This window comes from Helianthus annuus, chromosome 12 (assembly GCF_002127325.2).
Source record: "Helianthus annuus cultivar XRQ/B chromosome 12, HanXRQr2.0-SUNRISE, whole genome shotgun sequence".
NCBI lineage: Eukaryota > Viridiplantae > Streptophyta > Magnoliopsida > Asterales > Asteraceae > Helianthus > Helianthus annuus.
The window spans coordinates 17,046,462-17,190,640 of NC_035444.2; the positions used below are offsets into that span (position 1 = coordinate 17,046,462).

The 144,179-nt window shown below is 35.2% G+C and overlaps 7 protein-coding genes and 4 long non-coding RNA genes across 21 annotated transcripts in view; 6 read left to right on the forward strand and 5 right to left on the reverse strand.

Annotated features, from left to right (window-relative positions):
- The first annotated feature begins 24,626 nt into the window (after window positions 1-24,626).
- Window positions 24,627-26,049, forward strand: LOC110896429. Its single transcript, XR_002567906.2, has 3 exons — window positions 24,627-24,763; window positions 25,210-25,263; window positions 25,784-26,049. It is a non-coding gene; the product is annotated as an uncharacterized LOC110896429 (long non-coding RNA).
- A 9,257-nt stretch (window positions 26,050-35,306) lies between these two features.
- LOC110894254 (osteocalcin 2-like) lies at window positions 35,307-36,023 on the forward strand. Its single transcript, XM_022141450.2, has one exon. It carries the CDS (start codon window positions 35,326-35,328, stop codon window positions 35,920-35,922), a length of 597 nt encoding a protein of 198 aa, XP_021997142.1. The 5' UTR covers window positions 35,307-35,325; the 3' UTR covers window positions 35,923-36,023.
- A 173-nt stretch (window positions 36,024-36,196) lies between these two features.
- Window positions 36,197-39,345, reverse strand: LOC110894253 (protein RICE SALT SENSITIVE 3). 2 transcript variants are annotated; one of them, XM_022141448.2, is made up of 7 exons: window positions 38,946-39,329; window positions 38,806-38,856; window positions 37,895-38,029; window positions 37,621-37,726; window positions 37,303-37,344; window positions 36,841-36,897; window positions 36,197-36,758 (listed from the first exon to the last, which is right to left on the reverse strand). In XM_022141448.2, exons 1-7 carry the CDS (start codon window positions 39,080-39,082, stop codon window positions 36,300-36,302), a joined length of 987 nt encoding a protein of 328 aa, XP_021997140.1. In that variant the 5' UTR covers window positions 39,083-39,329; the 3' UTR covers window positions 36,197-36,299. The 2 variants fall into 2 exon arrangements, with proteins under 2 accessions (XP_021997140.1, XP_021997141.1); XM_022141449.2 differs by having other exon boundaries at window positions 36,616-36,758; window positions 36,837-36,897; window positions 38,946-39,345.
- Window positions 39,346-46,133: 6,788 nt separating this feature from the next.
- Window positions 46,134-49,854, forward strand: LOC110894255. Of its 2 annotated transcripts, none has more exons than XR_004874529.1 (4): window positions 46,134-46,498; window positions 47,618-48,318; window positions 49,154-49,463; window positions 49,676-49,854. It is a non-coding gene; the product is annotated as an uncharacterized LOC110894255 (long non-coding RNA). The 2 variants fall into 2 exon arrangements; XR_002566230.2 differs by lacking the exon at window positions 49,676-49,854 and having other exon boundaries at window positions 47,618-47,706; window positions 48,227-48,318; window positions 49,154-49,359.
- Window positions 49,855-57,781: 7,927 nt separating this feature from the next.
- LOC110896430 lies at window positions 57,782-59,539 on the reverse strand. The gene is made up of 3 exons (XR_002567907.2): window positions 59,379-59,539; window positions 58,796-58,863; window positions 57,782-58,001 (listed from the first exon to the last, which is right to left on the reverse strand). It is a non-coding gene; the product is annotated as an uncharacterized LOC110896430 (long non-coding RNA).
- A 598-nt stretch (window positions 59,540-60,137) lies between these two features.
- On the forward strand, window positions 60,138-64,186 carry LOC110894256. 2 transcript variants are annotated; one of them, XR_002566231.2, is made up of 4 exons: window positions 60,139-61,324; window positions 62,445-62,533; window positions 63,054-63,145; window positions 63,981-64,186. It is a non-coding gene; the product is annotated as an uncharacterized LOC110894256 (long non-coding RNA). The 2 variants fall into 2 exon arrangements; XR_004874530.1 differs by having other exon boundaries at window positions 60,138-61,324; window positions 62,445-63,145.
- A 22,469-nt stretch (window positions 64,187-86,655) lies between these two features.
- On the reverse strand, window positions 86,656-92,024 carry LOC110894257 (PRA1 family protein H). 3 transcript variants are annotated; one of them, XR_002566232.2, is made up of 5 exons: window positions 91,505-92,024; window positions 90,574-90,710; window positions 90,337-90,408; window positions 90,116-90,270; window positions 86,656-87,055 (listed from the first exon to the last, which is right to left on the reverse strand). XR_002566232.2 is itself a non-coding variant. In XM_022141451.2 (4 exons), the coding sequence occupies exons 1-4, from the start codon at window positions 91,957-91,959 to the stop codon at window positions 90,200-90,202; spliced, it is 735 nt and encodes a 244-aa protein (XP_021997143.1). In that variant the 5' UTR covers window positions 91,960-92,024; the 3' UTR covers window positions 89,877-90,199. The 3 variants fall into 3 exon arrangements, 1 of the variants encoding a protein (XP_021997143.1); XR_002566233.2 differs by having other exon boundaries at window positions 86,656-87,059; XM_022141451.2 differs by lacking the exon at window positions 86,656-87,055 and having other exon boundaries at window positions 89,877-90,270.
- Window positions 92,025-93,501: 1,477 nt separating this feature from the next.
- Window positions 93,502-95,554, reverse strand: LOC110894259 (pentatricopeptide repeat-containing protein ELI1, chloroplastic). Its single transcript, XM_022141452.2, has one exon. It carries the CDS (start codon window positions 95,510-95,512, stop codon window positions 93,650-93,652), a length of 1,863 nt encoding a protein of 620 aa, XP_021997144.1. The 5' UTR covers window positions 95,513-95,554; the 3' UTR covers window positions 93,502-93,649.
- A 4,118-nt stretch (window positions 95,555-99,672) lies between these two features.
- Window positions 99,673-100,206, forward strand: LOC110892510. Its single transcript, XM_022139669.1, has one exon. The coding sequence runs from the start codon at window positions 99,673-99,675 to the stop codon at window positions 100,204-100,206; it is 534 nt and encodes a 177-aa protein (XP_021995361.1).
- Window positions 100,207-133,829: 33,623 nt separating this feature from the next.
- LOC110894260 lies at window positions 133,830-138,853 on the reverse strand. 2 transcript variants are annotated; one of them, XM_022141454.2, is made up of 6 exons: window positions 138,615-138,853; window positions 138,363-138,494; window positions 135,189-137,746; window positions 135,012-135,105; window positions 134,236-134,922; window positions 133,830-134,117 (listed from the first exon to the last, which is right to left on the reverse strand). In XM_022141454.2, exons 3-5 carry the CDS (start codon window positions 137,735-137,737, stop codon window positions 134,680-134,682), a joined length of 2,886 nt encoding a protein of 961 aa, XP_021997146.1. In that variant the 5' UTR covers window positions 137,738-137,746; window positions 138,363-138,494; window positions 138,615-138,853; the 3' UTR covers window positions 133,830-134,117; window positions 134,236-134,679. The 2 variants fall into 2 exon arrangements, with proteins under 2 accessions (XP_021997146.1, XP_021997147.1); XM_022141455.2 differs by having other exon boundaries at window positions 138,363-138,518.
- A 1,861-nt stretch (window positions 138,854-140,714) lies between these two features.
- The window catches only part of LOC110894261, a 4,394-nt gene continuing 929 nt past the window's right edge, over window positions 140,715-144,179 (forward strand). The window contains exons 1-5 of one of the 5 annotated variants that reach the window (XM_035980820.1): window positions 140,715-140,958; window positions 141,725-141,858; window positions 143,330-143,631; window positions 143,722-143,943; window positions 144,045-144,137. In XM_035980820.1, the coding sequence (XP_035836713.1) occupies window positions 140,789-140,958; window positions 141,725-141,858; window positions 143,330-143,631; window positions 143,722-143,943; window positions 144,045-144,137 (921 nt within the window). In that variant the 5' untranslated portion in view covers window positions 140,715-140,788. Of the gene's footprint in view, window positions 140,959-141,713; window positions 141,886-143,329; window positions 143,632-143,721; window positions 143,944-144,044; window positions 144,138-144,179 lie in introns of all 5 variants that reach the window. The other 4 variants (XM_022141458.2, XM_022141456.2, XM_022141457.2 and 1 more) reach the window with 4 other exon arrangements.

Consider the following 144,179-nt stretch of genomic DNA (forward strand, 5'->3'; position numbering starts at 1 on the left):
CTTTTTGGAATGCATAAAGCTTCACGCTCGTTGTTGGGGTCAAACTGTAGGAAGGGATGATTCATCTGTAATGGGGAACATTGTTAGAAAGATAGAAACAGGAGAAAATGGAATTGAAAACAACCGAGCAGCAAATTATGAAGCTTCTGTCCAACTGATCTGGGCATCCGGCACGGGCGTGCGGCTATATGCACGGTCGTGCATCACCGACGAAGTGCACCATCTGCCCAGCAAACTCGAAATCGCACGGCGTGCGAACATCGGAACGACCGTGCAACTCCGAACCAAAATCAGAAGCAGTGAACACCCGGAAAGGCACGACCGTTCCATACACGAACGACTGTGCAACGCCGATTCTGCAGTATTTCGAACCCCTAATCTAATAACAGCCTGATTTTTCGCAAATTTCAACAAGTATTGGGCTAACAGGGGTCGGAATCACAATCGGGTGTCCACGATACTTCGATTCAACAAGGGTTAGGGTTTCGATTTGTTTATGAAGAGAACCCTAATAAATCCCTTGTTGAATCGGAGGAAATCTACCTAGAAAGCAAGAAAACAAGAAATCTAACACTAAAGACGTACCGTGCGAAGTTGGGTGCGAGATCGTGCGAAAGATCGTGCGATTTGGTGTAAAAACCGCTCTGGAACGGCTGCAGTTGCTAGGGTTCGCGAATGAGAGATTTTGCAGCAGATGAAGGTATATATAATGTGCAGAATGACAAAAATGCCCTCAGCCTGCCGCACGGTCGTTCGCCGATTGGCACGGTCGTGCGAATCCGACGACACTCATTTTCCTCGGTGATGCACCGAGGGTGCGACCCACCGTGCCGGAACCTCAAAAACGCACGGTCGTGCGGATCCTGGCATGGGCGTGCATCAGCTGCAGATCAGAATTTTCTGCAGAAGCTATTTCCAGCAACTGTTTTGGCCGTTTTTCGCCATTTTTTTCGACACACCAACTGTTCTAACAATATTTCAACATAGAACCTTCGCCCGGCACGAATAGAAACTGTACAAACTAACGGAAACTACCTAACTAACTAACCTAAATTACGCTAAAACTATAAAAACATAAAAATGGACAATTTTGCCCCTATAGCGCCAAAGACGCTCCTGCTGCATTTTTGATCCACGAGTCAGCAGCGTAGACTCTCTCCTCCCCACACTTATGATGTGTGCGGGGTTTGGAGCTCAATGACCTCCATCACCGACTCTGTCGGCCCGGCAACGTATAACTTCAAGCGATGCCCGTTTACTTTGAAAATAACGCCGTCCGCGTTCTCTATTGCAACAGTCCCATACGGAAATACCTCTTTAACCGTGTATGGGCCTGTCCAACGTGAATGGAGCTTTCCGGGAAACAAGCGCAACCGCGAGTTGTAAAGAAGGACAAGATCGCCCGCTTGGAATTCTTTGTGGTCCTTCAAGCGTTTATCATGCAATCTCTTCGTGCGCTCCTTGTACAACACGGAGTTCTCATAAGCGCGTTGTCGCAACTCTTCCAACTCGTGAATCTGGAGGAACCGGGCTTCACCTCCGGCTTTTAGGTCCAGATTTGCGGTCTTTAGCGCCCACATCGCTTTATGTTCCAGCTCAACCGGTAAATGGCATGCCTTTCCGTAAACAAGCCTAAAGGGAGTAGTCCCAATAGGCGTCTTGTAAGCCGTACGGAAGGCCCACAACGCTTCATCAAGCTTATCTGACCAATCCTTGCGGTTTGCACCTACTGACCGCTCAAGGATTCTTTTCAGCCCCCGGTTCGTGACTTCCACCTGCCCGCTCGTCTGTGGATGATAGGGCGTGGATAGACGGTGATGCACACCGTAACGGGACAAAGCTCTCTCGAGCTGAGTATTGCAAAAATGCGTCCCTCTGTCACTTATAAGCGCTTTCGGAGCGCCGAACCGGGCAAATAAGCTTTTCAAAAATCTCACGACCACCCTGGCATCATTGGTGGGTAAGGCCTGTGCCTCCGCCCACTTCGATACATAGTCAACCGCGACCAGGATGTACTTATTACCTCGTGAGGGGGGAAATGGTCCCATGAAGTCTATCCCCCAGATATCAAAGACTTCACAAACCTGAATCCAGGTCTGAGGCATTTCATCACGTGCCGATATATTTGTCGCTCTCTGGCAAGCATCGCACGCTCTAACCCAACTCTGCGCATCATGAAATATAGTCGGCCAATAAAACCCGGAGTCCAACACTTTCTTGGCGGTAAAGTTGGCTCCATGGTGGCCTCCAGTAGGTCCCTCGTGACAGTGGCGCAGAATATCGGTCGCCTCTTTCCCTGAAACACATCTCCTAATCACCTGATCAGCACCAACCCGAAACAAGTAAGGGTCATCCCAAATGTAGTGCTTGACATCCGAAAAGAATTTCCTCTTTTGCTGGTGAGTCAACCCTTTAATCAGAATCCCGCAAGCAAGGTAGTTCGCAAGGTCAGCGAACCATGGCGACTCATCGCATATCTCAACACTCATCAAAGACTCGTGTGGGAAGTTGTCATTTATGGAATCCCAACGCGCGTCCACGATGTCTCCATGCTCTAACCGAGATAGATGGTCAGCCGCTACATTCAACGCACCCTTTTTATCCTGAATCTCAATATCAAACTCCTGCAGCAACAAGATCCACCTGATCAGACGTGGCTTAGCGTCCTGCTTGCTGAAGAGATATCGGATGGCTGCGTGATCAGTATACACAACGGTTTTCGAAAGCACCAAGTACGATCTAAATTTGTCAAATGCGAAAACGACCGCCAAGAGCTCTTTTTCAGTCGTGGTATAATGCTCTTGAGCGTCGTGAAGAGTTTTGCTCGCATAATAGATCGGGTGAAAGTGCTTTTATCTCTTTTGACCAAGAACGGCCCCTATGGCGTAATCACTCGCGTTGCACATAATCTCAAACGGCAAACTCCAGTCCGGTGCAACTAAAATAGGGGCCTCAATCAACTTTTGCTTGAGAAGGTCAAAGGCTCTCAAGCAATCATCTCCGAATATGAACGGAGCGTCTTTCTCCAACAGACGGGTCATGGGTCTGGCGATTTTTGAAAAATCTTTAATGAATCGCCGATAGAACCCGGCATGACCGAGAAAGCTCCGTATCGCTCTAACAGAGGTGGGAGGCGGAAGTCGTGAAATGATATCCACTTTGGCTGGATCGACCTCCATACCAGCATGCGAAATCTTGTGTCCCAGAACTATGCCCTTCTTCACCATGAAGTGGCATTTCTCCCAGTTCAGGACCAGATTCGTCTCCTCACACCTCTTCAACATCTTTCTCAAATTTTCCAAGCAGTGATCGAAGGAATCCCCAAATACCGAAAAATCATCCATGAAAACCTCCATGGAATCTTCGATCATGTCATGGAAAATTGCAACCATGCATCTCTGGAAGGTCGTTGGTGCATTACACAACCCAAAAGGCATCCGCCGGTAGGCGAATGTGCCGAAGGGGCATGTAAATGTAGTCTTCTCCTGATCCTCAGGAGCGATAGGAATCTGAAAGTACCCAGAGAATCCGTCAACGAAACAGTAATACAACTTCCCCGACAGACGTTCCAACATCTGGTCGATGAATGGAAGCGGGAAGTGATCCTTGCGAGTAGCATCATTGAGCTTGCGGTAGTCAATGCAAACTCGCCACCCAGTGACGGTACGGGTAGGAATTAGTTCATTCCTATCATTTGAAACTACAGTCATACCACCTTTCTTAGGTACAACCTGCACCGGACTCACCCACACAGAGTCAGAAATAGGATAAATCATGCCGGCATCCAACAATTTAATCATCTCCTTCTTCACCACGTCCTGCATATTTGGATTTAAACGTCTCTGATGCTGTGCACATGGTTTGTACTCATCTTCCATCAGAATCTTGTGAGTACAAAAAGAAGGATTGATGCCCTTGATATCCATGATTTTCCATGCAATGGCTCTCTTATGAAGTCTCAGAACCTCGAGAAGCCGATTTTTCTCATCCTTTTCCAATGATGCCGAAATTATGACCGGTAAGCGACGCTCCTCGTCTAGAAATGCGTACTCGAGATGTGGCGGGAGTTCTTTCAACTCCAAAGGCGTCGGATCTTCAACCGAAGGCTCTGCTTCCCCCTTTTTTACATGGTCGATTTCAAGAAATTTCTCCGGACTCTGGGAACCATCGTCACCAATCTGATAGACTGGCTGCTCGAAATCGTGGCCCTCCTGCGTAATGCCAATCAGGTCCCCACACGACAGACGTGTGTCCGAATCAATCTCGTCAATAGTACCTTGAAAATGAGAGCACACACATGCATCGACAATGTCGACGTAATAAAGCTTGTCATCGTGACATTGCGGATGCTGCATCGATCTTTTGATATCGAATGTCACGTGCTCATCATTCACTCGGAGTGTGATTTGGCCAGCTGCCACATCAACAATCGTCCTCGCTGTATTGAGGAAAGGACGTCCAAGTATCAAAGGTACCCTTGAATCTTCATCCATGTCAAGGATAACAAAGTCCACTGGGAAAACAAATTTATCGATTTTTACAAGCATGTTTTCCACAAATCCGCGCGGATACTTTATTGAGCGATCTGCCAACCGAATGCTCATCCTAGTGGGTGACGGTTCACCCAGATCCAGTTTAGTAAAAACCTTATACGGCATAAGGTTAATACTCGCTCCCAAGTCAGCCAATGCATGGCTAACAGACATGTTTCCAATCAAACACGGGAGCGTGAAACTACCAGGATCTCCCATTTTCGTGGGCAGACGGTTTTGCAGAACGGCGGAACAAGTCTCATTCATCACCACACATGATATGTCCTCGAGCTTCTGTTTATTCGAGAGGATATCCTTAAGGAATTTCGCATACTTTGGCATATGGGCCAAGGCTTCAACAAACGGTATATTGATGTGTAGTTGCTTAAACAACTCTAGGAACTTACCGTATTGTTCTTCATTCTTCTGCTTCTTCAGCCTGCCTGGATAAGGTACCGGAGGAGTGTAATCTTTGACCGGCTCCTGGACTTGTGCTGTACTTGCTGGGCGTAGCCTGGCTTGCACCTCGTCCGGTGTGTCAGTCGGGACCGCTTCAGTGATCGGTACTGAGTCCGATATGGCGGGTCCGGTAGTTTTTCCACTCCTGGTCATGACAGCATTCACATCCCTGTGTCCACCCGGGTTTGGTTCCGTATTACCCGGAAGACCGCCTGGGGGTCTTTTGGACATCATCTGTGCCAGCTGACCAACCTGATTCTCGATATTCTGAATCGAGGCCTTCTGACTCCTCATTTCTCCCTCGTTAGCCAGAAAATGATCTTCGCTTTGTTGGTATCGTTTTTCAGAGCTAGAGAGAAGCTGAGCCATCATATCCTCCAGCTTGGAACTAGACTGAGGGGCCTGCTGCTGGGAGCTACTCCCAGTGCCCTGATTCTGGTACGAATATGGACGCTGCTGGTAGGGTTGGTTGTACTGCTGGTACTGCTGACCCTGCTGAGGCGCTGGAGCACGCTGAGTGAACCCCAATGGGTTCTGATTTCCTGCGTTCGCTCGCCACCCAAAATTTGGGTGATTTCTCCAACCGGGATTATAGGTGTTGCTGTACGGGTTGTTCTGCGGCCTCACTTGATTACTCACAAAATCTACTTCTTCGTGGCCCTCATATACGACTCCCTGAAAACATGCCCCAGGCTCGTGTGACACTCCGCACTGGTCACATCCCGAGCCAGCATGCGCAATCATCTGGGACTTGTCGAATCTCGATGTAAGAGCCGAGAGTTGTGCAGTAATGGCCGTGTAGTCGTCTACAGCATGAACTCCTGAGCGAGATGATGACGATCGACCTCTATCTCCATCCCGACGCGAGCTGGATTTCAACGCAGCTTTTTCTATAATATCATACGCTTCAGTCGGCGTCTTAGTTCCAAGATCGCCTCCCGCGTTCACGTCTAATCGCTCTTGCGTATTATAGCTGAGCCCCTGATAGAACGTCAAAACCAGCTGCCGCTTAGAGAAGCCATGATGTGGCACATCAATCAACAAATCTTTGAATCTCTCCCAAGCTGCATGCAACGACTCGCCCTCGTCCTGGCGAAAGGAAACAATCCGGTTCCGTAGTTTGTTCGTTTTCTCAGGTGGAAAATATTTCTGCATAAACTGCTCCGCCAACTGATTCCAGGTCCTGATGGACCCGGCAGGAAGTGACATAAGCCAAGCTCTAGCTTTGTCACGTAACGAAAACGGAAACAACCTCAACCGAATCGCATCCTACGAAACACCTGTAATCCTAAATGTCGAACAGACAGCGAGAAAAGCAGCGATATGTCTCCCAGGATCCTCATGCTCACGTCCGTCAAACTGTACAGAATTTTGTACCATATTAATAATACTAGGTCTAATTTCAAAAGTAGGAGTATCTATAGTAGGCTGAAGGATACTCGGCTCCAGGCCTGCCCTTCCGGGCTGGTTTGTTTCATTCAGCGGTCGGTCGTCGTCCGCCATGACGACTCTCTCCTCGTCCCCTGAGCTTTCTTCTTCAGAGATAATCACCGGCTCGTCGATTGCATTTGCTATGCGTTGTGCAACGACAAGCGACCTTTCGCGCAACCTCTTACTTCTTCTAAGATTATGCGCTGGTTCGTCAGTCGGCTCAGCAATAGCGGGCGCGGGAGTTGAGGACATCAACCTGCAAACGAAAAACTGACACAATGAATATTTTATTAATAAAATAATGCTATTTTTTTTTGAATAGAAGCAGAATATGTATAAATATGGGCTGTAAAATTTATAAAAATCCGAAAATGGGTCGAAATTTTTATAAAAATTAAAGCAACGGAAATAATCGAATCGGCTAGTACAAAAATGATTTTTAAGAGCCGAAAACTCAAAGAATAAATGAATAAATAAATCCGGATTTGAACAAATAAATGGAATAAAAATTTACAAGTGTACAAAAGAATCACGAAAATAAATTAATTGAATTAAAAGCAAGAAATATTAACAAATAAATCAACAAATAAATAATCATGAAAATATACACAAATATTAACAAGTATATACACCGATAACACAATGACTCGGGTCGTTCCTAGAACTCGCCAATTCCCTGGCAACGGCGCCAAAAACTTGGTACGTGCGCGACTAAACATATTTTTACAATGAAATTACACACGAATTGGTTTTAAATTTATAAAAGTGATTATTACTTTTACATCAAAACACACACGAAAGGGCAAGTGTACCCCGTCATATATGTAGTAAAGTATCGGTAAGAACCAAGTATCGATCCACGGAAATGGGCGGAGAAATAGTACTAGACCTTTGCCACTAAATTACCGGTAAAAACATAAATTGTCTTGGTTTTAATTAAACTAAAGTAAGCATAAATAAAAACTTATAAAACATAGTAAATTATATATTAATAGCCTTGCTTAATACACAACCACAGCATGTCAACTAAGTCAGTTTTGGCATTAGAAGCATTCGGCCAATTTTCCATTTCGAGACAATTAGTATCCCTTTCGGGAATCCTAACATGACAATCATTCGGAAAGTTAAAACGATAAACACACTTTAACCACCTAAAATTGTTCTTTAACGTGCAATTGATAAATGTCTATGAAAATCTCCTAAAAATAAGTTAGTCATCCGTTAGGAGTTTTCTAACCTCACTTAATCAAGGAAAGCAACACCGATAAACACAATGCAACCACCGAGACAAGCATAAACTAGATTAAATCACAACCGAGTTCATTTTACAAATCTTACGCATAAATTCACCAAGATAGCAATTTTGGCCGAAACTACTAACTAAGCTAACAAATCATGGCAAGAATTCATAACAACACCATCTAACCCGTTAGAGTCCTTCCGTGAAGGCCAGCTTTCTTGATTAACAATAATTACATTTTATTAAACCACTAACCCGTTAGAGTATCATGATGCCCACATTTTAACCAAGTTAAGCTAGTTAACCAAATTAAAAGTTTACTAATACATGATTAAATAAGCTTCATTTTTCAACTATCTTACCTAACCAAGCACCAATCATCCAACACAATTACTTATAATCAAGAAATCAATATCAATAACAAGGTTGCAAACTAATCATCAAAGATAATCATAGAAAATACTTCAAAGTTTCATTACAAACATAGATTAACATACTAATGGTTATAATCAAGCAAGGGATTGTTGTGTTTTTGCCCAAAGGCTACAATAATACATAAATATTAATCTAAATGCTTGAAACATTAACAAAATTCTGGAAAGATTAGAAATCCAAACCATAAACAAGCACAAGATTAAGAATCCGGATAGTAAATGAGCAAAACCGGGCAATGTGGCTTGAATCCGAGTGAAAGCAGCAGCCTTCGGAGCCTCAAAATCGCCTGCAGAGCTCCCAAAATGTCCAGAGTTACTACTAAAATGGTTATGTTCTGTTTAAATGCTTTTTTCGAAGTTGCACGGCCGTTCTCCCGATCGCACGACCGTGCACTTTAAGCATTATTGGTGGTGGGCCACCATACTGCATGACGTCACAGATCGTTGACTGGTCTTCGGTCACGCACGGGCGTTCCATATTTGGCCTTTATCTCGGAGTTGCACCCTCGTTCACCGCTGGTCTTCATGGGTCATCGGATATGCACGGTCGTGCATATGGCCGCATGACCGTGCCAAACGCCCAGGTCAGTTTTCTTCACAGAATCTTCGCAGCCTTGTCGTTTTGTCCGGAAAGTCCTCGTTTTCGCTATCATCTTGTCTGGTATGCTGTTTTAGGCCTGTAAACAAAAATGTAGATAATTAAGTATCTGAATGACGGTTTTACGGCCGAAAACGCATAAAATGGGGGTAAAACGGGGGACTAAAATATGTGTAAATTAGCGAATATCAGAAGGGCTGGAAAAAGTTTGTCTGTATTATAACTAATATAGTAAAAACTGATTCTGTAAAATGGGCAATAAAACCTTGTAAGATATGGTGTGTACGGAGGCATATACAATATACAATAACAAAATGAAAGTCGAGAAATCGACAATTTTGGTTATGTTTGTATGTTGTAGTAATTTATATGTTCATCTGTGCTAAATTTGTTATTAAGTTAGACACTAATAATTCCTACTAATTAGCAGATGGAAAACGCTAACAATGAACCAATTAATGAAGTAAATCAATCTGAGCAAGAACAGGAAGATCAATATATAACCCGACAAGATATTGAGCACTTTATCGCCCAAGGGATAGCTAATGCTATTCCAGAAATTGTAGCTGCTGTTCAGAAACCTGCCGAACCACAATTAATTCCTAGTAAACGTATTTCGGAAGATAACGGCAGTAACATCATAAATGGAGGCGGCAATCATGATGATCATGATCCGCAACAGGCCCCACTCCCTAAGAGAATAAAAGCTGCAACGCCTGGTTGCACTTACAAGGAATTTCTTGCTTGCAAACCCGCAGAATTTGCAGGTAATGAAGGGGCAACTACAACACTGCGTTGGTTAGAGAAAACCGAGGCAGTAATTGCAATAAGCAAATGTGCTGAAGAGGATCAAGTGATGTATGCATCAAATCTGTTCAAAGAAGGAGCACTCGAATGGTGGAACACGGTCCTCCAGGCAAAAGGAAGAAGGGTAGCCTATGCAATGAATTGGGAAGGATTTAAGAGTCTGGTAGAAAGAAAATTCTGTCCCGAATACGAGAAGGAACAAATGGCAAACAAGTTCCTGAGTCATCGTATGTTAGGTGTAGATTGCCGGGGCTATACTTCGACATTCTTTGAATACGCAAGGGTAGTGCCATCACTGGCTTCGCCAGAACCGGTACTTATCTCTCGTTACATCTGGGGGTTAATTAGTGAAATCCGAAACATCGTTAAAGCTGCGAGACCTCGTACTATTGACGATGCGGTAGAATTAGCTAATACCCTAACGGATGAGTTAGTTCGCACAAGAGAGGAAGATTGTAAGAAGGAAATAGCTCAGAAGATTACCCAAGGGTTTCGTATGGGTAATATCAAGAAAAGAGGAACAGGGCAATCCTCATCACCTCCTTTCTGCAAAACTTGCAAAAAGAAGCATTATGGACAATGCAACATAGTTTGCAATTTTTGCAAGACCAAAGGACATCGGGAAGAAGACTGCAGGAAGAAAACAAGAATTTGCTATAATTGCAGAGAAAGAGGTCATTTCCAATTTGAATGTCCTAAATTAGCTAAACCTGTAGCCAACCAAACCAAACCAGCTGAAGGAGCAACCAAGAGAAATGCGCGGGCATTCCAGCTGACCACCCAAGAGGCCGAACTCATTCCGGATGTGATAGCTGGTACGTTCCTAGTACATGACGTATTTGCAAAAGTATTATTTGACTCTGGTGCGAACCAAAGTTTTATTAATACTTCATTTTGTCAAGCTCTTAAGTTACCATTAACCACTCTTAGGCAAATTTTCACAGTTGAAACCGCAGAAGGAAATTCTGTGAACATAGATAAAATCTGGCAAGAAGGAAAAATAGAATTATTAGGCCATAAGTTTTCTGCAAATCTGTTACCAATGAATTTAGCCGGATTCGATGTAGTATTAGGAATGGATTGGTTAATAGCCAACCATGCACGAATCCTATGTGACAAAAATGCAGTAGAAATTCAAACCCCTACAGGAGAAGTAATTTTGGTTACTGGAAATAAACCTCGAAAGCCATTGAAATTCATATCAGTAATGAAATTGGCTAGCTATTCAAGAAAACAGGAAATGGTGTATATGATTTCCGTAATCATTAACACTAAAGATAAGGAACTCCAGGACATCCCCGTAGTCTCAGAATACCCAGACGTTTTTCCAGAAGAATTACCTGGATTACCACCTGATAGAGAAGTAGAATTTAGAATTCATTTAATTCTAGGTACTGCACCAATAGCTAAAGCACCATATAGATTAGCACCTACCGAAATGCTAGAATTGAAAAAGCAATTAGATGAATTATTAAGCAAAGGATTCATACAACCAAGTTCATCCCTTTGGGGTGCACCAGTACTGTTTGTGAAAAAGAAAGATGGATCGATGAGAATGTGTATCGATTATAGGGAATTGAATAAAGTTACGATTAAGAATCGATACCCATTACCTAGGATTGATGATCTTTTTGATCAATTACAAGGAGCTAGGTACTTCTCAAAGATAGATTTAAGATCCGGATACCATCAGTTGAAAGTACAAGAAGAAGACATACCTAAAACTGCTTTCAGAACTAGGTATGGTCATTATGAGTTTACAGTCATGCCCTTTGGATTAACGAATGCCCCAGCAGCATTCATGGACATGATGAATCGAATCTGTAAACCATACTTGGATAAATTTGTGATCGTTTTCATCGACGATATACTTATTTATTCCAAAAGCCAAAAAGAACATTGTGAACACTTGCATGCACTCTTAACTTTGTTAAGAAAAAAAGGCTTTATGCCAAATTCTCGAAGTGTGAATTTTGGCTGCAAGAAGTACAATTCTTAGGTCATGTGGTAAATCATGAAGGTATCAATGTAGATCCTGCTAAGATAGAAGCAATTACAAAATGGAAAGTCCCACAAACAGCTATGGAGATAAGAAGTTTTCTAGGCTTAGCTGGATACTATAGACGATTTATCAAAGATTTTTCTAAGATAGCCATACCATTAACTAAGTTAACCTGTAAAGCTGCTAAGTTTGAATGGGGACCTAGACAAGAAGAAGCCTTTAAGATTTTAAAGCATAGATTGACGAATGCACCAATCTTAGCTTTACCCGAAGGAACAGAAGACTTTGAAGTATATTGTGATGCTTCAAAATTAGGCTATGGATGTGTGTTAATGCAACGCAAGAAGGTAATTGCGTATGCTTCCAGACAGTTGAAAAAGCACGAAGAAAATTATACGACTCATGATCTAGAATTAGGAGCCATAATTTTTGCCCTTAAGATATGGAGACATTATCTGTATGGAAGTAAGTTTACTGTTTATACAGATCATAAAAGTTTAAGATATATATTTGGGCAAAAAGAGTTAAACATGAGGCAAAGAAGATGGATGGAGATGCTGAGCGACTACGACTGTGATATTCAATATCACGAAGGAAAGGCAAATGTAGTTGCAGATGCCTTAAGTCGTAAGTACCATGAGAAACAGAAACGAGTTCGTGCTCTAAGGTTAAATCTACAAGTAGATTTAATAGCACAAATAAAAGAAGTTCAGAAAACAGCAATCAAAGATGATGCTGAAGGAATGAAAGGTTACCTAAAAGAACTAGAACAAGGAAATGATGGAATTTGGAAATTCCATAAGAAACGAATTTGGGTACCTAAGCAAGGAGAATTAAGAAATAAGATTTTAGAAGAAACTCATAAATCTAGGTATACCATGCACCCAGGAAACAATAAAATGTACCAAGATTTAAGGAATAATTTCTGGTGGATAGGAATGAAAAAGGATATAGCCGAATACGTATCCAAGTGCTTAACTTGTTCACAAGTTAAAGCTGAACATCAGAAACCTTCAGGACTACTACAACAGTTAGAAATGCCTGTATGGAAATGGGAACTCATAACAATGGATTTTGTTACCAAGTTACCCAGAACCAGAAAAGGTAATGATGCTATTTGGGTAATTGTCGATCGATTAACCAAATCAGCTCATTTTCTACCAATGAAAGAAACCTTTAGCATGGAAAGGTTAGCACAACTGTACGTGGACGAAGTAGTATCCCTACATGGAGTCCCGCTCTCCATTGTATCGGATAGAGATAGTCGTTTTACATCTCATTTCTGGACAAGTTTTCAGAAAGCAATGGGAACTCGACTAAATCTAAGTACTGCTTATCATCCACAAACAGACGGACAAAGTGAAAGGACAATACAAACTCTAGAAGACATGCTCCGAGCATGTGTAATTGACTTTGGTGGTAATTGGGATAGCCATTTGCCATTAATTGAATTCTCCTATAACAATAGTTATCATTCAAGCATCGAAGCTGCACCATTTGAAGCACTGTATGGACGCAAGTGCAGAACCCCAGTATGTTGGGCAGAAATAGGAGAAAGTCAATTATCAGGTCCTGAAATTGTACAAGAAACTACTGACAAGATAACTCAGATCAAGGAAAGACTGAAAACAGCTCGAGATCGTCAGAAGAGCTATGCAGACAATCGTCGCAAGCCTTTAGAATTTCAAGTCGGAGATAAAGTACTTTTAAAAGTTTCTCCTTAGAAAGGAGTAGTACGATTCGGTAAGAAAGGAAAGCTAAGTCCCAGATACGTAGGACCATTTCCAATAAGCCAACGAATAGGACCAGTTGCGTATCGTTTACAACTACCAGAAGAATTATCTGGAGTACATGATGTATTTCATGTATCCAATCTCAAGAAATGTCTATCAGATGAGTCCCTGGTAGTACCTCTTCAAGATGTATAGGTGAACGAAAAGTTGAAGTTTATAGAGAAACCACTACAGATCGAAGATAGAAAAGTCAAATTTCTCAAACATAAACGACTGGTGTTGGTCAAAGTCAAATGGAATTCAAGGAGAGGACCAGAATACACTTGGGAGCTAGAATCAGAAATGAAGCGCAAATATCCTCATTTATTCCAATAAATCTCGAGGACGAGATTTTTCTTAAGGTGGGGAGGATGTAACAACTGTCACGAAAATCGATAATTAGGATGGTAATTAGCTATTAAGGAAACCCTAATTGAGAAACCCAAGTAATTCCGCATAAACCCTAAAATTTTCATAACAATCGGAATCAGGATCAGGACCCCTAAAACTCAGAGGGGTTAAACCCTAGTGGACGTTTATCCTCTAAATTCGCTGTAGAAACGAAAATTGTTCGTTTAACTTACTCAGCAAGGCTATCTAGGACACCCAAACAACCTAGGCTAAGAAATAGACCCGTCGCGCCACGCGACGGGTACACATGTCTTCTTCGCGTGGCGCGAGGGAGCACATTTTTCAGATATAAATAGGGGACGTTGGCACTTGAATTTTGGTGTTACTTCGACGTCCAAACTCACCTTATGCACTGAGTTATAGTCGAAACAGATTCACAACACACACGATTATCGAAACGCTGCCGCAATCAGGGTAATAACTCGATCGCTATTACGATTCAACGTCCGATTGATTATAACTATCCAACGATAGTCCAGGTGCTGCTCAATTGAGCTTGTACTTTGATTATTCGTCGTGATTTCGACTTGAATATTAGAGTGCTGTTCGAATTCGGACTATGCTCTGTTATTCGTTGTGAATCCGATTGAATTACCAAGTATTGCACTGATTAATCGTTGTGAAGGTTTAATCTCGTGAATTGACGTAATTGCTGTATTAGTTACTAACCTGCCTGTGTGTGCATTGTGTTAAATTAGGTTTAATCAAGGCTAATCAGTAGGCTTATATCTATTGCTCGTTAATCTACAATGTGAGTCATTCTTCTTTTTTTTAAATTGTTTTCTCACAGTTTGTGAGTAAGTATTACAATACCTCCAATTATTTTCAAGGTTATAATTACAGGGATTAAGTCTTTGTAATCACCAAACTACAGCTGGTATGTGGGGTATTGTGCACATTACTATTTTTATCACTCTAGGTGAGTGAGCCTAATATCACTCTATGTGAGTGAGCCGTCACTATTTGGGGCGACGGGACCCAATAGTGGTATGACCACAGTCACAGATCCGGTCGAGTGACAAATACCCATTCTTGATAATTGGTTGATAGAAACATTGTAATCGCTCTTAATACTATAAATTAATAACTAACGGGTCGTTTTAGAAAACAGAATGATTCACTCAGTATTTCCCCGCTGACAAAACCTTTTTCAAACATGTTTCAGGTGATCTGTGTGATCCAGGAAAAGTGCAGTAAAGCACTACAAGCTCAGAGAAGTGGCTCAGTGTGAATAAATAAATAAAACATGTTTTGGCAAATAATGATTTCTGTGTGAAATCAACTGATTGTAAATTATGGGAATTTATCCCTAAAACTTTGTATAATATATTAAACGAGCAATTTTTACGGTGAAAAGATCCTGTAATAAAAGACTTCCGCTGCCGCATAAATTAAATACCACGGGTATCATCGGGAACTGCCTCGCGGCCCCCGACTCCGTCCAGGGTGGGTCGGGGAGCCGTGACACTTGTATCTTGTGGAACTTCAAGGAGCTTTTTTCACTTGCTTTTCACCATCATCTTCTCCACCTTTTCACTAGAGATTCTTCCCTAGCTATAAGCTAGTAGTAAGTCTTTGTTACACCTTGTTTTATCTTGTTTCTATGATCAAAAGATGCAGTATGTTAAGTATGTTCAAAACACTAAAGAAACAAGAACAAGAATAATGAACATGAAGCTTTACACATAAAAGTTACATGAAGATGAAATGTGACTAGTAGTATGTTGTTAATTCTATGATGATGCTTGGTTTTGTGATGTTAATCACCATATGATCTTGTTAAATAATGTTTAGGAACATGATTTAACAAGAATAGAAAGTGGTTATGTGTTACATAAAATAACCACCTTCTAGTTTGATCATGAACTTGAATAAAAATGATTTTCTTAAAATATAAGTGAACAAGTTGATGGATGATCATGTTTATCCAAACTTTACAAAGGATTTTTGTAAACAAACCAAGTTCATGTAACACCCCAAAAATGTTTATTAGACATAAGTTAAATTATAAATAATAAAGGGGTGAAGTTTGAAACTAAATAAGTAAAGGAACTTGAGGGACTAAAGTTGTAACATATCAAAATTTAAGTCAATTAAATTAAAAAGAGTTAAAAACCCACACACACTCTGTGCGTGGGTTCTGGTCGATCGAACAGAAGAGCAGGACAAGGGTTGAAACCCTAGCATCAAGAAATCAAGCAATTTAACTTGAATCAAAGGAAAAAATTCAATGCATGATCCCCTAAACTCGAGTAGCTAACCTCAATTTCCGAAGTGGTAAGTTTAATTTTCTGGAATCATGATTTGTAGGATGAGGGGTTCAACCCCAATCTCGAATTCTTGTGTTTGAATGTGAGAAATCTGAGTTAGGATTACTTTCTAGAACAAGAATCATGTTGATTTTAGGTTAATTGAAAGATTTTTAGTAAAACCCACTTTATGAACTTGTGATATGAATAGGATGATTTAAGTGATTTTAGTTATGTGAAACCTTGAAATATGATTATGTTGTAATGCCTGAATCTTAGAAAAATTATGTGGAATAAAAGAAAGGTATGAACTTGGACTGATTTTGATGAGTTATAAGATGAACTAGTAGAAATTCATGATTTGTATGCTTGTAATTGATATGTGTAAATTGATGACCGCCAAGTGTTTGATGAAATGTTTAGAAGAAAAATGTGTATAAATTGGAAGAATAATGAATGAATGTGTTGTAATAGGCGTGATAGAAGAAGGTTCCAATACTAGGAAATCGGAAAGTTCACAAGATCGAGGTACGTTAGTGTACACCCTATTTCTATTATGATATTATATGCATAATAATCTCAATCGAATTGTGTTGTTATGTTAAAATTGTGAGATTTGAATTCTATGATTTTTCGAAAGTAAAAGTAAGATCCGTCATAACGGATTGTGAGGAATGAAGAAGTTATGAAAGATAATGCATCATATCCGGTTCTGTTAGTTGAACCGGGTATGGGAAGTTAAGTATGTAACGTATGAAAGTCAACTCGATCCGCCTTTCTCGGATTGGAGTATGATGTATGAATGTAAAGAATATGTTGTTCTTCATGAACGAATCGAATGGAAGTTATGTAATGTTACTAGTATCTGTTCATAGCGGGTATGTTAAGAAAAGCATGCTTAGTCTCTACTTTGAGGCAAGCATGTAATGAACCGTTTAACGGTTAATAAAGTATTTGAATGATGTAATACCGCGAAAGTGACGAATCGGTTTATCGTTTAGATGTGTTAGTGATGAAATACTAAATTATTTGTTTATGTTGAATGTAGGTAAATCCTCACTTTAGGCGACTTGGCAATTTGGAGCGAGCTCATGCACACATTATGACCATCAAGCGCTTCCGTTATTTCGTAGTAATGTTTTGGGTCAAAATACTCGTTTTGAATAACCTTGTTAGTCGTTGCACTTTCTAACACTTGATGTTATGGTTTTTAGTCGTGTCCAGTCGAACGGGTTGTAGACTTATTGGTTTTGATGATGGTTAAAACCGGGATATACTCGTCTTATGGACGGGTCATGCCCAAATTTTGTTAAAATTGTGCATAAATGATATTAGTAATGTTGCCTTAAATTGCGAAAAGTTGGATGCTTTTAAAAGTTTATGTTTCTAGTGGTTTTGGTCGTCTTTTTTATTAGACGCAAAGACGGGCCTTACAAGTTGGTATCAGAGCCCAGGTTTGAGGGATTCGAGCACAAGTAGTAGTGCTTGAACTCAAACTGACGGCTCGCTCGAAAGTGTGCTCGCTCCAAGATCGCCAATGAGGTAAAAATTTAAGTTTTGGTAAATGTAAGAATGTATAGTGTGCTTACGATGTAAATGTTTAAGTTAAGTGTGTGGAGGAGTAATAATGGGAGGTGAAACGGGAAGTTCCATGAACCGTAGGGCTGGAACCGACCCGAAAAATGATTAAAAAGGCCTAAAACAAGTTTGCAGCGAATTCAGCAAATGGGAGGCCATCGCCAACGGACTTCTGGCCGTCGCCGACGCCGACGCCCCCTATTTGGAGCCGACGCCCTATTTGACTGCTTACGAGAAGTGTGGCCAACGCCACTTTACAGGGCCCGTCGCTGACGGGTTGTGTAAAGGCAATCTGCTGAAATTTTTTGTTTTTCACATTTAGAGTTACCGGGTTGTCCGAGAGCCTATTTAATGATTATGTAGGGTCCATATAAGGCCTAATAGATGTATGTAACCACAATTAATGGTTACGATGGAATGTATTCGTAAGAGTCGAAAGTGATGAATCGAATGACAAGATAAGAGTTATGAAATCTAAAAGATCAAAAGTTGAAATGTAAGAATGTGAATTAAGTAAATGCAGACTAATGAACTATGATATAATGAAAGGCATGTAATGGTGTTAAAAAGACGACACGAAATAAATGATGAAACGTAGAGAATTATAAACTTGAAATGCATGATTACAAATGTTGTAATCAAAGGTTGAAGTATGTGATATATTGAAAGCTTGTGAATTATAATTTAAGTTCCCGTACTTCTCAGAAATGCCCGTTTTATGTTCTTGTCAAGTTATCAGAAGATATAATAAGTTATGTAAAGTTACGTAGATCATTGGCGATAAAGTAAAATTTATAAAAGTCGAATGTAACGTATGGAATGGCATGAAATGAATGACGAATGTATAAAGTGGAGTTGGAAACATATGATAAGGAATAATGAAGGAAGTAAATGTAGACTAAAGTACTTGAATATGTGAAGGAACCTGAACTGTTAATAAATGAATATAAAAAAATGAATGAAATGATGAGATTAGTGGTGAAAATAATTTGAAGAATGTGAGTTAGATGGAATTCGTATGAGAATTCGGATAAATGTATGCTTTGATCAGAATTATGCATTAGAGGCTAGTACCCTGTGTTTGGAATGGTGTGATACTTATGTGTATATAATGATTTGCTTTAGTATGATTAAGAGGTGAATATGTGCTAAATGTGAATCATACGAGCTTATTAGTAAAGGATATATTGTAATTATGTTATATAGTTGCTTCGAATGAAATTGCTAATTGTAGAATCATGGAGCATTAGCATGTGAAAGTACGTGGATGTGAATGTATATGTGTATTGTTTAGAGGATCACGTAAATTGTACATGTCATACAATACGAGTATGAAATACGTAGGATATTATTACTATGACCTACCATATTTAGATGAATACATGTTTAAAAGTTTAAAGTGTGTAAACGAGACAGTTGACTTTCTGAAAGTCAACAATATAGGGATATCATCGGATGGCCATTAGACACAATTGTTAAAGTAAAGAGTTAATGTGTTATGTACTAGATGAATTACGTGTTATGCTTAATGATAGTTTAGTTGTATGGGATTGAAATGAGATAACTATTAATGAATATCTCATTTATATGAAATTCTACTAATGAAAGTCGATTAGCGTATGAATAGAAAGAAGGTGAATTCGCAATCACTTCGAATTTATTTACATGAAAAGACATACGTGTTTGAATATTTGAAAGTAAGTGGAACGTATAAATAAACGAGAACTTGGTAATGTTAATGAAAGGTATGGAAAGGATATTAGTTCAGATATTAGCTAAAGACATTTTATAAGTATGTTCGAATTGAAGGTATGTGCAACACATACTACAATATTTATATACAAAAAGTACTGGGTGGTGGTTGACCTTAAAAGGTTATATTGTAGAAGTCAGTAAATAATAATTACTTACAAAGGCTGGAAGTATTACGTAAGAAAGACAACGTGTAATGTAGGATACTCATTAGTAAGAGACATGTTAGAGAACGTAGGTGAATTAACACCAAAAAACGGTGAACGAACAAATGGAAATGGTATATTAAGGGATGGTCATGTATTGACCGAAGATCGAGAAAAACATGAGAATCATCTCACTTATGTTCGGTCAAGCTAGCAAAAAGGGGTCTAACGATTCTTAAAGGAACGGATCAATATAAGAAAGAAAGATAAGAATGAAAAGTATAAGCCTACGATTGAATGTAAAACAAACTTAAGAAAGAAGGCCGGGAACACCACTAGAAATAGGATGTAGAGTGTCGCTTCGATACGCGCTACATGAATTAGGACATGGAATTAAGTGTTAGGACCCAACACTTGAAGTTGAATGTAGAAGATTAATACGAAAACGTTCCATAAGAAATGACATGGTAAATGATACGGCAGAAGAAAGAAAGGTACGAAGGAAAATGTTTGAATCTGAAAAATGGATTCAACCATGTAAGGAATTAAAGGAGGGATCTATAAGCAAACACGGATCAAACCAGTAAGAGTGAAAGGTAATAAATTAAAAGTTCGAATATGTAAGTGAAGACGGATTAAACAAGTAAGAATAAAAACTAAGTACCAAACTCAAATAAGTCATATGGGTCAAATGGCGATCGCCATTAGAACCCAATATTTAATGTTCGAGTTGTCAAGTTTATTACTTATAGGTGAGCATAATGTATGGGCATGCATTGTCACAGTTTGGACAGTATTAACCGTCGCAAAGTATGAATAACGAGTCAAGGGATTTGACTCGCGCTAGGTACGTATAAAAAGATTATATTTTTAATAAGAGCTTAGGGCTCGACTAGAGAATGATGTGTCAGAATAGGATGAATAGGATAACTGATACCCATATGTAAGAATGTATTTACAATTAGATTTCTGAAAAGTCAAACGAAGTAATGAAGTCCTTGCAATTATGCAAGTATAAGGTACAAACGTGTACCTCGATGCGAACACAATAAGTAAGGAGGTGTTAGTCTGACCTTGAAAGGTCAAACTGCGAAAGTTGGCGAACAAACACCCTGTAGGACGCAAAAAAATGAAAGGCTATGTGCTAAATATTATTATAGATAAATATAATGGAATTCTTAGAGAGATGATAGTAATGAAGCTAGTGGAAGGATGCTCACGAGTGGGAGCATATTTCATGAATGAATGAGACCAATTCTGTCATGGAAGGTACATATAAAGAAGCGGATCGATCCGGCACACGGATAAGTGACTTATGCATTGAAGGCGAGGTTAGTAAAATGTTTAATTCTTGATTAATGATAAAGAATCCGTAGATTTATTTGTAAGTGTGAACAAAATTAATGGTAGAATAATTATGGTATGGTATACAATGGTCGACCTGTAACGGTCAGCGTGAGAAGGTATGAATGTCATTAAGAGGGAGATCTAAAGGCCTTAAATGAAAGTTTGAGCTGAATTGGTTAAACGCTCGTATGGTGCTCGTTCACAACATACCTAGTTGTTATCATAAGTAGTTCATGCAAGGAGCTAATAATAAAGTGTGCGAAGGATTAAATTTGAGGCAAAACTCAAATTTGTAATTAGTTCAAGTGACGGTAGTAACCGTAGAATGATGCCTTATACTCGTATTAAGTATGAAAAAGTAATTAGGAAGTGGGTAGCTTTGTATTAGTACCACTAAGTCATTAAATGTCACACCCCAACCAACGGCGGAAACATCGGGATGAGACGAAGTGTGAAGATTGCAAGAGACTTCATAACGCTATTTGCGACAATATTTAATAAACCGATTTCATTTCATAATTCATTTGTCAACATTACAAAGAAATCAAATAACGTCAAGTTCAAAGGAAATACAATACAACATAATCAAAATTGATACAACGATTAAACCTAAACGTCTATATGTGTATCTAGGCATCAACGCTACTTCATTTCATAGCATCATCATCCTCAACCTGTAACATGTTTAAAATAAAGTTCAATGCAAAAGCAAAGGCGAGTATACAAGTTTAAGCATAAGTATAAGTATAAAAGTTTAAAACAAATCCACATGACAACTTAGTCTGTACGAGATCAACCTAGCGTGGCATGCAATATTTCTAGCCAACCTCTGTTTACGCAAGAAAGTTTAATTAATTCAACATGACCAAAGTTTAAGGGGGACGGTGCGTTACTCCTATAGCTCTATACATGTCGAAGGGAGGCTCGTGAGAGCTAATGACTAAAACATATCACATAAGTATGGTCCACGTAAGCATCAAGTATCATAGCATAGTATTCATGTATAAGGATTGTTTTGTGCATTGCATAAAGAATAAGTTTAAGTGTAATTTAATAGTAAAACATGTTACACCCCAAAAAGTGGTAAACATAAAAAGGGGGTTGCGAGTATACTCACAAAATTTGCATATGCTTTCCGATTATCCAATGTGACGAAGTTGATGAGGTTAGAAAGTTGAATATGTTCACGTAGGGATTTAGGAAGTTAAAACACAAGAATATAGGTATTCGAAAGTAATCATCCTTTAACACCAAGTACTTGTTCTTGACACTATGAAACCTCAAGGGTTAATGTTTTCATGAGTAATATACTTATTAGAATCGTAACAAGTCTTATGTCTTAGTTGATGTTATTCTAATATCTTGACGAATGAACACAAGTCCATCATCAAGGGTTCGAATAGTATATATATGTATAAGTATTATAGGTAATATTTAGTCCATTAGTCATGCATGAGGTAGAAGAGAAAATCTTCATTTAGGTACCTCTAAATATCATGGAAATCATGTAGGAGGTAGGAAGAACAAGCTTCCATTTAGGTACCTCTAAGTGTTCACCACTACACTTGATGTAAAAACAACCAAGGAGGGTCATGAACATACAATAAAGAATGAATAAATACAACTAATCTAAGGAAAACATAAAGTAATGTGTGGATTTACAAGTAGGATAGCCCAAGCTAGTCCTATAATCACACAAACATCAAGCATTAGGCTTGTTCATTACTTGTGGGTTAAAACCCAAACAAAACAGAAAGTATGTGAGGTTTACACCTGTGATTTCACATGTCTCAACCTTGTTTTTAAGCCTAACCAACCATAAGATAGGTTGTAAGCATTAGGACATAGGTTTGAGTGAGTTAAACTCAAGTTTAAGTAAGTATTGATAATGATTAATGAAAACAAATTTGAACAGTGGACTTTGAAGCCTATTTGCCGGAGTTCCAGGGGTTTATTCATTGAGAAACACCCTTGGAATCTAAGATAAGGTCAAGTCAAGCGTTCTGGAAAAAGAATGAGCTAAAACGGATGAGAAATGAAGAAGTTATGCCCATTTTCGTAAAGCTCGATGAACCTGTCTTGTTCTGGTAATCAGCTACGTTTTTAGAGTATTTAGGAGTGATTAGAGGGTGTTTTTGGAGTGAATAAGAGGTTTGTAAAGTGGAAAAAGAGTGGGGAAAGTGTTGTTTATATAGGGAATGATTAGGGTTAGTATTAAAAGGGTATTAATTGCAAGTTAGTTGGGAAGATGGAGCCCAAAACCAGCCAATGGCTGAACAGCCATGTCTTCGGCTGTGGTGAAGTAAGGCCGCATGCTTGGCTGGCCAAAGCCAGCTAAATATTTTCTCATTCAAGTCCATTTGTTTCCTTTAGTGGAGGACTAATTTATTTAATAAAAAAAATGGTATGTAACCTAAACTAATATCAAGCAAAGTGTAAAAAAAAACAAAAAAGAACCGCCAATAGTCTTGCTAGGGTTGGCCGCAAGGTTTTGGTCAGTTTATTCTATATTTTTTTTTGTGATATTTAATATATAGTTCATAAAATAATGCCTAACATATAATAGTGTAATGTAATAAGAATCAACCCAATAAGTTGATCTTTTGGGCTGAATTACGTTCGGCCATAAGGCCACTCAAAACCTTTCATGTTTTTTTTTATAACTTAAAGATTGATATAATATGGCATATTATAAGATGTATTATTAATCCATGATTAAGCAATATTAATATATGTAATTTTTTTAGCCATAAATATATATTATCGTTTAATTTACATGAAATTAAGTAATAAGTTTGTATAATAAAAGTATAGGTTGTGTGTTGTGAACGTAGAATCAAGTGTTGGTATAATTTAACGTCTAGAGTCATGTATTTCTTTACGAGACGCATGAATATGCATCGAATCAGTGTATGTATCAAATGTATAAACGGATTTAAATGCACAAGCCTGAATAAATAAACAATGTATAATCTGTATGAAATACTAAATTTTATTACGATCGAATTTACGAATTACGAAAACGAAAGTGAAATACGAATACGATACGGATCTAAGTTTCCAAAAGTAGGCACATGAATAATCTTTCCAGTTAAAGTAAGTTTCAAAAAGCGAGGCGTTACATTAAATGTTTATAGTATACGTATAATGTGATGCTAAGCCCTCATATGAACAAGAAAGTAATTAGAAGAACGTTAGTAATGGGATAATGGGGTTTGCTCATGATTACAATAATGAATTATGTCGTGCATGATTCGTGTGCAGAATGAAACAAATCGATTTATTTATATTAATAAATGTATGAATATGTTACGCTTATTTAGAAAGATAGAAACAAGCCGTAAGCATAAGCTTGTACGACCAATAGTATACATTTTGAATAAATTTCAATGAACGAACCACTAGTGATGATGTATGCTAGGAACTAGCATTATAAAGTGAAAACGACATTAATAAGAGCTCTGGATCAGATTCTGACTTATATGTGATTATGAAAGTAATTTACTTGATTTAAGAACGGAGGGACAATGCATACAAATACGTTTATGCTTGAATGAAACTCTTGCCAAGATCCCGAATGCATCTATGTTGTATTAAGCATCGTGAATGAATAGATGAAAAAGTAAGAGTAGAAGTGGTCTAGTTGGAATGAGAAAGGTTTCGGGGACGAAACCTCCTTTAAGGGGGGTAGACTTGTAACACCCCAAAAATGTTTATTAGACATAAGTTAAATTATAAATAGTAAAGGGGTGAAGTTTAAAACTAAATAAGTAAAGGAACTTGAGGGACTAAAGTTGTAACATATCAAAATTTAAGTTAATTAAATTAAAAAGAGTTAAAAACCCACACACACACTCTGTGCGTGGGTTCTGGTCGATCGAACAGAAGAGCAGGACAAGGGTTGAAACCCTAGCATCAAGAAATCAAGCAATTTAACTTGAATCAAAGGAAAAATTCAATGCATGATCCCCTAAACTCGAGTAGCTAACCTCAATTTCCGAAGTGGTAAGTTTAATTTTCTGGAATCATGATTTGTAGGATGAGGGGTTCAACCCCAATCTCGAATTCTTGTGTCTGAATGTGAGAAATCTGAGTTAGGATTACTTTCTAGAACAAGAATCATGTTGATTTTAGGTTAATTGAAAGATTTTTAGTAAAACCCACTTTATGAACTTGTGATATGAATAGGATGATTTAAGTGATTTTAGTTATGTGAAACCTTGAAATATGATTATGTTGTAATGCCTGAATCTTAGAAAAATTATGTGGAATAAAAGAAAGGTATGAACTTGGACTGATTTTGATGAGTTATAGGATGAACTAGTAGAAATTCATGATTTATATGCTTGTAATTGATATGTGTAAATTGATGACCGCCAAGTGTTTGATGAAATGCTTAGAAGAAAAACGTGTATAAATTGGAAGAATAATGAATGAATGTGTTGTTATAGGCGTGAAGGAAGAAAGTTCCAATACTAGGAAATCGGAAAGTTCACAAGATCGAGGTACGTTAGTGTATACCCTATTTCTATTATGATATTATATGCATAATAATCTCAATCGAATTGTGTTGTTATGTTAAAATTGTGAGATTTGAATTCTATGATTTTTCGAAAGTAAAAGTAAGATCCGTCATAACGGATTGTGAGGAATGAAGAAGTTATGAAAGATAATGCATCATATCCGGTTCTTTTAGTTGAACCAGGTATGGGAAGTTAAGTATGTAACGTATGAAAGTCAACTCGATCCGCCTTTCTCGGATCGGAGTATGATGTATGAATGTAAAGAATATGTTGTTCTTCATGAACGAATCGAATGGAAGTTATGTAATGTTACTAGTATCCGTTCATAGCGGGTATGTTAAGAAAAGCATGCTTAGTCTCTACTTTGAGGCAAGCATGTAATGAACCGTTTAACGGTTAATAAAGTATTTGAATGATGTAATACCGCGAAAGTGACGAATCGGTTTATCGTTTAGATGTGTTAGTGATGAAATACTAAATTATTTGTTTATGTTGAATGTAGGTAAATCCTCACTTTAGGCGACTTGGCAATTTGGAGCGAGCTTATGCACACATTATGACCATCAAGCGCTTTCGTTATTTCGTATTAATGTTTTGGGTCAAAAAACTCGTTTTGAATAACCTTGTTAGTCGTTGCACTTTTTAACACTTGATGTTATGGTTTTTAGTCGTGTCCAGTCGAACGGGTTGTAGACTTATTTGTTTTGATGGTGGTTAAAACAGGGATATACTCGTCTTATGGATGGGTCATGCCCAAATTTTGTTAAAATTGTGCATAAATGATATTAGTAATGTTGCCTTAAATTGCGAAAAGTTGGACGCTTTTAAAAATTTATGTTTCTAGTGGTTTTGGTCGTCATTTTTATTAGACGCAAAGACGGGCCTTACAGTTCAAGAAACGATCTCTAAAAGATTATGATCTTTACATACACTTACATATTTTTGGAAATAAAATAAGTGTGAAAATCTTTTATTTACAAGAAGAGTTTAAGAGTTTTATTTTTGTAAAAATTGTTTACAAGTTATAAACACTAAATTATTTGATTTTCTTTTTAAAAGAAATAAATACATTTCGGAAGGTAACTAAGTCTCCTAAAAGCTTTACAAAGTTACTACGCGTTTTCGAAATATATCAAGTTCATGATGAGTGTGTAACCCATATATTTTCGCTCTTGGTAATGCAAAGATTGATCATTGATGATTGTTGATTGATTTTAAAAAGAAAATGATATATATATATCATATAATTATCAATACTATTAATAATAAGTACGGATATTTTATATAGATGACATTTTTTAATATGGAGAAATATATGTATTAACCTTTTTAATTAAAGTTCAAGGATAGAATGACACGTAGCATTTACTTGAATCCTTTATTAAAAGTTAGATTTTTAATAAAAAAAATATTATATCAATTTTATGACACAATTTATAAATCAAATTATCAGAATTGACACCAACATTTTATCACTTAAATGATTTCTGATTTACTTGTTGAATATCACATCTTCTATTCTAGAACCATCTCCGCAATCATCATATCCATCGTGTATCGATTATATCCGTTAGTTTCTTTTAAATATAATTTTTTTATTATTTAGTATATAAAATTAGATTTATTCAACCTAATAGCCAATCTTGTCTTTTATAACAAAATTAAACATTTTGAGTTAGACTTGTTCTGTTTAAGAGAACAAATCACAAAAGGTGTTATCAATACTATTACTAGTGGGTCAAAGGATCAGTTGGCTGACCTTATGACTAAAGATTTGATTGTTGGTGAGCATGATGAAATATGTAAGTTGCTTAGGGTATGTTTGGCATAGAGTTTTTAGGAGCTTGTAGCTTTAAGTTTTTAAGAAAAAGCTCTTACTCAATAAAAAGTCTTGTTTGGTTGAAGGAGCTTGAAGCTTCTAGGTTTGGAGCTTGAAGCTTTTGGTTGAACGCTCCTACTAGTAGTGTTTAGAAGGAGCTACAAGCTTTTAGGGAAAAAGTGACTATTTTATCATCTAAAGATAATGAACTTTTTAATGCACAAACTTTTTAAATTTTTAGTTATGTCTATTTTGGTCAATTTATACATTTTACTAAAAGCTCAAGCTACTCTGCCAAACACCAAATATATCTAAAAAGCTACATCTACTAGCTAGGAGCTACAACTACTAGCTAGCAGCTACAACTATAAGCTAACAACTTCCAACCACCAGCTACTTTTGCCAAACATACCCTTAATGTGTTTGATCCATTTAGGCATGAAAATTGTGTCTCTTTGAGGGTTGGGGGGGGGGGGGGGTGTTTAATCTTTTGTTGTTAAACATGGGGCTGGGTTTTATAATTTTTTTAATGCATTTTATCTTTTGTTGTTTAACATGGGCTGGTGTGAGAGATGGTTTAGTGGGCTACTTGATGGAAGAAGTGGATGGGCTCAAGTGTTGCTAGTGGGCTTATCACAGAAGGTGGAAGGCCAAGCTATGGGTTATGTTGGTGGATTCAAGTCGGGTTATACCCGGGGCTATAAAACGTGTGCATCTGATGGTTCAGCTCATTCAGTATAGACGTATTTTTTAAGGTTTCATCTGTTTCTCTCTCTTGGCGATTAGGGTTAATCAGATCTTATAGTTTTAATCCGTGTGTCAACTGTCAAGAAGAGATTTTCATATTGATAATCTCTGAGTGTTTTTGAGTTAGGGTTTGAATTGCTTGTATCTTATATCAACTGAATCTTGTTTTGTAAAGTTTAGGTATAAAATAAAATCTTTGGTTTGGGAATATGTTGGTCTAAAATCATTGTTGATTTCATGTTTTTGACAATAACGCTTTTCCATGTTTAAAAAAACATAGAAAACAACTTTGAATGATTATGACTAATAATAATAATAAGATTGAGTTACATGTTTGTGAAAAGGATTGTATGATATGAAGTTAAATAGTCCTGATTAGATCTTGAGGCTGGACATCACTTTCATCCTTATGTTACCAAAAAAAAAAAAAAAAGAAATTTCAAACACATAAAGTAAACACAACAAATCTCTGTTGTATCATTTTTAGTAAAAAAAAAAAAGAAAAAAAGAAAAAAGATCTAACTCGAGTAGGCATTTGTACATCTACCAACAACGGTTAAAAATTATAATATGCTCAAACTATATAATATCAAGACGTTTATATAATCAAATAAAAATATAAAATCTTTATAAAGAACAAACTAAACTTTTTACATGAAAGTGAAATTCAAATCCACTTCCAAACGAATAAGACCGCATAACATGTATTCATAACAAAATATATAATCAAACAAAGGATCACACAATTCTAAAATCATATAAAATTCATATATGATAAAACAATAGAAAAAAAATACAAGATTTCATAACCATTTCAGAAACAAATCTAATAAAATCAAAAGGCCGTAAGACTATACAAAAATCTTTGAAATAACAATAGACGAACGAAGCATACAAACAGAAAAAAAAACTTTCAAATAACAATAGACGAACGAAGCATAAAAACAAATGTCCCCTAAAATTTCACTCGTAGCAGGGTTAGTTACCTAGCTGTAGAGTCTAGGGATGGTGGGATAATGAGAAGCATATTCTCTATGCCAGGAAATATAGAGGCATGTTCCTATTAAGACCTCAGCTCCGGTACAAAATAATATAGTATGGTAATCCATATACCATGTAACGTGGCTAAAGAAATCAAAGAAACAACCATGCCAAGATGTACTAGTAATGATGGTGGTAAACAGCAGCGGACCCAAGATTTTTTTTTCTAACGGGGTCCAGTTTTCTCGGTGTTCAGATTTTTTCACAATGAAACGTTAGAATTTTCGAGTCGGTTGTTGTTCGGTCGGGGTAGGGCGACCAACTAGTTCTTAAACCTATATACGATCAGATGTGCCTAATTATTAAAAAACGTTCGATTTTCAAAATATTATTTAAAATTTATTTTTCACGTTGATCGTGTTTATTTTTGTTAATAAATTTAGAAAAAATGGAGGAAGAATATCAACACTGTTGTATTGGATCAAAAAGTTCAATGACAAAAATAACATAAGCAATAATCACCTGAATTTGCAGCCTAGGCAAATAATATACTCCGGGCTATTCTAAATTAAAACAAATTTGTGTTATGGCGTTACTACACAAATAAACATAGAAATCGTGTTCGTGTTGGATAGCATACAAATCTTTTTTGTAAAGCTTACTGATATAAACGTGTACACCATGCTTAATTGTTTGTACAATTTCTAGTAGGATATACATGAATCATTTACAATGACTAACTGCATAAAGCTAGAAAAAAATAGTAAAAATATGAGTGGGAAATTTTAAACTAAATAGAGGTCAAGAAATATCAGTTAGGCATATGTATTTATTAAAAAAGTTACAATTTTAACACAGATTAAGTTTAAATATTCAAGTGTTTTTATTAAAAATAAAAGTAGTAATATGAATATGACTAAAAGTGTGATATTGTAATCGTAATTTAGTATTAACTAAAAAAAACTAATATTCTAAAATGGTGTGTCTTTCCATCAATCTATAAATTCTCACACCGAGAAACAAAAACTAAAGTGTTGCAAATTAATGGTGGGAAGTGGGAAAATTATCAAAAACAGATGGTAAAGGGTCTTGAACCTGTGACTTTGGGTTTAGAAATTCAAAGGTTTACCACTGCAACAAGTTTTAATTTAATATTATGGGTTCCTTAAAAATACTTTTATGGGGTCCTTCAAAAAATTTCTATATCGTTTCTACTATTTTTTAAAAAAGATTGGGGTCCGTAAACCCCGTCCCACGAAGTGTGGGTCCGCCCCTGTTGGTAAACTACTTTTAATGTGAAGTGATGTGTTTATTTTTCATGTAGAGTGAATTGTCAAATTCATTAGGAGGTTTGGAGATGCTTGTTAGTTAAATTTAGAACATTTTTTTGTATAATATTGTCCTTTATTTTTGTGGGTTTTTGTCATTTTCATCATGTCTAATTTGGGTTATTTGGCAGATTTATGGATGAAAATGGCAAAAAAATCCCAAATCTCAGGGACGATATTGGCAAAAAAGTTAGAAGTTCGGATGAAAATGACAAATTAGCCCAAAAGTGAAGAACACCATGGTACAAAAAGTTGTTTTAGATGAAATTGACAAACGTGCCCAAACCTCAGAGACGATTTTACAATTTACTCTTTCATCTATAATTCTATAATGATTAAATGACTTAGGCTATAAGTTTAACTAAAAATAACTAAAAAGAAAACGAGTTGAAAGTCATCCAAAATTCATAAAACCTCCTAAAAGACGTTAAAGAAAATAAGATACCTTTTGTTAAACATAGACGTGGTAATAGTAAAGAAAATATACTTATTTAATAGATGTGTAATCGTAGATAAAAAATGCTTAATTATAAATTAAAAAAAAAAGTTTAAAAAGTGAGAAAACACGTTATAATTTTTACACATCGGAAAAGCTAACGTTATACCCCGTAGTGGGGCATGACCAAGACCGTTTTTTAGGGAGTGCGGGGTGGGCAACGGTACAGGGTCCAAATTCTTCGGGGGTCAAATGTTTTTAATTTTGTATAGAATTTACGTTGTATACGCTAAAATATATCTATATTGAATCGAAAGATGACACAAACAAGCTCTTGTCGGGGTGGTTATTGCCTTACTTAAACAACAAGGAGACGCAGGTTCTAATCCTTACGTCTTCAAATTCTCTGTTTTAGCTACATATGACATTTAATGCTTAATTTTGTCAACTAAATATTTCCCTTTAATTAATAAATTACTAACTAAACTTAGCTAAAAATAACTATTTAAATTACTTACACATAAATTTTAGTGATTACATAATTGATGAGTTCGTAATACATGGAAAATTCGCGAATAGGGCCCAAAACTTTTATCTCGCACAGGGCCATTTTTTTTTTTTTTTTGTAATTTTCGGAGACGGCCCTGGGCATGACCTCCCGGCAAATCCAAGCATGGCCCCCATAGCGCCGGCAGATCGAATTTGGGTCCCCACGAAGGAGATAGTGGCGTGAGGGGGGATTGTTTTCAAAAATCCGACCGTTACCACTCACACACACATATATAAATACATATATAAAGCCCCATACATATATAACCCTACTACACCCTCTAGTGATATAAAGCTCCATAAAGCCTCACTCTTACGCGTTGCGCCACTTGTTGCATAACGCCCCCTAAGAGGCTTTATGACTACACATAATCTAAGAACAACATGATCGAAAGTTACCTATTTATAAAACAAAAGAAAATAATATTTTGTTAAAAATATACATCATCTATAACTGCAAAATACATGAAGGGGAATAGTGTTAGACACATGCCTGACGCTTCCCCATTGGTCCACCTAAATTACGATTTTGTCTTGTTTAAATTTACAGTTTTGTTATTGGTTTTGTTTTTTTTTCTCTCAGCCAAATTACGATTTTTTCCCTCAGTTCAAATTTATAGTTTTGCCATCATTTTTGTTTTTTTTTCTTGTCAAATTACAATTTTGCTCCCAATGTCAAATTATATTCATGCGATCGTTTTAGTGTTTTTTTTACAAAACTATGGTATTGTTTTGGTGTAATTTTTTTTCGTGTCAGACGGCTGCCTGACACTTCCCCATTGATCCAGCCAAATTACGATTTTGCTTCGTTTAAATTTATAGTTTTGTCATTGGTTTTGTTTTTTTTTTTTTTTTTCTCCTAGGCGCCAAATCACGATTTTTCCCTTTGTTCATATTTACAGTTTTGCCATCGTTTTTTTTCTATCAAATTACGATTTTGCCCCCAGTGTAAAATTACAGTCATGCGATCGTTTTAGTTTTTTTTTTTTTTTTTTTTTTTTTTTTTGACAAAACTATGGTAAAAATTACAACTTTGCCCCCAGTTTAATGTTATAGTATTTCAATCGTTTTAGTTTTTTTTAGCAAAAGTATGGTAGTGTTTTGTTTTAATTGGTTGACTCGATGTAATTTTTTTTAGATCGTGTTATGAGTAGCATGTACAAATAACCGAAACATAGACACACATGTTATGAGAGAGAAATATTCGGCATAGTGTCTCGCAACGCAGACGAGGCAAAACCTAGTATATATCAAATATTAAAACCCATATATCACATAGTCACATGTATCTTTGATGATATAATATGAAACTTTAAAAATGGTCCTTTGACTATTACAGAAGTGACACTTTTGTTGCTTCGATAGCAATTTACAAAAACAAACCTTATCATCCTTTCCATTCCTCGTCTTTGTCTTTAACATTACTAGACAACAATTGGAATTTTATTAAAGTTACTTTTGTCGAACTTTTTATTTCTTTGGGCCACCATCTATAATTCCAGCAATGTACCAATCCATTTCGGACAATGGGTCCCAAATGTCTTCCACAAGAAACCCCTAAATACAAAAGTTCTTCATTAATTGCCCAATCAAAAGCAAGCTTTGCAAGTACTAATTTTATATTATTTTTTATTTTCGAATCTTCCCTGTAAATTTGTGTAACACCTTTCCTAGAAGCCGTTCGTGTAACACCTTTCCTAGAAGCCATTCGTGCAACACCTTTCCTAGAAGCCATTCTACTAGAAAAATTACAAGAATCTTAACCGTTTGTTTGTTGATAATTTATATAACATAAGCTCCGACTTGTTGCCTTATCTTCTTCTATTAGATATGCTTATCAAACATGCATTAAATACATTCGTATAATATAATATAGTGTATATGATACCATTATGCATTATAAGTCTACGGTGAAGATGAAATAAAACAAGTATGATTGTCAATAATGTTGGGTTGACGGGTTGCATGTTGACTGGTTGTGAACTTGAACATGTATTCATATTTTTATTTGTATAAAAAGCGTTAACCATAACTCGCACACACTTAAAATTGAGTAACCTGATATCTAAACATATCAAACGGGTTAAGGAATAGTAATCACATTGTAAACGTGTTAGCTGGGTTGACGGGTTGTAAAAATGAGTAAAATTGATCATAAACGAGTTAGCGGATCTACTTGTTTAATTAAACAGGTTGATGGGTCGACTTGTTTATTTAGGAAAATTGGATTTAAATAATCTGAACTGATTTTTTTTGCCAGTAATAATTCCAACTGTGTTTATTCCCGACAGTGGTCCCAACTTTTTCATTTTGTTTGTATAATGGTCCGTCATTAAAAAAACATAACAGAGTTAAGTTTTTTTTCCCAAATTACAAACCAATGTTTTTTGGGCTTTTGATCAGAACGAGAATATGGGTCGATTGATGTAAAACTTACCTCGAAACAATGCTCCAAACGACGAAAACAGTGCTTCAATTCGGATGTTTAAACTTCCAATTAGCAAAAATCAAGTAGTTTGGAGCACCGTTTCGAGGTAATTTTTACATCAATCGACTCGTATCTTCGTTCTGATCAAAAGACCTAAAACATCAATAATTCGGAAAAAAAAACTTGACTCTGTTAAGTTATTTTTAACGGCGGACCATCATACAAACAAACTGCAAAAGTTGGGACCACTGTCAGGAATAAACTCAATTAGGATTATTACTGGTCAAAGACAGTCAATTCAAATTATTTAAATCCAATTTGTCGTTTATTTAAATGGTTGAGACATGCCAAGCTAAACATGGCCTATTTAATAACAGAAATCATCCCAAACATGATCTGCCTATAACACAAGTTAAATATGACAAGCTAAAATACTAAATTCTGTTTTTTCAAAGTTAATGTTAAGTTTATGTTATCGTGACAAAAATTCCCTACGAAGTAACAAAAGTAGTTACATAGATGTTTTGAACACAAATATCTTTATTTTATTTGTGTTTTTTCTTATATATCTTTTGTAATATATAAATCTATACATTTTCTAGCAGATTGATAGACGTGACCCCTGGTTATTTTTATTATTTTTTTTATTTATTTATTTTTTTTTGAAATGATTATGTATTATCAAGGTGGCAAATTCAAAAAGTTAAGTTGAATCCATCATTACTTGGTCTTGTGGGAGCCCAAAAGAGCCCATTAAAATGTGGTCATCCATCCAAGTTGTATTATCCTTCTGTACTAAGCTTTTGTCCCCCTTTTGCTTTATGTGAATTTAATTAGAAGCCTATGTCTTTTACTTTAACTTTCATAGGTACTTCGTGACGTTGATGATTTAATAGCATGACATTATATGCTAATCAATCAATAACCCAACTGACTTAGAAGCTTATTTTCTCCTTTTTCATAATTGAACCAAGTTTTTGATGTTAAAGTTCATTCTTGAACTCATTCATCGACATTGTGATTGTGATCCGCATTCAATTCTATTTAACTTGCGAAAGAAAACAATAAGGGGTTGTTTGTTTAGCTCTTAATGAGACTCTTACTAGTTCAACACTTGATGGTTCAGATTGTTTGTTTCGCGAGTAGATGTTTGAATGATTCAGACATTTGCCTCTGAATGGTTTAGCATTATACTGAGTCTGAATGGTTAAGATCTCTTATCTGACTTGGTCATACATTTGCCTCAGAACAGTTAAGCATTATGCTGGCTCTTAATGGTTCAAACCTTTTACTGGTTCAACACTTAATGGTTCAGCACTTACCCATTCAGAAGTTGCCAAACAACCCTAACTCCTTATAAATTATATAATTATGTTAAGTCACCTATGAACTAGAAATTTGAGCCCTTCATTCTACGTTTCATATTGATTAGTATTAAATTTCACCATTGTTTCAAATTGATTTATAGATCATTAGTCATTACTTATTTGTTCAAAAGTATAACTAGGTATGTATGCATCAATATCCAATAAAAAACATGTCATTTTTTCTAGAATTGATGGATTTGATCTTTTATTTGATCACAAAATCTAAAGAGTTGGCCACGTTGAAGCTTATGAATGTGGCAAAACATATGGCCCCAATGGTCTTTGCTTTAAGGAAAATCACAAGCTCAATTGGCCCCATTCCCTCTAATACACAAACTTTATGATGATATATATTATGTGAATCTCCTCATTCCAATTCACAACTCACCATGGAGACTCATCGCCGGCACAAAAGTAGTTCCTCCGGCGACAACTTCACATTCCCCGCTATGTCACCCGACATGGATATAGACTCTGAACTAGCCGACCATTTGTTCTCAAATGGCAAACTCCTCCTCCACACTTTCCCTATTAAACCAAAAGGTTTAACAAGTTGTACCTTTTCAAGGACATGCAGTGTAAATAGTAAAGATTCACTAGTGTCCTCGCGGAGCACTAGTACAAACAGTCGCAGCAGCAGCAGTAGCAGTAGTAGTTGCAGCAGTGCGAGAACAAGCACTAGTGAGACTTCTAGCCCCGGATCTACCACGAGAACCGCGATATTATCTAGAAATGGAAGCCGGAGCCCGGTTCACTACACCAACAATTATTATCGTCCGGCTCAAAGGTGGCAGTTCATGGCGCCCGTTCCTGTACTAAACCGCCCGACTTCCCAACGAAGGAAAGCGGATTACGAGAAGCAAAAAGGGTCGCCGGAGAAGACGAAATACACTAGGAGAAAAGGGTATTGCCAGAGATTTTTCCGGTGGATTGTGTCAACATGCAAAGAATGCCATGCTATGGAGCCGTCCAAGAAAATGTTTTGACTGCTCAATTTTTTTTATTTTTATTTTTTTTGAAGTTTTTTGAACCTTTTTCTTCTACTTTTTTGCTAATGTAAAGTGGGATTGTGTTATTTTGTCATAAAGTTCATTAATTTAACAATTTTTATCCCTAAGGGGACAACCTAGTGGTAAAGTGGTGTACTTCCCAACTAAGTGGTTGTGGGTTCAAATCCTGCAAAGGGCAGATGTGGTGTGATTTTAGCCGTTCAAACAAAAAAAAAAAAAAAAAAAAAAAAAAAAAAAAAACAGTTTCAAGAAAGACCAAAAACAACTACAAAATACTACAACAAAACAAAGAGTACCAAGAGTTATCTTCCAAGATTTATAACAAGTTAACAACCCGATCCATAATCGTTGGATCACTCCAAGAAATTTTCCATCACATCGGTGTACATACCCGGTTCGTGTTTTCCATGATTCAAGTCCTGACCGTCGTCAGGCTTGCTACCGAGCCCTTCGGTTAATGCATTGAAGAAGGTCAATCCGTTAGGCCATTTGATGTCATTTTCAGCATGGTCATGACCCATCATGTTTCCCATGTGTGTTTCGGATGAATGAGGATGGAGGAACATGTGTGTCTCATCTTTAGGCCCAAACCCAAGTCCCGTAGCTTTCTGGAAATTTGGCGATTGCATGCGGTTGGCCCAGTTGTAGGCGGGAGGTGGGTAGATCGGGACCGTCGGTTGCTTTAATGGGATCCCAGTGGAAGAAGGTGATGATGTTGATGCAAATAGTTGGGATAGATAGAAGCCACATTGGTAGCTTAGTGATTCAAATGTATGTCTCATTCTAAGCACAAAATGAAGGTCTTCAGGTACCTAATTACAACCATAAACACATGAAATTGAGTTCTTTTTGGTAAAAAAAAAATGGTTGAATATTGAAACATAACCTACTCACAATCTTGCATGAACCGAGTTGCAACAAGCCATGACCAGCTTGAATCACAGCTATAGTCTAGTGAAATGAAAATTAAGAGCAAAAATGAGTAAATTACTTTTTGAGTCCCTGTGTTTTAGTGGTTTTAACCATTTGAGTCCAAAATCAAAAAGTTTAACGCCCTGAGTCCCTAGCCATTTATTTTATAACGTTTTGAGTCCAATTTTGTTTATTTTATAACGATTTGAGTCCAAAAAATTGGAGCCCAAAGGTTAAAATTTGGACTTAAAAGGACTCAAATGGTTAATGAAAATGCTTATAAGGACTCAGGTCGTTAAACTTTTTGCTTTTTGACTCAACTAGTTAAAACCACTAAAACACAGGGACTCAAAAAATAATTTACCCAAGCAAAAATCAAAAGGGTATTATAATCAAATGATAAAAATGAAAAAAATTGCAAAATTTTGATTAAAAAAAATTCACCTGAATTCCTGAATCAAACTGTTCATTCCATTCTGTTGGAAGCTGCAAAGTCATAAGAAATTATTAATGAGGCCAAATTATTTAAAACAGATTAAGTGGACAGTACAACAAAAAGTTCAAAATAAATTAATGACTTTATTTTAATTAATTTCTTTTGACCTGTTTTATGATTCGAACAGAACCAAATTGACCCGTTGTATAATCTGAGTCGACCCAAATGAACCCATATGCAAACATATTTTTTACACAAATCAAGTCCTAAGAGAATGAGTTAAGTGCGTGTGTGTGAAGGTGTAAGTGTGTGTGGGAGAAGCATACAGCATCAAAAGAACTTTGCCAATAGTTAGATATGCTCTGATCACATTCTGAAGGTTCTTTGAAGACCCATTTGTGACACTTATCAGAAGCAACTTTTCCCATTAATCTGCACTCAATAAAACCAACTATCATCAGAAAAAAAAAATAACAAAAGAAAATCAATAATTTTAATAGATATATTTTTTTATTTTTATGTTTTGAAAACTCTACTGTTGTTGATCATTGATAGATTACAAATCTCAAAATTGATAACAAACACCTACCAACTACCCACCCTTCTCCATAATTATACAACTGAATTGACATTTTGCTGAAGGCTTTTCTAACAGGATCTTCCCCTGTTGCATCCATTTCTTCTAAAGAATCCGCCATTCGTCCTTTGCAAAACCCGTCTTCCCACATCAACATCCTGCAATAAACCACGGCTAATCAAACATAAATTAATCGCATAGCATGTAACATCCGACCTCTCGTCCCACCAATATTCTCTGTTTTGCCTCGGCTAATCAAACATAAAACACACAAACTAACCACATAACATGTCAATATGTACCATGTATGTCCCACCAATATTGTCTGTTTTACCACTGAGGATCTCACATATTTGTTTTTTTTGTCGGGCAAATGGAAACTTTCAGTAGGTCACCTATCCTAGTACACTACACCAGAGGCGCAGCATAGTGGGGGTGGCGGATCTAGAAAATCCGTATAGGGGTAACGTATAAAAAAACGGTAACAAAATCAAAAAAATATCAAAAGTTTCCAAAATTTACACTACCGTCGGAATGTCACCGGAGCGTCAAGGGGCAACAGAGGTTACCCCTTGTAACACTATAGGTCCGCCCCCTTGGTTTGGGGGCCCATAAGAAAAAACATTTCGCTCAGTAGTTGAGAGTATGTAGTTTTCGTATAGAAATTTTTGGGTATGTACGTTTTCGACCCCCTATTTTATAGAAAATTTTTGGGTATATACGTTTTCGACCCCGAGTCGGAAATCTCTACCTTCGCTACCAGTAGTATTACTCCGAGTCCTCTCATATTCACTCAAAACACGTTGGTGATATAATTTGAGGCAGAACATTTATTTTAATAAATGTGGAGTTCTCTTTTAAAGAGAGCAAAACAAAAGAGTGCAAAACAGAACGATATGGGATTTGTCTAAAGTGTTACAATACATGTACTTACAGGCTGCCGATGTCGTCGCCAACTTTGCAGCCATTACCGCCTCTAACTCGTCTGAAAAAACGAGAAAAACAACACCCATTTGAGTAAAGATCAACATACAACAACATAATGGTTTGATATGAATTAAGAAAGTAATATACGGGCGAGGTCGAATGGTCCAGAAAACAGAGTAAGTCCAGTCAGAACTGAGACAAACACTTCTTAGAGCTTCATGAAGAGCCAACATTCCAGCTGCTTCTTTACTTCCATCTGTTGTTGTTGTTCCTGAGCCCACCATGCTTCTTTGTTTTCTGTTGCTTTTAGCAGCAAAGTTTACTAAAGGGAAGAAAGAACACTCGATATCTAGTAGGTTGATAAATAAAAATAGCTAAAAAGAGGGAGAAATAGAGGAAATGTGAGTGTTTTTGACTTTTTTTAAAGCTTATTATGACATGATTGTATGGTTGGATTTACCAAGGGGTAGAAGAAAGGCAGTGAGAGTTTTACATTTTTTTTTGATGTAAAATGTAAAATGGGTTGGGTTGGGTTCACCTTTACCTTTAACAAGTAACAACTCCTCTATGATCCATTTATTTATTTTGTGGGTTAAATTAATTGCAAATTCTTGAACTATCATTATATATGACACCTTTAAATTTAAGCAAATTATGTTAATACATAAAATTATACATTTTTAATGGTATTCAGATATTTCCAGCGGTGTTTACGATCTGGTTTGACCTATTTCGACTAAACTTTTGGTCGAATCGCTAAGTAAAATTTTGAAAAAGACAAATTGAATCATACAATTTTGCGGTGCGAAGTTTTAAAAAAATGTTGGTTTTGTTCAAAAGCATAATTTTGTATTTGATCTTTAAACAATAATAAGGATTGTTCATGAATTATATAACGTTAAATGACCAGTTTGGTTTACACGACTGGTTCCAAGTTTCAAACCATAAATCATCCGCCTGATAAAACCGAATTGTAAATATATATTTAAAACCACCCAAGCGAGCTGACATTCTTCGGTTTGAGCAGAGCGACGGTTTATAGACACCCCTAGCGGTATCAAAATAACTCGACTAAAAAATACAACAATTCTTTCAAGAAAATGAATAATATAATGGTTTCATTCATTTAAAATAGTTATTTTCCCTATATTAGTCTCATTTCTTATATCCGGCTCATTACGCACATCACACATCGCAATTTGTTTTTTCTTATACCATTCTCTTTTTACCAGGTACCCAATCTATTTTCCCTTTTATGCAATACGAAAGTTCCACCTTTTGCAACAATAAAAAGGGTGGTAAGTGAGATCTCAAAATGGTAGTGATTTTGAGGTTGTTTGTATAGGGCAGAAATGACCCTAGCAAGGTCACAATCCATGACCAAATTCACACCTTAATGGTATGGTGGAAGGGTTGTTAAAGGCATTGTAAGTTCGGCAATAATAGTTTTAAAAACTAGATTTGGATGGTTATTTTATTAGGGCATAGTTCTAAGAATAGTTTATGAATTTGTTAATGTGTTTCTATTATAATAATAGTCATCTAAGCACGGAAAAATATACCTTAACATCCAAACATTTGTTTGATGCTTATGTATATGTATTAACTATTGACTCTTGATATGTATGTTTCATTTTTTATACATATATTTAACTTATCTAAACTCACATATTTCCGTTTTCACACCATAAATTTTAGTGTACAAGTTTTTCTAATGTATATATTACATGTTCACTTTAAAAACGATACACATAAAACACGCGTTAAATCCTGACACATATCCTTTATGTATGTTTCACGATATATCTACCTCTTATGTTCATGTGTCTTTAGGGAATCTCGTAAGATAAGTTACCTAAAAGACATATCAAGTCAAGTCTCAATATATATGTTTCGAGTTTCTATGCCTCATCACTATAAACTTAAAAATGTTTAAAACTATAACATTCTAATATCAAACTTGAAAAGTTTACGGCTCGGTTCATTTTTCCATCCAATAAGAGCCCTCATATTCACCAATTGAGGAGGTTCTTATACATTAATAAATAAGGGAAAAATCACATAACATTTTTGTATCAGAATATATGATGTTCATGTTAATCCATATTTATCTCTAGAACCATATTATACACACCTAACCCATCTTCTATTTCATGAAGAAAAAAAATACCCAAACCCTAAACTGATGTATAATCCAAATTGTTTTTGTTTTCAAATTACAACAAATACACACACCTAACCCATCTTCCATTTCATGAAAAAATGACCCAAATCCTAAACTGATGTATAATCCGATTTGTTTTTGTTTTCAAATTACAACACGAACTCGGTATGTTTTTCTTTTAAACGACCAACAAAAACTCAATGGCAAAAAGCCATCCACTTTTGCGAACGCAAACGACGCTGGTGACCTGACCCTCCACCATTCCAAAGGAAACTCACGGATCGAAGGCACACTGTGATACAGCCGATCTCAACCCAGAGCAATTTTGCTCTGGACGAGACTCGAACCTAGTATATGATTTAAATTGAATAAAACACTGTGACTGCCAATGAACCAGAACTTTATTGACAACCTAGTATGATTTAATTTGAATAAAACACCAAAAAACAATTATAGTGTGTTTTAAATTATATTATACAAAAACAATGTTTAACTTGTGAGCATGAAACAGAGATTAGAGTGGTCACGTGCACACGTGCCACGGCCGTGCGTCGGTGCCTGAAAAAAAGTCTGTTGCAGTCGCACAAATTGCGGGGACACATTACATCACCGATCATCGAGAAACGGCCAGTGTAACACTCACGCGCCACTGTTGAACCGCTGAATGGTTATACAAACGCTGCCGCGAGCGTGGGTCAAAATCTCATCGGCTCCGGTTTGACCGCCTATTGCCCCGGCTGTGGACCCCACAACGTATCTTTGTGGGTCCCGCTCACAAATAATATTTTTCGTCGCTGCCCGTTTTCCGATTATAACGGTCCGTGTTTTAACGTTAATTCATTTGATTAAAATCTAAGAAAAATGATATGTTTTTAGATTTCTGTCTTGTCTTCTGATTATAATTCATTTGATTAAAACCTAAGAAAATTGATGTGTTTTTTAATTTCTGTCTTGTCTTCTGATTATAACGTTTCAACTCTTTTGTGTCTTCTTTTCTTAAATTTGACTCAAATACATAATATAAATATAAATAATATAATATATAGAGGAAGGTTAACGTACAATATTCCATAACATGTGATGCGCACGATATTAAATCACACATGTGATAAAAATCAAATCCTAATCACGCATGAACAAAAACACATAATCATGCATGAATAAAATCAGAAATCACGCATATGGTAAAAGCCTAATCACGTATGTTATAAAAATTATTACGCATGTTGTAATTTTCTATCGCATGCATCGTACGTTAAGGAATAGTATTTTACACTTTCACTATATATTTATTTGTGATTACTTTTGTTAACCAGTAAGTCGGTAAGAGTATATTCACCGATAAAAATTACTATGAATACATAAGCATATTAAATTACTTGAAGATAATAGAGAATGCTATGGAGAGATAACTAGACTAGGGTTTTAGAGGCGAGAAATTGACCATAAAAACATAGCAACTATGACAATTTAGAAGAAAAAAAAAAAACAAGTTAGACTTGCTTAAATTTGTCAAAACAATCTTTTCAAGCACGAAAAATAGAGAAAGTAGAGTTAGCCCAAGAAGAAACACGATCAAAAAGATTGATCGCAGAGAATTAAGATAACTCTGTTAGATGACAACAAGAAAATGAAGAATGTTGATCATGTATAACAAAGAAGATAAAAGAGTCTAGGTTGCACGGGATGAGTATGATATTAAGAGGTTTCGATCAAGATGCAAATAGAAGAACAAAGAAAAGAAGGAAAGTTGTAGGGGATGAACAATCAATTATGCATTTACAACATTAAAATACATGAACTTTTAATCATATATTTATCATACAATCCAACTATAATAAAGCGGTGTTCTCAAATATACAATAGTTCTTTATGTATGTAGATATGTATTACCATATGAACGCTATATTGATAAACTACAATTCGAATTTAACTATTGTCACGTTAAATGGTTAAAGACTTAAAGTTGTGAAATTTGCTTGGGAAAGGGATCGGGCCTAAACCCAAGAGTAAAAAAATTATATAAAAAAAAGCGAAATGAAAAGATTAGCCCGTTGAAAGATTTTAACTTTTAACAGGCCCAGGCCAACCTTGAAGCCCAGAATCTTAATTACAATTATAGAGAAGTATAGACATAGCCCATAGGTATTGTTCTGCTGGCCCAGCTACTTTTAGATCCTTGAGTAAACTTGTTAAATTGAGGATTGTTTACTTTTATTACTTCAATCAAAAAATGAAATCTTTTGTAAATGGACCGCTGAGGTTTCATTTTCATTTCTATTATCATTTCCACTCAAATTATTAATTCAGTTAAAATGTATCATTAACTCATGGATGATTTTGACAATTCCCAAACCTTAGGGACGAATTTGGCAATTTGCCGATTTATTCTTTTTTATCTTAAAAAAATAATTATAAATTTAATATATATACATATACACACACATCTGTATATATACACTTGTTTTTTTTATTTTCTGTTTACCTTTAAAATAAAAAATTCTTGATGATCACTTGGCTCATTTAGATGATCTTCGTTGGGGTCGATAACATAAGAATTCTGGACGATCACTTTAATCGAAGAGAATAGGCACAAAGATAATATTGGGTTAATAGAACTTGCCAACCATGCAGTCATAATTTATCCTTTGTCATAAGTTTTCCACCAATTTGATACAATGTTAATCCTAACAAATTACATTATATTGATATGATCAATTTGAAATTATATTATTCGATGAAATTTATCTGCCGTTGACCTCACATCCTATTAAGTGTGATTGGACAGTCAAATTTTCCCTGCTTACGCTTGTAGATTGGCAACTTAATCGACAAGATTCCGGGTTGCATTTCAAAATCTTAGGGAAAATACATTATCATTAGCATCCAAATCCTCTCAGACCTCCGGATTAAAATAGGCGTGTATGCACTCTTATAAAATTAATATGGGTTTGAAATATAGGCATGTCAAGTCTGTTGGATGATTATTATGCGATTGTTAACCATAATAGGCTCGTATGCACTTCTATTATTGTTCAAATCATTGACATTTTTTTTTGGACTTCTGAAGCTTAACATTTACAAAACCCATTGAAGGCTTCCAATCTAGATCAACCATTCCAAATACTGACTAACGGTGCAAAAATCTTCAAACATGTCACACCGCTCCAAAATGAGGGAGATGTAACTGTTTCATAAGCGACTTTCTCTTTAATTGTCTTAACTAGAAGACATGTGGCTAAGTTAAGATTTTTTTCCAAAACTTTGTAAAGAAACGCGGAAGCAAAACTTGTAACTCCTCGTCTCACAATATTCATTTTCTTTGTATATCTATTCTGGGGCAAATGTTATTTGGTGCCCGGGGGTGCACCCGCCCACCCCAATGTTTCGGTTAAAAGTGTATAGGTTTCGATTTTTCGTCCGGAAATTTTAAAAATTATATAAGATCGCCTCCCCCCAATTCCTTTTCCTAAATATTTATACAATCTATACTATATAATAAAATAAACCACTTTTGAAACACTTGTCATCATATTAGGGCATCTCTTATAGATAATTATTATTTTAATTTAATCTTTTTTAATTAATTATAGATAACCCTCCTATTAAATATTATTTAATTTAATATCTTATGGATAATTATTATTTAGTTTAATCTTCTTCTTATTTATAATATTATTTAGAGAAAATTACGATTTTGACCCCTGTAGTTATATCACTTTTACCCTTTTAGACCAAAAATCTTTTTTTTCAACATCTAAACCCCCAACGTCTTCTTTACTAACCCTTTTTGGCCCCTAACACTAACCTCATCCATTAAATGTTAGGGGCCAAAAGGGTTAAAAAAGACGTTATGGGCCAAAAAAGTTAGAAAAAAAGACGTTGGGGCTTAGATGTTAAAAAGTTCTTTAGAAAAAACTACGATTTTGGCCCCTGTAGTTATATCACGTTTACCCTTTTAGCCCAAAAAAGAATTTTTTAAACATCTGAGCCCCCAACGTCTTCTTTTCTAACCCTTTTGGCCCCTAACACTAACCCATCCATTAAATGTTAGGGGCCAAAAGGGTTAAAAAAAGACGTTAGGGGCCAAAAAGTTTAGAAAAAAATTCGTATAATACACGGGGTTTTTTAAGGATATATATTTTTTATTATTTAGTACAGAAAATTACATTTATTCAAACCGTGTAATACGCATATTTTTAAAGATGTAATTTTTTTATTATTTGGTATATGAAATTACATTTATTCAACCCGTGTAATAAATGGGGTTTTTTAAAGATGTATTATTTTATTATTTGGTAAACAATATTACATTTATTCAACTCGTGTAATACACGTGGTTTTAAAGATATAACTTTTTTATTTTGTATATAAAATTACATTTATTCAACATGTACAATATTGTTTTTATAGATATAACTTTTTATTATTTAATATATAAAATTATATTTATTCAACTTGTGTAATAAAGAAGGTTTTTAAAGATATATTGTTTGATTATTTAGTATATAAAATTTATTTATTCAACCAGTGTAATACATGGGGTTATAACCTAGTATATAAATTAAATTAAAGTAAAGTTTGTTATCACTTTGTATATAAGTGATGGGTATTTTTGTAAATATATTTTAACTCTTATTTGTTTAACCTTAGATTACCCACCACACAATAAACTTAATCGCAAGTTTTTATGTGTAAGAACGAGTCCTTTGAATGAATGAATTTTTTTTGTTGTATTTGGAACTATTATTATTTGACCTGACCTGAATAAATAGCCGACCCGACCCGACCCGAAACATAACGATAGGAAAAAAAATTTGGGTGCCGTCACTTTACACCCACTCGAAACTTTTGGTCAAGCTCCGGCAATGTATCTATTCATCATAGCCAATGTTATATGGTGAGAATAAAAAAACACCATTAGTTTTTTTTTTTTTTTTTTTTTTTTTGCTTTTACGAGAGTTTTCTTATATCTTGGTAATCTGCCTATAGCTTAAAAATGTAACACCCCGAAAACGGGTTTGGTAATTAAACCCCGTTAATACTAAAGACGGGGAAATTACCGTTAGTGTTAAAAGTAAACTGGCAAATATTAGGAATTTATTTAATAATCCTAATATTTATTTGAAGTGAATAAAAAGCTTTTAAGAAATAAAGTGATAGAAGGCCCGAGTTAACGGGACCCGAAATAAACTTAATCATAAATATTCTCGAACCCGCAAAGTTAACTAGGAATATTAAATCTAGTTAATAAGTGGGGAATATTGTTAGAAATAAGTAGGTTGTGCCCTACTTAATTAACTAACCAAATTAGAGGGGCCAATATTGTTAAAATTGAAACTTAACTTTAATTAATTAAATAAAACACACCAAACACCCCACAAGGAGGTGTCTGGTCGTACAAGAAGAACAGGGGGGCGATCCCCACACATCAAAACCCTAAATCTTCACCAAACTTGCAAATTGAAGGCTCAATCCAAGTCAAAATCGAAAATCAAGCATAGATTATTGATCCCCATGGCAAGAGGGTTGTAAGGTATGTAAAATTTGATGTTAATTCTCTGTTTGAAATTCTCATGAAATTGGGAAATCTAAAATTTGATGATGCATGTATGATATGTGGATGAAATAGGAACATTTATATGCTTAGGAGTAAACCCTAGACAAGTAGAGATTGAAATCATGCTTAGCTCAAGTAAATTCAGATTTTCTTGATGCTAAATTGATGTATGAGATGTTTTTAGGGTTTTGATCGCTAAAAAAAAATGTTATGATGTCAAGAACATGCTTAATTTGAAAGCTGAATTTAAACGGTTCTTGATCAGAATTTACAGCCAACTTGTATTGGCTGTAACCTGGACAAAACGTGACAAAAACATGTGTTTCTTGAGCCTAAAATGTAATTCCAGGAAATATCTTTAAAACCCCACTGGAATCGCATTTTTTCGACGAAAATTGAGCGTTTTATGAATTTTTCCGTGTCAAAGGTTCAAGCTGCGTTTTCTGGCAGAATCTGCAGCCCATTACGAATATCATAACTCAATTTAGGAATTGAGTTATGATCTCAAATTCTTACTGTAGAAAGTATTAAGTGATTAGAAGAATCACCAATTGGAATTTCGTCAATCGGATAAACGAGGAATTTTTAATGAATTTTTCCGTAAGCTGCAGTCAGAACTGACGAATCTGATTGCAGCTTAGTAGATGAATTTTTACGAATTTTTGGTAAAGAGTTAGATCTTGAAATTTTAACACAAGGGCTAACCTCCGATAGGTACGCCACATAAAAAATCATAATTTTTGAAGACTTGTAAACAGGTTAAACAGGTCACCAAAAACAACCTATTTTCAGTGATACGAAACTTGATTGTTGATGTTATAAATTATGCCCACAATGTTCATATGTTGAAATTATGAATCAAACGCGTAATTTCCTAGTTCGACTAATTACGTGTGATGTGGGGTAATACAAATTTTAATTATGAAGTCGATTTAGCATATATGCACATATCATATAATTAAGGGTAGTTAACTTTTGAAAAGTTAAACTAACCATGGACGGAGTCGAATAGTAGTTTTGACATAGAAAATACGTAAGGTGGAATAGTCGTGGTTATAATGACTAATCTAACCACCTTGTGAATTATGATGATAGTTTGACTCTTGACAAGCTAGATGGAGGCTTGGGAATGAAGCGGGTCAAACGGAGCAAGTACGAAAAGGAAAGCGTAATTTGGATGCGAGGTAAGTAAAACTTACACCTAATTGTAGTATACGTGTTTATTTTATAGGCGATAAATACAACAAAGGATTTGGTTCGAATTATGGGTTCCAACACAAAACGAATTGGGTTGGAACGAATAGAAACGTTTTAAACCATGATTAATGGTGAAAAAGGCAAAACGGTAAACTAGTCATGAATTGGTTAATAGTTTAAGAGTTTTCTTAAAGTTACCTTATAGCGTAACTAGTAATGGAAAATGAGTAAGAATGGAAATTTAGTCAAGTATTGACTAAAGTAAAATAAGTTTCAAAGGACACCCATAGCATAAGCCGAATGGGTTAAAAATATAGGAAATTGACTTTAGAAAGAAAGGGATCTAGTGAGAAAATCCGAAATGGTTCGGATGTGTGATTGGTAATTAAAAACCATGTTTTTGTTACATATGAAAACGTTGGGTTATATAGACCGAACGGGTCAAATGGTGGGAATAACGTCATTTGACAAAATCAACTAATGTGGTGGTCAAGTCATGTGTTACAGGAGCGAATAGTAATTTGGATAATTGCGTCGCCATAGAATATCGGTCATAAAAGCAAGGTGTTGAAAAGGGTCACTAGGGTGACTCGAGCCAGGTACGTATAAATACGATTGTGGTTAAACATACATTCTTTTTTTTGGGTCAAATAAGTAGCAAATGCCCTTCGTCGTAAATGAGGGGCTAAAGTTGACTAAAATGCCCTTGTTGGGTAAACCGGGCAAACAACCTTTAAAAGTTGTTGGAAATAAGTGTTTTGGTAGATTAAATCCTTAAGATAAGTATAAAAGGGATGTTATGGGACCTTAGTGCATAAATACCCTTAACGGGTCAAAATAAGCATACAAACGAAAACGGGTTTTATTTGTGTAATAAACCGGGGATTATAATCTAGTATGATAGACAACATTAAGTTGAAGAAGTACATGAGATATAAAGGTCAAATACACAAGTTTGTGATGAAATCACGAACGGGTCAAAAGTTGACAAAAAGGGTAATAAGCCAAAGATTTAAAAGTCTGAAATTTTGTTAAATCGGATGTTAGATTTTAACTCCATATGATGGAGAATCAAATTACAAACACGTAGGAAGAAACGGTAGGTTAAACAGACGAGCGGTTTGAAAGATACGAAAGTTTTCGTGTCAAAAACGGCAAAAAGGAAAGGAATGATGCAGGGGCCACCGTAACTTACGGTGCCACCGTAAGTTACGGTGGACATGATTTGGTTACGGTAAATGCCTACTGTTGTACGGTTGAATAATTGAAACACAGAGACCACCGTAACTTACGGTGCCACCGTAAGTTACGGTGGAGGTCAGAAATGAGTTTTTATTTTGGGTTTAAGATATCCATGTGGGATTTTCCTAATTTCCCCGTTGTATTACTTTAATTAATTATCAAAACTGACCTTTAAGTTGGTTTTGATCACAGGTGAATGTCGAGGGTCCCGGATGAAGATCGAGCATCGAGCAAGAACCGAACACACATTAAATAAAGCTTCCGCAACGTTGTTTTGTCGTTATTCTAAACGGCGATTTAAATCACATTATGTATATCACTTAAATTGTAAAAGTTTTTAACCAACCCGTATTTCCGATGTATATATAATCATTAATTACATGATTATTTTCGCAAAATATACGTTAAGCCTTGATTTATAAGAACGGGTCTTACAAGTTGGTAATCAGAGCTCAAGGTTGTTGACAAAATGTGTTCGGTTCGAGGCTTGATCGCAAATCCGGTAAGTACATGTATATTAATGGTTTGGTATGTGTTGAAATGTTGTGAACAACACATAGGGTTATCGTGTGATACACGTTACCCCAATTAAAATGATTGATATAGTTGACGAAAATACGTGCGTTGACGCGTATAGTAGAAAAAGCCTCGTATTATAATACGGGCGATTATTAAAGTTGATATTACTAACTCTTGTGAATGTTTTAATTAAAGGACACTCGCGTTGAAGACGACGAGAGTCAAACGAACTGTGGATACGATGATGGAACGATCCGAAGTATGACAAGAGGAGCATGCTCACCGAGGACTAAATCGCGTAAAGACCGCGAACAAGGTTAATGGCAAGGAACGCCTGTCGGGGCAAACATTACCAGGTGCACATTTTAAATAATCGCACAAATAGTAATATGCAACAAATAAGTAGAAATTGAAAGTTGCATATGTAGATTAAAAACTTGGAAAAAAAAACCCGAATAGAAAATGTATTCGGGATATTGTTTCCAAGAGAAACAAATAGAGGCGTTATTTACATAGGGCGTGATGTGAAAACTATAAAAAGGTCATGTGCGTCATGTGTTAATCGCTTACTCTGGCCAAGTAAGTAGTGGCATATGATACCATGAACTTCTTATGGCGGACGCGTTTACATCCGATGTAGTAAGGGCGGGGTGAATGGGACTAATTAAAAAGTACCCAAATGAATCAGATAAGCAAAATATTTGCTAATAATGTAAACGCACAGCCGAGTGACGGAAGCGTATTACATTAGGATAATGAGCCCGAGTGAAGGGACAAAAAAACATGTAAAATGATTTAGACATGAATTGGGAGGGAGTGTACTTACACTCGAACCCAGAAAATGTAAACATGTAAAATGATTTAGACATGAATTGGGAGGGAGTGTACTTACACTCGAACCCAGAAAACGTAAACATGTAAAATGATTTAGACATGAATTGGGAGGGAGTGTACTTACACTCGAACCCGGAAAACGTAAACATGTAAAATGATTTAGACATGTATTGGGAGGGAGTGTACTTACACTCGAACCCGGAAAACGCAAACATGTAAAGTGATTTAGACATGTATTGGGAGGGAGTGTACTTACACTCGAACCCGGAAAACGCAAACATGTAAAGTGATTTAAACAAGTATTGGGAGGGAGTGTACTTACACTCGAACCCGGAAAATACAAATATGTCCCTTTACGGGTCGTTTTGTAAAACGTCAAACTTAAGGACAAAGTCAGAAAAAAAAATGAAGCGAGGTCTTAATGCATACCGGGAGGGTTGCAATAATAACGACTTCGGTAAAACACCCGGTTGATGGGTAAGAATTAAACGCATGCGTAAACCAAGAGACGTGAACGCGGGTTGAAAAATCAAAGGTGTAGGACCCAGATTATATTACCAGATTTGACAACCTAAAAGGCATGCATTTAACGCCAAAATGATGACTTAACAAAAACTTTCATCGTTTAAACCCAAAATTAACACAACATACATGTATTGCTGTTACAAACCACCTTCAAGACGGTAATTACCCTTAGATTACATAGTTTTTAAAACAAAAGTTTGGATGCGGAAGCGTTCTAAAAATGTGTGTGTTCGGTTCGACTCGCTTGCTTGATCTTCATCCTTACTTGGGTACCTGAGAACTAGCATTTTAAACAAGCATTAGTGCTATCATTCTTGGAAATTTACATATTCGAACCAGGTCCGAACACTGGTTCGAGTAAAAGATCAAAAACAAATTTTATCAAACAGGGCTCCACCGTAATTTACGGTGTCACCGTAAATTACGGTGGCTTCTGGACATTTGGGACCTACCGTAACTCAGTAGGAATCCACCGTAAAGGAATTGCAGGCCACCGTAAATTACGGTGCTACCGTAATTTACGGTAGACCCTGCACATAACTCCCTTGTTTAAAACGCAGTTTTCTTGCTGATTCATTATGAGTCGAAACAACATAATTTCGCGTAATTCGCTATACGGCTGGGCTATTACTTCATACTTGTGTTTTGTCTATAACATTACTCAACTATTTCTTGATCGAGCTTGTTTACAGGAACCATCTTACATGCTAAATTACAAGACTTCTAGTTAATTATTTATTCTATTATCATGCATCTAATTCAAACTTTAACTCCTATATTAAGGACAAGGCTTTTAAGTTGGTCTATGGTGTTCGCTACACGGCCTACACCTCATGTAATATTTGCACAATATAATAAAGTCATGCTTCGTGTTTATTTCCAGAACTTGTTTGACCCGTTTAGGTGCTGAAATTAAACACCTTACGGACGCTCAATTTCATGTTTATAACTTGTTTAAGGCAATAGCCAAATTCATGACATAATGGAAATTCTTGGTACTCATGCTTTCTTTCCTTTTAAGCAACGCATAAGGCTAATAATATGTATAATGTGATGAAACGATAAAATTTCATACCTTTTAGAGCGCGTCTTTTCCTCGTGAACTCCCTCCGGCTTGTCCGCTAGATGAACCAGACTCTTTGCCTAGAAAATTCAGTTTTTATAACATGTTTAGAACTCCTTTTTATGACCACAATCACATAATTATGGACCATTATCAAATCTGCGTTTTTATCCAAATTTCACATTTAAATCCCCACTTAGGCATTTCTTCAAACACCTAGCGGGTCTGATTTTCCCATCTTCATAAACAAGTTCATGACTTTATAATTCGACATCAAATTTCACTATAATAGCAATTTTTGCATACATTTAGTATCAATATCACAGGAGTTACTTCCTATAATGAAATTTATACTAGGATTACACTCAAAATCCTAATGTTCATCATCAACATATAAAACCCATAACTTAACATCCATGGATTCATGGAATTTTCCTGAATTAGGGCATGATTTCATATATAGTTGTCTAGGTTTTAATCCTAGACACTATATCATCTTTAATCTAACTAATTACTGTCATGCATCAACAAAATTTCAGATTTGCTTAGATTCATGAGGATTTCAAGTAGTGAATTCTCATAAAATTTTACATACCTCTTAATCCTCTTGCGATGAGGAACACAATTCTAAGCTCGGATTTCGTTTTGGTTAGGATTTGAACCTCCAATTGCAAGAAATTGTGACTTTAGGGTTTTGGAACAATGGGGGTCGCCCCTTTCTTGCTTGTGTCGACCAGACACACCAATTTGGTGTGTTTGGTTTAGTTTTGTCACTATTAAAAATTAAACTTTTGATTTTTGGCAAGATTAGTCCCTTAACTACCATTTCTTTTTAAATACTAGAGTTTTAACCAAGTGTAGGTTATTTTCAAGACTTGTAAACTTTAACTAGGTTAAAGTTTCTACATGATTATTTCTTGTTTATGAAATCCTTAAATTCTTATATAAAGATTTATATTTTCGGGGTGTTACAAGTCCACCCCCCTTAAAAAGGGTTTCGTCCCCGAAACCGAATTACGTACCAAATAATGTCGGGTGTAGACGTCGCATTTCCTCTTCGGATTCCCAAGTAGTGTCTGACCCTTTTCTGTGCTCCCATTTGACCTTGACTTGGGTTATCATTTTGTTCCTCAAACTTTTCTCCTTACGATCTAAAATCGCAATTGGTTTTACTGCATAGTTGAGGCTGTTATCCACTTCGATATCGTCGTAGTGGATATGAGCAGTTTCGTCGGCCAAACATTTTCGAAGATGTGATACGTGGAATGTGCTATGAATTCCACTCAACTCTTCGGGTAATTCAAGTCGATAAGCTACCTTACCAACCCGTTCAATGATTCTAAATGGCCCAATGAATCTCGGGCTTAACTTTCCCCTTTTTCTGAATCTAATAATACCCTTCCATGGGGAAACCTTTAGCATGACCATATCGCCAACCTGAAACTCAATTGGCCTATTTCTTTTATCTGCGTATGCCTTTTGCCGGTCTTGAGCCGCTTTCAAGTGTGCCCGAACTATGTCAATTTTCGCATTTGTGGCTCGGATTATATCAGTTGGTGCTAGCCCTCGCGGACCCACTTCTCCCCAACATACCGGAGTCCGACACTTTCTGCCATATAATAGCTCGTACGGGGCCATTTTAATGCTCGCGTGATAGCTATTGTTATATGCGAATTCGACCAAGGGTAAATGGACATCCCAACTACCCCCAAAATCAATAATGCAAGCCCGCAGCATATCACCCAATGTTTGTATTGTTCTTTCGCTCTGCCCATCCGTTTGTGGATGATAAGCAGTGCTAAGGAACAATTTAGTTCCCATCTGTTCTTGGAATTCACGCCAGAATTTCGAAGTAAACCGAGTATCTCTGTCTGACACAATGGATATCGGTACCCCATGCCTTGCTATGATTTCATTGGTGTATACCTCCGACATTTTCTCAGATGTATAAGTTTCACGAATCGGAATAAAGTGGGCGCTTTTAGTTAACCTATCCACGACTACCCAAATAGCACCAAAACCACGACTTGTTTTAGGTAGTTTGGTCAATAGGTCCATCGTGATTTGCTCCCATTTCCAAACCGGGATTTCTAACGGTTGATGTTTACCATACGGCTTTTGGTGTTCCGCCTTGACTTGTAGGCATGTCAAACACTTTTCCACATATTTCACAGTGTCCCGCTTCATTCCGGGCCACCAATAGTTTTGCTTCAAGTCATGATACATTTTGGTCGCTCCCGGGTGAATGGAATAACGGGATTTATGAGCTTCATCAAGTAGAAGCTTCTTAACCCCACATGTGTTAGGAACCCAGATTCTATTAAAACGAGTCTTTAGGCCGTGACTGCCCACTTCAAGGTCTTTAACTTGACCAATAATTCTTTCCTTTTTCCAGTTTTCCGCCTTTACAGCTTCATCTTGTGCTTCTCGAATTCGTTCTAGTAAACTTGAAGTCACAACCAGTTGCATTGATCGTACCCGTATCGGGGTATAATCTGTTTTGCGGCTCAGCGCATCGGCCACTACATTGGCCTTACCGGGGTGGTAATGTATTTCGCAATCGAAGTCTTTGACGGTTTCCAACCACCGTCTTTGCCGCATGTTTAATTCCTTCTGGTCGAAGAAATATTTCAAACTTTTATGGTCGGTAAAGATGGTAAACTTTACTCCGTACAAGTAATGTCTCCATATCTTTAAGGCAAACACCACCGCCGCTAATTCTAAGTCGTGAACCGGGTATTTATTTTCATGTATCTTCAATTGCCTCGAGGCATAGGCGATGACCTTGCCTCGTTGCATTAATACACACCCGAGCCCTAATTGAGAAGCGTCTGAGTAAACCTCCATGTCTTCAGTCCCTTCCGGTAAAGTCAGTACCGGAGCGTGGGTCAACTTTTCCTTGAGTGTTTGGAAAGCTTCCTCTTGCTTAATGCCCCACACGAACTTTTCCTCCTTACGAGTTAATTTGGTCAATGGTAAGGCAATTTTGGAGAAATCCTGTATGAATCTCCGATAATATCCTGCAAGCCCTAAAAAGCTTCGGATTTCCGAGGGATTTCTTGGAGGGCTCCATTTCGACACAGCTTCTATCTTTGACGGATCTACTAGTACTCCATCCGCACTAATGAGATGCCCAAGAAACTGTACTTCCCGTAACCAGAAAGCACACTTCGTAAATTTTGCATACAGCTTCTCTCGTCTGAGTGTGTCTAATATTTCCCGCAAATGACACACGTGCTCGGCTTCACTCCTTGAATATACCAAAATGTCGTCGATAAATACAATTACCGACTTATCTAGCATGGGTTTGCAAACCCGGTTCATGAGGTCCATGAAAGCCGCGGGCGCATTGATCAATCCGAAAGGCATTACGAGGAATTCATAATGCCCGTACCTCGTACGGAAAGCCGTCTTGGGTACGTCCTCCTCCTTGACTTTCAATTGGTGATAACCGGATCGGAGATCAATTTTGGAAAACCAACTTGCTCCTTGTAGTTGGTCAAATAAATCATCAATTCTTGGGAGCGGGTATCGATTCTTCACCGTGAGTTTGTTTAACTCTCGGTAATCGATACACATACGCATACTGCCGTCCTTCTTCTTCACGAATAAGACTGGTGCGCCCCACGGAGACACACTCGGTCGGATAAACCCCTTGTCAAGAAATTCCTGAATTTGAGACATCAATTCTTGTAACTCCGACGGTGCAAGCCGGTATGGCGCCTTGGCCACGGGTTTTGCGCCCGGAATCAATTCGATTCCGAATTCTACCTCCCGTTCCGGCGGTATCCCCGGTAATTCTTCCGGGAACACGTCTTCATAATCTCGCACGACTGGTACATCCCCAATTTTGAGGAGTTCTTTTTCCGTTTCGCTTGCATATACCATAAAGGCCTTGCATCCATGCTTCATGAGTTTATGAGCTTCTAGCATTGTGCATATCGCTGGGTTACCTCCTTTTTCTCCATATATCGTAACTTGCTTTCCGCTAGGAGACGTTAGCTTTATTTCCTTTCGGAAACAAACCACCTTTGCGTGGTAACGGGATAGCCAATCCATTCCCACTACCACTTGAAATTCTCCCATCGACATCGGGATCAAGTCTATTGTGTATTCCTCGTCATCAATATTCATCGTGCAGTTTTCACATACATCACAGACAATAAAGCTTTTATTATTACCTATCTCTACCTCTAAAGGCATAGGTAATTTTGTTAGAACAAATGAAGGGTGTCGAATAAACCCATATGAAACAAAGGATTTATTCGCACCAGTATCAAATAACACACGTGCGGGAATTGAATTTATACTGAATGTACCTGAGACCACGTCAGGTTCGACCTTTGCTTCAGCAGCGGTCAATTGAAAAGATCTTGCTTTGGCTTTTGTGGCTTCACCTTTTGGGTCTTGCCCTTCTTTCTTTCCTGCCAATTCTGGGCACTCCGATCTTTTGTGACCCGTTCGGTAACAGTTGTAACAAACGGTCACTTTTTCCGGGCATGATATAGCCATATGTCCCGTTTTTCGACATATAGGACAAGGCTTATCTTTGAAGCGACATTCACCCTTATGATTCTTGCCGCAGATTTTGCAACTTGGTGTACCGCCCTTTGCATCTGATTTCTTCGACGTTTCATTCGTTCTTGCTTTCTTGGTAGGGCTTGGATTTATATCCTGTGCCCTTCGTTCACCCCGCTCTATACTCTTTTTCAACTCAATCTCCCTTTCCCGAGCGGCATTGACAATCTCGGTAAGGGTCTCATACTTCGAAGGGGTTATGAACTCCCTATATTCTGCGCTTAGCATGTTATGGTAGTAATAAACTTTTTGCTCTTCGTTCGTTATCAGATCGTCACAGAACTTCATTTTGTCCATAAACATCCCCGTGATCTTGTCTATGGATTCACCCTTGTGTCTGAGTTGCATGAACTCTTCCTTGATCTTGTTTATAACTGCTTTGGGGCTATGATGTTTAAGAAACGGCGTCTTAAACTCTTCCCACGTCATGGCCTTGGCCGCTTCGTTTCCAATCTCCTTTTTTTTATTATCCCACCAGTCCTTCGCTTGACCTCTTAGCTGACCCGTACCATAAGCTACGTAGTCATTCTCATCACAATGGGTTCTCTCGAATACTCCCTCGATATCGCCTATCCATCGTTGCCACACGATTGGATCAACCTCCCCATTATATATAGGTGGTTTACAAGCTATGAATTCCTTGTATGAACAAGGTTTTCGTTCCCCAGATTTTTCCTTAGCTAGATTTGAATTATCCTCTAGCTTCTTGATTCTCTCTTCTATCACTGATAAAATCGTATTTTGGATTTTATCAATGAAGTTCGACAAACTGTTTTCGATCGCCTTTCCAATCTCTTCGGCAATCACTATTCTCATTTGTTCGGTGATTCTTGGCACCGCATCACCATCACCTCCGCTTGCCATCTTTGATACTGAAATGTTTACATACATTGTTAAACATTTCATTTGTAATACATGTTTTACTTGTTTTGATTTGATCAAGTTCGTAACTTGACTCAATCATTCTTGTTTCATGTCTTTCTTGTGTTTGGGTGTGCTTACACACTCTTGATTCTATTATTCTTGTTTCATGCTTTTCTTGTGTTTGAGTGTGTTTACACACTCTTGATTCTATTATTCTTGTTTCATGCTTTTCTTGTGTTTGAGTGTGTTTACACACTCTTTTCCATGCATATATGTTCGTGAATTATTTCTATACTCCTTAGATTTTACTTAAGCAATTACTCTTACCGGATGTTGATCAAGCTTGAACCGAACACTTATTGGCAACCTTAAGCTCTGATTACCAACTTGTAGGACCCAGATTATATTACCAGATTTGACAACCTAAAAGGCATGCATTTAACGCCAAAATGATGACTTAACAAAAACTTTCATCGTTTAAACCCAAAATTAACACAACATACATGTATTGCTGTTACAAACCACCTTCAAGACGGTAATTACCCTTAGATTACATAGTTTTTAAAACAAAAGTTTGGATGCGGAAGCGTTCTAAAAATGTGTGTGTTCGGTTCGACTCGCTTGCTTGATCTTCATCCTTACTTGGGTACCTGAGAACTAGCATTTTAAACAAGCATTAGTGCTATCATTCTTGGAAATTTACATATTCGAACCAGGTCCGAACACTGGTTCGAGTAAAAGATCAAAACAAATTTTATCAAACAGGGCTCCACCGTAATTTACGGTGTCACCGTAAATTACGGTGGCTTCTGGACATTTGGGACCTACCGTAACTCAGTAGGAATCCACCGTAAAGGAATTGCAGGCCACCGTAAATTACGGTGCTACCGTAATTTACGGTAGACCCTGCACATAACTCCCTTGTTTAAAACGCAGTTTTCTTGCTGATTCATTATGAGTCGAAACAGCATAATTTCTCGTAATTCGCTATACGGCTGGGCTATTACTTCATACTTGTGTTTTGTCTATAACATTACTCAACTATTTCTTGATCGAGCTTGTTTACGGGAACCATCTTACATGCTAAATTACAAGACTTCTAGTTAATTATTTATTCTATTATCATGCATCTAATTCAAACTTTAACTCCTATATTAAGGACAAGGCTTTTAAGTTGGTCTATGGTGTTCGCTACACGGCCTACACCTCATGTAATATTTGCACAATATAATAAAGTCATGCTTCGTGTTTATTTCCAGAACTTGTTTGACCCGTTTAGGTGCTGAAATTAAACACCTTACGGACGCTCAATTTCATGTTTATAACTTGTTTAAGGCAATAGCCAAATTCATGACATAATGGAAATTCTTGGTACTCATGCCTTCTTTCCTTTTAAGCAACGCATAAGGCTAATAATATGTATAATGTGATGAAACGATAAAATTTCATACCTTTTAGAGCGCGTCTTTTCCTCGTGAACTCCCTCCGGCTTGTCCGCTAGATGAACCGGACTCTTTGCCTAGAAAATTCAGTTTTTATAACATGTTTAGAACTCCTTTTTATGACCACAATCACATAATTATGGACCATTATCAAATCTGCGTTTTTATCCAAATTTCACATTTAAATCCCCACTTAGGCATTTCTTCAAACACCTAGCGGGTCTGATTTTCCCATCTTCATAAACAAGTTCATGACTTTATAATTCGACATCAAATTTCACTATAATAGCAATTTTTGCATACATTTAGTATCCATATCACAGGAGTTACTTCCTATAATGAAATTTATACTAGGATTACACTCAAAATCCTAATGTTCATCATCAACATATAAAACCCATAACTTAACATCCATGGATTCATGGAATTTTCCTGAATTAGGGCATGATTTCATATATAGTTGTCTAGGTTTTAATCCTAGACACTATATCATCTTTAATCTAACTAATTACTGTCATGCATCAACAAAATTTCAGATTTGCTTAGATTCATGAGGATTTCAAGTAGTGAATTCTCATAAAATTTTACATACCTCTTAATCCTCTTGCGATGAGGAACACAATTCTAAGCTCGGATTTCGTTTTGGTTAGGATTTGAACCTCCAATTGCAAGAAATTGTGACTTTAGGGTTTTGGAACAATGGGGGTCGCCCCTTTCTTGCTTCTGTCGACCAGACACACCAATTTGGTGTGTTTGGTTTAGTTTTGTCACTATTAAAAATTAAACTTTTGATTTTTGGCAAGATTAGTCCCTTAACTACCATTTCTTTTTAAATACTAGAGTTTTAACCAAGTGTAGGTTATTTTCAAGACTTGTAAACTTTAACTAGGTTAAAGTTTCTACATGATTATTTCTTGTTTATGAAATCCTTAAATTCTTATATAAAGATTTATATTTTCGGGGTGTTACAAAGGACTTGGATTACAAGTTATGACTATAAAATCTCGTATATAGAAATTGTGAGTAAATATGTTCAACTATTCGAAGTCGAATGGGTTGAATAAAGAATAAAGTTGATTGTTTATAAGTGATGGATTTCACATTAATAAGTCAAACAGGTTGAACACAATATAACGCCGAATGGCACAAATGAGCGCTAGCCAGATAAGGGTAGCGTTAAATGCAAGAGAATAATGAGCCCGGTAATGGGATATAACCAAATAAGAATAAATTATGGACTGTCAATATCCTGGTAGTGATAATTGACAAAAGTTAAAGAGAAGATCCTAAAACTAAAACTTCGGTTTTAGTAAGAAATAATGTTTTTACAAACATAGACTCTGATAGGAATTTAAATAATAAGTATGAAATATACAAATCTTGACACTGATAGGTGCAAGACAATATATTCGAAAAGTGATATTTTCGAAGATGAAAAGGTTGATATAAATTAAACATGACGTGACATGATCACGGTCAAGAGGTACAATGTGAAGAAGAATCACATTATAACCAAGCGAGCGGTAAAAAGAAACCGGACTAATAAGTCTAGTTAGTGAAACCGGTTAAGGTCAGTAATTCAAGTTAAGAAATTTGGTTTGCTTGTAAGTGGTAAATTCGGTATAACTGAACCGAATAAATAAATTTGAAAATAAAAAGATTTGTTGCTAAAAGTGAAAGATTTCACTAAAGACCTTTAAACGGGTCAAAGTAACGGGTTCATAAAGAAATCCGATAGTATATGAAAGCATTGAATATCGCTAAGTTGATTAAACTAGTGGAAATAACGAGATTACGTTATTTCAAGTCGCATCATGTCATATAAGATACGTAGATGATTAATAACCAAAAGGATATTACCATACTTTTCTGGTAATACTAACAATCGGTTAAGATATGAGAAATGCTTAATTGATTATCGAGAGCAAATGCATGGAGTGGAACTCGATAAATTAAGTAAGAAAAGGTTTCGGGGACGAAACCTCTTTAAGGGGGGTAGACTTGTAACACCCCGAAAACGGGTTTGGTAATTAAACCCCGTTAATACTAAAGACGGGGAAAGTACCGTTAGTGGTAAAAGTAAACTGGCAAATATTAGGAATTTATTTAATAATCCTAATATTTATTTGAAGTGAATAAAAAGCTTTTAAGAAATAAAGTGATAGAAGGCCCGAGTTAACGGGACCCGAAATAAACTTAGTCATAAATATTCTCGAACCCGCAAAGTTAACTAGGAATATTAAATCTAGTTAATAAGTGGGGAATATTGTTAGAAATAAGTAGGTTGTGCCCTACTTAATTAACTAACCAAATTAGAGGGGCCAATATTGTTAAAATTGAAACTTAACTTTAATTAATTAAATAAAACACACCAAACACCCCACAAGGAGGTGTCTGGTCGTACAAGAAGAACAGGAGGGCGATCCCCACACATCAAAACCCTAAATCTTCACCAAACTTGCAAATTGAAGGCTCAATCCAAGTCAAAATCGAAAATCAAGCATAGATTATTGATCCCCATGGCAAGAGGGTTGTAAGGTATGTAAAATTTGATGTTAATTCTCTGTTTGAAATTCTCATGAAATTGGGAAATCTGAAATTTGATGATGCATGTATGATATGTGGATGAAATAGGAACATTTATATGCTTAGGAGTAAACCCTAGACAAGTAGAGATTGAAATCATGCTTAGCTCAAGTAAATTCAGATTTTCTTGATGCTAAATTGATGTATGAGATGTTTTTAGGGTTTTGATTGCTAAAAAAAATGTTATGATGTCAACAACATGCTTAATTTGAAAGCTGAATTTAAACGGTTCTTGATCAGAATTTACAGCCAACTTGTATTGGCTGTAACCTGGACAAAACGTGATAAAAACATGTGTTTCTTGAGCCTAAAATGTAATTCCAGGAAATATCTTTAAAACCCCACTGGAATCGCATTTTTTCGACGAAAATTGAGCGTTTTATGAATTTTTCCGTGTCAAAGGTTCAAGCTGCGTTTTCTGGCAGAATCTGCAGCCCATTACGAATATCATAACTCAATTTAGGAATTGAGTTATAATCTCAAATTCTTACTGTAGAAAGTATTAAGTGATTAGAAGAATCACCAATTGGAATTTCGTCAATCGGATAAACGAGGAATTTTTAATGAATTTTTCCGTAAGCTGCAGTCAGAACTGACGAATCTGATTGCAGCTTAGTAGATGAATTTTTACGAATTTTTGGTAAAGAGTTAGATCTTGAAATTTTAACACAAGGGCTAACCCTCCGATAGGTACGCCACATAAAAAAATCATAATTTTTGAAGACTTGTAAACAGGTTAAACAGGTCACCAAAAACAGCCTATTTTCAGTGATACGAAACTTGATTGTTGATGTTATAAATTATGCCCACAATGTTCATATGTTGAAATTATGAATCATACGCGTAATTTCCTAGTTCGACTAATTACGTGTGATGTGGGGTAATACAAATTTTAATTATGAAGTCGATTTAGCATATATGCACATATCATATAATTAAGGGTAGTTAACTTTTGAAAAGTTAAACTAACCATGGACGGAGTCGAATAGTAGTTTTGACATAGAAAATACGTAAGGTGGAATAGTCGTGGTTATAATGACTAATCTAACCACCTTGTGAATTATGATGATAGTTTGACTCTTGACAAGCTAGATGGAGGCTTGGGAATGAAGCGGGTCAAACGGAGCAAGTACGAAAAGGAAAGCGTAATTTGGATGCGAGGTAAGTAAAACTTACACCTAATTGTAGTATACGTGTTTATTTTATAGGCGATAAATACAACAAAGGATTTGGTTCGAATTATGGGTTCCAACACAAAACGAATTGGGTTGGAACGAATAGAAACGTTTTAAACCATGATTAATGGTGAAAAAGGCAAAACGGTAAACTAGTCATGAATTGGTTAATAGTTTAAGAGTTTTCTTAAAGTTACCTTATAGCGTAACTAGTAATGGAAAATGAGTAAGAATGGAAATTTAGTCAAGTATTGACTAAAGTAAAATAAGTTTCAAAGGACACCCATAGCATAAGCCGAATGGGTTAAAAATATAGGAAATTGACTTTAGAAAGAAAGGGATCTAGTGAGAAAATCCGAAATGGTTCGGATGTGTGATTGGTAATTAAAAACCATGTTTTTGTTACATATGAAAACGTTGGGTTATATAGACCGAACGGGTCAAATGGTGGGAATAACATCATTTGACAAAATCAACTAATGTGGTGGTCAAGTCATGTGTTACAGGAGCGAATAGTAATTTGGATAATTGCGTCGCCATAGAATATCGGTCATAAAAGCAAGGTGTTGAAAAGGGTCACTAGGGTGACTCGAGCCAGGTACGTATAAATACGATTGTGGTTAAACATACATTCTTTTTTTTGGGTCAAATAAGTAGCAAATGCCCTTCGTCGTAAATGAGGGGCTAAAGTTGACTAAAATGCCCTTGTTGGGTAAACCGGGCAAACAACCTTTAAAAGTTGTTGGAAATAAGTGTTTTGGTAGATTAAATCCTTAAGATAAGTATAAAAGGGATGTTATGGGACCTTAGTGCATAAATACCCTTAACGGGTCAAAATAAGCATACAAACGAAAACGGGTTTTATTTGTGTAATAAACCGGGGATTATAATCTAGTATGATAGACAACATTAAGTTGAAGAAGTACATGAGATATAAAGGTCAAATACACAAGTTTGTGATGAAATCACGAACGGGTCAAAAGTTGACAAAAAGGGTAATAAGCCAAAGATTTAAAAGTCTGAAATTTTGTTAAATCGGATGTTAGATTTTAACTCCATATGATGGAGAATCAAATTACAAACACGTAGGAAGAAACGGTAGGTTAAACAGACGAGCGGTTTGAAAGATACGAAAGTTTTCGTGTCAAAAACGGCAAAAAGGAAAGGAATGATGCAGGGGCCACCGTAACTTACGGTGCCACCGTAAGTTACGGTGGACATGATTTGGTTACGGTAAATGCCTACTGTTGTACGGTTGAATAATTGAAACACAGAGACCACCGTAACTTACGGTGCCACCGTAAGTTACGGTGGAGGTCAGAAATGAGTTTTTATTTTGGGTTTAAGATATCCATGTGGGATTTTCCTAATTTCCCCGTTGTATTACTTTAATTAATTATCAAAACTGACCTTTAAGTTGGTTTTGATCACAGGTGAATGTCGAGGGTCCCGGATGAAGATCGAGCATCGAGCAAGAACCGAACACACATTAAATAAAGCTTCCGCAACGTTGTTTTGTCGTTATTCTAAACGGCGATTTAAATCACATTATGTATATCACTTAAATTGTAAAAGTTTTTAACCAACCCGTATTTCCGATGTATATATAATCATTAATTACATGATTATTTTCGCAAAATATACGTTAAGCCTTGATTTATAAGAACGGGTCTTAAAAAAAAAATATATAAAGTCATAAATAAGTAGACAACTAACAAAGTAACAATATATAATAAAAAATACTTGAAAAAACAAACATGATTAAACTTATTACCTTCAAGTGTGAGATTGATGAAATGTGTTGCACATGATGTCCAAAAGATTGTTGTTATTTTTTCCTTCTAACCATTTTAATGCACCGATATTAGTAAATGGATTATCACTATCAGCCACAACGTTTTCATTCTCAACTTCTTCAATGCATTTATATACATGCTCAAATATGCTTTCACTTCATCGAACGTTCTTTAGAAGACAAAAATGTAATACCGAACTTTGAAATGACACAAATTCATAGGATGTTTCTTCTTGTCTTATCAAACCATGAATCAATGATAATAAATAACCTTATAAATCTTCATTCTTCGTATTTTTTTCAAAGAAGTTTTTGTCCATTCGACCTCATTGATAGATTTGCAACTTCCAAATGCATCAATGAAAATAGCAAACAAAGTAATCATAAAAGTGTTCACAAATAACAAATAATTCATGTAAAAGAATACATTTTATTGGACCTAATGTCACACCTCATACCAGATATGAGATGGGAGATTCTTTTAAAAAAAACAGAGGTCGACAGAACTAAAACCTCTTTGAAATAATATCAAGAATGAAGATTTATAAAATACCACTAATGCATGGGCCAGTAGAATAAGAAGCATCATGAAGATGTGTGTCAATTCAAAAATAGGTACTATTTTTTGTTTTCTAAAGAATGTTCGGATGCAATACATCGAGGAAGTTGGTTCTGAAAATGTTGTTTAGCCAGTAGGAATACCCGCGCTACGTACGCTGCGGGGTTTCGGTCGATATCTATTTTGGTTAAGTATACCAACCGAAAGAAATATGCGCAAAAGAATATCGACACATGTTTTACATTGACCGAAAACCACAAAAATAAATTTAAATTGGACAGCGGGACGTATTGACTTTAAATTAATTGTAAATGGAAACGTAAATGTTATCTTAAATATAGCTTTAATGAAAACAAACCTAAAACTTAAACACTAAACATAAAGAAAACTAAAAAATAAAAATAATAAAACATTAAACATAAATGAAAACTAAAAATAAAAATAATAAAGTCAAGAAAAAAAATCAAGAAAGAAACAAAAAAAGTCAATAAGATAAAAACACTATCCACATAACTTGCTAATTGTAATTTGCATTAAAGCGTAGACCAACTGAAAACATATATAAAAATAAGCATGAAAACGAATTATATTTGACACATATTTTCGAAGAAAAATTACCTCGAATCGTAAACCAACTTAAATTTATACCGACGCGTGCATAAAAATAAGCACGTAAGAAAATAGTTACGGCGTGTTGTGGCGGTATCGAAACATAAAATAACTCGAATTTATAGCGTTTAATGAAAGCGTATTATATTTTACTCGACGTGTTTCAGAACAAAATTTACGACGTAGACTATTTGAACACGTACATAAAAATAAGCATGAAAACGTATGATATTTTACCCGACTCATTTTATAGAAAAAAATTACATCAAAACGTAGACCAACAGAAAATATACATAATAATAAGCATATGGAATATATTACATTTGACCCAGCTTATTAACGGTAAAAATTTACGCCTAAACGTAAATCCATTTAAATTCTTAGAAACACGTAAAGCTTGATTACAAAATTTTTAGAAAGTTAAAGAGGTTGAAATTGTTAACACTGAAAGTTAAAGGGGTAAAGTTTAAATAAAAAATAAACACAGAAAAAGAAAAAGTCAAAAAAAAAAAAAAAAAAAAACTAACTACTGTAAATTTCTTTTGAAAATGTAGGATATATAATTTGTGACCGATAATGCATCAATCTTTTGGATAACATGTGCAACACATATCATTATTCTCATGCTTGAAATAATAAGTTTAAGCATGTTTATTTTTCAAATTTTTATTACATACTAGTGTTAACACGTGTAAGACGTCGTTCAGGAATACAGACCAAATCTTCTGTGCCTCTAAAAATCATCAAATCAAATTTTGACTTCGAAATCATGTCGAAGATAATAAAGTGTTCATCTTCAATTTTCATGTCTTGTTTAATTTAATTCCATCCAGTAGTCATATAAAAATTTTGACCATGTTTTTCCATAAAAACCAACCATGTACGGTTAGGAAAAACGGTTATAGTAACATGTTTAGTAGGTAGTATGTTCTTTAACTTATGATGAACAAAAAATCTATCGATAAGCTGCAAGTACAAAAAAAAATATTTTATATTAAAGAAAATTTTATAAAATTTCTCAAATACTAGTATAGTACAAACATAAAAAAATAAAATAATTACCAAATGATCTTTATGTTCAGAGAATTGTGATGTTTGACAATATAAGAAATCACCTTGAGCAAGTGCCAAATCTTGATAGAAGTATATCAATCTAAAAGTTAGAATATCTTCGTACTGAAACAAAAGCAATGAATTCTTTGGTAATAGTAGTGACTGAAAATCATATTGAACCATCCATCGTGAAAAAAGTACGAAGAACCTGCTTTCCTAATTTTGACAGTAAAAATTCTTCCATCAATCGTAATGATTTGAACCATACTATCAGGAGCTAACTTGAAATCGGCTACCCAATTATCGTAACTCCTCGGTAAAATTTGTATACAAAGTAAAAATTAATACCAACATATGATAAATAAATAAATTTGAAAATAACATCGACATACCCGAGAATTCATCTTGTTGTCTGATAGATAACGTAAAAAACAATTAAACATCTTCAATGATATATGGAATTTGAAGTGGATGAAGATGATTATGTATTATGTATATTTATAAGAGAAGCTTACTTATGGTTACAGTAATAGTCTCAATTATGGTCCAATTATTTTGTCTATTATGTGCACAAATACATGATGATTATATAAAAGAAGATATAATAGTAAAGTATATTTTCTTACAAATTGGGAATTAGAAAAATAAAAATATAAAGCAATTTATTTATGTAGTATATGTAAAGTTATAAAAAAAAATTCGGATTGTGATTTTTTTTCGTTTTTTTATTAACGGGAAAATAGTTAACAAATTTGTTAGAAATAGTATTTAATAATTTCTATAAATTGATTAATATATATATTTAGAAACAGTTTTACTAACTATATAAAAATAAAAATTGACTATCTATTAAATAGTTTCCATAACACTCAGTTTCCAAAAATACTCATACAAATCACAGAAAAATCGTGTTATCTATGAACCGAAAGCATCGATAATTACATTAATCACAAATTTAAAAATCAACAAAAAATTTCGTTTTATTTACAAACATAAGAAATAATGTAAGTTGGTTTTTTATATGATTTTAGAGTATCCATACTTAGATCACGTCTTATATTTTAGTAACATTTTAATTACGCTACTTATCATGAATCTTTTAAAAAATAAAATTTAATATTGTTACCATGAGTATTAGCAAAAAAAAAAAAAAAAAAAAAAAAAGCATGATATCATATATATGAAACACAAACTGATAATAACATTGTTTTACCATGTTAACCATTAAGTCAATAAGTTCAAAAACAAAACCATGCAACATGACCATCAAAACATTCATAATATAATATATGTTATCAAAACGTACTTATAGGTCGTTCTTAAACTGTCGTAACGTCATTTAGAACGATCTCCTGCTGTGAAGACACGTATGTGAAGTGCAAAATATCACCAAACTTCAAGTTATTATCAAACATGAACTTCCGCCAACCATCCAAGGCGTAACGTGGCTGCCCATTGTTTAACTCCATCTTCACAGCATAAACATCCACAACTCCAATCATATTTTGAACTGTCAAGGGATGCAGATTGACACAAAGACCTGCTCGCCTAACAACTTCAACAGGAAGACGCTACATGTATTGTGTAAAACAAAATAATAGTGAATGACAAATAAACATAAATCGTTAGTTTGTTATAAAAAATGGTTACCATTTTTGTGAACATTGTCGCCTTTCTTCCCCTTGATGAAAAAGTAAACATATAGATGTGACTTTAAAAGCGTGTGGGATATATGCGCCAAAAAATGCAGTTTATATAACATATACTAATTCAGTGGCAAGTATACATACCTTCACCTTAGAACATGCAATATCATCAAGTGTGTCGATAGGTAAGGTTAGGGCTGTAAACGAACCGAACATTCAGCGAACAGTTCGTGAACTGTTCGGCGGGAAGTTCGTTTAAGTTCATTTGTTTAATAAACGAACGAACATGAACAAGAAATTTCGTTCGATTAGTTAAATGAACGAACATGAACAGAGGTCTCGTTCGTTCGATTGTGTTCGTGAACTTTCGGTAAGGTGTTCGTGAACATTCGTTGATTTGCGTTCGTTTATGTTCGTATGTTTGTGTTTTAATTGAAGATCTTTGTACTTTCTTATATTTTATTTGTACTTTTTATATTATTAAACTTTTATTTACTTTATTTCCCTAACAATTAAACTACGAAACCCACTTTCACCCTGTTTATGCATCATTTCCCTTTCATTTCTCATTATTTACATCCACGAATACGATCGACCTCCGTTCCACAATAAGAGATTCAAGTTCGAGTGCTACTCTCTGGGCCATCTATCTTTATCCTTCGTCGAGTTCGCCAAATTTATTTGTGTTCGTTTATGTTCGTGAACCGTTCACGAACACGCTCATTTCCTTAACGAACGAACACGAACATAAAATCTCGTTCGGTAAGTGTTCATGAACCGTTCTTGAACACATTTATTTCCTTAACGAACGAACACGAACAAGGCCTTGTTCGTGTTCGTTCGGTTCGTTTACAGCCCTAGGTAAGGTGGCATGGAAACCCTTTGTCGTATTCTTGACCGTCTCCTTTATGTCAGAAATAGTTTTACCTTTCTTCTTAAGCTGTTGTCATAGAATAACGTTAATAACCAAAATAATATAACAATCTTTAAGATGGTAAACTTACATCCTGTGTTGTCTTCAATTGTGAAGCCATACGTTTCCTCAGCGTGCATTCAACATCAAACTTAACTGCTTTACGTGATTTAACAGCCTTTGGTCGTACATTGGTTTCTAACTTTTTCTAAGTATTACATTATTGGATAAATATAACATTAGTACACAACATTAGAAATAATTGTAAAAACATAAAATTTTCATGTGTGTTTAAATTACAATAATAATTTTAATAATTAAGTAAGTACCTGACTAAAAGTATTTCTTTCACCTAAAGACGCAACTTTATCACCCTGATAGATGTCCTGGTCAACATTACTGGAATATTTAATAAAATGCTAAATTAAATAAATCTTTCACTGGTAATACTGAATACATACGTACCTTAAATACATTCTCAAAAGAAATCAGCCTTGTATATCTCAATTACAATATCATCAGCAGATTCAGCTTTCTTCGACAACAGAATCTCAGTCTCGTTTCGATAAACTAATAACTCAAAAACAACATTATCAATTCTCCTGAACATAAGCAAATCATCGTCCAGTATCCTAAGATCATTGCACACTTCCGGCCATCCTTTAGCAAATACATAGCTGGTATGAAACTTACACACCTCAACACTCCAATAAGAACCCTTATAACAGATTTGATATCTGCCAGTTGGTGGGCTGTTTACGTAACAGTGCTTAATGAAACAATCTTTGATTATCTGCATAAAGTAAGATATAATCAATATTATACATGAAATATGTAACTTATGAGAATAAGTGTTGGAACGTTTAATGTGCAAATGAATTGAAATTAAAATCAGTTGTCGTACTGTAACACCCAATTTTCCATAACGATTAAACGTGTAATACGATTCACCACAAATGCCATTCACAAAATATGAACTTTTTATATTACACGCTAAGTGTTAGAATAAAGTATATTCAGTAAACAAAAAACTCGGTACCGCACAATGTAAATAAGTTTTAATCAGTTATTATAAAATTGTAAAAAAAAAGGGTATAATTCTTATTGATTATAAGAACATGCAAAATAAATTCCAAACAACAAAACACTGAAGTGTTGAAAACATAAAGAGATCGTTGATCAAGATTTAATTAGAAAATAACTCATCTCTGCTTTGAAAAATGATTATTTAACAGAGTATCTATTGAAATTCATCATCAGAACAGAGTATGTGGTGAAATTTATTCCCAAATAATGAGAAAATAATTTTAGATTAACAACATTATGTAAAAACCATAACATAAAAAGAGAAAAATAATTAAAATTATAAATATATATATTACTCGAGATCTTGAAGCTTAAGATTGAGGCGTTTTCCTTTACTACCATCTTTTTTGTTAGTGTCCTCAATTTTATAACAAACAACCATGTAACCAATGAAATCTAACATTAAAACATGTCAATATATAACTACACACAAAGTAATAAGTCAAACGTGAAACAAGTCTTCTGGTATCAAAATTTTATAAAAATTAACAATAATACCTATTGTTGTACCCTCCTTGTATCTCTGTGAAACATCCTTGAAATAAACAAAATCAAAAACGAACTGTGGACCTTCCCGTTTACTACACTTTTCCACAAATATATTGCAGTAAAAATATAGCTTCTGATTGTTAGGAACGATCTTGAAAGATGCAATGTTCACATCAAGAAATGACCTTTTTATAATAAGGCATTCATCGACATTTAGATGTCTCTCAAACTTTGAAAACAGCCTATGTAAGCAAGAAGCTTGAATCTTGGTACCCTGTGAATAAACAAATAATAACATGCAAAAGAACTGTTACGGTGACCTTTATATCAGATACAAATAATGAAATCAGATTTATGCTACTATTAATATATAACAAACATAAACAATTGACAAAAAAGAAATAAATCAAGAAATTACCATTTCATCCATCAGTATCATATCAATACGATATGTCTCTCTTTCATTACCTTTTATATTCTTTCTCCACAAACTAATAATCTTCACTTTGATAGTGTAGTTTGTACTAAGAGCGTCAATATCATTCAAAAAAGTAATTTCACATTGGTCTTCCATAGCTTACCTCTCAAACAATTACTCAACCAAAAGAAAAGTTATTCTTTGAAATATAATAATGAATGAAGAACAAATGGACATCTATTTATATAAAACTTGCTTATATAATATTTTCAGTAAAGGTATATCAAATTCAAATAAAAAAAGATTTTGTAAAAATTTGTTAAATAAAGAAACTGTATAATACACTAACATAATTTACATAAATATAAATTTATATAAATACCAAAATTATGTTCTACATTAAAACAAAAAGTAAGAGCAACTTTTCAACTTTCTTACAAAATATCATTGTTTAACTACTAAATGTTCAAACGGAAACATAACTGACCATCCACCTTGAAGCATACGAAGATCAATTACAAACTACGCAAACAACTGTCTAACCACCATTAAGTAATAACCACCAAGGATCAAAAAACCAAAACGAACCACCACATCGCCAACATGTCTAAAAACCAACTAACAACAACCACAAAATCCAACAGTCACATCGACCTCTTTTTTTTGTCGTCTTGTGTACAACTTTGGTCAAGATCAAAAGCTGCGAAGACTTGACGTACTTAAAGAAAAGAGTTGCGCCGAACTGGATGTGATTTGATTTTAAGAAAGCCGACCACTTTTTCGCTCTCGTGTTCATATTAGTTAGCTCAATTCTTAGTTAGCTCTTTCTGTTGACAGCCTGCGTGATGTTACGATCCAGAACCTAAGAATAGAGCTAACTAATATGAACATGAGAGCGAAAACATAGAATTAAAACGACGAATATTTAGTAAGAAATGCTTGCTCTTGTCATCTAAACTCTTGAAAAGATTTTGATATTCCTGACACGTCTCTTTAAAACTGAAACGTTTAATTTAAGAAAACCAATTTAATATACATATTTAAAGCAAATTCCATTACTTAAAAAAAATTAAATCCAACATTTGATTCGTTGAGATATTTGACAACTTTCAAAACAAACAAAATATTTAGGCAGATCTACAAATTTAAAAATAAATAATCATTGTATTCAAAAAAAAAAAAAAAACCGAAATTAACCAAGTATATTAAAAAAGAATCATTAGTTAGAAATCTGTTTCGTTGATTTCAAAAGTTGATTAAAACCATATAAAATCTACAAGTTTTTATCAATATATTCAATGTTTTAATTCTACCATAACCTAACAAAGAGACAGTTTATATTCCTAGTCATTTCATTTTCACATACAATATTATCATGATATTGTTAAATATATAAGTGATAAAAGTGTAAATAACTTCAAATCAACTTCAAAATGTAGCACAAAAGATAATCCAAATATGTGTTAGGGGTATCGAATCAGAGTAGGCTCGAGCGGAAGCGGAACAAACAACACACACACTAGCAGAAAATAAAGAACACGAGAATTTACGTGGTTCGGTCAAGGTGACCTACGTCCACGGGTTGCAACTAGGGTTTTACTTTTATTAAATGCTCACAACTGTTTTCAGAATGACACAGATTACAATTACATCATAGGTATTTATAGAACAAGATTAGGGTTTCCTACTTGGTCAACAAGTTAACTAAGTGGGCCTAATAACTAGGGCAGGCTAACCCTAATTACGGTCGGCTACCCTAAAGCCTACGAACCCAACAATCTCCCACTCGGAGGCTTTGCATAGTCCACAAAGTGCATCCAAGAAACCCATCTCCAGTAACTTCAGTAATCTTTACGTTCAAGTCTTCCCAGCCTCCAGTTCCAAGAACAAGCTAAGACTTCAGTCACATCCAAGCCACCTAGTTCCAACCACACCTCTCATCAAATACCTGAGAGACCAGTTGAAGCTCCCACAAGCTCCAACCCAATAGTCTTATCAGACCCATTCTCTATCTCAACCGGCTTGCACGATCCACCAGCTCCAGAGATACATCGAGAATTAATACCACTCTCCACATTTTGCAAACTATTTCCAGGAGAGGTTTTTTCTTCAGTCGGAATCTTCGTCTTCAAAACCCAACGGTTCTTTGTGATTGTACCCGAAACACGACCCATGCTCCCACTATCACCAAATCCCCTGACTGGCTTAAACTTAGACCCCCGACCACATTCAACTGACATCCCCAAAGCACCAGGATTCAAGTTCGCAAATTGAACCCTCTTCCGCTTACTAGATTCAGTGAACCAGACTTTATGTTGTACAGGGACGGCTACTCCCTCAACAGGTATCTCAACTAGATACAACGATCCTCGTCTCCTCCCACAGGCAACAAGATTTCCATCAATCACCTTCCACTTCCCACCACCAAACTTAACATCTAGTCCCTGTTTATCCAGTTGACTAACAGAAATAAGTTTCTTCGTTAAACCTGAAATTACCCTGACGTTCTTTAAGTTCCATGTAGTGCCTAATGGAGTCTTCAGATTGACATCTCCCATACCCGTAACATTAAGAACATGACCGTTAACTAATCGTACCTTTCCAAAGTCTCCTTTTTTCAGATTCACCATCGTCTCCCCGCTGTGCATGGCGTGAAACGAAGAACCAGAATCCATAGCCCAAGAATCTATAGACTCTTCACAGCAAACCAGTACGTCACCGTCAGATTCATCTGACACAACACTGTTTACATGCTGCTTACCATCCTCTTTCTTAGGATCAGGACACTCGTTTTTAACATGCCCCTTTTCACCACAGTTCCAGCACCTCAAATTCTTCCCAGCTTTAGACAAGCTTTTCCCACGACTCCCACTGCTTCTGTTTTTACCTCTTTCCCTGCTAACACTGAGCATACCAGAAGTAGATCCTCCACTAGTGTTCCTCCGACGAACGTCTTCACCCAAAACACTATCTTGGACCCGATCAAACTTCAAATTTCCAGTTCCAGCAGTTTCAGTGACCGTTGTCACAAATCCTGGCCAACTATCAGGTAAGGAAGATAACAAAACCACAGCCTGAGTGTCATCATCCAACTTCATGCCCACAGTTGCTAATCTGGACAAAATTGAATTGACCTCGTTAATGTGATCAGCAGCTGAACTGCCTTCGTTCATTCTCATATTAAACAGTTCCCTCATCAAGAACACCCTATTACTGGCAGACGACTTCTCATACATATTTGACAGAGCTGTTAACATACCACGAGCAGTTGTTTCTTTCATGATATTAAATGCAACGCTCGTCGTCAAAGACAATGTAATTTTACCTCTTGCCTTTTTGTCCTTTGAGTTCCAAATTGCCTCGGCAGTTTTATCCATTCCAGCAGGTTTTTCTTCCAGTACCACATCCAAATCGCATTCACCAAGCAACGCCTCTATTTGCATTCTCCACCAAGCAAAATCAGTACCGTTGAACTTCTCGATTCGGAACTTCCCGTCTTCAGCCATAGCAAACAAGAAAAACTAGAAAAAACCACAAGCAACCGAAACCCGAGCAACTTCCAATAAACCAGAAACCCGAAGTACCCGAACCAGCGACTTCTCTTGCAAACCCGAGCATAAAATCAGCGAATAACCAAGGTTCAAGAACCGAAACCCTAATCGCCAAACACCCCAAAACCACCAGATCTGCAACAGCAAACCCTACGGCGCAAACCTTAGACCTTACGAGCCGTAATCAGAGAATAGGTACGGGCCGTAAACAAGTCAGCGGTAACGGCAGCAACAGCAGATCAAGATCTCTCGTCCAGCTCTCTCCTTCTCCTGCGATAACCGTGTGAACCGTGTATTTTACTGAACCTTTGGCTCTGATACCACTTGTTAGGGGTATCGAATCAGAGTAGGCTCGAGCGGAAGCGGAACAAACAACACACACACTAGCAAAAAATAAAGAACACGAGAATTTACGTGGTTCGGTCAAGGTGACCTACGTCCACGGGTTGCAACTAGGGTTTTACTTTTATTAAATAACTGTTTTCAGAATGACACAGATTACAATTACATCATAGGTATTTATAGAACAAGATTAGGGTTTCCTACTTGGTCAACAAGTTAACTAACTGGGCCTAATAACTAGGGCCGACTAACCCTTAATAGGGCAGGCTAACCCTAATTAGGGCCGGCTACCCTAAAGCCTACGAACCCAACAATATGGTCACAAGCATACTTAGCCTACCATAATCAGGAACACATTAACATCGCCATCCAAAAAAGTGTATCACGAACGTCTATCAAGTCATAACGATCATCGTAATGACCGTACAAAAAGAATACTACTAATCATTGTCTAACCACAAACTGTTTGAACAAAATATACTACCACCACATACCATGTATCTCCCCTCGCTCAGTTCTAAAGCAACATACCTTGACGTTTAACATAAATCATCTGAAACTGAGAACCATATACCAACTTTTTGTCTCTCAGAAACTCTCTCATACCGGTGACATTGTAGCGTGGACACCCTTGCGAGAACTCCACACCAATAGCCACGTCCCAAGTTTGAATAGCACTGTCCTTGATGGTCAAATCCATCTTCCGATCCAAGCCATGCGTTTGTGCCCATTTCTTCTTCAGACGCTTCAAACAATAATACAAATTTCTTAAACACGCTACAAATTTTTACATTAATAGTATGAAGAAATAAATAATAGAAACTTACAAAATGATTGTCAACAACAAAAGTAACCGGTACTTCGTCATCATCACTCGGTTCAATACCAGGTGCAACAACCGGATTAGGAACTTCATCATCAGACACTTCAATTAACTCATCAGTTGGTTCTTTTTTGGTAACACACAGTTCAGGTGGGAAAGTTAGAAGGGCAGGCTTACAGCTAAAAACACTCAAATCAAACGTCTTAAAATCAACCATTTCAAAAACCAACAAATGATCATCCGTTATCGACATCTCCTTCTTAATTCGACTCCAACCGGTGGTAATGTAAAGTTCATGGTCTAACACATTTACGATTTCCAGCTGAACGCACAACAACAGGATCTGAAGGACAGGTATTCAGCATCGAGTGATGAACAACAACCTATTCACATACTACAAAACCATATATCAGGATCGATGGTATACATGACATACAAAACAATGTATGAATGCAATGATAAAATAATTTAAAACTTTATATGTTCAAGTACCATGCAGTCGTCTCAGTCTTTTACATCATTTCCAGGTTTGTAGTAGAAGTAATTAGAAGACGCAAGAGAAATGTCTTGATAAAAATAGAACAACCGGAAAGAAGATAAAGCTTCTTCATACTGGAAAAAACAACACACGAATTGTCTGGTAACTTCAATGACGTGACCACATCCAACCATCCGTTGTAAAGTAAGTAGTCGCCTGCAAGGTTCATAACTTTGACTTCGAAGACCCTACCATCGAGGGTCCGAATGACTGCATTCTTCTCTGGATAAGCAAACGTCTTAATCCAGTCACCATAACCTGCCGGAAGTTTCTGTTAAAAAAAAGGTAGGAATCGTTAATGCTAATTTTAAGATCAGTATTTAGAAAGGATTTATTACAAAACTAATATTTCTGGCATCAAATGCTTATAATATAAATACTCACCAAAGATTTTTTGTCGTTCTTCCATATACGAGCAGCGAATCCGTAAACCATATCGCCTTTCAACGTATGAACAGTAAATGACAACATAAATTTGAGTTTAACTTAGGATCAATAAACAAACGTAATAAAACATTTAAAAGATACCAGTTCAAATAAGAGGCATGATATAGACTGTTTAGTATAACAATCAAATCATAGATTTAACAATCCAGTATGAAAAACCATAATGCACATACATTCATCAATATATATATTTTGAACTATCTTAAATGAAACATTAACAGTGCATGTAGTTAGATGCATCAATATGCACTTTGAAGTATATTAAGTGAAGCATATATTTGCAGATTATGGCCTGAAAACGCATAAGCTATTAAGTGCTGGGAACATCTTATATATTTTCATATAAGTCAAGCAATTTTCTACCTATACATCTTACTGATATATTTTCAGGAAGGTGTTGTCAAAATCAACATCAAATAGGATTTCGAACACAAACAAAAAAAGGTTTAACTTATTCAGTATTGCAATCATGTAAATAACAAACATAGATAATCAATAAACTGAATACAGCTGATGTTAACAAACCAATAACAGTAGATGAAAACAGTAATTAGAACCCTAATACACAAAACATATATTAAAACAATACAAGGATTATACATTTTTCAAGAACATAATCACTAAAATAAGACATCAAACTGCATCGAATAAAATTTCAAACATACAAAACGGTTACTGATTAACAGATTATAAACTCTTGGTAATCTGAGGATCAGAATTCAAAAATCAACCTATAAAACTCTAATACAAAAAACATATATACACGAAGTTCAAAATCGGCGATTACAAACCCTAACAAACAAACGGTAAACCAAATCAACATCAATCGGCTACCATAATCCAAACAACGGATATTAAAAATTTAAAACAAAACAATGAAATCAAAAACAGTAAATCAAACAAAAGGAAAACGTGTGTAAATGAAGAACATTCGATCAATAGAATGATAAAAAAAAACAGTAGATGATTCACTGCATATGGTTCGAAACAATACAATCATTCTCGAATACACAATAATCATCATCGACGGTATTGTTTCGAACCATATGCAGTGAATCATCTACTGTTTTTTTTATCATTCTATTGATCGAATGTTCTTCCGTTACACACGTTTTCCTTTTGTTTGATTTACTATTTTTTATTTCATTGTTTTGTTTTAATCTCTGTTGGTTGGATTATGGTAGCCGATTGATGTTGATTTGGTTTACCGTTTGTTTGTTAGGGTTTGTAATCGCCGATTTTGAAGTTCGTGTATATATGTTTTGTGTATTAGGGTTTTTCAGTTTTATAGGTTGATTTTTGAATTCTGATCCTCAGATTACCAAGAGTTTATAATCTGTTAATCAGTAACCGTTTTGTATGTTTGAAATTTTATTCAATGCAGTTTGATGTCTTATTTTAGTGATTATGTTCTTGAAAAGTGTATAATTTGTGTATTGTTTTAATATATGTTTTGTGTATTAGGGTTCTAATTACTGTTTTCATCTACTGTTATTGGTTTGTTAGCATCAGTTGTATTCAGTTTATTGATTATCTATGTTTGTTATTTACATGATTGCAATACTGAATAAGTTAAACCTTTTTTTGTTTGTGTTTGAAATCCTATTTGATGTTGATTTTGACAACACCTTCCTGAAAATATATCAGTAAGATGTATAGGTAGAAAATTGCTTGACTTATATGAAAATATATAAGATGTTCCCAGCACTTAATAACTGATGCCTTTTCAGGCCATAATCTGCAAATATATGCTAATGCTTCACTTAATATACTTCAAAGTGCATATTGATGCATCTAACTACATGCACTGTTAATGTTTCATTTAAGATAGTTCAAAATATATATTGATGAATGTATGTGCATTATGGTTTTTCGTACTGGATTGTTAAATCTGTGATTTGATTGTTATACTAAACAGTCTATATCATGCCTCTTATTTGAACTGGTATCTTTTAAATGTTTTATTACGTTTGTTTATTGATCCAAAGTTAAACTCAAATTTATGTTGTCATTTACTGTTCATACGTTGAAAGGCGATATGGTTTACGGATTCGTTGCCCGTATATGGAAGAACGATAAAAAATCTTTGGTGAGTATTTATATTATAAGCATTTGATTCCAGAAATATTAGTGTTGTAATAAATTCTTTCTGAATACTGATCTTAAAATTAGCATTAACGATTCCTACATTTTTTTAACAGAAACTTCCGGCAGGTTATCGTGACTGGATTAAGACGTTTGCTTATCCAGAGAAGAATGCAGTAATTCGGACCCTCGATGGTTGGGTCTTCGAAGTCAAAGTTATGAACCTTGCAGGCGACTACTTTTTTCACAACGGATGGTTGGATGTGGTCACGTCATTGAAGTTAACAGACAATTCGTGGGTTGTTTTCCTGTATGAAGAAGCTTTATCTTCTTTCCGGTTGTTCTATTTTTATCAAGACATTTCTCTTGCGCCTTCTAACTACTTCTACTACAAACCTGGAAATGATGTAAAAGACCGAGACGACTGCATGATACTTGAACATATACCGTTTTAAATTATTTTATCATTGCATTCATACATTGTTTTGTATGTCATGTATACCATCGATCCTGATATATGGTTTTGTACTATGTGTAGTATGTGAACAAGTTATTTGTTCATCACTCGATGCTGATTACCTGTCCTTCAGATCCTGTTGTGGTGCGTTCAGCTGGAAATCGTAAATTGGTTGTTCGGATGGATGTGTTAGACCATGAGCTTTACATTACCACCGGTTGGAGTCGAATTAAGAAGGAGATGTCGATAACGGATGATCATTTGTTGGTTTTTGAAATGGTTGATTTTAAGACGTTTGATTTGAGTGTTTTTAGCTGTAAGCCTGCCCTTCTAACTTTCCCACCTGAACTGTGTGTTACCAAAAAAGAACCAATTGATGAGTTAAAATGAAGTGTCTGATGATGAAGTTCCTAATCCGGTTGTTGCACCTGGTATTGAACAAAGTGATGATGACGAAGTACCGGTTACTTTTGTTGTTGACAATCATTTTATAAGTTTCTATTATTTACTTCTTCATACTATTAATGTAAAAAATTTGTAGCGTGTTTAAGAAATTTTATTATAAATATTTGTATTATTATTTGTAGCGTCTGAAGAAGAAATGGGCACAAACGCATGGCTTGGATCAGAAGATGGATTTGACCATCAGGGACAATGCTGGTCAAACTTGGGACGTGGCTATTGGTGTGGAGTTCTCGCAAGGGTGTCCGCGCTACAATGTCACCGGTATGAGAGAGTTTGTGAGAGAAAAACAGTTGGTATGTGGTTCCCAGTTTCAGATGATTTATGTTTAAACGTCAAGGTATGTTGCTTTACAACTGAGCGAGTGCAGGTACATGGTATGTGGTGGTAGTATATTTTGTTCAAACAATTTGTGGTTAGACAATGATTAGTAGTATTCTTTTGGTACGGTCATTACGATGATCGTTATGACTTGATAGACGTTCGTGATACACTTTTTTGGGTGGCCATGTTAATGTGTTCCTAATTATGGTAGACTAAGTATGCTTGTAACCATATTTGGATTATGTTTTGTGCTACATTTTGAAGTTGATTTGAAGTTATTTACACTTTTATCACTTATATATTTAACAATATCATGATAATATTGTATGTGAAAATGAAATGACTAGGAATATAAATTGTCTCTTTGTTAGGTTATGGTAGAATTATTAAAAGATTGAATGAATACATTGATAAAAACTTGTAGATTTTATATGGTTTTAATCAACTTTTAAAATCAACAAAACAAATTTCTAACTAATGATTCTTTTTTAATATACTTGGTTAATTTCGGATGTTGTTTTTATTTTTTTTAATATAATGATTATTTATTTTAAATTTGTAGATCTGCCTAAATATTTTGTTTGTTTTGAAAGTTGTCAAATATCTCAACGAATCAAATGTTGGATTTAATTTTTTTTAAGTAATTGAATTTTCTTTAAATATGTATATTAAATTGGTTTCTTAAATTAAACGTTTCAGTTTTAAAGAGACGTGTCAGGAATATCGAAATCTTTTCAAGAGTTTAGACGACAAGAGCAAGCATTTCTTACTAAATATTCGTCGTTTTAATTCTATGTTTTCGCTCTCGTGTTCATATTAGTTAGCTGAATTCTTAGGTTCTGGATCGTAACATCACGCAGGCTGTCAACAGAAAGAGCTAACTAAGAATTGAGCTAACTAATATGAACACGAGAGCGAAAAAGCATGGAGATGGTTACAGGTATGGTTTTACAAAGTGGTCTGATTTCTTGAAATTAGATCAAATCCAGTTCGGCGCAACTCTTTTCTTTAAGTACGTCAAGTCTTCGCAGCTTTTGATCTTGACCAAAGTTGTACACAAGACGACAAAGAAAAGAGGTCGTGTGTGACTGTTGGATTTTGTGGTTGTTGTTAGTTGGTTATTTAGACATTTTGGCGAGGTGGTGGTTCGTTTTGGTTTTTTGATCCTTGGTGGTTATTACTTAATGGTGGTTAGACAGTTATTTACGTACTTTGTAATTGATCTTCGTATGCTTCAAGGTGGATGGTCAGTTATGTTTCTGTTTGAACATTTAGTAGTTAAACAATGATATTTTGTAAGAAAGTTGAAAAGTTGTGCTTACCTTTTGTTTTAATGTAGAACATAATTTTGTATTACTACCTTTGCCAATTTGCCTTATTTTCTTTGCACATCGAATCTATTATGGTTTTCATATCGATGCCTCCAACGCAACCATCCGAACATCTAAAGATATTTTTTGAATACGAATAGTTAATTTATTATGGGTTGTTAGTTGTTAATGTTAAAAATAATATGTTTCACTGTTAGTGTGATATACTTAGTGTTTAAACTTTAATTTTTTTTTCTTATTTTAAGTTTAAATACAAGCATTTAACATGTCAAACCATGTCAAAACCACGTTCATTAGAAAATAACATGATTTTTTTAACTTTTATGTTCACTGTTTTATATATATTTAAACATGTATATCTATTATTTTTATTAACTTTTTTTTGGAAATTTATATATATTTATAACCAATAAGGAAACAATGATAATTGATTGACGTTAAATTATTTTTAGGAATACGTATGTTGCTAATTTCAATAGATGTTTTAAACGATTTTTTAAGTTATAATGCAATAGCATATAAAAGGTATGATAGATAAATTGATTTCTTTATTAATTGACAATCATTTTTAACTAAACTGGAAACTAAATTAGTTTGACAATTAATCTTGATGTAGATTTTATGTTTTATTTGATCAAAATCTTTATAATATTGGTGAGTTTTATGGTACTAGAATTTTAATCAATTATGTAATCATTATTTTGTTATAAAAAAACAAAATACTTTTTTTTATTTTCTCACTTTTCTCTATGAAAATGAAGTTTTGTGTTGATGAAGTTTCGGTTAGGCAGGTAAGTGTGAATTCCCATATGTAGCATATTACAAATAACATATTTGTTTAACTAGACTCGCCTAATATTATAATAACTGCATAAATCATTAAAAACTGTATTATTTGTTGTATAAATATTTTATATGGATATATATGTAGAGATTTAGGGTAACTTTTAACTGGTTTTTTAGATAACCTTCAAGATTTAAATTTACGGTGAATTTCAGTATTCCATGTGTAAACGTCGAATTTTTTAAGTAATTAATGTTGAAAAGTCAACCCTTTATTTGTATGTATATGTAGATACGATTATAATCTTTCTATTTTTATAAATTTATATTTATGTAAATTATGTTAGTGTATTATACAGTTTCTTTATTTATCAAATTTTTACAAAATCTTTTTTTTTATTTGAATTTGATATACTCTTACTGAAAATATTATATTAGCAAGTTTTATATACATAGATGTTCATTTGTTCTTCATTCATTATTATATTTCAAAGAATAACTTTTCTTTTGATTGAGTAACTGTTTGAGAGGTAAGTTATGGAAGACCAATGTGATATTACTTTTTTAAATGATATTGACGCTCTTAGTACAAACTGCACTATCAAAGTGAAGATTATTAGTTTGTGGAGAAAGAAGATAAAAGGTAATGAAAGAGAGACATATCGTATTGATATGATTGTAATGGATGAAATGGTAATTTCTTAATTTATTTTTTTTTTGTCGATTGTATTATGTTTGTTATATATTAATAGTAGCATAAATCTGATTTCATTATTTGTATCTGATATAAAGGTCATCGTAACAGTTCTTTTGCATGTTATTATTTATTTATTCACAGGGTACCAAGATTCAAGCTTCTTGCTTACATAAGTTGTTTTCAAAGTTTGAGACACATCTAAATGTCGATGAATGCCTTATTATAAAAAGGTTATCTCTTGCTGCGAACACTGCATCTTTCAAGATTGTTCCTAACAATCAAAAGCTATATTTTTACTACCATACATTTGTGAAAAAGTGTAGTAAATGGGAAGGTCTACATTTCGTTTTTGATTTTGTTGATTTCAAGGATGTTTCACAGAGATACAAAGAGGGTACAACAATAGGTATTATTGTTAATTTTTATAAAATTTTGATACCAGAAGATTTGTTTCACGTTTGACTTATTACTTTGAGTGTAGTTATATATATACATGTTTTAATGTTAGATTTCATTGGTTACGTGGTTGTTTGTTATAAAATTGAGGACACTAACAAAAAAGGTGGTAGTAAAGGAAATCGCCTCAATCTTAAGCTTCAAGAACTCGAGTAATATATTTTTATAATTTTAATTATTTTTCTCTTTTTATGTTATGGTTTTTACATAATGTTGTTAATCTTAAATTATTTTCTCATTATTTGGGAATAAATTTCACTACATACTCTGTTCTGATGATGAATTTCAGTAGATACTCTGTTAAATAATCATTATTCAAAGCAGAGATGAGTTATTTTCTAATTAAATCTTGATCAACGATGTCTTTATGTTTTCAACACTTCAGTGTTTTGTTGTTTGGAATCTATATAACTATTAAAATAACTTATTTACATTGCGTGGTACCGAGTTTTTTGTTTACTGAATATACTTTATTCTAACACTTAGCATATAATACAAAAAGTTCATGTTTATTACTGTATGCATTTCAATGTTCGAAGACGAATTTTTAATGTCAACGTGTTAACATCTTTATTGATTCAGATTTTATCATGTATTCTACATTTGTGAAGTTTCTTGATAACCCACAATCATTGAAAGTGCTATGCCGTGTTTTCAGATACATAATTTATTTTTATTCAAATATATATTTAACAGTTGTTATGTTTTATATTTTGTTACAATACATAAAAATTATATACATGATGTACCTTTATCCTTTGCTAATCAAAAGTGGGGAGACTGTTGGGAAAATTATAAGCTGCAAATCTATCACGAGAGTGGTAAAAATGGGTTGTGAGGCTTAGAACTCAAAATTCAATGCCGGTAATAACTGATGGTTGGGAAAGAGCTGTTAAAGATCTTAATCTGCCGAAAAAGACTTTGTTGGTTTTCACACCATTAGGAGATTTTGCGCTTGGACTTTCATATTTTGTGAATGGCATTTGTGGTGAATCGTATTACACGTTTAATCGTTATGGAAAATTGGGTGTTACGGTATGACAACTGGTTTTAATTTCAATTCATTTGCACATTAAACGTTCCAACACTTATTCTCATAAGTTACATATTTCATGTATAATATTGATTATATCTTACTTTATGCAGATAACCGAAGATTGTTTCATTAAGCACTGTTACGTAAACAGCCCACCAACTGGCAGATATCAAATCTGTTATAAGGGTTCTTATTGGAGTGTTGAGGCGTGTAAGTTTCATACCAGCTATGTATTTGCTAAAGGATGGCCGGAAGTGTGCAATGATCTTAGGATACTGGATGATGATTTGCTTATCTTCAAGAGAATTGATAATGTTGTTTTTAAGTTATTAGTTTATCGAAACGAGACTGAGATTCTGTTGTCGAAGAATACTGAATCTGCTGATGATATTGTAATTGAGATATACAAGGTTGATTTCTTTACCTATCGACACACTTGATGATATTGCATGTTCTCCGTATGCTCATAAAGTCAAGGGATGTATATTTGCCCCACTGAATTAGTATATGTTATATAGAGTAGGGTTCGCACGGAAAGTGTGTTTTTCCTAGAAAGTCTATGAAGCGATCTGGTCCATCCGATTGGTGTGTTTAAGGGTTGAGATTAAATCAATGGCAATCTTGTAACATTTGAGTTTAATTATTTGATTATTTTAAATGAGTAGGGGCAATTTTGTCAATGGCCGTGTTTTAAATCAATTAGATAACCGCCCAGTTCCTAAATTCAAGCTATTTCCCCCATCTCTCTCTCTCCAAACCCATCTTGGAAACCCCAATCCCTACCAAAAATAACTACAATCATGGAAGAAGATAACTTTAGAAACGATGGAGAGCACCGGATCAAATTAAAACACTTCTCCAATCTCCACCATCTCCGAGTTCATCATCACCATTCAAATATTGTTCTTATCATCTCCGTTTTCTTGACGATGTGTTTTAACAGCAAACAAATTAATACAGTTGTGTTTTAGCAGCAAGCAGATTCATACAGTTGTGGTTTAGCATCCAGATTCATGCAGATGTGTTTTAACAGCAAGCAGATTCATACAGTTGTGTATTAGCATTCAGATTCATACAGATGTGTTTTAACAGCAAACAGATTCATACAGTTGTGTTTTAACAGCAAGCAGATTCATAAAGATGTGTTTTAACAGCAAACAGATTCATACTGTTGTGTTTTAGCATTCAGATTCATACAGATGTGTTTTAACAGCAAACAGATTCATACAATTGTGTTTTAACAGCAAGCAGATTCATATAGATGTGTTTTAACAGCAAGCAGATTCATACTGTTGTGTTTTAGCATTCAGATTCATACAGTTGTGTTTTAGCACCCAGATTCATACAGATGTGTTTTAACAGCAAGCAGATTCATACAGTTGTGTTTTAGCATTCAGATTCATACAGTTGTGTTTTAACAGCAAACAGATTCATACAGTTGTGTTTTAACAGCAAGCAGATTCATACACTTGTGTTTTAGCATTCAGATTTATACAGTTGTGTTTTAACAGCAATCAGATTCATACAGTTGTGTTTTAACAGCAATCAGATTCATACAGTTGTGTTTTAGCATTCAGATTCATACAGTTGTGTTTTAACAGCATTCAGATTCATACAGTTGTGTTTTAACAGCAATCAGATTCATGCAGTTGTGTTTTAACAGCAATCAGATTCATACAGTTGTGTTTTAGCATTCAGATTCATACAGTTGTGTTTTAACAGCAATCAGATTCATACCCTGTGTTTTACCATCTTTATATTGTGGGTGGGATCTATAAAAAAAATTGACTTTAGCCCTGTAAACTGTTAAAACATAGCACCAAGAACATGCTGATAAATTCTAGTAATCTTCTGAACAATGGAATATGCGATGTAATGTGACATGGAATTTTAGTTAATGAACACATTGACTTCCAGATTTGAATTCGAAAATAATAAAAATTCCGAAAATCATGGAATTTTAGTTAATGAAGATACATTCCAAAAATAAAATTAAAATGTGAAATTACATGATAGCCCTTCTACTTAAAATCCCTCAATGACACATGTTCAATTCTTATTCCTTCCTAGACTTTCTAGGAAAAATAGACTTTCCACCCAACTCCTACTCATGTTATATAAACTGCATTTTTTTGCGCATATATTCCACACGCATTTTAAGTCACATCTATATGTTTACTTTTTCATTAAGGGGAAGAAAGGCGGTAATGTTCACAAAAATTGTAACCATACAAATAAGAGTAGAAAGAGTTCAAAAAAAAAAACGTTCTGTTGATCTTCTTGACCCTGAGTTCTTTCACTTTGTTCGGAAAGGAGACTATAGACTAGTATACCATTTTTTATAACAAACTAACGATTTATGTTTATTTGTCATTCACTATTATTTTGTTTCACACAATATATGTAGCGTCTTCCTGTTGAAGTTGTTAGGCGAGCAGGTCTTTGTGTCAATCTGCATCCCTTGACAGTTCAAAATATGATTGGAGTTGTGAATGTTTATGCTGTGAAGACGGAGTTAAACAATGGGCCACGTTACACCTTGGATGGTTGGCGGAAGTAAATGTCTGATAATAACTTGAAGTTTGGTGATATTTTGCACTTCACATACCTGTCTTCACAGCAGAAGATCATTCTAAATGTCGTTATGGCAGTTTAAGAACGACCTATAAGTACGTTTTGATAACAGATATTATAATTATGAATGTTTTGATGGTCATGTTGCACGGTTTTGTTTTTGAACTTATTGACTTGATGGTTTCTTAATGTATATGGTTAACATGGTAAAACAATGTTATTAGCAGTTTGTGTTTCATTGATATCATGCTTTTTTTTTGCTAATATTCATCATGCAATTTTCATTTATTAATGAGTAAATTACAAGTTTTGTCCTTTATGTTTACACCAAATTGCAGGCGTTGTCCTTTTGGCCAAAAGTTTACAGGCGTTGTCCTTAACCTTTCAAAATCTTGCACGTTTTGTCCTTTAGGCCAAACCTGGTTAGAAATCTCAGTTAATTCTTGTCATATGCAATGCACATGAGGGTACAATGGTCTTTTTCCCTTTTTCCCTCTCAACCCTTTCTATTCCTCTATTTATAACCCTCACCCACCCTAAATTCATATCTTCAACATCAGTTAACCAAATTACCATTTACAGAAGAATAAAAAAATAATAAGTGGAATAAAAAAAATAGCACAAATAAACAGATTGTATGCGCCTTTAATCTTGTACATACGGAAATATCATAGTTTGTATATTCAGTTTTGTTTCTTTATGTCAATTTGCTTCATTGTTTGACCAGTTTATCCCAAATCATGGCAAAAGTTGTTAAATTGGCTTTGGTGTTTTTGGAAATTTTCTTTGAAATTAGGAAGCCTCCGTTTTAAATGAGCTAATTTTTGCTGTAATTTGGAAACTGTTGTTATGGGAATTTTCATTTTTGTTTTCGTGCTTTGTTTTAAGTTATGTGTGTTTAATTTTTGTTGTAATCTGGAAACTGTTGATATGGGAGTTGTATTTCTCTGCTCATTCCCAACAAGATATACGACCACCACCGCCCTCAGTTCCGCCACCACCGCCGCCGCCATCACCTCCACTTGTTCCACCATTGCCACTGCCGCCTTCACCTCCATATCTGCCACCACCTCCCGGCATCTCCACCACCGCCAAGAAAAGTACGACATCCTCCGGGTCCAAGGAACACGATGGGAACAAAACCTAGGAGACACCGACCACCGCCGCCACCACCAAAAAAACATAACTTTGGGAAAACACTTGGATTTATATTTGTGGGTTTAGCAGCGATCTTACAGATTTGTGTGTTGACTTTTTTGTTCATCAAAAGACATTATTTGATCAAGACCCACAAATGGTTCGATTTGCAGATTCGGGTCGATTGAAAACATACGAATTTTGCGATTGATTTGAGGTGTTGAGTTGGGTTAATTACAGATTTGAGGAGCTTCTGTAAATGGTAATTCTTGTATTTATTTGTGTTAACTGATGAATTGAATAGATGAATCGAGGTTTGAGAGGTTGGTGAAGGTTATAAATGGGAAATAGAAAGGGTTGAGAAGGAAAAAGACTATTGTACCCTCATGTGTATTTTACATAATAATAATTAACTGCGATTTCTAACCAGGTTTGGCTTAAAGGACAAAACGTGCAAGATTTTGAAAGGTTAAGGACACCGCCTGTAAACTTTTGGCCAAAAGGACAACGCCTGCAATTTGATGTAAACATAAAGGACAAAACTTGTAATTTACTCTATTAATATATATGTATAGATTTATTTTTTTTAGAAAAATAGATTAACCCGTGAGTATTCACGGGTGATAACTAGTTTTCCTTATATAGGGGATAGTAAATGCCCTAACTTTTAAAAGGAACTAACCCTATGCATATAAAGCAAGATGTCGTCTCTAAAACTTTGAAATAGCATTTTGAAAACCTTTTTTCTACTATCTTGTATGTTTTCGGCTTACTTGAGCGTTAGAATAGTCTAAAGGAACTAACCCTATAAGTCGTCTAAAATACATCCTTTTTCTGTAAGCTGGAGGAAAAACTCCTACAAACCAACTTCCAAATCCTTTGACCCTCACACTCATTAAATCTCTATGGGTGCTGGTTAGGGAATAACTTCTAACACATGCTAAATAAAACATTTAAAACCTTCAATGGAATTTTCCTTCTTTCAAACAAAATCAGGCTAAAGATTATCTCTTGTGATGATGATATGTTGCCAAACCATGAGTTGTGAAATAGGGTCACTACACTTCTTGTTATGTAAAAACTTCACATAAATACGGCTTGTTTAGAAATTATTCTATTTTGATGGACCTCTTTCAAATCTCATTCTCTGACCATGTTCATGTATACTTCTCTTGACGCCAAAAGTAACTTACTTATCTAGAAATTTTATAAGAATATAGTAATGAACACACATATAACAGCATTCCTTATCATAGTCGCTTTCCCATCCAAACATTTCATCAAAACTAACACGTAATGCCCCAACCGGAACGCTTCACCATCATCAAAGGAAACATCACTCATATCTAAAGTTAATTTTACAACTGGGCTATATTAGAAGAAATCGTACACAAAAAAAAAACTTTTGTATGCAATTCAAGGAGAACACTATATTCTTGATAACTCTGGCTAGTAAATAAATCATCTCATAATAAAGTAACTTATACATGCATCTTCTTTCACATTATAAGAGCTGTCTGGACTAATATGTAATCACAGGTACTATATCTTTTAACAACTTTGGTTAATAAATCATCTCATGATAAATAGCCTATAAACGGCAAGTTTAACTACATGTATCTACTTTCACATTATAAGACTTGTTTTAACTAATATGCCATTATAAGCACCTTAAACAGAAATTAAGATCAGAACTTATACATAGTTATAGCATAGCGTGCACCAAACGTATATTATTATTATTATTATTTAACTTGGTTTCTGGATCTCATGTGAGTCCACTCAATTAAGCTTTCTTAAACTTTATACAAAATCACCATTAAAGGTAGGTACCTCGAACTCTCAAGTAGTTTTAAGAACATAACTCAGATAAGAATAACACTTGCTAACAGCTGATCTATGTGGCGCATAACATATAAATAAAAATTGATTACATGACATTAACAATTAATGTTACCTGTCTTAATTAACTCTGCTTACACGAACCCGCGGTTCACCCCTACGTTATATCACCGAAGAGCCCAGTTCTTTGCAAAAATTTCTACTTCGGTTTCCCTTTAGTAGGTTGCTTGATAGGAGTCAGCTTCCGGAACGAGGCATGCAGCATCATCACTACAACGATTACACACTTTAGAAAAAGTACAGTCACAATGATCAAAAAGAGATGGCTCGACTGACCTGCATAGCTAACTGCAAGAGCGTATATGATCGCTGTTTGAACATTGCACACGAATATAACAACTGCAGTGGCTGAAATTCCAATATCAGAAAGATTTCATTAGATACTAATGTAGTCATTCAGTAACCAGATATCAAAACGGTTCCATCGAACGCAGAGAATATAATATGCAATCGATCACATTACATACAAACTGAATCACATAAGAATCTGGATATGGAAAATTGAAAACTAACCGCATTGTAACAACCGAAGCAAACATTCTCGAGTAACGGGATGATTATCTAACCCCCAACGTTTACTGCAGTATGCAAACAGATCCCAAAGTGCCAAACTGGATACCAAACCAGCAAGAGCGATCGGTATTTGATACCTACATTATCAGCAACATAACCAATCAATTAACAATACAAAAAGGTAAGAAAGAATATGAAGGTTTTCAAGGATTTTGTTATTAAATTTGACTATTTAAGAGCAAATAAACAGAAATTGTAGTTAAATCAAAGAACACATAAGCAAAAACTGTTACTGAATTTAAGAGCACATCAACAGAAACTAACAATTACAAAACACATAAGCAGAAACTGCTATTGAATTTATGAACACAAAAAGAGAAATTAACTAACAATTTAAGAACACATAAACAGAAATTGAATAACAATTCAAGATCACATAAGCAGAAACTATTATTAAATTTAAAAAAAAATAAACAAAAATCGAATAACAATTCAAGAACACATAAACATAAATTGTTTAAATTTAACAACACATAGCAGAAAGTCAGAAACTGTTAACAAAACATAAACAGAAATACAATAACAATTTAAAAACACATAAACAAACACTGAATAACATTTACAAAACACATAAACCAAAAATATATATCAATTTACAAACACATACACAGAAATTGTTATTGTCATTATATTTAACAGCAAATAAGCAGAAACTGTTAAGAACACATAAACAGAAATTGTTACTATATTTAAGAACACATGAACAGAAATTAAATAACAATTGAAGAACACATAAGCAGAAACTGAAATTGTTAAGAACACATAAACACAGAATTTGCATAACAATTTAAGAACACATAAAAAGAAACTGTTATTAAATCTAAGAACAAATAAACAAAAACTGTTATCAAACTGAAAAACAGATACATACAGAGAGCAGGCGAAGAAGACGATAAACAGAGTAAAATAATTCCGGCAATATCTCTTATTATTCTCCGTAACTCTCATACGCGCTTGCGACCGAGAAGACGGAAAACTATACGAATCAAACGATCCAACAAACCCTAGGGTCCACGGTGGCGTATCACGTGCAAAATCTTCGTTAGTGAGTTTGGAGAAAGGATTAATTGTTATCAAAGAGAGTAGAATTCCGATGTGGTTGAGAACGTTCAAGAGGAAAAAGCCGCTGCTAACGGCAGTAGCGACGGGCGGCGGATCGGCGGTTGCGGAGTTGGAACTGGTGGCGGTGGCGGTGGTTGTGGTGGAGATACGGTGGAGATCGGAGGTGCGTTGGTCGAGAACCTCTAGGTAACCGCTGTCTCGGAGCCAGGACTCGAAGGTAGGGTCTGGAACGCTGAGAGCCAGCGGATTTGCAGAGAACGCCATTTTTGTTGGTAGCTTCTTGGTTTGGGTGGGTTTGTGGATGACCTAAAGAATAATATTTTATGGTTGTTTATGAAAAGAGGAATTTATAGGTAGAAAGTAACACACATAAGAGCATTCACATCTAATCCATCAAATTATACATACATTCCACTAAAAAAACAACTCCTATATCAATATACTTTCACTAAAAACAAATACTTTTTCTCTCTCCTTTTCAATTAAATAATATTATCATTATATTTTTCTCTCTCTTTCACTCACAACCACTTTCAATATATATTAAAAAAATTATAGTGGGTGAACAGTGTTCCCTCAAATATACAGATGAACAGTAACATTTTCTCTCTCCTCCACTCACAACCACTTTTTATACCCTTTATAATATAAAAACTCCCTCTCACATATTTTGATGGATAGAATGTGAATGCTCTAATACAAGAAAATACCCGGGGCAGCCAACAAATATTATACAAGTTTGGCCGCTCGGATAAGTTTATTGGTGAAAAACCACTCACGTCCTACGTACACAGACATTGCTGGTGACCAGACCCGTCCACTTGAAACAAATTTCAAACAAACTGCACCAAGTGGGATGCTAACCGAAGGTCATGGAGTTACCTCTTCCCAAATCAATTGATCTAGGACTCATTGACATTTTAATCGTGATATTAACCTATTTTGTGACTTGTCTAACTCTTGCTAAGTTTGGTTGCCTGAACACGAAATGAAAATAAACAGATTCATGTTAGGTTTTGTGTTACCTAACATGACCCGTTTATTAAAAAACATAATTTGTATAAGACTTGTTTATTCAACGAATTAATGTAAACACCAGCACACGGCCTATTAAGTAAATAAGTTACTTTGTTAATCCGCTTAAGAGTTTTTATGAAGTTCATCATTCTCACTTTAATACATACATTATACCCTATGAAAGCAAACGATTTTTAGAGTAAATTAGTATTTTGGCCCTTGTAGTTTTACCAGATTAACCTTTTCAATTTAAAAAGGATTTTTTTGACGTATCAAACCTTGAAGTTGCATCTTGTAATGGTTTTGGCCTCTAACACTAACTCTGTTACCTTTTTTCTAGTTAAGTATAATGGTATTATGGTCCTTTTGCACCTTAGGGGTTGTTTATCTATAGTCTTCAAGATTGCCCACATCAAAGATGCTTAAACTAATGGTCAATTAGAAACGAGCGAGGATATATCTCCTCCACCTCACACCATCTCTCCTTAAAAACACCTAAGAATGCCTCTATTGTAGATTCTCTTATTCTTCTGTTCCTTAATTCCTTTACTCGTTTTATCAAATTGTAACACAAGTTACATTGAAAAATCGGTTTTAAAATTTCCAGTTAAATCGATTTATTGCATATTAAATTTGATTAATAGCAATTTATACTTCATTTAATAAGTTTCTTTTTCTTTCACTATAAAAGCTATAAGTTTGAGCCAACTTGGGGGCAATAGACTGAGAAAAGTGTTTAGAGCAAAGAGACTAAAACTACTCACGTCAATCACCATTTACAACTCTCAGTAGCTAAAAACTAATTTTCATTTAGACTCTCCTAAGAATGTCTTAATTGTGTTTGTTTGAAACTGGAAATATCTTTACAGAGTCGTTTGTGTACCTATAATATCTAGAGTGGTAACTCAATCTACAACTCTCAGTAGCTATAACAATATCACCAGTAATCCCCACAAGAACATGAACCATCTTCAAAAGAATGAAACCGATTCCGATCCCTAACAACGATTCTCCTTCTCGTGATCTTCGATATCAGCTTTGTCACCTCATGACAATCCGAACAAACCCTAAGATTCTTCACAATCTTGATAGTACTTCCAGCCTCGGTACTAATAAGCCCAAACGCGATAGCAAGTTTCTCACTATGAACCTCCAACGATCGCGCTCTTTCCTTTTCCCCCAAATCATGCAACGCGACATCCGTTTGCGGAATATAACCATGATCCTTAAGCCATCCGTTCACCTCCTCCAACATCATATAAATCTTTTGGTAACTCGGGTGATTCATGTCCCCCGCAACAAACTCGTGCACCTTGTTATGCACTTCAATCGAGCTGCACCCGGGTTCTTTATGCACCCCGTGGTCCTTCATCAAGGTCCGCATTCGGGCCACCCCGGCCCAGTCTGAGGTAGCGGCGTATAAGTTAGAAAGAAGTATGTACGTTCCCGAATTTGCAAGATTACGATCTACCAAAAACTTGACGATATGTTCTGCTAGATCGACGTTTTTGTGTAGGGTACATGAATCGAGTAAAGTTCCCCATATCACGGGATCGGGGTCAATTTTCATGTTTGTGACCAGCTCATATGCGTGTTCAAGATAACCCGCTCGACCAAGAAGGTTAACCATACATCCATAATGCTCGATTGTCGGTTCGGTCTTGTGTTTACTTTTCATCGAAAGAAAGATACCCTTTCCGACTGAAACCAAGCCCGAATGAGCACAAGCATTCAAGATTCCGATGAATGAGACATCTGTAGGTCTTGCCGTATGCATCCGACACATGTTGCTGAAAAGCAGTAAAGCTTGTCCGGAAAACCCATGCATCGCGTAAGCTGTAATCATCGCGTTGTACGCAACAACATCTTTGTTCTTGAGCTTGTTGAAGATTGATTCCGCGTCTTTTAAACTGCCACATTTGCTATACATATCGATTAACGCGGTACCCAAATGAACATTCATGTAAACACCATTGTTCTGAATATAAGAATGAATCCATCTTCCTGATTCCAACGCCCCAATCTGCCCACACGCTGATAACCCCGCAACTAACGTAACTTCATCTGGGTTCATCTTCTTACTTAGCATTTCCCTAAACAGGGTTAACGCTTCGGTAGGTTTTCCGTACTTGGCATACCCACCGATCATCACATTCCAACACACCGAATCTCTCTCAGTCATTGCATCAAACAACGCACGCGCCTTCACTAGCTCCCCATGCTTCGCGTACCCGGTTATCATAGAAGTCAACGACACTAAACTTCTCTCAGGCATTGTGTCGAACAGTTGGCGTGCAGAGTACAAATCCCCACCTCGTGAGTAAACATCAACCAGAGCTGTTCTCACGTGCATATTAGAATCAAAACCGAGTTTAACCACGTGGGTATGAATCAGTTTTCCAATATCTAAACGACAACCCTTTAAAACTGCTGAAAATGTGAATTCATTGGGTTCAACATCTTGTGATATCATTTGTATGTATAGTTTGATTGCTTTGATATAGAGATTATGAACAGTGTGAGAGTGGATGATGGAAGTGTAGAAGAAGACATTGGGATTGTGGGTGTGGTTGAAAAGAGTGAGACATGAATCAAGGCGGTCGAATGAAGAGTATGAGCGTTGTAGTTTGAAGTTGACTTGTGGGTGGTTATGGAAGTTGTGGCGGATTACGGCTGCGTGAATTTGGTGGAGTTGTTTGATGGTTTTGGTGGTGGTGATAAGTGTTGCGAGTGTTTCCGGTGAGTGAGGAGGGTGGTTTGTTGTGATTGGTGGTGGTGTGGAAAAGGATGTCGATAGCATTGTTCAAGTTCAAGTGAAAATGTGTTGGGATAATGTTTTAATATTATCATGGAGGTGGGGTCCGTCAGTCGGAAGTAAACTCGATTTTCTCATGGATAGAGGTAACGTTTGTCCGATAACACTCTTTTCAGACCCTATCAATATGAGTGGGATTGTATCGCGTCCATTTGGATTGGTTTGGTTTGGGATTTTTCATGTTACCGAGTGTTTATGCTACATTAATGTTTGTAAATTAATCAAACGGATGTCAAAGTCTACTATGACATAGATTATTTGACATGAATCATTTAACACCATAAGGGGGGAGGGGGTGGTCCGTTATGGACTCCCCATAACGAGTGATAGTATCACTAACACCGCCGCCTCCACTTTGGTAACGAGTGATAGAAATAACTCGTTATATATATAACGCGTTGAATATAGAGGAATGAAGGTGTATGACTTGTACATTGTGTATTAATACTTGTACATTGAAGTCCCATCACTAGTGATGACCACCTGCACTACATTTATATCACTAGTGATAGAATATTGGGTGATGACATAGCATGATTTGATTGGATATTGGGAGTGATAGAAATCTATCACTAGTGACCACCCCCTCCCCTTAAAAGCAATGTAGCCAGTGGCGGATCCAGGATTTTTTTCACCAGGTTTCTTTTGCTAGATTTTCACTACTTCTTACTAATTTTTTAGAAATCATATAAAATTTCCACTATTTTTTTCATTTTTTTCAAAACCGAGGGGGTTCCTGGGAACCCCCAAAACACCCCTGGATCCGCCACTGAATGTAGCAAACATTATGTGTATGTTTCATGGTGTGATCAAAATCAAAAAGTGTAATACTAGATAGATAAGAAGGTTTTTTTCATATTATAATTTTATTGATAAACACACATGTGCGATAGAGGTTACACATGGTTCACTGATAACAATTCTAACAAATCCCTTAGTTTCTATGCAACCATAGATGAGTTTTATGGCTAAAAACCAACATGACTACTTGTTCATTCTTCCACGATTCTCAACCGAAACAATCCATCCTCATTGTATCCTTCTCCCACAGTCTGTCGATTCTTCTCAACAATGATGACTCCCCCAGCATCAAAAGACATGCTCAACCCAATCTTAGCAAGTTTGCCAAGTGATACGAGACACTTACTGATCGCGGGGATGTGAAAAACATTTGAAAGAGTCAAAACCTTACCCGTGGTGAATCGAAGCACCACTGAACCGATCCCTGCCACCTCAACATGATTCTTGTTGTCCAAAATCACCTCGTGACCACTCAACGGATGGTACTCCACAAACATGTCCCTTGAGTTACACACGTGCACCGTGCATCTAGAAGCCAAGTACCACCCTCGACGCCTCATTTTGGATAAAGCCGGGTCCTCATTTACAGTTATCAAGCCTATTACTTCATTGTGCACCACTTTCGCAGGCTCGGTGTCAGATTTTATGTCTTTGCACTCATCAAAATACCCATTGTCCCCACATGACATGTTCATTCTTCCCATAAGCTGTTCAACCTGGTTGTAACAAAAAAATTAATAAAAAAAAAATAACTGATATCAAGTCACATGAAAAGCTTTTAACAGTGATTTCATGCAATAATGTTTTGTAATATAACATGTAATGTAAGTACCTGTGATTAAATTCTTCTTCTCAAGAGAGGTATGCACTCACAATTCGATTCATGAAACCTCTTCAACGTTCAAACTCCAATCAATCAGTGCGATTTCGTTGCAACAATTTTAGCTTCTGATTTGAATAATTCTGCTTCCACATCCCCCCCCTAACAATTCTCAGGTTGTCAACATTAGTCCCTTATAAATTATGTTTGTAATATTGTATTTTACCTTATTTATGATTTTTTTTATTTTATTCTCTTTTTTTTAACAGCAAGATGTTATAAAACTAAGAAAAACCACATGGGTCATTAGTTTTATACCACACGGAGTGGAGTCTGGGGAGGGCTTGGTGACGACGGCCCTGGGTGGGAACACCGTCCCTCGGATTTAGGAAGAAATTTTTCACCAGGAATCGTGATATCTTTAGGGGGGGGGGGATTATGAGGAAAACTGGGACAACCCTGTGCAAGGAAAAGTGGTGAAAAGGCTTATTTAACGCTAATGTGTCATACGGGAAAATATGATGTAATGCTAATGTGTCACACATGTCGTAACATCTATTTCTCTTTTATCCACACAGTTTTTTCTTTTATAACTTTTCAGGGTTATATTCACATTGTTAAATTTGCTAGTTATACATAAAAGATGGTGATTATATTAAATTATTGAAAAGTTTGTATATACTTTTTTTCTTTCTTACAAAAAGAGTGTGTTTGTTATAAGGATATTAGAAAAGAGGAAATGTTACTACAAAATTAATTTGAGTAGATGATGTAGACAGTAGACACAATGTATGTTCTCTTCTATAAATGACACAATTTCAAAATGTAATTATATTAATACACCTTAAGAATTACAGGCTGGTTTTATCAAACAACATGTATGTCGATTGTTCGTTGGTGTTAATCTTGAAAAAAATTATATTACCTTTTTTTTCATTTATGACAGGGACATCTCCGAAAATGTTCGAAAATCTTTAGGCCCCTTAAATCTAAATTTTTAAAAAGAATATATATAACGAAAATTAAATATATGAAAATGAATTAATGTAATTTGAATTAACACCAATCATTTAATGTAACTTGACAAAATTAGGCAATTAATGTCATTTGCATTTAATAAATAGATAAGAAACTAAAGGAAAAACAAAACTGAGGACGTCGGGAAAGAGACTTTCAAACCACCAAACCAAGTGTTTCAAAAAGGTTTAAGGCAAGGTAATCCTCTCTCCCCCTTTCTTTTTCTAATTGTTATGGAAGCCTTTTCTTTTATGGTCTCTAAAGCTTGCGAGTCAGGAAGACTTAAAGGGATTAGTCTCCCTAATGGGGGTCCGGTGCTTTCGCATCTTTTGTATGCGGATGATGCTCTGATTATTGGTGAGTGGGAAGAGGAGAATGTTCTATTGGTTGTTAGAATTTTAAGGGTTTTTTACGCTTGCTCGGGGCTTAAAATTAATATCCATAAGTCGAATATCATGGGGGTGGGGGTGGAGGAAGATGAGATTTCTCGTATGGCTTCGGTTATGGGATGCATCAAAGGGAGTATTCCTTTCAAATATCTAGGAATCACTCTAGGTGCTAACATGAACCGAATTAAAAATTGGGACCCGGTGGTATCTATTTTCAAGAATCGGCTTGCTTCTTGGAAAGCCAACTCTTTATCGATTGGTGGTCGGGTTGTTTTAATCAAGGCGGTTCTTCAAAGTCTTCCAATTTACTATCTCTCTATCTTCAAAGCCCCGTGTAAAGTGGTAGAGAAATTGGAGTCCATTATGAAAAAAAATTTATGGGGGGGCTCGGATGGGGTTAAAAAAATGCATTGGGTGACGTGGGATAAGGTCGCTTCTCCTAAAAATTTGGGGGGGGGGGGGGGGGGGGCTCGGTATTAGTAGACTCAAATCAGTAAATGAAGCTCTTCTAGCGAGGTGGGTTTGGAGATTTAGAGTGGAGGAGGATAGCCTTTGGAGAAGGGTTATTTTGGCTTGTCATGGCAATAGAAGAAAGTGGTCTCTCCTTCCTTCTAAACTCGGGTTGACAGGGGTTTGGAAGAACATTGCGTTGATGGAAGCTAGAGTCCGGTTAAAAGGTAAAAGAATTCTAGATTATATTAAAGGGGTGTTGGGTGATGGCCGTAGTATACGTTTCTGGCTGGATATCTGGTTTGGTGACATTCCTCTAATCAGTGGCGAAGTATTATGGGTGCACGGGGGTGCACCCGCCCACCCCAATGTTTCGGTTAGAAGTGTATAAGTTCCGATTTTTCGTCCGAAAATTTTAAAATTATATAGGATCGCCCCCTCGATTATTTTTCCTAAATTGTATATTCTAAATATTTATAAACTTTGTATATAAATGATGATTAGTTTATTAAATATGCACTTTGTTTTGTTTGGAACTATTATTATTTGACCCGACTTGAATCGAATAACCAACCCGACCTGACCCAAAACATAGGACAAAAAAATATTTGGGTCCCATCACTTTACGCTCCCTCGAAAATTTTGGTCAAGCTCCGCCACTGCCTCTAATGTCTAGATGGCCTAATTTATTTGCGTTAGACAATGGTAAGAACTGTCTGGTGTGCGATCGTCTTCCTGAAGTGGGTGGCATTGTGTCGTGGGACTGGATTAGGGAACCTTCCTCGCAGTCCGAGCTGGAGGAATTGGCTGAGAGTTTTTCCGTGTTGCTCAGTGCTCCGAGAATCTTGGGTAATGACAGATGGATTTGGTCCCCGGTTGCTTCAGGGAAATTCTCTATTAGGTCCTTCAAAGTTTTGGCTTCGGATCAACCTCCTGAAGACAATGTGGTTAAGGTTCCGAACTGCAAATGGCTGCCATCTAAAGTGAATATCTTTATGTGGAGAGTGGCGATGGGTCGGATCCCTACTAAGCAAGCGCTGGCCAGAAGAAACGTCTCGGTTAGTTCGAATGATTGCGTGTTTTGTGGGGTAGGGGTCGAGAACGTGGAGCATTTGTTTACGGGATGCATCACGGCGATGAGGGTGTGGAGTTGCATTTCACAGTGGGCCAATATTCCTCCTATTTATGCTTTCTGGGGTTGAGATCCTGTACAAACAGTGCTAATTATAAGAACCGTAAGAACAGATCTGAACCATTGTTAATTTAAATCAAGGGTTGATATTGATTATAAATAAAGGGTGGAGATATAATAGGAAGTTTATTTGGCTAGGAAGGCTAGGAAGTGATCTTGACCATCCATTTACTTAATCAAGGGCTAAGATTAAATCAGGGAAATTGAAAGTAAAAAAAGAGGCGCGTGACTTTTTTCAGGGGCAATCTAGTCAATCCAAGCCAATAGTTTCTCTCTCCTCCAATTCCCCCCATTTTTTAAACGTTAATAACTCTTTCATACGACATTATTTTTTTATAAAAATTGCACCAAAAAAACGAGTGTTTTTTTATCTTTAAAACGAGTATACTATTGCTATATTTTGAAAAAAAAAATTTAAAACCCAGTTGCGTAAAACGCAATAGAAAAAACCCCAGTATCGTAAAACGCAATGAAAAAAAAACCCTAAAAAATGACATTTTTCTAAAACGCAATGCACAAAAAACACAAAGAAATGACTTTTTTGTAAAACGCAATGGCCAGAAAACACATAAAAATGTGTTTTACCTAAAACGCAATGCACCAAAAACACAAAAAAATGACTTATTTGTAAAACGCAATGGCCAGAATACACTTAAAATGTCTGTTTTCTAAAACGCAATGGACTGAAAACACATAAAAAAGTGTTTTACCTAAAACGCAATGCACCAAAAACACAAAGAAATGTCTTATATGTAAAACGCAATGGCCAGAAAACACTTAAAAATGACTCATTCTAAAACGCAATGGACTGAAAACACCTAAAAAATGTGTTTTACCTAAAACACAATGACTAAAAACACTTAAAAATGTGTTTTTTTCTAAAACGCAATAGCTGTCTGTCACTGTGAACTGTCTGTCACTGTGAACTGTCTTATTTCTAAAACGCAATGGACACATAAAACTGTCTGTCACTGTGAACTGTCTGAATTGTCTACGAATTACTGTCTTCGAAATGAGCCAATTTATGGAAATTTAATTTTTCTGATGCGTTTTTAGTACAGCAATTTAATAGAAAAAACCCCAGCCAGGGGCTCTGCCCCTTGGACCCCGCCAGGGGCTGCCGCCCCTGGGACCCCGCTACCGGGGGCTGCCGCCCCCGGACCCCCGCAAAGCATGCCGTAAAACGCAATGACTAAATAAAAAACCCAGATCATGAAAATGAAATTAAAGAATTTCTTACATGGATCGAAGCCGATTTCTTCATCAATTGACGGAATTTGAATGATAGAAACACTTATCAACGCTCGAATCGAACGAATCGAGTGATTATCTCCAAAATCACCGGAAAAAACGAGATTTTTTTATGAAATTAAACTGGGTTTTCTTCAAAAAAAAAGCTGAAGAACACGTTGATCGGGTTCTGAATCATTGATTTGTGATGAAAATCGCACTATAATGTAGTGATTATTGAGATATAAAGTGAAGAAATAGTTGAAGATGGTGGATTTTGAAAATGATGGGTTTTTGAATTTACTGGGTTTTGAAAAAGGAAGAAGAAAGAGTTGGATTGACTAAAATACCCTTTCTCTTTATTTTAAAATTTGCCACATGTCATAATCCTATGGCTTCCTATCCTTCCTAGAGAAAATTAACTTCCTATTTGATCTTTACCCTATAAATAAAACTCTTATAATTAAAAATTACTACTAACAAATTAGGGGTAATTTTGTAAAATTGCTAGTCATTTGACCATTTTCTATTAAATACAAATTCCACCAAGGTTTTTTAAACTAAAATAACTTTTATATACTTCATTATTTTTTTTAAAAATATATACCATAAAATCAAGTATTTTTTTATCTTTAATATGAGTACCATATTGCTATACCTTTTTGTATTTATAAAAGTGTTTTTTAAAAAAAGTTAACAAAAGGTGTTTTATATTTGTGCTAATAAGGTGCTCATTATGTGTTAATTACAAAATAATACAAACAAACACCAAAAGTAGATATAATCAGCACATCTGGTGTGCTGATAATGGAGAACGATTGAAGATGTTGTGCTAATGTCGTTTATGTTGATAATGGAGAACGATTCGAGGACGATGTGCTGATAATGAAGAACGATTAATGATGTTGTGCTAATTATATAGTGTTGTGCTGATTATATTTTTTGTAATTATTTTTAATTAGTTATAAATAAATATGGTCAAAAAGTCTAAATTACCCCTAAACTAATTTTTTATTGATGGACACTTGTCAATTATGTATTGGTTCTTATGGTTCTTACAAACTTAAGTGTTTGTATTTGATCCCATTCCATGCTTTCTGTTCTGCGGATCTGCTTGATGTCCATAATGGCAGTGGTGGTAGTCCGGAGTTTAAGGAGATCGTCCGCGGGTTAGTGTCGGTGACTTGCTGGTGTTTGTGGAAAAATAGGAACTTGAAGATTTTTTCCAATGGTGGAGGCGACTGGGCGGTTATTTTAGGGGAAGTTAAGTCCCTCAGCTTTTTTTGGCTCAAATATAGGTCTAGATTTTAGGTCTAGATTTTCTGATTTAGATTAGAAAGAATGGTGTAAATACCCCCTGTATATGTTCTAATCGGTGTTTGGGTGCGGTTCTGCGTTTTTTGCTAGGCCAGCCGGTGTTAATGAAGTTTTCCTATAAAAAAAAAAAAAAGTGTTTCAGGATGCTATTTTTCCGACTCATTACGTATATATTCTAACTTTAAAGTGTAAAACTAATACAAAAACATTGGGCCCCCAATGGGTTTGGGCCCTGAGCCGTCGCCCATCCCGCACACCTTCGGGCCAGTCCTGATCTACGAAGCAATTTAATTTGGACGTTAGTATATTGTTATCGGTTAATTTGGTTTATGAGTTTATCTAATAATTTTCATGTGGCAAAACAAACAGATTTGAAAATTATACCGGCATAAAAGAACCCCACAATTATATGATGTGAAATATGGTAATGACAACCAGACATACCATCAAATTTGTAAATACAAAAGATGCAGGACATCATACAGCATAACAGTTTCAAACAAATTAAATCCCTTAGTTTCTATGCAACCATAGAGGACTTTTATTATTGCTAAATACCGACACGATTACTAGACGACTTGCCAACATCTAAACCATCCCTTTTGCAGGCTCGGAATCAGGTTTTATGATGCTCATCCGGATCAACCCATCCTCCAAGTATCCTTTCCCCACGATCTCATGATTCTTCTCGATGGTGGTTCCCCTAGTAGCATCCATAGATATTATGTAATCGTTCCCCAGAAGTATGCACGCGGATAAGAGACACTTCCTGATTGTGGGGATGTGAAAAACATTTAACAGTCTCAAAACCTTACCCGTGGTGAAATGAAGCTCCACTGAACCGATCCCTGCCACCTCAGCACGACTGTTGAAGTCCAAAACCACCTCATGACCTGTCCACGGTTGGTAGTCCACAAACATGTCCCTTGAGTTGCAAACGTGCACTGTGCATCTAGAAGCCAAGTACCACCCTCGACGCCTCATCTTGGATAAAGCCGGGTCCTCGTTAACTGTTAACAAGCTTATTTCTTCATGGTGCACCACTTTCCCAGATGCGTGACACTTTCCGGTCCTCTTCTTTGTAGAACTCTCGCCATGTGACATGTTCGTTCTTTTCGTTCAACCTGGTTCGTAACAATAACAAAATCAAAAGAATGATATGAAACTACATGATGCCGGCCATAATGTTTTGTAATACATTACAAAGGAATTTCAGCTAATGTGTATGTTTTTCTTTTTAATAAGTTTTCCATATACTACCCATTTAACTAGAATAATGAAAATGATACAATTTATAGGATTACAATAAGAAATAATTATAAAGACAAACCAATCATATCAATAATGAAAATGATATAATTTATAGGATTGCAATAAGAAAAATTATACAGACAAACTAATCATATCATAACTCATAAAGAGAATTACAATAAATCTTATCTACATATATTGAATCCTAACTAATAGACTCCGTTTAAGCTTAAGAGGCGGTGATTCTTGACATGACACGAAAAACAGGTTTTTGGTCGACTAACACGACCCCTTTAAAATGTGGGTTGTGTTCAGGTTGACCCGTTTTTAAAAACAGTCGCGTTCCGGTTCACCCGTATAAAAAACGGGTTGACCAGTTAGCCCATCTAACTATTTAGAAAAAAAAAAGAACTTTTCTTATATTAGTTTTGTTTATTTGGATTCTCATTTAAATAATTAGTTATAATAATGTTAGTTTTGTCACACCATATATTCCTTAGTCGTCACACTCATACTCACCACTAAACACGTTACCGGTAACTAGCTTAAAACCCAACAACCCCCTCGAATCGTCAAACATGTAACTCATTTAAAAAAATGGGTTAAACGAGTTGTGTTCGGGTTGACCTAAATTTATGTGTGGGTTGGTTTGTATTGAAATCTTTGACACGAATAAAAAATGGGTCAGGTTCTAGTTGCACATATCAACCCACCTCATCCACGCGACACAATAGACACTCCTGTATGATAATAATTAATATATTTTATCTATTAGTGGTATAAGAAGCATACAATTTCGAAATCAACGGTCCTAACTTCAAAAATAACTAGTGGTGGTCCTACCTTTTCATATATTGTAAACCAATGGACTTTTATGAAACCGAAAAGGATAAGAAACAAAAAGAAATTAAGGTTCTGTTAATAAATATCCATTAGTTTACAATACGTGAAAAGGTGAGACCACCACTGATTATTTTTTAAGTTAGGACCGTTGCCGGCCAACGACTAATAGTTTGGATTATTAAATTCCATTATACCTTTAACTTTTAAGATGATCTTTGCTCACAATTTCATCATACTTTTGCCGGACAAAAACTGTAACAAGGTCACGTTGACCGGTTATTTTTCTTTAATTTCCTTCAACTTCAAAACATAAAACTCTTTTAAGATCCATTGGGAATAGCCCAACAAAACATAAAACTGTTTTAAGATCCATTGGGAATAGACCAATGGTGTTTATGAGTTAGACAAGGTATAAGATAGTAAGTAGGATGTCATTGGTTCAATTCCAATGATGTGCAAGTTTAGCCATTAAAAAACCGTTTAAAGGCTTATTTCTTTAAGCAAGATTAGAACGTAAATGCATGAAAAAGCCTTAGCAGATTATATTCCAGTGGTCTGTTTGTGATCTAAATTTGGAAAAAAAATCAACTAAAGATTTAAGTTACAACTCAAATAGTGGCTAATAATTGACATGAGCTATTTACTAAAGTGAATTCTATGATCAACTTTACAAGATCAAACTAGATTACTCATGTAGTGAGAAGTTAATTTGAATGTAGGTAAGAAGTACCTGTGATCGAATACTTCACAATAGCGATTATGTCTCCGGTTATTCAATGCCGGTTTCTTTGCAATCATTTTAAGTTGCAATATGAATAAGGGTGATACTATTCCCACCTCATCCATTATCGGTTACGTGGCCCATGAATTGATGTGGGATGTGATATTTTGGTCTTGTTTTTCTTTTTTGGAAGGAATAAAAAGCAAATGGGATGTGATATTTTGTTTTTTTTTCTTTCTTTGGAAGAAATAAAAAGCAGAGTAAACTGATAGAATGGTTGCCGAGGTTTCGTCATTTTAACATTTTAGTTCAAAATTCAGATTTTTTGAATATGAGTCCATGTGATTTTAATTTTGTTGTCATTTTCATCCAAAAACAGAATCTGATCAATTCTTTTAGTTAACATCCAGTTTTTTTTGTCTTTTTTCTCCCTTTAATGAAGGGCAAAATGGTCAGATTTTTTAAGTTATAATAAAACGTTAAATGACCATTTTGTCCTTCATGAAAAGGAAGAAAAAAGACAAAACAGTTGGATGTTAACTGAAAAATCTGAGCAGATTTTGATTTTGGATGAAAATGACAACAAAACTGAAACCATAGGGACCCAAATTCAAAAAGTTTGAGTTTTGGACTAAAGTGACCAAACCTCAGGGACCATTTTGGCAGTTTATTCTAAAAAGCAAATGATTCAAAAGGAGCGCAACTGAACCTAAATTCGGGGTAAACTCGAAACATGAATTTTTTTAGACGGATATGGAGTCAGGTAATTGAGTAAGAGACCAGGTATGATATTTTTTTCGTAGGTATGAGATTTGGTGAAATACCGGTTTACCCGATGAAGGGGTGGTCCCAAATAGCATGCACGAGCACGCATATGTGAGGCCATACCACTCTAGAGACCCGACCTCGCCATCCAGAAGGATCTAGAAGGGCAAGGGACACACGTTGAGACAGGAGTGAGTCATCACTGACGGCGACAGGAAGAATATTCTCAACATATAAGGAAAAAGACACCATGTGGCACCAATCATCGGATGTCAGAGCCTGTTGCAAGATCTCTAAAGGACAGCCAAAGACAACCCGACAGAGAGTACTAAAGGACGTTGAGGTGGAACGAATAACCGTGCGCTACGTCAACCCTAGTACAGAATAAAGGTATGGTCATGTCATGATTAGTCCATGCAAGAGAAGGTTAAAGACTCGAACCCGTGACCTCATGGTATTTAAAGTCTGCCATATAATTAAATTCATCAATAAAAAGATGATGCTATCTTTATTTACTAGGGTTTGTAGTCATATGATGAGGTTTTTATGTTCCAATTTGAAGGCATAACTGTATAAGAATAGTATTGTGATAGCCTTAACAATATGTTATGCAGAGATGCATGGCTTTTTTTGGAGAGAACATTAGACAACCGATTTAGGGCGACCCGACTCATTGTCATCAGATTACTGTCTCTTTAGCGCCGGGCCGATCAATTTGGGGTTTAAAAGGATGTTGATGAGGAAATAATATGGAAAGATATCAAGACAACTTCAGATTCTTAAACCAAATATACCATCAAATTTGTAAATTCAAAAGATAACGATAATCACATCGCATATATCAAATCTCTTAGTTTCTATGCAACCATAGATGAGTCTTTATGACGAAAAAAAAACGACATGATTACTAGCCAACTTACCAAGATCTAACCCGTCACTCCATGCTGCTCATCAGGTACAAACCGCCCTTCTTGTATCCTTTTCCCACGATCTCGTGATTCTTCTCAATGGTGACTCCATCACCCCAAAATACAGTTGAGACTCCAGTGTCAGCAAGTTGGCCGACAGATACTATATTCTTACTGATTGCGGGGGTGTAAAGGACATTTGGAAGAGTCAAAACATTACCTGTTGCGAGTGGAAGAACCGCTGTGCCGATCCCTGCCACACCAGCATGATCATTGTTGGCCAAGCTTATTACTTCATTCTGCACCACTTCTGTAGGTCCTGTGTCAGGTTTTACGATGCTCAACCGGAACAATCCGTCCTCGATGAATCCTTTTCCCACAATCTCATGATTCTTCTCAACGATGGCTCCACCAGACCACAAAGTAACTTTGAATCCGACGTCAGTAAGTTTGCCGACGGACACAAGACATTTCCTGATTACGGGGATGTGAAAAACATTTGAAAGAGTCAAAACCTTACCCGTGGTGAGTTGAAGCACCACGGAACCGATCCCTGCCACATCAGCGTGTTCCTTGTTGTCCAAAACCACCTCATGACCTGTCCACGGTTGGTAGTCCACAAACATGTCCCTTGAGTTGCAAACGTGCACGGTGCATCTAGAAGCCAAGTACCACCCTCGACGCCTCATCTTGGATACAACTGGGTCCTCGTCAGTTATTAAGCCTATCACTTCATTGTGCACCACTTTCACAGGCTTGGTTTCAGATTTTACGTCTTTGCATTCAACAAAATATCCAGCGTCCCCACACGCATGACACTTGTTATGTGACATGTTCACTCGTCAACCTGGTTGTAACAAAAACAGAATTTAAAAATTGATGTTTACAGTGAAAAAAACAGAACAGTTACATGTAACATAAAATTATTCATGGTTAATGACCATAAATAAGACACAAAGATCTATTACCATAAAACAATTCACACATGAAAATATTTTTAACATTGATTTTATGCAATAATGTTTTGTAATACGTTATAAGTGAATTTCAACTAATGTTTCCGTTTTTCTTTGACTACAGAATCATGAAAACAAGTCAAGATATGTACTATTGATCACCTATGTATACGTCTATACGGGCACAGTGAGAATAATTACACAAAGACCTAATCATACCATAGTTGTTAATAGCGAATAGCAACAAAGGACCTATATGCTACATAGCGAATAACGACAAATAGCGACCGCTATTTTATAAATAGCGGCCGCTATTTTATAAATAGCGATACACTAGAAAAGAATTTTGAAAATTTTTATATGTATATTATATCAAAATACCTTGGTATATATGCTATTTTACATGTATATTTAACAAAAACCTATAAATCCAGCTATTTTATAGCTATATAGCTATATCTAATTGCTATTTACATAAAAAAAACTAACTGTCGCTATTCACGCTATTGGTCGCTATGACCCAAATAGCGACACTTGGTCGCCTCGCCACATAGCGCGCTATAGCGGTCGCTATAGCCGCTATTGACACTATGATCATAGCTAATACACATTTGATCTAATATTGACATGTTTCAAATTTCTATCTTCGTTTTGTTTTGTTCTTAGTAAGATGAAAGTAAGTATGCCGGATGCTTATAGCGGACAATAGCAAAAAGCCAAAACAAGCTAAGAAAGAAAATTAATTTGTTTTCTGACAGTCTTTTAGTCATACGATTAATCTTGTCCTTAAACATACAAGACTCGCATGTATATAATGCCCGCCACTAAGACACCACCTCCACATAAGATACAGCGCATGCCAATCCACAACATATTCACCACCACCAAATCGCATTAGCCCCAAAATCGTTATCCCCTTAAAGAGCTGCGGGTGGGTGGGGTCCGCTTCTCTCCACCAATCACATTACACACACATTTACATACATATATTTATTTTCTTTTATTCAGATTTTAGTTAAACCACAACGTGGTAGTTAAATCTCAGTGCCTATGTGGCAGTAACGTGGCGCTTTAAGTAACGCCCCCTTCCATGTTAAGCCACAAGGCTCAGTCTTAACTAACGATAAACATAGCTTTAAAGGAGCAGTTGGTCCAGTAATTGATCTACCTATCTTGTTAAAAATATGTATCCTACAGCTTTCAGAACATCTTACCCGTTAAAAAAAAAACAATTTCATCATGTTTTTGGCAGGCATAAACCCTAACATTTGATTGATTTCAACTTGAAAGCATAAACTGTTTAGGGCTTATTTCTATAAAAGTAAAATCAACGAAAGATTTTCAAGTTAAAACTGATAATGCTGCAGAATACTGACTTGTATACAAATGTTACGGTATATTTAGCAATTGATACAACAAACCTTCAAGAACAAGTCTAAATGTATGATCGAAACCCTAAAATACAAGCAGATTGGGTGAAACGAAAGTGAGAGAGAGAGGGACGTACCTGATTTCTCAGCGTTAATGAATCGGTTTTTACCTTGGTTTGTTTTATACACCGCCTCTCCTTCTTGTACTATAATTTTAAATTATTACAAATATATTATTCCATCTATAAATAACCAAACTTTTTACGCATATCCACTTGTAACATGTGCTTTAAGAGTTTTTAAAAAAAAAAAAAAAAAAAAAAACTTCATTTTTAACCCAAAGGTTTTAATATTTTGTAATTCTAACCCTATATAATTTGTTTTTTTTAACTTTAACCCAAACTTTTCATTACTTTTAACCCAAAGGTTTTTACCTTTCGTAATTTTAACCCTACATAATTTGTTATTTTAACTTTAACTCAAAACTTTTCATTATTTGCAATTTAACTTCACAACTTTTGTCACTTATACTTTTCATCTTTGGCAAATTTTCGTTTTATGTATAGTTCTTAATTTTTCGAGTTAATACGACGCAACGTACAAGTGTGGTTCAACTTTTTTATGTTTTGTTTCAAATTTTGCAAGTTAATACGACGCAACGTACATGTGTGGTTCAAAGTTTTTACCTCTATTTTTTCATGTTTAACAGGTTTGTCGCAACACGTAGACCCTATGTCGAGTCAGTGTTGGTGGTCGATAACGATTGTGTGACATTAGTACTATTTGAAACCGTTTTACGTCCGACGCAACGCGGCGTGTGCTTTGGGGGTTTTCCAAAGAAAAAATCGTTATGCATATGGTTGTCATAACCTTGGCTTTGGGGTTTAAAAAAATGATTTTTTTACTTTTCACCCAAAGTATTTCATAAATTACTTTTAACCCAAAACTATTTGTTTTTTTTTTTACTTTTAACCCAAAATTTTTTATCTTTTGCAATATATCCTCACAACTTTTTTTTACTTTCAACTTTGGTCCTTTACAGTTTTCATTTTCCGCAAATTTTTCGCTTTATTCTTGGTTCTGAATTTTGTGACATAACACATCGCAATGTGCGTCTTTGGTTTAACTTTTTTACGTTTCGTTCTAAATTTTGCGAGTTAACATGACGCAACGTGCGTGTGTGGGTGAACGTTTTTACAGCGTCTATTTTTCCCCGTTTGACAGGTTTAACATAACGTATGGATCCTAGATCGACTTAGTTATAACTAAAGAATCCCCGCCGCATTGCGGCGGGTCTCAATTCTAGTTTATTATTAATATAGTTATTCACACATAAAATAGATTAGTATTGTTTCACAAGTTTTCCTCTACTAGGAGAGTGAGGGTGTCCCGTGATGAAGTGTGGTTCTTGGGTGACCATGCGTGGAACACCGCCGCCAGTCCTTCATTAAAAGGGAGAAGAAAAAAACAAAAATAACTGGATGTTAACTGAAAAATCTGACCAAATTTTGCTTTTAGATGAAAATGGCAACAAAATTGAAACCAAAAGGACGCAGATTCAAAATGTTTGAGTGTTGGACTATAGTGGCAAAAGTGATCAAACCTCATGGACCATTTTGACAGTTTACTCTTTTATATATATATATATATATATATATATATATATATATATATATAGGGTGGGGTTCGGCTAGAAAGTCCAAATTTCCTAAAAAGTGTAAAAAGTCATAAAACACTCTAATTTCAGCCATAAAACACACCTAAAATCCACAAATAACAGAGTGAAAATTACTAAAACACCATATTCAAACCATAATAGTTCATAAAAACATAAAACACACAATCGTAGAACTATGAATATAAAACACAACATGCTAATCAACATAAAACACAATTGTAAAATTTTATGATACAAATAACAAAACAATCAACCACAAGAAATAGCGACAAAAACGGTGACAAAATCTTATTAACCCAAACCAAAAAGATTTCCCCCCCCCCAAATACCCAGAAGATTTTACAATAGTAAGATCTGATACAAAGTACAGAATACAGAAATACAGATGATGATCATCCACTGATGATCATCAACAACAACAGTACAACAAACAATAAGAACAATCTCTCAGATACAGATGAGAGATTGTCTATACAAATCTCCGTAGAAGACTGAAACCCTAGTAGAACAAGATGAAATGGTTACAAGTACAATAATGATCAGCAGATCTCCTTTTATATCTTGAAACTTCACAATTTCCACTTTAACCCTTCAAGTATGCTCCGGAAAGATAAACAGCCCTCAAAGTTACAATTAGAACCCTGAAGATATTTGTTACAAGTAACAACCAGGCTAACAAACAAGATAGCCCAATAATAACCAACTAACAAACATAACCACAAGCCCATTTATAAGACCAGATAACACATGAGCCCAATATAACAACATACATAAGCCCAATGAATGAAGAACAATAAGTAACAACTTTTAACACCCCCCCCCCCTTCATTCATTTGGCTTAAACAAATCTACTAACTTTAACTTCTCGCAAAATTGAGCATGTTGTTCAACACCAAGTCCCTTAGTAAAAATATCAGCAAGTTGACTTTCTGAATCAACTTTTTCTAACAATACCATTCGAAACTTGTTCTCTTAGAAAATGTAAGTCCAGTTCAAAGTGCTTAGTCCTTTCATGAAAAACTGGGTTAGCTGCTATTGACATAGCAGACTGACTATCACACTTCAAAGATACAGGTAAAGCACAACTAACAGATAACTCAGATAGTAAGTTTTTCAACCACATAATCTCACATGTAGCAGAACACATAGCACGATACTCTGCTTCTGCTGTAGACCTGGAAACAGTGCTTTGTTTCTTACTTTTCCAAGAAACAAGACACTCACCCAAAAAAATACAATACCCAGTAACTGATTTTCTAGTAGATAAACATTTAGCCCAATCAGCATCAGCATATCCAAACAAATCAAGATTTAAACCCTTTTTAAAACTCAGACCCTTTCCAGGACTTTGTTTCAGGTACCTTAACAATCTCAAAGCAAGACTTAAATGCACCTCACTTGGTTTATGCATAAACTGACTCAAAAAATGAACTGTATAACTTATATCTGGTCTTGTTAAGGACAAGTATATAAGTTTACCAATCAACTTTTGAAAACCTGTTATATTTATTAGAGCCTTTTGGTCTTTATCAAGTTTAGAATTAACTAAATAACTTTGTTCAATAGGTGTGTTAACTGGTTTACACCCTAAATAACCAAACTCATTTAGAAGTTCCAAACAGTATTTTCTTTGACTAAAACAGATCTCATCTTTGTTATACAACACTTCAATCCCAAGAAAATACTTTAAAATTCCTAGATCTTTAATTTTAAAAGTATCATTTAAAACTTTTTTAATACCTTCAATCTCAACAACAGAATTACCAGTTAAAACTATATCATCAACATATACAAGCAAAAACACAGTAACATTCACTTTGTTCAAAATAAACAAAGAATGATCACACTTGCTTTGTATGAAACCAAATTTTAACAAAACAGTAGTTAATCTTTCATTCCACTTTCTAGGTGCCTGTTTAAGGCCATACAATGACTTAACAAGTTTACAAACCTTTGATTCATCTTTAGAATAGTACCCTAGAGGTAACTTCATATAAACATCCTCAGTTATAGAACCATGTAGAAAAGCATTATCAACATCTAACTGATACAAAGGCCATTTAAAATTCACAGCTAATGCAACAACAGTTCTAATAGTAACCATTTTGACCACAGGAGAGAAAGTCTCTCCAAAATCAAGACCTTCTCTTTGATTAAAACCCTTAGCAACAAGCCTAGCTTTAAACCTTTCTACTTCACCATTTGACTTATACTTAACTCTAAAAACCCATTTACAACCAATAGCCTTTCTGCCTTTAGGAAGATCAGCTAGTACCCAAGTGTTATTTCTGAACAAAGCTTCCATTTCTTTGTTCATAGCCTCTACCCACTTGGGATCACTAGCTGCTTCTTCATAACATGAAGGCTCAACAATCTTATTTAAAGAAGCAGTAAAAGCCAAATTATCAGATGACAAACAAGAATAACTAACAACCTTATCTAAACTGTATTTCACTTTACTGTTCAACACAAAATTCTCAAATTTCTTAGGCACAACAACTTTCCTAGTAGACCTTCTAACTGAAGGACTTATTCCCTCAGATGGGTTAAACTCATCATGTGAGGTACTAGTGTCTTCTGCCCTACCAGATTCTTCACTACTACTACTTTCAACTCCATCAACAGAATGCTGTTGGTCAGCACTGCTAGAAGTGGCAGATGTAGAGGGAATTGGTTGCTGATCTTCACCAGTAACCTCATGAGTTTGATTACTCCCCTCTTCATCATTGGGAACTAAAGGTTTAGTTGTTAATACCTCAACACTATCAAAAAAATTCAGATGATCTAATTTTTCAGTTAAACACATATCTTGATTGATTAAACTATTTGACTTATAAGGAAAAACTGTTTCATAAAATTTGACATCTCTAGAATAAAACTCTTTTTTGTTATCTAAACTCCACAGTTTATAACCTTTTTTAACATTAGAATAACCAATCAATATACACTTTTCAGCATTATAAGACAACTTATCTGAATTATTCAATATAGTGCTAAAGCATAAACAACCAAACACTCTAAGATGTGTAAATGAGGGTTTAAAACCAAACATTAACTCATATGGACTTTTACCTAACAGCACAGAAGAAGGTAACCTGTTAATAAGATAGACAGCAGTTAACACACAATCAGACCAAAAATTAAGTGGAACACCACTTTGAAACAACAGAGATCTTGCCAAATTTAAAAGATGTCTATGCTTTCTTTCAACCACACCATTTTGTTGTGGTGTGTAAGAACAAGATGTTTGATGCAAAATTCCTTTAGTTTTACAAAAAAACTCCATTCTATTATTAACAAACTCAGTCCCATTATCACTTCTAACTACCTTAATTTTAGTTTTAAACTGAGTTAACAAAAGTTCATAAAAACTTTCTATGTTGTCAAACACTTCCATTTTATTTTTTAGTAAATAACACCAAACAGTACGTGAGAAATCATCCACAATGGTTAAAAAATATTTAAAACCATCTCTACTAGTGACCTTATATGGTCCCCAAACATCTAAATGAACTATATCTCCTATACTTTTAGTTTTATATTCACTTAAAGGAAATGGGACTCTGACTTGTTTAGCCCTATGACAAACTTCACAATGATTTTTCACAACATTAACAACACCCAGATCATCTTTTAAAATTGACAAGACTTGATCAGCAGGATGGCCTAATCTACTATGCCACAAATTGCTGTTATTTAAACTGTTAAAACAAAAATTTACTGAATTACCATTTTTGCTAACAAAATACAGACCATTATCCTGTTTACCAGTCACCAGGATTCTCCCTGATTTCGAATCCTGAAGCACACAATTATTATCATTAAAAACTACAGTTATATTATTGTCTTTAGCTAACTTATGAACAGACAAGAGATTAACACTGTATGTAGGAACAAAAAACACATCATTTAGAATAACATCTTCATCAAGTTTTATACAGCCAATTTTAGAAACTTTAGCTTTTGTTCCATTTGGATGTGACACAGTTAGATCATACTCAGAAACATCAACACTATTGAACATATCACTATCAGTTTTAACCATATGCTGATTAGCACCAGAATCACAAATCCAATTACAATCAAACCCAAAGTTTATTAGACTAGAACAGCACATAAACTCATTTGAAGAATTAAAAACACAATTAGACTCACCTCCCATATTAGAAGGTTGAGACTCAGAACTGGTTTTTTCACCCAAAAGACTCAATAACTTTGCAACCTGCTCTGGAGAAAAAGGAGACATAGATGGCACAGAAGATACATTTGACTTAGAATTTGAAAAATTTTTACCACCTTGACTTCCAGGTTTCTTTTTTAACCCTGAAGGATACCCAACTAATTCAAAACACCTATCAACAGTATGTCCAATCTTATGACAATGTGTACACTTAAGATTAGGATTAGGACCTTTATACTCTTTTTTTTTTGTTCAAAAGACTGGTTGATTTTAGAAGCAAATGACACATTTTGATTCTTTGAATTTCCACTAGAATTTCTATGTGACTCTTCTCTGGATACAACTGAAAAAGCAACTTTGACAGTAGGTAATGGCTCTCTAGTCAACAAATTTGTTCTTACAGGTTGATAGATATCATCTAACCCCATAAGAAACTGCATCAATTTTATTAGCATTGAAAAATCATTATAATCTTTTGCAGCTTGGCAAGAACATGTGGGCAGTTGAACTACAGCATCAAACTGTTTCCACATTGTATTTAATCTATGATAATACTCAGAAACTGAACTTCCATTTTGAGTAATACAGTTAATCTTTTTATATAAATCATAAACTATAGAGCCATCAACCTTGTCATAAGTTTCTTTTAGATCAATCCAGACTTCTGAGGCTAACTTAGAGAATACTTGCCCTAAGTATAACTCCTCAGACACAGAATTTAACAACCAACTTAGCACAACTGAATTACACCTATCCCACTGACTACTTAGAACATCATCATCAGAATTCTTTTTACATTTACCATCTATAAATCCAAATTTATTTTTGGCTTCAAGAGCCAATTTCATAGCACTAGACCACACCCTATAGTTTTCAGTTCCCTTTAGTTTTATACCCACAATAGTTAAAGAACTTGAATCACTAGGATGTAAAAACAATGGATCACCTATATCCAACTTGCTAATCAAAGTCTGAGAAGACCCAGCATTATCATCTTTACCAGTCATGATCAACAATCAATAAGAAACAAACACAAACAACAAATATACCAACAACAAGACAAGAATACAACAAACCCTAAGGCGAAGCTGTATTAGTGTCCAGATTCCAGGTTCGTCACTTATAGTGCCTGGACAGGTCTTAATACAGGAGCCAAACACTAAAAAAATAAAGATCAAACAGCAGAAAACCACAGATCAAATATATCAAACAATCAAGTGCCGGTCCTCACTACCCCGACTTCAACTAAGCCAATCAACAATAAATAAAAAGAGGAGATAGAATGATCTCACAGTGGGTGCAAGCTATCCAAAAAAACACCAGATCTAAACAGATCTGAAGTTTTAACCCAATATCAAGAACAACACAACTGGTCAGTTTGCCCTAAACCTTCAAGGGTTTAGAGACCAACACAGTTCTTCAACAAGAAGCAAGAAACCCTAGCTAGGGTTTGAATATTAACAACCTCCCAAGATCCAGAAGATCTAACAATATCAAGAACAGATCTGCAACTTGAAGCAGACCTACACAAAACAACAATCAAATCAGATCAACACAGCGGAAAAACGACCGGATCAAGAGCTCAAAAGCTCTGATACCATGTAAAATTTTATGATACAAATAACAAAACAATCAACCACAAGAAATAGCGACAAAAACGGTGACAAAATCTTATTAACCCAAACCAAAAAGATTTTCCCCCCAAATACCCAGAAGATCTTACAATAGTAAGATCTGATACAAAGTACAGAATACAGAAATACAGATGATGATCATCCACTGATGATCATCAACAACAACAGTACAACAAACAATAAGAACAATCTCTCAGATACAGATGAGAGATTGTCTATACAAATCTCCGTAGAAGACTGAAACCCTAGCAGAACAAGATGAAATGGTTACAAGTACAATAATGATCAGCAGATCTCCTTTTATATCTTGAAACTTCACAATTTCCACTTTAACCCTTCAAGTATGCTTCGGAAAGATAAACAGCCCTCAAAGTTACAATTAGAACCCTGAAGATATTTGTTACAAGTAACAACCAGGCTAACAAACAAGATAGCCCAATAATAACCAACTAACAAACATAACCACAAGCCCATTTATAAGACCAGATAACACATGAGCCCAATATAACAACATACATAAGCCCAATGAATGAAGAACAATAAGTAACAACTTTTAACAACAATAATATTTGTTATTCGATAATCAGAGCCTTATCATCCAAAACACAAAACACAACCCACATATATTATGTTTTATTAATCTTTATTTTGTTATTTGTGGGTTTTTGGTGCGTTTTATGGTTGCCAATTTGGTGTTTTATGATTTTCTACACTTTTTAGGAAATTTGGACTTTCTAGCCAACTCCTAGCCTATATATATATATATATATATATATATATATATATATATATATATATATATATGTGTGTGTGTGTGTGTAACTCTTAATATAATGTGTTGTTATCTCTTTATTTATTTTTTGATAGTTAGATCACCCGGTTAGCCTTTTGATCACCAGATCACGAGTAGAAATCTCGCGGTTGACATATTACTGGCAGTTTGAACCGGTGCCACAGTTTGCCCCCGCATTGACCCTGGACATCTCAGGGAAAAACGAACATAAGTGGGTAAACCTTCACACCTCCCCCAAAACCAACTCGTCTATGGATCATTGGAGAGAGAATTAGGGTGACGTAACCAGTAGTTAGTACTAGAAGTGCACAAAGAAACCTGAATCCGATAAAAAAATTGAAATCGGTTATTCTAAGAACTAGGTATTTAGGAACCGGAATCGTACCTGACTTACCCCCCCCCCAACCACCGGGTATGCATAGGTATGTATTTCAATGACAGAAACCATAGTCGGAACCGTGCCCGAAATCTACCCGATTATACCTGATACCCAGAATTGGGTATGGTTTTTTCGGCCTAAGACTGGAACCATACCCAGTTTTTTGTTTTTTAATTTTATATCTCTGTAATATTTTATGTTTCTAGTATATATCCACTTTTATGTTATTTGTTTATATGTTACATATTGATTTATATGGTTTTTAATAATAAAAAAATTGGAACCAGGTTTCTTTATACCCAAACACATGGTTTTTGATACTCGATTCCATACCTGAACTGCAACCGGGTACACTATGTATGGGCTGGCCGATTTAGGGCCTAAAACGAAACTAAAATTTGAGGTTTCTTTTTACGATTTACATTGAAATTGAACAGCAAACATTAAAGGAAAAACATGTGGATTAGTCTTCTTGCTTTAGGTATGATTCACAAATATCACCCTGATAATGTGAAGTTTTTACTCTTATAATACAACAAAAAGTACATTTTAGATCGGGGCCTAAATCGGTTGTTTTTAGTTGGGTTCACACCCTATAATAATTTCGATCCTTACAAAAAATATAATACAATGAAGTTGTTTGAAGAAAACAAAGATATGAAAACAACTTATGATTCTTTGGCAACCAGATTTAACAACACATTTGTAAACTCAAAAGAAAGAGGTCATCGCGTAGCATAGTTTTTTTTTTTCCAACAAGTCTCTTAGTTTCTATGCAACCATAGAAAGTGGCGGATCCAGTCCTGTTTTGTGGTTTCACATGAACTTACTCGGTTTGGAAAAAATGGAAACAAATTAGTGAGAACTTTGTATAATTTAAAAAAAAAATAGTGATAATCTACCAAAACGAACCCAGTAAAAGAAGTTTTTAGATCCGTCACTGACCATAGATGAGTTTCATAACCAAAAACAAAAACCCTTGCCAAGATCTAAAAAGTCACTCTTCATTCCCCCGCATGTGTTCTTCCATGATGCTCAACCGGTACAAACCGTTCTCTCTGTGGCTTTTTCTCACGATCTCATGATTCTTCTCAATGGTGACTCCCTCAATCCAGTGACGGATCCATAAACTTTTTTCAGTGGGTTCGTTTTGGTAGACTCTCACTAAATTTTTCCATATCATACAAGATTCTCACTGTTTTTTTTTTCGATTTTTTCCATACTGAGTGAGTTCATGTAAACCCACAAAATAGGGTTGAATCCGCCACTGTCTCAGTACGAAATACAGTTGAGACTCCCGTGTCAGTAAGTTTGTCGACCGATGCTAGACACTTACAGACTGTGGGGATGTAGAAAAAACATTAGAAAGAGTCAAAACCTTACCCATGGTGAGTTGAAGCACCACGGAACCGATCCCTGCCACACCAGCGTGTTCATTGTTGTCCAAAATCATCTCATGACTAATTCACCATTGTTTCAAACTTTTGAACCACATAAATATCTTTTTATATATAATATTTAATCTCAATCTCTTCTAGTCTTCTAGATTAACCAGAATAGCTATTCGAAGCTCATGAACTAAAAGCACCTTAAACACTTGTGATTTTATATGTTCAACATACAACAAACATAGCTTCAAAGGAGCATGACTAAACCCTAGGGCTTATTTCTTTAAGCAAGATCAGAATGCAATTAGAAAAATCCTTAGTAGATCATTTTGTATCAATTACAAACCGGTTACGGTTCCACTTAAAAACCATTTCATTAATTGAAACGTTTTTTTTTTTTTCCACCTCTCCTTTAGACATGACATAGAAACCGGGCTGGACCGATATAAACCTTATTGGGCCATAACTTTATTGGGCTTTACAACCGGTGTAAACCAATCTCCTATATTATTCTTACTAGGTTATCACCTGCGAACTTTGCGGGTCGAAAAATTTAATCTACATTATCACAAAGTGTATAAATAATATAAATACAAAAGTAACACATTACATAAATTACTTATTGACAAAGTAAAAATATAGTTAAAATGTATTGAAGTATAAAACATTATATCTTTTACTTCTATTAAGAATTAAGGTGTCACGAGGCAAACAATAGTTACTCTTTCTCAGAGATGTCTACAGACAAACAACAGTTACTTTTTCTCAAAGCCATCTAGAATTTCTTGCTACGACCATCACAATAGATCTACAAATTAAAAGACAAACGTTAAATAAAAACAAAAGGTAACAAAGCTCACATTGAAAGATATGTTCACAAAAAGTATAAAAAAGCAAGTTCACTAATAAGATGCGCATATTTTCCTAATATTCACATGTATATTCTATTAATTGATACGCCAGCTTTTAATAGACACATCTCTTATTCTTTTATAAAATATACTAATTATTATATTAATTATAATGACTTAATGAAATTACATAGTAATTGACGTCACAATTTAGCAAAAAATGTATACTAAACTTTGAAGATGTAAACATGGAAATTAAAAAAAACTTTAAAAGTAAAAAAAAAGTGTAAAGAAATGATATTCTCGTTGCAATGAAAAACATCAACCAAACAATATCTCAACTTCATAAATATAAAAAAAAAGCATCTTAAAACTTTATGGAACGGAAAGAAATGAAAGTTAAGAAACCTAAAAAATAAAAATAAAACTGTAAAGATTTCTTAGTATGTTTGACAAACATACCCTATAAATACAAATTTTGATCCATGAATACAGTAGTTGCATTCCTAATGCATCAAAATCCAAAGGTATCAAATAAAAACTATGAAAAGTCGAGAAGGTATTTAAGATCTTTGGTGCACCCTAGACTTTCATCTTTTCTTTTGAGCTAACATCCATCAAGTTTTGTCCCACTATCGACTTTCCTGTCACAAACAACTGAGATACATGATAGGTTAGTTGATGTTGTCGAGTTTAATCAGTTTTATGCCTATCACACACAATAAACTATCTTGTCGTTTTAAGAGCACGAATTTTAAGTTGCAACACATTTTTGCGTACATTTATACTTTAAATCGCTGTCATACTTTACAAACCCTTCACACAAAAACTACAACCATCCTATATTAAGTTCAGTTTAGTCTTATAATCACTCAATGCTATACAAAACTCGGAGTTAAGCAGAGCAAGAAACCACTGCCCAGGGACCATCTAAAAACCACATAGTAATAAAAAACTGTTAAGAGGGCATAGGTCGGGGACCGTAATCACTCTCAGCCCTCTTTATCCACCTTTCTTAATTAGGAATGCTATATTCTAAACTACCCAAAAATGAAGTAAATCACAAAGTAAATCCATCATGAAGTAAATCACGACTAACTCATCCATAGGCACGACCTATGAGGTTGAGATCGTATCAAAACTACCCAAAAATATCAAAAACTTACCATTTTATCCATACATTCTATCAAAACTATCCAATAATATCAAATGCTTACCTTTTCGCTATACATATTTTTGAGCGTACCATCTTCTTCAGCTCATTTATCCATGGGCTAGCAATTAACTGCTGCAAGGCCCACATGCCACCACCACCACCTCCATTCAAAAATATCTCAACCTATAAATCAAGCAAACAAAGAACAAAATCTTTCAAACCCTTTAATTTGAAACCAATTTCACCCAATAGGATCAGATTCAACATGCATCAAAAGCAATGCATCTACCCCCTAATAAAAGCAAAAAAAAAAAGACATAAATCTATAACAAAAATTTTAAAAGTAAAACATATATACATAATCTTTCAAACAAAACCCATCATCGAAAAACCAAATTAAGCAACAAAAATGCAAAAGTATATGATAAATTTGAGGAAAACTCCAAACTTGAAATTGAGTATCGTAAACAATGATCGATAAAAGGTGTATCTAAGAACATACCTAAAGAAAGAGTAGCAGCTATCATCACCATTCATATTATGTGCCGCCACTGACCAACATCGCTACCTTCACCTTCGTCTGAAATCTGAATCACCATAAAAATGTAGCATTAATTATGCAAGAAAAAAACATATACATGTACAATAAGTAGCATATTAAGAAACAATGCATATTAAGATCAAAACAATAAGTAGGATCATGTTTCATGATGCATGTATAGAAAGTTCCAAGGGATTTTAATTATATAATTGTATTCATTTCATAAAATAACACATGGAACAACATTTACTTTCATATAATTCCAAAATTTATGCCTCGATATATCATTCATTCATCTACAATTGAATATTTTAGTAGGTTTACTTTCATAAACCTAAAATACTTTAGTCATTATTAAATAACGCAACCATCTATGGATTCATGAAGCCAATGTCTAAGCGAATAAGAATGAGACTATCTGAAGCGAGATGCGGTGTCGCGTTGTGACGGACAGGATGCTGACGGTAGCGGACCCGAATTAGAGGCAGTTCTCGAGCGTGCCGGAAAAATAGGCAAGAAAACCTTCAATTATCAGACCTTCAGCACAGGAATACTACATTCGGATCCGACTGACATCATCATCTCCGCTTCGTTATAGGAGTCTCGCCAGAGACAAATAGTTAAGTCATAATTATCTTCACATACGTCGACCACCACTATCGTACACCATCATCACCGTCACCTCGCTGTCTCTCTCACATGAATACTCTTCCTGGTTCTCTCTCTTTGTTTTGTGGCCTAAAAGAAAAAACGTGTAACCTGGCAAAACAAAAAGGAAAAGGTTGGTGGTCAAAACCAAAAACTCAAAAAAACTACATTGGCGCTAAGGTGATGATGCTTTGTATGTATAACAAAAGCTAATTCAGAATAATAGTCCATTATATTTAAAACTAAAAGCATTCAGGAAGTGAGGTCATATATTAGAGCAAAATAGATGAACCTGCTTCAGATGAGTATCACATGTTAAAACACCAAAATCGTCTCGTTAAAGCTCAAAGTGCACACAATCATTTACCTAAACACAAAAAGAATATAAAATAGATGAAGATCCATGTATTACACTATATCTTATATTAAAGACCAAAGTCTGCACAAATTAATGTATTTTAAAATTAAATGTTTCCGACAGAACATAATAACCATTTCACCATAGGTAATTGAACCATTTCATTAGTCACAGCATATAATAAAAAGAAGGCGGTGATGCCTCTGTTCCTACATGTTCAGCCATTTGCTTTTAAAACTTTGTACACAAAAGACAAACAACTATCAACTAAATTAAAAGGATACAAAGGTAGATAATGAGAGTTTACCATGTCAGGAGATGGGCCAGCCCTGTCTTCATTAGAAGTTGGGCACTGATTCTTTCCTTCTGAAGAAGATGGAAAACCATGCGTCTCGGGACTGCGAGTGTGGCTTCGGCTGCTGCAGTCAAGGGGACTCATTGGCATCCCTTCATGGTCCACACTATGTTCTCTTTTTTCAGGAGATCTTGAACGACTGGCACTAAAAAGGGAAACAAATTAGGAAGCAACTGTTAACAAAATCAAAGCAAAGTTACGAAGGTGGTAAAGCTTGTCCAAATCCTATTAAGGAATTTCATGATCAATCAATTTCCCTACACTTAGTCACCAGCACACAAAATGACAATTAGCCTATTCAAAAGCTAAAAGAAGTTAAATGCAAGACTTGAACTTATACTGCAACAATAGTAACAATCAATAAGTACAGAATCCCGATAGATAAATGTAGATATAAACAAATAAAGTAGTGTTATATATAAATAAATAAAGTAGTGATAAACGTCAAGTACCCAAAAACCATCTAAACTGAATCTAATGATTCACTAAAAATGCTTTAGAAAACCATGAGTTCTAAACTTCAGTCCATATCGTATACAGAAATCTATATGCAATATTTGCTTATTTAAATGAATAAAATCACCTTGATTGCCAGCAGTGTGGTGGAAACGCTGATGATCTACTTAACGCATGAATGGTTTTGCAAAAGGCAAACCTTAGTAATAGCGCGCCGCCGAAATTGGTTCGCTCACAACTATAATCAACTAAACAAACTACAGATTCAGTTCAGTCAAGAACACTATTGATTGATGAAAAATTAAACTTCATTACCATATTATTCAGAAATTAAACACACTATTCATTCCATAAATAAAAAGCTACAAATAAAAAAAATAGTATGGTTCAGCAACAATCAATTGTTAACTGAAGAAGTTTTTAACATATTTTTCAATCGACCTCTGGTAATTGATTAAAAATTAAACGTCATTAACGTAAACTTCAGATATAAAACACACAGCTCATTCAAGAAATTAAAGAAAATAAAACAGATCCCAGTATAGTTCAAGAATGATCAGTCAGAATAATGTTTTTTACCATTTTTTTCAATCACATCCAGTTAATTGATTAAAAATTCAAATTCATTACCATAAAAAACTTGTGTACCTACTTGTAGAAGTCATGTGGAAGACCGGTGAGTATTTCGACACCATCACTGGCGTTCGTCTCACATCCACATGCAACCAATATCTCAATAGCCTCAGGTATTGTACCCTGATCTATACGAAAAAACATATGTGGATTAGATTAGAGATCGAAAAAAACTTACCGGAATGTTTTCAGTCATTGCGTCGGACCAAAAGATTTCACGTGTGTTAGACTGAGAATCATCACTTTAAGCTTCATTGTGAGATTAAAATATATACCGATTCGATGGTTGAATCCGAATAGTTTGAATGGAACAAAGAATGATAGTTGATTTAGGGTTTCCAATTAAGATTAAAAAGACGAATGAAATGAATGGAGATGAATCAATTGAGAGAAACCAGGATGTTGTCAAGATGAATCAAAGGGGAGAAATGTGTTGGAGCATAGAAATAGATATAAAACCAAATCAATCCACATCACCTCAAGATTATACAAAGTCTATAACAGGTTAAAAAATTAGTACCCGATGAAGACTTAAAAAACCACCTCAAGATTAGAAATGCACCAGGGTTTCGAACGACGAAGAATCCAATGATCTGAGAGAATCGACAAAGAGAAGAGGGGGAGAGATGGAGAGATGGAGCGTGTATTAGGGTTTGGAAAGGAACCGGTCAAAAACGGTAAAGATTTGATATAGATCCAAATTAGTGGGGTAATGGTTGAGCCGAACAAAAATGGATTCCGTATATAAAAAGTTTAAGTGAAGGAGATGCATTCCCCCCAAATTCACCATCTACCTACACCATAACATGTCACATCAGCAAAAAAGCTCCACCGTCACATACCACATGACCCAAATCATCTCATTTATTGACATATACAGATGACACCATTTCCAGAATACGTTCTTGACCCATGCAAGTTTTTGATTCCCCCATAATCCCATCATCACGCAATGGAGTACATCTAAATGAGATAAATTTACCGATAGCGTCTTTAGTGACACTGTACTGAAGACAACCCGAAATCTCAGGTATCAAAATACCAGGGTCAGTTTCAACCTGCAGATAACCCAAGCAAGATGAATGAAAAAAGATTTGGTGACGATAAATACTATGATATTATTAAAAAATGAACGCAGAAATACCTCATGAAGATACCAATTGTAAATACTCTTTTCCTTCATGACCTCCTATATACCCGTAAGTTGTTGTCAGTATACCACCTTTAGGGGCTGTTTGGTAGCCTCTGAATGGTCATTAAGGGGCTACCTCTTAATGGAACTATTAAGAATTTTACCAATGAGAAGGTAGAAGAAAGTGACATGGGGATGATTTACCATTCAGAGGTTACCTCTTAACCATTCAGACTTGAGGTTACCTCTTATTCATTCAGAGGTTTTAAACCATTAAGTGGTAGCATCTGAATGGTCATTAAGAGGCTACCAAACAGCCCCTTAGTGTAGTCGCCAGTTATGGATAAAAATTTAAATTCGGCGGAAGAGCTGCAAAGGTTTAATAATAATTTTTAAGAACCATTTGCTACCAAAAGAGATTGAATTATTGAAATGATTTTAATTTAACGCAATTTCAACTGCTCTATCGGATATAACGCATGCGGGTTCACCAGATTCACCATCTGCGTTCACAGGAGTGACTTTTGCAACAATGTAGTATCCAACAACTCCTAAAGGTACACGGAATGCCTGACGTGAAACATAAATATTTTTTTAATAAAAATAGCGTGCTAAGAAAATGTATCAAGGCTAGTCATTTATAATTAGACAACCAACCTTGGCCAATTTGGAAGTGCTTGGTGCGTCAAGACCATTTTCACCATCAAGAATGGAGGAAAATGTTTTGAACCATTGAACTCTGCTGGATCCTTCTATAGCTCCAGTTACATTCGCGGTTACTGTAATCTTACTTCCCTCTTTTAAATCACTGATTATTTTCAGATTTGTTACTTTTGGTGGCGCTGAAATTTAAATAAAAAAAACATGGATGAATTGAATTATTCTTGCGTGAACTCACCATTTTTCACATAGTCTGTACCAGAGTGCCATGTTTATTCCAACCAAACGACAAAGAAAGGCCATCTAAATAATGATACTAATTACAAAAAAAAAAAAAAAGCTTATTATCTGATATCTGTATGTTCGGCTATGGTTTTAAAACCAAATCCATAGTTTTTTTTAGCAAAGGACCTAAAATGACCAAACAATGAAGTACAAGATGCTTTACCTTGTCAATTGGTTTTAAGTTTTAGTAAATGCTGATGGAGGTCAAGAATTCTTCACATATTCTTTTTGTAAAACTGGAGCATTTCTTCTTGCTATATCTCCACTCGAAACCAAAGAATGCCTTCATGTAATTAAAACTTATGAATAAGTGCTTTCAATAACCTACAAAAGTAAATAAAATTGTGAGTATCAGAAGAAACAAAACATTTCGTTGTGACGATATGTATCCACAATTCACCTCATAAGAATTTACACCCAAACGCCTCCTGAATCTACAATAAATCTGAAAAAATAATGTTTATTAAAATTCATATAGTTTGTAATCCGAAGCAACAAAATTGATCCCTTAACAACCCACTGACAATTCAAAGTATATACTAAAATGGAGCCGTGTTGACCCAAACCCGTTTTGACCTATACCAAACCCATTCAAACTGCCACTTGTAGCAAGTAACAACCATCACAGGCTTATGCAAGCACTGTAATATGAGGCATGGCTCCCACCGATTAAAGAAAAAGCTTGACATCTATTTATCTTTATCACATCATATCTCAGCAAAAGTTGAAGTCGAATAATTTGTAATTACACCTGGTACCATTTCAAGTTTGCATGGGTCAAGTAAGCAAAGCTCAATATCTTGGACCCAAACCATAATGCAATTATGGTATAGGTTTCTTGAGCCTACACCACATTAAGGCAAACCGAAACATAAAAAATGACAACTTTTTTTAACTCTTAAGGATTTGTTATACGTTTATTGTGTCATACTATATTAATTTGTTAAAAAATGCAATACTGAAGCAAAACATCAATTACACAATCAAAAGCACATAAAAAATTCAAATTCCCTAAACAAAATTGTATCTCTATTACACAAATCCTATCAAACCTCTTATAGACATTTCATCTGTAACACCCCAACCTGGACAGGCTGACGTGTCACTCATACAGATATCAAAACTAAAACCAATCCATAACGTTGAAAACAAAAGATCCTAATTACATTTTCATTACATTACCGAAATAAAAATAAATCTTTATCTTCTCGACACTCTTCACTTATTCCCCACGTTTCCCAAATTACCTGTCAAACAAATAAGACAAACACAAGAAAGAAACTACGGCTGAGCCAAAAAGTTGCTCAGTAACGGATAAATCAACAGTAAAAGTAAGGCAGGCAGACGGAAGCAAAACAGATCGGTACTGACACTAACAAATCCAAAAGATGGCACTGAAACAAATACTTTTATAACTTGAATCCCAAAACTTATACTGAACAGATAACAGATACTGAACATAATCAGATGCATATAATCATATCAAACATATCATAACATAGACAAGACATACGTGACAACATATAACAATAAAACAAGTCACGTAATATAGAAGCACCCACGAGCCTAAACAGAGGCATGCATGGCTATAGTCCATGCGCCGAGATGGTGCGTGTAGGCGTACAAACATTATTCCATCTCAACAGGAGTCAGGAGTCAGGAGTCAGAGCTAAGATCGATCTATTCGCCTCTAGGGGCCATGTGCTACACAAGCACAAACTAGAAACGCCGTGAACTTTAGTTACGCACAGTCACGATGAGTGCCATGTCGTTGACGCCCCAACGACAAGTAACTTATAATTGCTCGGGTGACAGAGTACAAAGCGTATAAGAAATAAAAGTATATTGACATAAGTCTAAAGGGAACATGCAATAACGAGCACAAAATCTAAGGTCTATTGCATGCTACAACAAATACCAATCATATAACAATACGAAACAGAAACTACTGACGAAACATCCGTACTACAAAGTAACGGACTTGAATATATATACTATGATGAAAAAAAACAGAATCCGTACCAACGAGTAACGAAAATATAAAAGTATACTACGATGAAAAGAAAACAGAATCCGTACCTTATTAGCACACAAGCAAAACCAATAATCAAGTTTACGATCCAGTTGCCGGGAAGCCAATACAACAAACCAGAATTTAACTTCTATATACAAATACGAATCGGACGAGGGTTTAACTTATTACCTTACTAGTCAAACGGAGCTAATCAGAGACACCCAAACAACGCTTCGGACGGTCGTACGGAACAGAACTAAGGTGAGCGGCAGTGGTGATTCACGTCGGTTGCATCGTGAGTTAAAGGTCTAACTGTGGCGGCGCAAAGTTGTGGCTGTTGTCGAAGTCGTCGGAATACAACTGGTTGCGGATCGGAGGAATCGAATGACGGATTTTGGCGACAGATGGAGGTGCGGCGATGATTATATCCGACAATGAATAGAGACGGTCGCAGTTCGTGAGTCGGAGACGCTAATCAAAACTTCGAACTAGGTGTGGCAGCAATCGCGGTGGTTGTATGGCTGATCGAAGTTCGACCCATCGGCAACTTCCGATGGTGTGCGGCGCGACGGAATGGAACGGAGTGTTACGGTGTTGTCGCGGTCATGACGGAGTGTGACGGTGACATGAACAGAGCAGTACGTCCAATTCAGAATTGATCATGCAAGGCTTTAAGAACGCTTATGATCGAGGCTACGGTTTCGTATTCCCATATCTTCGGATGGGTTTGTTTGATAGGAGATAAGGGCGAAAAGATTAAATATATATGCATAATGAAATATAGGGCGGTTTCGGTAACTTAAAATTGTCAAATTTACAAGGTCAAACTTTATATGCATCTTATTATTATAAACCAATGATCACGTTTAAAGGATTTCAATGTGGATTAAAATACTTCACTTATAATAACATAAATATAATAGTTTAAATATACCCGTACACATATGCATTTAGTTTATGACATAAGTTACATCTAAATTAGTCTAATAATTTATTAAATTACCATATACCAACTTTTACTAATAATTATTACTCTTAAAAAATATTTTTTTTTGAATATTACATCATCGAACACCTGGTATGCCACACATCGAAAATTACTGCAAAAAATATCAAAAACATACCATATTCGTTTCAATTGATCATACGGAAAAAAATGTCAACCATTACACATAAAATATGGACTTCACAAGAGATTTAAAATCACTCACACACTCATATATGATTATAGTACTTTGCTTGCATCTGAGTAAACCTAAAAACGTTACAAAACCCTACCGCCACTCGTTCTTAGATCATCATAATTCTTAGACAACATGAACCATAGCCACCACTAAACCCTAAATAGCCATCACGAAAGGCTGAAACAAAGAGAAATAAATGATGATTTTCTTTAGATTCCAGATGGTCTTTGAGATTTGAAATAGTGATTGCGATTGAGAAATTAGTTAAAACCCTAAATTGCTTCTTTGAAACATTGATGTTGTTCACATACTTGCTCGTTGTAGATAGAAAGATGAAAAAATACCCTAAATGATGTTGAAACGAAGATGATCAGAAGAATGAAGAAGGCAATGATAGATCCAAGTTTGAAGACGATGTAAAGTGAAGCCATAGAGAAAGTGAAAGAATGAATTAGGGTTAGGAATTATGAATGGAAAAAGATGCTTTTATATGGATCCAAAAACCGGCCCAGACAATTCCGGATCCCGCGTCTCTTTAGGTTTTTGGTTTGTGTTTTGTGAAAGTTCTTTTGTTTATTGAGAGATTCCATCATTTCCCTCCCAAAATCAAAGACCACTAAACAAATAGATGCCACATCATCAAATTGACTTCACCATTCAAAGACACATAGCCCACATCATCTCATTTATTAATATATATATATTTATCTATACTATATAATAAAAGAAACCAATATGGGGACACATGTCATTCATTGGAGCCATCTATTATAGATAATTAGTATTAATTAAAAGATAATTATAAAATTAAATTTAAACATCTAAAATATAAATTAAATAATAATCAATTCCAAACAAACCCTTTGGAATCCGAAGCACTATTGGATGTATTTAGGTAATTAAAATATTATATTAAGAAAAAACAAAAATCTATATCTATACTATTATATAATAAAAGAAACCAATATAAGGACACATATCATTCATTCAAGCCATCTATTATAGATAATTAGTATTAATTAAAAGATAATTTTAAAATTAAATTTAAACAATTCGTATAGGAGATAATATAATCTTTTGAAATATTTATTAGATTTCAAAACTATTTATCTTGACATTAACAAAAGAGGTACACTAAATATAAATTAATATAATGTAAAAAGTTAAATGCCATTTTAGACCCTGTGATTTGGGTCATTTTGTCAGTTTAGTCCAAAGGTTTTATAATACATAGGGTTTATAAAGATATAACAAAATATAACTTTTTTATTGATTGGTATATAAAATTACATGTGTTCAAGCCATACAATACATGAAGTTCTTAAAAACGTAACTTTTTTCATTATTTAATATATAGAATTAAATTTACTCAACCCGTACAATACACAGGGTTCTTAAAGATATAACTTTTTTATTATTTAATATATAAAATTACATTTATTCAACCCATGTAATAAACGAGATTTTTAAAGATATATTTTTTATTATTTGGTATATAAAATTACATTTATTCAGCCCATGTAATAAACGATGTTTTTTAAAGATATATATATTTTTTTATTATTTGATATATAAAATTACATTTATTCAACTCGTGTATTACACGGGGTTCTAACCTAGTTCAACGTATATACAAAATTACAAACCCCATGAGGGCAACAGTTTTGTTTTCTGAATGGTGGGTTTGGGCGGCCAGCCTCTTTTTTTTTTTAAATAGTTTTGTTTTGTGATAGGCTAAAAGTGCCGGTGCTATTTTCTTTTATTAATAAAGTTTATAATAGTTGTCTATAACTTCTGCTAAATTACAACTTTATCCCAAGTTTAAAATTGCGATTTTTCCCCAGTTAATATTAAAATTTTTATTTTGCCCTCAGTTAAAATTACGGTTCGCCCCCATTTCAAAATAAAATTATGTTTTTGCCCCCGCTATAGTCCTGCCAAATTACGATTTTTATCCCCATATTGAAATTATGATTCCGTCCCCATTTCAAAATAAAATTTTGGTTGCCTCCAGCTAAAAAATTACGATTTTGCCCTAGTTAAAATAAAATTATGGTCTGCCCTCAGTTCAAAATATGATTTTGTCTCCATTTCAAAATTACGATAAAATTGCAATCTTGCCATCGTTTTGTTTTATTTTTTTTTGCAAAGCTATGGTAGTGTTTTATTTTACTTGGTTCACTCAATATAGATTTTATTCGTGCCAACAGCCTAGCACTCGCTAATTGGTCCTCACAAATTATTGTTTTGCCCCCAGCTCTAAATTACATGCTTGCCATCGTTTTAGTTATTTCTTAAGCATAACTATGATAGTGTTTTGGTTTAATTGGTTGACTCAATGTATCTTTTTTTGAGATCGTATTACAAGTAGCATCTATAACTAACCGAAATAAACGCATACATGTTATTAAACTAGAAAATATTCGGTTTGGCGCCCCGCAACGCGGGCGGCGCATAACCCTAGTTATATTATATTTCTTATGGTCGGGAATAGTGAACTATTGTTATTGGTGACAATTGGTGAAAAAAGGCGGCAAGTAGATCCAATAGGTCCTTTATTATTATTTTTTGGTTGTTTCGGTTTTAATGTCAGTATGTATATATATGTAACACCCCGTGTTTCGAAAGTCAAAGTCAAGATTGAAGTCAAAGGAAGAAAAGATTGCTAATTGCGATCTGTCCCTCCTTGCTCCCTTCCTGTTTTGACTTCTTTGACTCGTAGATAGTCTAATTTATGCTTTGCCTTAGTTGTATTATGTGGAGTAATTGTTAAGAATCGCAGTAATCGATGTATATTTATCGCTATGAATCGCTTTATGAATGTAAATAATAGAAAGTAACAATGCGATAAAGTTATCTAAACGCTAATCAATCTAATTTAATCAACATCGAATCGCAATCGAACTCGCAACTCGAACTACGCATTTTGATTATTGTTATACGTGTGTGTGTGCCTTATATGTTACTTGTGCATGTTTATATATGTTATGTGTGGAAATCAATCGAATCGCAATCGAAACTCAAACGCAATCGAACTCAACCGCAATCGAAACGGTATGGTACACTACAAGAAAAGTGACCATTAGATACTAAATTATTAGGGACTGATATATCAGTCTCCAATACGTAATATTTGAGACTGATTTATCAGTCACTGATAATATTAGGGACTGATTTCTATGCACCATATATTAGTTACTAGAAATCAGTCTCTAATATCTAAACACCTTAATTGAGACTGAATTTCAATCGCAAATATGTTTGCATGGTATAGTGTTTTGGAAGGACGATTATTGACTAGTAAATTTTAGTCTCAAATATATTCCCTCTATAATGAAAAATGACACATCTATGTTGGAGACTAATATTCTGTCTCCAATATAGATGGAACATATTAGGGACTGAATACAAGTTATTAATATTTTCAAGACAACCATAATTAGGGACTGATATTCAGTTTTGAATACCTTTTTATATAGGAAATGATTGGCGACTAATTTTCAGTGTCCAAATATGTTGAAACTTTTCGAAAACTTATTAGGAACTGATTTTCAGTCTCCAAAGTTTTATACAGACATAAGAAACAATGACTGATAATTAGTCTCTAATAATCGATACAAATCATTGTATTTTAAAGAAGAAATTACGAACTCAAAATTAGTCCTCATATTTATTGTAACATACTACATTATGGACTATTATTTAGTTTAAGAAAAGATTTTTTTTTCTAAACAAGCCCAACCCGAGCTTTACTTATCAGGCTCCAGCATAGTTAAGTTTAGGCTCGGCTCGGCTTGTTTACACCCTAGTGAATTCGATCAACTGTTACAAAAGAACTAAAGACTGGAAATCAGTCTCTAAAGTACTTGTAAAAACCATATTGGACACTATTATTTTGTGCACAAAGCTTATTTGTAGGTATAAGATCATGGATAACCTAAACACTATTTGAAAAAAAAAGCATACGCATTATACATTTAACATAATACATGATATTTCCAAAACTAGTCTAAATGAATATAAAATAAGTGCAAAGTTCAAGAAAATACATAATAAAATTATTAACATCTAAATCAACCGATTGCAGCACATTAACAACCTTCACACGTCCAAGTAGCACAAGCCTCTAAAACACATCATTGAGCTCAATCCAAACCAAAATCGAGTGTTGTTCAACTTTGCCAAACTTTATTAAATACTAGGTGTGATTCCTTCCTTGATAATTATACTTTTACCTGCAAACATAATATTTATAGTAAATGATTAGATAACGTAAAACAATTATACTATTACATATATATATATTAGTACGAGACTAGTACTTAGTGAAATTTAAATAATCAAAACTCTTACAAAATTTATAGAATGAACATTATCAATCATCATTGTCTGACTCATCATTTTCAATTTCATTATTGGGCTTATCAGCATCTGACTCATCCAAATTTGTCTCTGAATCAAAATCCTCCATGCTATGATCAGAATCATCTATCTCATCAGTAATAAAACCATCTATAGTGCCATCAGAATGATGTTGAACATCAATAGTTTCAACAATTTCATCTTCAACATCTTCACGATGAAGGTTGACATCTTCTAATATATCTTCTGCATTCTGATTTTCTGGAATATCCCACAAGTGCCTATGGGTAATTCTTTCAATGATTTTCCATTGTGAATTTGGTTTAAGTATATCATTTATATAAAACACTTGTTTTGCCTGGTTTGCTAAAATGAAAGGATCATCCTTATAAGCATGCCGGGACGTGTCTATGCTTATGAAATGAGGTTCAAATATCACGTGCTTTCTTCGTCGATCAGTATCAAACCATAGTAATCGTCCTCGATATCATTATGAACGCCCGGTACCGTAACTCCACAATTTTGTGTTTGTCTGCAGTCATCGCTTGACTTAACTAAAAATTTTACTCCGTTCACTATGTATCCCCTTTGTGACGAAACTCGATTATCAGGAAGGCAAGACAGTGCATATAACTCCTCATTAATTTGAGATGGATTGAGCGCATACATCTCTCGAACCTGTTCTCAATTTCAACATAGTAATCATGTTATTAGAGTGTAGTACAATATCACAAAGTAAAGTAAGTAAAATAGAGTGCGATTGTTACTCGTTTTGCAAACCAATCCGGGAATGTAGACTGTTGCATCTCAGAAAAATCTGATGATTCCGGATGTTGATTTTGTAAAATTTGTAAGTGTTCCCTGCCACGTGTAGATAAACTTTAAATTTACTAACATGTGACACTTAATACTAATATACAACCAAATATTAAAAAAAAACTTACTCTAAGTACGGTTGAACCTCTTGACAATTGTTGAAGATAAACCATATTGCTTTCTTCATAAGATTAGTAGGAAGCATATGAACTTCTTTCTTCCCAACACCTCGACCATTCAATCTAAAAATATCTAACGCAAAGCTTCGAGCATCACTAGAGGTTTTGTCAACATTTCTATCACGTTTATCTAACTTTGATTCAACACCTCGTAAATAGTGTGAACAAAATGTTATAGCTTCCTCAACAACATAACCTTCTGCTATCGAGCCTTCGGGTTTTGCATTGTTTCCAACATATTTCTTTAAATGGCCAAGGTATCTTTCGATCGGATACATCCACCTTGATTGCACAGGTCCTCCCAAAATTGCCTCTTGAGGAAGATGCACACACAAATGCATCATAACTGTAAAAAATGACGGGGGAAATATTTGTTCAAGCTTGCACATAATCTTGACTATGTTTTTTTGTAACGCTTCCAATTCTGTGACGTGTAATGTGACTTCAGTAAGTTTCTTGAAAAATAGAGACAACTCCACTATCGCATCGCGAATTTGTTTTGTCATAAAGGGACGAATTGCAATAGGAATGATGCGTTGTATCAAGACGTGACAATCATGTGATTTAAGCCCATATACCTTACCGTCCTCAACATTTACATTTTTAGCTAAATTTCCAGCATACCCATCTGGAAAACGCACCGAGCTAAGTAAATTGCAAAATTGTTTTCTCTCATCGCGAGTTAAAACGTACGAAGCATGTGGTTTCACCCAGTGATCATTCTTCCTCACCAAGTGAAGCTCTTTACGTATGTTCATATCTTCCAAATCTAGCCGAGCTTTGTCAGTGTCTTTCGTCTTTCCTTCTATGTTTAACAGGGTTCCTAACACGTTCTCACACACATTTTTTTCAACATGCATCACGTCAATGTTGTGACGAATCAACAACTTAGGCCAATATGGGAGTTCGAAGAAGATGCTTCTCTTTGACCAGTTTAAATCGTCTGGGTTCCGTTTTCTCTTTTTACCTCCATGAGCCTTATGTTTTCCATGATGATGTATAGTGAGATGTTCTAACTGACGTAAGCAATCATCTCCATTGACAGGTTTAGGTGCAAGCCTAGTCTCTTTCTTTCCATTGAAATCTCGTGCTTTCCTCCAAGAGTGATCGAGTGGGAGAAATCGCCTATGACCTACATATGCTATTTTATCTCGTATATATATACTACTTGCATCTTCATTGCATATTGGGCATGCCTTGTATCCACTCGTGCTCCATCCGGACAGGTAACCATACGCAGGAAAATCATTAATTGTCCACAGAAGTGCAGCACGCATGTTGAATGTCTGTTTTGATTCGCAATCATATGTTTCAACACCCGTATCCCACAGAAGTTTCAACTCATCTATAAGCGGACGTAAAAATACATCAATATCCTTTCCTGGTGAATCTTTTCCAGGAATCAACAATGCTAACATAAATGAAGCATCGACCATAGACTTCCAAGGAGGCATATTGTATGGTATGAGCACAACAGGCCACATACTATAGGAAAGACTCTTTGCACCGAAAGGATTGAAACCGTCACTTGCAAGCCCTAGGCGAACATTTCTAGGATCATTTGCAAAATCAGGAAACGTTGTATCAAAATGTTTCCATGCCTTTCCGTCAGCCGGATGCCTAAGAACCCCCTCCTCTTTGGTTCTGTAATGATCGTGCCATAACATTTCCTTAGCAGTGTGTCTCGAGGCATATAAACGCTTAAGTCTACTTGTGATAGGAAAGTAACGCAAGATTTTTACCGGCTTCTTCCTCCCTTTACTATTTTCTTCATAACGACTAGTGCTACACACCGGACAAGTTTGTAAATTTGCATTTTCTTTCCAAAATAATGCACAATCATGTTTACACGCATGGATAGATTCGTATCCAAGTCCAAGAGTGCGTAAATACTTTTTCGCTTCATAATGGTTCTTGGGCAAGTTTGCGTCTTTGAAAGCCCGACTGAATAAATTTAGAATCATATCCATTGACACATTTGTCATTTTACATGTTACCTTGACATTCATCAACTCCAATAAAAAGCCTAGTACAGAAAACTCATCACACCCTGGGTATAAAGGCTTCATCATATCGACAAATAACTTCTCCACATTTGGGTTACTACGCTGATCAGTACCGTCCCTAAAGTTTCCGGCTTCAGTATTGCCACCCGTAGGAAAAGCATCATCAAGTAACTCACCAACACCGTCATTTGATTCGTTATCACTTTCTTCAAACTCACTGTTTGTTTCGTCTGTGTCTGTTTCATAACCTGGCAGATGTTCACCATGATATATCCATACATTGTATGTTGGTTCAAAACTATACTGTATGATATGATCAGCAACAACATCGGGAACATGTCTTCTTGCATTCACACAATTTCTACATGGACAATGTATCCGACCTTCAGTATCAGCATATCTTTCAGCCCATTTTGCAAACGCTATGGCTCCTCTTATGAAATTTGGATCTACTTTATTAGTGATTTTAGTCCAGCTCTTATCCAAATTCATTGTGAAATCCTGGTTAACAACAAACATGCATAAACTAAGTAGGCGGCTCAACCATAGCCTTTAGATAATTTGTATGAACCCAATGAATTGAAATCTAAGTAGGTTGTTATTGGAGTGATGGAGATTTGATTTCTTTATCGAGTAATGCCTTTGTAAATCGTTGGCCGATTTGTCGAAGTGATAGCGATTTGATTTCTAATATGAAAGGGTTATGCGGAAGAAGATGACGATTCAGATTAAAAAAAAAGAAAACAATTCTAAAAGTTCAAAAACATGTACTTTGTTTCAAAAAAACACATTCTTCACATATCAATATAATATATTAATACTAAGTCATAATAAGAGAACACTATATTACATAAAACTTCGGTGGACTAGGTGTGAAAATTTACATCTCCATGTGCTCCATTATGATGGGAAATTGGTAAGTTGCATAGACACCAATATGAAGAGGCTTTAAATTTCAAAGAAACTATTTCTTACGTTTTCTTGTATTGACTGTAGTGGCTTTAAATTGCAAAGAGGCTATTTCATCTATCTAGTATAACAATTAACTGTAGTAACTTATCATATTAATAAACATGAAAATTGAAAATTACAGGCATACTAAAAAAGAGTAAATTACCGTTTGTAGCGAGGCTTTGCTTAAAGTAAAACAAGCTTCTCGACCAACTGCTATTGAGTTGCCACCTGAAGAATCTACTCGTCCTTATTGCTCAATCACTTGCCAGAGGCCTTTGAACTTGATGAGTTTAAGCTGCCCGACAAGTTAATTAAAATCCTAAATTTCAAAGATATAAAACAACATCTATGTATTTATATAAGAAAACATATGTATATATTACTGGAAACTCTAAATAATTTATTCAAAACTTACAAGTACAGCAGCGACGTCAAGCTCTAAAACTGGAACACAATCGGCGCGGTGGCGTGAGGCTATGAGGTTCACAACGACGGAACAGAGGGGTCCAACATCAGAAAGCGATGTCCAAGGTTTAAATAGGATGGATGATCCATTAATGATTTTGCAAATCGTCGGCCGATTTCTCGAAGGGATAGCAAATTGGGGAAAGGTAGCGATGTCCAAGGTTTAAATAGGATGGATGATCCATTATACGATCTGGCATTTTCTTTATATTATTTATTGTTAGGATGGATGATCAATTATATGATTTTTTTGAACGGATGATCTGGCATTTTCTTTATATGATTTATTGTTATGTTATTATTATTATTATTATTAGGAGTTAAATGCCATTTTACTTCGTGTGTTTGGGCCATTTCAAAGGTTTGAAATGGTGCCATTTTAGTCCAAATAGTTTCAAATGTTGCCATTTTAGTCCACTGGGTTAACTTCATCCATTTTTTTTTGTTAGCAAGAAGGGCAATTCGGTCATTTTATATGGTCGAATTGCCCTTCTAGTTAACAGAATTACATATAAAATGACTGAAACGTCCTTCTAGTTAACATAAAAAATGGATGGAGTTGACCTAGTGGACTAAAATGGCAACGTTTGAAACTATTTGGACTAAAATGACAATGTTTCAAACCTGTGGTTATATCACTTTTACCCTTTTAGCTAAAAGGGTTACAAAAAAAGACATTGGGGGCTCAGATGATAGAAAAAAATTTTTGGGCTAAAAGGGTAAAAGTGATATAACTACAGGGGGCAAAATCGTAATTTACTCTAAAATAAAATATATTATTTATTGTTATTATTATCAGATAAGATACATGGACCTCTTACTGGTTCAACACTTAATGGTTCAGACTGTTTGTTTCATGAGCAGATGTCTATGGTTCAGACATTTGCCTCTGAATGGTTAAGTATCATATAGAGTCTAGATGGTTAAGACCTCTAATCTGAATTAGTTAAGCATTGTACAGGCTCTTAATAGTTTAGACCTCTTACTGGTTCAACACTTAATGGTTCAGACCACTTACTGATTCAGCACTTAACTATTCAGATATATGTATGACTTAATATGATACTCAGTGATGATCAACTAGGGTCAAATGTGACGCATTAGAGTCATTTACGGTGAGCTAAGATCACTAATCTTTCGTTTTATGAAAAGTGATGACTAGTTAGTGCAATTGATGGTCCTTTAGTGCCATTGATGATCAACTAGGGTTTGATGATCAATTAAAGTGATTAGTGGTCAGATGGGTTAATTAAGTTGTTAAGACTATTAAGGCTCAACATAGCTAAACACCTTACCAAAGGGCCTTTGGCCTAGCGGTATCTAACGTTATACATATCATTTACTTGTGGTGATTCAAGTCTAGGGTTTGGATCAAGTGATTATTAAATGAAATTAATTAGTTAGTTAGACCACTCGTTGTGGTTCACATACAGGGGTGTGGATTAAGCCGAGTCATCAATGACGTGGCATTGCTTTTGTAGGATAACTTCACTGCCTATGCTACCTTTGAAACAACCATGATAAACTTGATATTTTGTTTAAACGATCCGTATCTAAACCACCCGAGTTTGTCTCAAGCCGGTTACCCGTGCATTTTGATAGGCTTAGTTTTCTTTTTGAACGACAAATTTGGATCATTGGTGGACTACTAGAGTATCATTATACAACCAGTGAAACCACTCGATCATAACCAAGCCTCCTAAATTTTTTGTGTCATAGTCTTTCGTTATAGGTTTATTTCACTTTCATTAACCTAAAAAGTCTAAAAACAATAATTACAATCAGGTAATGTGTAACAATTGATTTAACCAACCCTAAGAGTCAAATTTTGAAAAGAATTAAGTTATTTTATTTTTCATCGCATGAATATATAACATCTTAAATTAATATAAAAAAGTTTAGAGTTATGGTTGTTGTTAATTTAATCTAGAAACCATAAAGCAAACCCATTTTTAAATTGATGTCACTAACACTATCAAATCAAAATAAAAAATATACATGGCATCTTTGGTTCAGAAAGAAAAAAAATACACGGTATTATTTAAGTTGGGAAACCACATATTAACCAAACTTACTCCTATCATCTTTGCTAAACTCTTGCAACAAACAACCAGAGAAATCGGGATGTCAATCCCCTCCATATCCACGTTTATTTCCAAATATTCAAACCCCATTACGCTCCAAATACTCTCTCATGAAACCCTCTGCTCTGACTCTATTATATGCCAGCTCTTGAAGTCGAAGAAGTTTTGGCAGAGACTCACTCAATCGATCGAGGTTTGCAGAAGATTAAGGTATCAATTGAACTTTTTTCGATATAATGAACACTATCAACATATTTGACAATAATAGATGATATGTGAATATGCTTAATTTTGGTTTATGTGGAAAATTGTTACTTAAGTGTCTTATGGATATGGAGAGACGTAAGTGAGGGTGAAAATTCATTTTCTAGTCTACTATGGAATGGAGTTTTTTTTGCTGGATTACTATTCGGAGATAAATTATAGGTAATAGGTGTTTGGTGGAGTGCATTTTCTTTCCCATTGTTAGATATAAGGGTTCTCTTTTGTTGTATTTATCTTCTCTTATTCTAAAGAGTACAGGGATATATGGTCTTCAATAGGACTTTCACAACAGCAGAAGGGAGACCTTGTAGTTGCATTGTAATTAGATTTCAAATTTCATGCAATTATGTCATACCATTTGGTTTATTAGGTTTGCAACTTTGCATATATAATTTGGGGGATGTTAAGTTAGTAATCAATTTAATGCTTATGATTATGTATTCGTTTTGTTATCATTAGGTATATGTATTTTCTTGATTATCTATAATGTTTTTTTTTGGGTATTTCCATTGGGTAAGAGGTTAACAAAAGTTATTCTTTCTTTTATGAACTAAGCCATCTGTGCAAATTGAGAATGCAAGGTAAAACCAACAACTACAATTTTTTTTTATCATCTAGTAAGTAGTTGATTTGTTTATTTTTGGTTCAAAACATTGGTTGTGTAATGTATATATCTTTTTGTTATGTTAATTGACTATGAGTTTCCTTGTAGTACAATGTGGATGTTTATGTTAATGATGATGGTCCTTACAAGAGCTAGGCCTGAAGAAGATTCCCGAGCACCTACAAATCCGTTGGTGGCCGAGGGAAGCGCATCTGCTAGAGTGCCGAGGAAGAACCGTAGACGTAAGTCTAAAGAAATTACAACTACCGGTAAATATCATAAACCCTTGATTATTTAAGTTTTCTAATGTTTGTTTAAACATCGACTACAAGTGTAAATGTGTGGTAAAAATAGTGGCGCAGCTTAGTTATGTTCCGAGGGGGCGCCCGACCCCCCTAACTTTTCGATGCATAGTGTTATGAATAGTACTTTCGTATAGAAATTTTTTAGGTATATACGTTTCCGCCCCCCGGTTTCGGAAATTTTTTTTTTTGGGGGGGGGGGGGGCAAGCTTCGCCAATGGGTAAAAAGATATAATAATTCAATGAAAATTATATCTATGATTATGATGGGAATTCCTTCTTGACCTTATTTAGAGAATTGTTACTTCATATGCATTAAATTAAGGCTTAACTAAGTACAGTTTCATAAAATCAACTATTCATGGAAGCTTTCATTTGTATGTCAACTAGCGGGATTTCCCGCGCTTCGCGGCGGGCATTTGTTTGGTACTAATATCGTAACCAAAAGAGAAAACACGAAAAATAAAGTCCTCATATGCCAAAGAAGATATCAATACATGTTTTATATGAATTGAAACCATACAACAACTGATAACACAAACTCAAATCAGTAGCATCCGTAAAACAGGAGCTGCGTGTTAACAATGCTACTGAACTGAATAACATTAAATACAGTTATTACTTATAGCAATAGAAAGATATAAAAGAAAAACATAACAAATAGTTTATTGCCTCTATTAGTAATGGCACTCTTGTAAGTGGCAGATAATGATGGGCACTCTTTAAGAATTTTAATTGCCATTCTCAGAGTTAAAACCTTCAAGGTATGTATAAAGCAAGCACCTTTAAAAAAATGGAAAAAGCAAGCGTACTCTTTTAATTCACTGCAAAACCACTATTGTACATATTATATACTCAATTAAATGCAAGTGGTTTTAACCTCTGAAAACCAAATATTAAATCGACTATAGGGAGTAGAGATTTGTGCTCAAGTTGGAAATTACATTCCGATTGGATCTTGTTGATAAAGCAAGAACAAAAACTTGAATCGTTACAATTGTTGATGCTTTCTGTACATCTTGTTCGTCAAGATATGCAGATCTTAGTTTGCAATTGATATGCTAATGTGCAGCTGCGCCCTCAACCAAGCGGCCGAAAAAAAGTTAATTGCGTTAGATGGGATTCGAACCTGTTATAGCAGGTTGATAACCCGCGTCTTTTTCACCAGACCAGTTGCCTTGTTGATGTTTTACTTTGTTTTCATATGCAAATATACCCAATCTCGTTTTAACCTAAAGCTTTCTAACCCGAACCAAATAACTCTTTCTATGATCTAACCCGGCCTGTCTATTTTGCTAGGTATGTAATACTATGATTTGACTTTTTTCTGTTGACTTTTTACATGTACATAACTATAAATTTTGATTACAGCTAATCAATATATGTCATATTTATGAATAATTCTCTTTAGATTCACCTGCAGAACCACATGTAGATCAACATGTAGAACAATCTGCAGAACAACATGCTAATCCCCCAAAGAGGCGTGGTCCAAGTATAAATCATAGCGTTACAAGGTATTTACAGAATATGCCGGAGGGTTTTAAAATTCCTTTGACACTAGATAAGGCCACAAAAGCCTTCATTGGGACTTCAGCAACCGATTTTGCAACCGAGTTAGGAATAATTGTTCGCGATGTTTTTCCGATGAGATTTCACAAATGGGATTCGGTACCGGAAGATGTGAAAACTTTGATGTATGAGAAATTAGAAGTAAGTTGTGTATATCATTCATTTAATCATTGAGAAGCTATTATGACCTTCCGTTTTCATTTCTATTACTAACATATGTATTCAATGCAGGGAAAATTCGAGTTGCTGCGAACAGACAATGTATTAATGGAGTATGTAAATAGTCGACTACATATCCAGTGGAAACGCAGCAGAGGTGTTTTGAGTCAGCACTGGAAGAACAATGGAGGAAAAACGAATCCAAGGTTGGCAAGATTGAATATGCATGGTGATTGTCGAAATCAAGACGATTGGAATCATCTATGCGACTATTGGGAGTCAGAAAAAACCCGGGTGAGTATGCTGATTTTATTTACAAATCATCATTTATATTCACTAATTATGTTCTTATTTTTTTCGGGCTCTGACATGTATGCCAAGTGTTAATTTTGTAGAAATATAGTGATCAAATGGAACTTAACAGAAGAAAACAAGTAAATATAAGCAGGGGGGGCTCTCGGTCGATAGCCAATCATGCATTCAAAATTGTAAGTTTACGCTTTTCGACCCGTAATTTAATAAGTTATTGT

Bases quoted from the DNA above. Each gene is read 5' to 3' on its own strand.
- LOC110894254 (XM_022141450.2), top strand. From the start codon at position 35,326: ATGGAGACTCATCGCCGGCACAAAAGTAGTTCCTCCGGCGACAACTTC.
- LOC110894253 (XM_022141448.2), bottom strand. From the start codon at position 39,082: ATGGTGGGCTCAGGAACAACAACAACAGATGGAAGTAAAGAAGCAGCT. The intron at 38,857-38,945 runs GTATATTACTTT...TCGTTTTTTCAG, and splicing joins TGGACCATTCGACCTCGCCC to ACGAGTTAGAGGCGGTAATG. The intron at 37,345-37,620 runs GTATGCTTCTCC...ATGACTTTGCAG, and splicing joins GGCAAAGTTCTTTTGATGCT to CTTCCAACAGAATGGAATGA.
- LOC110894257 (XM_022141451.2), bottom strand. From the start codon at position 91,959: ATGGCGTTCTCTGCAAATCCGCTGGCTCTCAGCGTTCCAGACCCTACC. The intron at 90,409-90,573 runs GTTAGTTTTCAA...TTGGAATTTCAG, and splicing joins GCTTCGGTTGTTACAATGCG to CCACTGCAGTTGTTATATTC. The intron at 90,271-90,336 runs GTCAGTCGAGCC...TAATCGTTGTAG, and splicing joins TCTTGCAGTTAGCTATGCAG to TGATGATGCTGCATGCCTCG.
- LOC110894259 (XM_022141452.2), bottom strand. From the start codon at position 95,512: ATGCTATCGACATCCTTTTCCACACCACCACCAATCACAACAAACCAC.
- LOC110892510 (XM_022139669.1), top strand. From the start codon at position 99,673: ATGTCTAGATGGCCTAATTTATTTGCGTTAGACAATGGTAAGAACTGT.
- LOC110894260 (XM_022141454.2), bottom strand. From the start codon at position 137,737: ATGAATTTGGATAAGAGCTGGACTAAAATCACTAATAAAGTAGATCCA. The intron at 135,106-135,188 runs GTAAGTTTTTTT...TACACGTGGCAG, and splicing joins GAGGTTCAACCGTACTTAGA to GGAACACTTACAAATTTTAC. The intron at 134,923-135,011 runs GTAACAATCGCA...AATTGAGAACAG, and splicing joins CGGATTGGTTTGCAAAACGA to GTTCGAGAGATGTATGCGCT.